Raw genomic sequence first — 144,179 nt, 5'->3', positions numbered from 1 at the left:
TAGCTTGTCAATCAGGTCGCAGTTTGATGACTTCGTTGTAGCTGTGCTGGAGATAAATAGCTCACTAAAGGCCAGACCCAGTCTCTCTCTGCCTTCCCTTTCCTTGCTGTTGAGACAATCCTGTTGACAAGCCACATGAAGCTACGCTGATGGAGCCAGAGCCCTGGAGCTGGAGGAGGCATGTGGAGACCCATGCCAGCACTGAGATGCTTCCACCACCACTGGATCCACAAGATGTTCCACCCACTAGCCTGTGATCTTCCTGTGTTTGGTGTCATTGCATGTGTTGCGTGAGTCTGAAGAAGAATTTATAGACTGATAACAGACATAAGAGCTAATATTGGACTTACGGGTTTGATCTGGACTGGGCTGCGATGTTTTCTTAATACACAATTACTCTTTATAAAACGCTCTTTCTTATACACATGTGAGTGTATATGAATTTATTTCTCTAGTCAACCCAGACTAACATATTATACATTTTGAATAATACAGTAATAGGCTACAACCCTGATATACTCCTTTCCTGATTTTGAATCATGCATTATTTCATTATGTAGGAAACATTCTTATGTCTCTCTGGACATTATGCCTTACATTTTCGCCTTCAAATTGCTGTTTATCATTTAGTCTCCACATCTCAGCTTAAAATCATTTCCTAATGGAACACTTTACTGACCTGTCAGGAGTCGTTGGCTTCCCTTTTAAATTCCCATGGCTACTTCTCGTATTTTTTTGGCAACATATCACAGTTACAATTTCTAGCTCAGTGTTTCTTTTTCCTGTGTGCCTGTAAATTCTATGATGGCAGGTACTATTTCTGTCTGTGGTAAGAATTTCTTTTGGAAGAATTAATGTCAGACTAATCTTAAGGAGTTGGAGAATGAAGATGTTATTTTGCTCCATTTCCCCCCACCTCCCCTTTGAATATATTCCCTCATTTCTATGGGTTCTGTGATTCCCTGAAACCTCCCCAGAAACTCATGAAACTGAGGAGTGTCTCATGTGGAGGTAAGTGCTGTTCAAGGGCCAGAGGCCAAGAATGTTCAAAAGTCACAGCAGGTCTTGCTCCAACCAAGTTCAGTGAGAGAGAACAGGAGTAGTGTTTTCCATGTGAGGTGGTTGTTTTCGACCAGCGTACATACCCCTCAGAGGATGGTGTTTTAAGTCACACCTAATACGGAGATAAAGTCAAAGATGTTCCCACAGAAACAAAAGGTGTGGTTTGGGTCTGAAAAGATGCCCTCAAGGAAGTAAAGGTGTGGCCAATTCAACGTTTTACAAATGTACAACTTATTAACAGCAATGATAAGGAGTTTTCAACCTACCCTGAATCAATACAAGTTCACCATCAGCATTAATGCATTATATTGGGTTTTGTGTTTATGGATCTGTCTATCCCGCTGACTAGAATTCCTTTCTGTCATGCTGACTAGGATAGGACTCATCTCTTACTCAGTCGTATTCCTCTCGCAGGTATTAGGTTTGCTGGTACGTCGTGAGTGCTAAGACTAAGTCGTAGATCAGTGAATGACGGAGGACTGGGACAAAGGACAAGGCAATAATACTAGAGGCATGAGAAGGACCGATGAAACTTAATTGCAATATTCATGTTATGTGACAAGGCTAACACTCAATTTATAAACTTTAAAAATGATAACGAGAGGCATGTGCCCATTTTGTTTCTTGTTTATGAGGCACGAATTATTAAATATCATAATGGGATTTTATTTTTACCCAGTAGTTCTTACCCTAAACCAAGCTAAACCAAACCAAACTCCCTGCCAACAAGTCAATTCTGATTCATGGGAACCCTATCGGACAGAGAAGAACTGTTTCATATGGTTTCCAAGACTGTAAATCTTTATGGGAACAGAAAGCCTCATCTTTCTCCTGTGGAGTAGCTGTTAGATTTGAAATGCTGACCATGAGGTTATCAATCCAGTGTGCAACCCATTTCACCACCAGGACTCCAGCTTTTACATTAGGAAAAGCTCTTCCCTGTATTTACAACCCTCTCTGTCATTGTCTGGACATAACTGGGCTTGGAAGTACCGTGCTTGATCCCCAAACAATACTCAATGGTAGCATAAGAGATCAAAAGACAGGTTGCATTGGAAAAGTCTGCCGCCCAGAGGTTTTTAGCATATTGAAAAGCAAGTTTGTTACCTGGAGAACTAAGGTGTGCCTGACACAAGTCGGGGTATTGTGAATTGCCTCATGTGCATGTGAAATTCGGACATTGACTAAAGAAGACCCATGAAGAATCGACGCATTTGAGTGGTGTGTTGGAGAATATTGAAAGTACTATGGACTGCTAAAAGCACAAACTGATTTCTTGTAGGAAGTAGGGCCAGAGTTCTCCTTAAAGGCAAGAGTGGGGAGCTTCGTCTTACATGCTTTGGACATGTCAGGAGAGATTAATTAAGATTCATCTTAATCCAGTTTGTTAATTTGCCCCACCTTACCCATGCTGGTTTCCTTGTTCTTAATTGCTGTCCATTTCCTCAGGGGTGATAGTTTTAATTTTTCTGACCTCTTTCTCCACCTTCTATTTTCTAGTCTCCTAGATGATTCTGAATGTACTAGCTATGGGGCTGTTCTTTCTTTGGTCCAGATTAATTCTTGTCTGTGCAAGTTCTACTGTAACTTTACTAAGATACCTTATAGTAATAAACATCGCCATCCTAAATATCCAAGAAATGCAAAAAGCTCAAGAAACTAAAGTAACTATATTTCTGGCTCTGTCTCCAAATGTCTTAGTAAATTTCTATATACTAAATACATAATGTATATTAAATGTATAATACGTACTTGTATTAAACTTAATATAATTAAACTAGTTGTTAACTATAAAATACACATATTATCTATATATGTATCTAGTATATAGTAAGTTGCCAAGACGTTTTTCTCTGTGGGATTTACGTGAGGAACTACCCAGGGGAGATGTGCTTTGGTTGTGGGAATGTTCAGCGGCTGTCACTGAGGAACAGCTTAAATTCACCCACCTGAGGGTAGTCTATTCCTAGAGCCTACAATTCTGCCAGCAAGAAACATAAGCTGGAGAGAGAAGAGTTGAAATTAGAGCCTGCTAAGTGATCTTGGCAACTGTGTGGGCCACATCTAGGTGGACTAAACAGAAGGGCCATATATGAATATGGACTAAGTTTCTTCTTACTCAAATATCTATGCTGTTATGACTCTACATTTTAAAATAAAATGCTTTTTATCCAGTGCCAGAAGTTTGGGAGGCTAAATGGCATAGCAGAAAGAGCATTCAAGTTAACCTGGGTTCGAATTTGGTCCTGTCAGTTACTGGTTGTGTGACCTTTGGCAAGTTTCCCAGTTTCTCGGAGACCTTGTGCTCTTCCCATCTGTAAAATGGTAAGGCTAGTATTTACTTCACTGGGCGAGTAAGACAATGACTAAAAAACACTTTTTAAATACATGACAGGAAGCCTAGCATAAAATAGGCAATTATTTAATGCAAACTTTCATTAAAATGTCATTCCACCACCACCACCCCTCATTCATCTGTACTTAGTGTAGCACCTCAAGTTGGAGAAGGAAATGATATAGAGTTTTATTTTAGTTTGGGAAACAGGGAGTTGGGTTGGTTTGCCAATAGGAGTAGGGTATTTAGATGAGTCTATTTGGTTTCAGGATGATGGCCAGCCTCATCCTTCACCAGCTTGAGCAAATGCTGCTTGTTCCAGAAGTTCATTGCTGAAAGACTGGAGCCATACAAAGGCAGGTGTGGGTGTCTCAAGAAGTCAATGCCAGACACAGTTTTGGAAACATGGTCTAAACGTCATCCACTAGCATTCATTTAGTATTTTGTACAAAGAAACTCATTTAGACAATGTGAGACAATGCAAAAGAACAAATCAAATGAGAGAATGTTGTAGCATCAAACTTATTTCTATCTGGGCCAGGTCTTAAAGTCTAATAATTATTATTAAAGATAAATCTTCAATTCCTTCACTTTGTGGAAGAAACCAGGCATCAGATAAGTTAATCCATTTGTTCAAGTTTAACAAAACACACTCTTCTTTCTGTTAATCCAATATATTTGCCCTGTAACTCTGTTGGTGACAATTTCTGCTCCTGAGTATTTAAGAAATTAGGGAGAAGTCCAAAGTGCACACAAGGAGAACTAAAAATATATATTTCAGTCACTTTTAGTTAAATAAGAATGTTAAAATTTTTATTATACAAGAACTTTGAAAATTGATGGGAAAGACACAAACTATTTCCTATTATGATACAGTAACTAGGGTTATTCCAAATAGCAAATCCTCCCTGTAAAATATGATGCCTACATATAAGTAACTATACCATTCTGCTTGATGTGGTTGAACTATGGAATGATATATCTTATTAATTCCCAATTAGTAATAAATTAAGTAAATTATTAGTAATCAATTGTTTGATAGGATTGAACAACAGAATTGTATGTGAATCTATTTATTGGATTAGCTAAGATATGGTAAACAAACAAACAAAACCTATTACAGGGAAAAATAGATAAGGGTGGGGGGTAGGTGGGTTGGAAGGGGATAAAGGGGAGCTGATGCCAAGGAGTTCAGGAAGAAAGAAAACGACCCTTTCACAGGAGTCCCCCAATGCATAACAGTAGCCAAATAACTGTTAGGAAGTAGCAATTGTACAATACTGCTTGATGTGATTGAACTATGGAATGTTATGATATCTGTGAGAGTATGCAATAAAATGATTAAATTAAAATAAATAAAATTTTAAAATCACATCGATTATCCCCTAAAGGAATAGTAAAGTCTGTGTAATAGCTGGACTCAGGTAAGACCAGTCAGGAAGGTCTCAAACAGAATGTTCATCTTAGTAGCCTGGCTATCAATCCATAGGAAATGTTTGAGAGTAGTATACTGAGAACAGAGAAAGGAAGATTGAAAAGTCAGCATATACAACTAGTGATGAGGCTAGAGGATCTATTGCCTGCCTGTATTTCCTCCCAACCCCACCCCATCCCTGAATTCTTTAGGGTTTGATCTTCACAAAACCTTCAAACATAAAATTCTAATTGTGAAACAAAAGTCCAAGAAGTCTGAAGGTTGACAAGGACTCTAGCTGTAATTGAAGTCACTTTATCAAATGCTTGCTGAAGATGGGCACAATCTAGTTAAAGCCACACCTTGTAGATGTAGTGGATTTGGCTCCAGACCAACACAATACAGGAATATCATAATACTGAGCGTTTCACAAATTTGGGGTTCCCAGTACATTACAAGTTATATTTATACACATATGAAAATGTTTAAAATACTGTGAGAATTACCAAACGTGGCACAGAGACAAAGTGAGTACAAGTTGTTGACAAAATGGTGACAACAGGCTTGCTTGTTGCAGAGTTGTCACAAACCTTAAATTTGTTAAAACAAATGAACAACAAAAAAGCCCAACTACCTGCAAACCAGAATAAATGGAAGTGCTGTATAACAAGGTGTGCAGTGTGCCGCGCAAAAGTCTCACGTGAGATTTCTGCTCTATTTGCTGGTTACACGTAGGTGCTGTTCTGTGTCATGGGAGAAATGGAGGAAGACTGGATTGATGTGTTTTTACAATCTTCTTAATTTATCTATGAAATTGTATTTCCTGCCTTTCGAATCTCATTGATTTGTGCATTCTGCCAGGACATGCATAATGAGTATTGCTAGGAGTACAAGGATTGTAAGGGTTCAAGGGGAAAGGCAATTAAGGATTATTATTATAGCTCAGTAAGCAACGAGTAGAAGTTTTGTGGTTCAGTGGTTAAGGTACTTGGCTGCTAACCAGAAGGTTAGTGGTTTGAACCTACTAGTTACTTCACAGGAGAATATTTATTTACAGTCTCAGAAACCCCATGGAGCAGTTCTCTGCCCTACGGGGTCTGTAAGCGTTGAAATAAACTTGATAGCATGAGACTTTTGGATTCGTGTGTGATGAAACCTAGAGAAGGACACAACAAAGTGACTTGCCCCAAATCAGAATGCTGCTGCCATAATTGCTTTACAATGAGGGAGCATGTAGCTAAGCCACGTGACTGGATTTCAGTCCGTGGAAATCTTCATTTAAGGTGGCAGGTGCCATTTCACTGTGTAAGGCATCAGGTCATCTAGAATACTGCCAGGTGTGTGGCTTCACTGTATTCAGATTTCCGTTTATAGTAGCCTTAGGGAATGAAGTAAGCCTGCAGCAGTTGTCTACCTGCAGCGCTTCTCAACCTGGGGTCACCGGCCCCTTTGGGGGTTGAAAGATCCTTTCACAGGAGTCACCCAATGCATAACAGTAGCCAAATAACTGTTATGAAGTAGCAACAAAAATGATTTTATGGTTGGGGGTGGTCGCCACAACATGAGGAACTGCATTAAAGGGTCACGGAACTAGGGAGTCGAGAACCACTGCTTTAAAGGCTCTTTCCTGATAGCGACTCCTGGACTCCACTGAGCTATCAGTGAAATGAGAGTTACAACAAGTAGGTTGATCATATTGACATCAGAGAAGCAACATGGACACGGTAGAGTAATTCAACAATTTAAAATAGCAGTTTTGCCCCCTTTTATTATAAAATGGTTGATTATGCCACTGGAATAACATCTCTATTATCATCATAGATTTGCCTGATCTCAAATATTATCTACAAATTATAATCGGGGCTATCTAGGAAGACAATGTTAGTAAATACAATGCCTATCACTATTCAGAGCTCTTCATGGGCACTGGCAGTTTTTGGTGCTTTTTTACAAACCAATTTAGTTTTTCCTCTAACTTCTGATAACCACATAAAACCCTGCTACATGGAGGTGGCTCAGGAGGCCCCCCCATAGGGAGCACTGAGTGAGACACAGATCTCCCATTATGTCCCAGGTGTTAACCCTCAGAACACCTAGACACCTAAAAGCAAGGTAAAGATTAGAACAACTTCGTCATGACTCTAGACTTTCTAACGGGGCTTGTTGAAAACTGAGAGCAGTGGTTTGAATTCGATGCTAAGAAGAGGCCTCCAGGAGAACAGGACACAGAGAGGTCTGACCTGTGCATGGGCCCAGCAAGGAGATTAGGAACTGGGGATGAGTGGGAGCTGCCTGGTGACCAGGGTATCTCATGAAAATGTTCATTTGAAAACAAATAACGCCTGAATCTGTCTGTTGCTTTGCTGCTTTTCCACCCCAGAAATGAAATCAGATTCCTTCTCCTAGCTTCGTCCCATGACTGGTAATCAAATTACTGAGTGAGACATGATTTCAAATAGAAGGCCGTGCCTCAGAGTGCCCAGTATCCATTAGCCACCAAGTGATATTGCCCGAATAAACCCAAGTAGGCATATGATATTACACGGTAAATGCATTTGGAGGACTTTTATTGTCATTGTAACAGTGAATGTGCCAGCATCATCTCTTTCAGCTCTGGGTAAACTAAGCTAGGTATTGAGAGAGTGATTCTTTCAAGCCCAGTTAAGGTTACATTTAAAGCACTTGTGCAGATGGTAAAGGAGTCCTGGTGGCATAGTGGCATTGGGCAGCTACCTGCATGGTCAGCAGTTCAAAACGACCCGATGAAACTCTCTACACCAGTGGTTCTCAACCTTCCTAATGCTGTGAACCCCCAGCCATAAAGTTATTTTCGTTGCTACTTCATAACTGTAATTTTGCTACTGTTATGAATTGTCATGTAAGTATCTGATATGTAGTATATATTTTCATTGTTACAAATTGAACATAATTAAAGCATAGTGATTAATCACAAAATAATATGCAATTCTATATTGTGAAATATTTATTTCTAATTACAAATGTATGAAATTTTGGCTTGAAGCATGGTGTAGCAGTCTTCACTCCGGGTACTCATATGTGGGTGTAGCTGCATATGGGTGGTCCCGCCTGGAGATGGATAGAGGAGTGGTGTCTTGGTTCCTAAGACCATTGGAAACATGTGTTTTCCACTGGTCGTAGGCGACCCTTGTGAAAGGGTTGTTCCACCCTGAAAGGGGTCGCGACCCACAGGTTGAGAACTTCTATACTATAAAGAGTTGCAGTCTGGGAAATCTGCAGGGGCAATTCTACCCTGTCCTACTGGGTCACTCTGAGATGGAATTGACTCAATGACAGAGATATTGGTTTTGTTCTTGTTTTTTTGAAGATGGTGAAAGAAGCGATGGTGGTGCAGTGGATTAAGCACTGAATCACAAACAGAAAGTTGGTGGTTCAACCCCACCAGATACTCCATGGGAGAAAGATGAGGCAGTCTTTTTCCATAAAGACTTATAGCCACAGAAACACAATGGCGCAGTTTAACTCTGTTCTGTTTGGTCACTCTGAATCAAAATTGACTCAAGGATGTTGAGTTTGGTTTTCTGTTAATTTTTATTTATTTATCATTTTATTGGGGACTCGTACAACCCTTATTTAAATCCATTGTGTCAAACACATTTTTACATTTGTTTCCATCATCATTCTAAAAACAGTTGCTTTCTACTTGAGCCCTTGGTATCATCTGCTCATTTTCCCTCTCTCTCCCCACTCCCCCTCCCTCATGAACCCTTGATAATTTATAAATTATTTTTTGTCATAGCTTACACTGTCTGACCTCTCCCTTCACCCACTTTTCTGTTGTCCATCCCCCAGGGAGGAGGTTATATGTAGATCCTTGTAACCGGTTTCCTCTTTCCACCCCACCCTCCCTTCACCCTCCCAGTATTGCCACTCTCACCACTGGTCCTGAAGGGACCATTGTCCTGGATTCCCTGTGTTTCCATTTCCTATCTGTTCCAGTGTACATCCTCTGGTCTAGCCAGATTTATAAGGTAGAATTAGGATCATGATAGTGGGGGTGAGGGCGAGGAAGCATTTAGGAACTAGAGGAAAGTTGTATGTTTCATCGTTACTACACTGCACCATGACTGGCTGGTCTCCTCCCTGTGACCCTTCTGTAAGGGGATGTCCAGTGGCTTACACATGGGTCTTGGGTACCCAATCTGAATTCCCCCTCATTCACAATGATTTGATTTTTTTAATCTTTGATGCCTGATACCTGATCGCTTGGACACCTTGTGATCACACAGACTGATGTGCTTCTTCCATGTGGGTTTTGTTGCTTCTGAGCTAGATGGCCATTTGTTTACTTTCAAACCTTTAAAACCCCAGGCCCTATATCTTTTGATAGCCAGGCACCATCTGTTTTCTTCACCACTTTTGATTATCCACCCATTAGTCTTCAGCGATCCTGTGGGGAAAGTGAGCACACATGGTATGATTTTTTTTCTTCTTTCATGTCTGATACCTGATCCCTTTGCACCTTGCGGTCACACAGGCTGCTGTGCTTCTTCCACATGGGCTTTGTTGCTTCTGAGCTAGATGGCCGCTTGTTTACCTTCAAGTCTTTAAGATGCTAGATGCTATATCTTTTGATAGCTAAGCTCCATCAGCTTTCTTCACATTTGTTCATGCACCCGCTTTGTCTTCAGCGACTGTGTTGGGAAAGTGAGCATTATGGAATGCGAGTTTAATAGAACAAAGTATACTTGCATTGAGGGAGTACTTGAGTGGAGGCCCTATGTCTTTCTGCTGCCTTAATACTAAACCTATACATATATGCACATAGATCTATTTCCCTGTCCTCATATATAAATATATTTACACATGTACATGCCTGTATTTAGACTTCTATAAATGCCCTTTGCCTCCTAGCTCTTTCCTCTGTTTCCTTTGACTTTCCTCTTGTCCCACTATCATGCTCAGCCTTCTTTGGGTTTCAGTAATTCCTCAGGGTTACATTACTCTTGATCACGCCTTACCAGGCCTCCTACACCCTCCTCACCACCGTTTGTTGTTCCCTTGTCCCTGGGTTTGTTAACACCACTTCCTTCCCCCCCCACTTCCCCCTCTCCCATGTTCCCCTGAAACTTTGGGTCCCGTGGTTTTCTCCTCCAGCTTGTTCATCCAGCCTATCTTATTTAGACAGACCTGTGGAGATAATAACACGCACAAAAATAAGACAGAGGAAAGCAAAGCAACAAAAGAAAACAACAATAACAACAAAAAAACCAATGACAAGGGAAAAAAAGAAAGAAATAAAAGCCTGTAGTTAGTTCAAGGACTGTTTGTTGGCCTTTAGGAGTATTTTCCGGTCAAGTCTAATGGAATGCCATGTCCTGGCCTCAAAGTTTATTTTTGGTATTCCCTGGGGACTTCGTTAATCTGTTCCCCTTGCTGTTCTGTTGCACGCCCTTAGTGGTTTGCCTCGGTGTCAGATTGAGCACAATTCCCACACTGTGCCTCCAGTGTTGTCCCCTATAGGGCTATGGGTGAGGGATGTCGAGTCTCATAGTGGGGCCGGCCATATGGTCTTCTCAGTGGATTTGGCTGCTCTGAGTGGGGATATTGTCCTCAGGGCTTGGTGGGCCAGGATGTGTTCCACTCTCTCTTCCTCCCCCTTCATTTGCTCCCGTGTGTTCTGATCAGACATGTCCCTCTCCCTGAGCTGCAGCTTCAGTGCTGTCCTCTGAAATAAATTCTTCTGCGGGAAGGGGTTAATTTTTATTTTATAGAAATAACAAATGATATTTCCTAGTTTGGGGAAGGCGAACTACTACAGATTTTTATATGTTAATATCGTAGTTTTTTTTTTTTTTAACTTATTTTGGTACTGATCTGTCCTTGGCCAGCCCTGGTGGCACAGTGGTTTCCCATTGGGCTGCTAACTTAAAGGGCAGCCATTCAAAACCACCAGCTGCTCTGTAGGAGAAAGAGAAGATTTTCTAATCCATAAAGAGTTAGTGTTGGAAACTCAGAAGGGCAGTTCTGCCTTGTTCTATAGGTTTGCTGTGGCATTGACGCCCACTTGATGACAGTGAATCTTGTTGAGTTTGAACCAACACTGAACTGTGTTGTTGTTTTTTTTTCATTTTGTTTTCTTTTAAATCATTTTATTGGGGGCTCTTACAATTCTTATTACAATCCATACACCAATTGTATCAGACGTATTTGTACATATGTTGCTATCGCTCTTTTCTAGACATTTACTTTCTACTGAGCACTTGGTATAAATTCTTTTTTTTCCCTCCTAACCCCTTATGGCCCCTTGACAGATTATAAATTATTATTTTCGAATCTCATACAGACTGCTGTCTACCTTCCCCCATGGTTTCTGTTGTTCTTCCTCCTGGCGGGGTGTGTGTGGTTAGGTGTCCCTTCCCCTACCCTTTTGGTATCACTATTCCAATTCCTGTACCTGGATTCCTTGTGTCGTGAGCTTTATCTCTTACCTATACCTGTGTACATGCTCCAATCCAATCCAGAGTGAGATGCAGTATTAGGGTCATGGCAGTGGGGGGTGAGGAAGCCTCAAGGAACCAGAGGAATATTATGTGATCCATCAGTGCTCTACTGCACCCTGGTTGACTCATCCCTTCCCTGTGACCCCACTGTGGGGGGATGTTCCATTGTCTCTGCTCTGATCCCCCTTGTTCTCAACATATTTTTGTTTGTTTGTTATAAATCTTCTAATGCCTGTTAGTCAGTCCTGTTGACACCTCATGATCACACAGACTGGTGTGCTTCTTCCAAGTGGGCTTTGTGCTTCACGACTGGATGTTTAACTTCAAGCCTTTAAGACCCCAGATACTATCTCTTTTAATAGCTGGACACCATCTGTTTTCTTCACCACATTTGCTTATGCACCCATTTTGTCTTCAGCATTTGTACCAGGGTAGGGGTGGTGGTAAACATTACAAAAATGCCAGTTTGTTAGAACAAAGTGTTCTTGTATTGAGAGTGGGTATGATCTGAGGCCCATAGTTCATCCACAGCCTCAGTGTATTGTGTACTGTTGGTAATACTATTTTTATCTCATTCCTGACTGTAGAGTAAATGTTTCTAAAATTATATAAATATGGTTCCTACTATAGGTTTTTAATATTTTATTAAAGTAAGGGAATTCCCTTTCATTTTAGTGTTATTATTAGCTTCTTATATATGGTTGTTAACTTTATTAAATTCTTTATCTGAGTTGGCGTGTTAAGCTGGTTTGCTAAAGATACAAATCTGACACTCATATATGTATAAGAAAGAACTTTATATCAAGAAGTAATTGTATATCAAGAAAATATCTTAGCCCAGTTCAATTCAAGTCCACAAGTCCCTCTTCAAACTCAACGCAGGCACATGCAATGATAAGAATTCAGGAAGATCTCAGGCTGGTGGGTTCAGAGTTATGTGGATCCAATGTCAATGGACCCATGGCAGGCTCTCAGCAACTCTCAGGGTTAGCAGCAGAGAGAAAGAGTATCGCGGGTCCTCCTTATAAGAAGGCTATGCCCCCAAGGAGACAGCATCAGGCTGTAACCTGACTGACAGTTCTGACCGTCAGTTCACCCGTGTCTACCGACCTACCACAGTTCATCATAGCAGTTTCTTCCTTTAGATCCTGACCTCTTAGTACGATCGCGCTTGGTCTTGATGAGTTATTGCTGTTACTGTTGTTGTTATTATTATATTTAGCATGTTGGGGTCAGTTAAGTCACACGTTGTTAAGGAATTTTGCATTAGTGTTCATAAGCAGAATTGGCCCATAATTTCTTTCCCTTCCCTTATCCTTATCTGGCTTGGAATGAATTGAGTAGCTTTCCTACGAAGGATGAGTTTACTGTGTAACATACCTGTAAAATGTCCTAAACTTAACCACTGTTAGACTTTGAAAAAATAATTTATTGTATTTCAAATATCTAATTGAATTTCCTTAGTGTCTATTGGTCTATCCAGGGCTCTTTTTCTTCTTGAACAATTTCAAAGCCTTATATTTTTCCAGAATATGTTTTTGTTTTGTAATTCATGTTATTCTTTCATTATTAAAGAAAAATCTTAATCTCTTGGTGGTGGTGACATTGATTTTAACTCGGTATAGTGTTCACAATTTCCTTTTTCCTTTCTACATAAGCCTTTTCATTTTTAGTATGTTCTTCATGATATTCTCCTTAATATGTTTACTTCAGTTACTGAGAAAGAACTATTAAAATATATTCCTATAAATTTGGATTCTTCCATTGTCTTTTAAAAATCTCAACATAGCAGTATCATATTTTGGTTTAATTTACATTCTCTTGGTAAAATTGAGCACCATTAATGTACTTTTGTCTGTTTGTGTATTCTTAATATAAAATGCTTTTTACAGCACTTGTAGAAAGGGCATTGAGTTGGTATCTGACCTCCTTTGACTTCACACGGGACAAGAGAGTCAAACTCAATATCAGCCCAAGACTGATTCCCGTGATGTCAACATACCTCCACCCTTGCTTACCAATTCTGACACCAACTATCTGCCCCCACAGTACTCTATAATTCTGAGTTGGGTAGATAATTTATTGTAATCACAGATAACTCACAATTGGGGGCTTCATTAGGGATGTTGACAGCACCAGAAAGGCTCAAGACACAAGTCTTCCAGTCTTGTCAGCCTCTTCTCTACCATGTGTTTAAGCAGACCACTTTTCAGCCCGTAGTCTGACTATGCCCTGTTTGGGCAATGTTACAAAGCTCTTTTAGCACCATTGATAAATGCCCAAAGGGCACTCCACTCTATTGTAAGTATCTAGCAGCACTTTACTCCAAAAACAAGCCTCCTGATCAAAGATACCCAACTTTACTTGCTCTGTGGGCTAGAAAGCCCACTACTCTGCCTTATGCTCCGGCCTTCAGTTCTGCTGCTATCAATCTTTTGGGGCCACAGCTTTCTTTCCCTGAATCAAGGAGGTTCAATTAATAGGGCCCCTAGGGTCCAAAGAACATGCTCCACTCCTGCCTTGTCTTTCTTGATAGTAATGAAACCCTCTCTCCCACTGCTGAGATGGCGCTTTTTTCATCCAGCCAGATGGCAAATTGTCCAGTCCTCAAATTAGCCTGCCAAGCTCTTAGAATCACAATTAGCTCTGTTAATAATCACAACTGTGTCATGTAACGTGTTGGCATCATCATCCTTCACCTTCTTTTACTCAAACCTATCAGGAAAATGTCTGTTGGTGGGAGTCACAAAGACTGTGGCTAAAAGAACTATATCTGATAAGGAAGAAAACTAAAACTGATAGAAAATTTCAACACTTGAACATAAAGGCAATCCAATTTAAAAAGAGAGACTAATGGATAAACAAACTGGTATAAACACAATGGAATATTCCCAATATTTTTTTAAAATGATGAATCATGAAACACCTTCATAACATGGATAAGCCTGGGGAATATTATGCCGAGAGAAATAAGTCACTCACAAAAGGACAGGTATTATATGAGATCACTATTCTAAAAAGGCAAGAAAAGGCACACTCAGCAAACTTCTTTGATGGATAATGGAGATAGAAGAGGGAGGGAAAGAAAAATCACTGACTAGAGTAGACATGTGTTAACTTAGGTGAAGGGAAAGGTAAGAGGTGGTCAGCATACCGTCAACAAGGAAAGAAACACTGGGATCTCACAGTAAAGACAGCATGATAAATATGGTTATATCCCTAATCTTTCAATCTTAGTTATAACAGTAATATGTGAATGGATACATAGCTGGATGTATACATTGAACTAGAGTGGGATGGTGAATGAGAGGATATATAGATTTGGTAGAAGATATTTCTACATATATATTTGTATGTGCTCCAAATATATTTTCATGCATATAGTAGAGCACACAGGGGCAAAATAAAGCAAACTTCTTAGTAATAACCAAGCATCTTTAGGGACTGAGCCACTGGGCTTGGGAACATCAAGGCCGATGAACATAACATGGTGCACAGAGACAGTATCCTGCATTCTACTATAGTGAGTTGTGACTTGGGTCTTAAAAGTTTGCAAGTGGCCACCTGAGACTACAATTGCTCTTTCCCTGTCTGGAGCAAGTAAAAGTGAAGAAAATCAATGGTGCATACAACCAAAGCCCAAAGGGTAAATTAGTTTAAGGCCAAAAGGACTAACTAGATGATGCCTGGCTATCTTGATCCACCTGTCTGGGTAGGCTCACAATTGGAGGTCCTGAGCAAAGTGGGAGAAAAAACATAAAATTCAGACTCTTCAAAAAGACCATATGTACTTGTTTGATACAGACTAGTGGAATACCCAAAACCATGACCTCTAGACATTCTTTAAGCCTGGAATTGAACCCCAACCCCGGAAACTCCTTTCAGCCAAACAACAGCCAGGCCTATTGTGTGAACAGCACCACACTGAGAATCGAAACAATTGATCACGGGTGACCCACAGTGCAGCATTTGCTCAGAAACAGTGGTCAGCCGCCAGGAAGGGGCAGTATAGAAGGATGACTAGAAGTAGGGACTGAGGGAGAAAGAGTGATGTCACATTCAGGGAAGGACAACTAACGTCAGAAAGCAAACTGTGAATAAATAGCTGAAGGAAAAACTAACTTACTCTGTGAACTTTCACCCAGACCACAAGAAGATCAACAAAACAGAAAGACCTTCCTTACCTTATGTGATTGTTGGGCAAATGAAATGAGGCAGTACATATAGAGTTGGTGGTACGCTCTCAATAGTATTGATGTTACGTAATTACAAGTTGCTTTTTATCTTTAGAAATTTGGGAACATTTTGTGGTTATGTGTGGTTTATTATAAAATTATAATTCTATACTATATGAATTATTGAAAATTATTTTTTAATCTTCTAAACAAAATTAACTATTTCCTCCAGAAAACTTTGTAATAGTTATCTACGACCCTCCAAAACATTCATGGAAAGCAAATGTTGCTAAATTTATGAGCACTTCTACTAAAAAATATTCAAATTCATCACAAGTAAGATATGATTGTTTAATTTCTTTTATTTTTGTCTGTCTCAGGGTTTTCCTTTTAAAGTGTCATGTGCCTTTAAAAATATGCCATTGAGAACTAATGAATGAATATTAACTGAAGTTCATTTGGGAAAGTACTGCTGCAGAAGTCTACAATGAACTGAATCCTACTTGATGGTCTTAGCGTCCAAGCAAAGAAGTGGATTCAAATAGAAAGGTAACTCCGTGCTTGTTACTTAACTGTTGGTCTGCTACTGGACATAAAACACCCAAGGAATTTCTTTTTTTTAACATTGTCATGTCCTTTGTAATGAAAGAAATGTCTTGAAGCTACCTGCAAATGAGTGAGAACTTATTTGAGCTGCAATTTATGCGTTCCAATCTCCTGTGGAATTTAGATTGGCCACTGAATGGATTAATAAAATGGGATGGCTTTGTATCAGCTCTTATCCAAAGAGAGAATTACAGTTTGTTGAACCATTAAAATGAAAAACCACTCTGAACAGATACTTTTAAAGCAGTTAAGCAAAGACTGCAACCTAGTGGTCAGTTTGTTATTGAGAGGGAAATAAAACACACCAAAACCTCGTTCATTTTAGATCATTGATAAAGTGCTGCTTTTGAATTCAAAGTGAGATTGAGTAATGCAAGAGAAGTGTTTTTAGGGCTTTCTTATGAAAACTGGTCTTCAGGATGGGCTACAAATGGGACAGGATGGCTGAACCCAGATCCTGGAAGTTGTCATTTTACATAGCATTTTTCACTTTATCCGAAGCTTCATTTCTATCAGTTGCTTCGTCTCTTTAGAAATAAAGTAAGACCTTGACAAGATCACCGTAGCTTCTTACACTAATGTATTTACTCAGTTCCATTTTAGTGCTGACTTTTACTTCCTTTGCTTTTTGTGATTCAGAGTTTTTAAATTTTGTGCTTCACATCATACTAAAAGCAAACCCAATCCATTGCTATTGAGTCAGTTCTGATTCACAGTGACCCGGATGTTTCAGAGTACAGCTGAGCCCTACAGGATTGTCTGGGTAGGAATATTTATGGAAGCAGATCACCAGATCTCTTTTCCATAGCTACTAGTTGGGCTCAAACTGCCATTTTTGAATCCAAGTAAATTTGTCATTAACACAATTTTAAATATCATAATAATTAATCTTTAACTTGAAATTTGCTCAAGAATAATATTCAGCTATTTTCATTTTGATAGAACTTTTATTCACATAAACTGCTTATTTCTACTTATTCAAATTACTCTAACATATCAATATGGAAAAATATAGTGACATGCGAATACATAAACTGTTCTTAAGATGAATACTCTTCTGTATCAGATGATACCCAGCTATCAGAAAGAGCAATTAGTTCTTAGGACATGCCTTTATTCGATACTTGCCATTATGAAGAGATCACTGAAGATATCGGTGTTACAGTAATGTGTTGTGAAGAAGCCAGATGGTGAGCAGGTATCAGAAAGAATAGCATCTGAGGTCTTAAAGGTTTGCCTTACAACAAGCAGTCATCTAAGGGAGAAGCACAATAGCCTGTATGATCTAAGAATTATAAATAATAAACTCCAAATTTGGAGTTTAAATTCTGAACACCCTGTTCACAGAAGTTTATGGAAGACCGTGGAAACCCAAAATCCATTGGCAGGGTCCCCATGAGGATTAAGCCTCCAGCGAGACCCAAGGAGCAGTTCTATTTGCCCTAGCTCACTCTGAGTCAGGAGCACTAGATGGCAGTGAGTTCAAGTTTTTGAATTTATATGACACCAAATGGTCGACATTTACCCTAAAGCAAAGATGAGAAGCTCAATGAGGCACCCATACTGGGAACAATGAGAATGTTGACAAAACGTAGAATTAAATAATGCGACTAAACAATATGTAGAGTAATTGCTAAATGGGAACCTAATGCGCTATATAAACTTTCACCAAAAACATAATAAAGTACTAAAAAATCATTTAAAAATTAATTTGTAAGGAGCTGATATCAAGGGCTCAAGTAGAAAGAAAATGCTTGAAAATGATTATGGCAACATAGGTACAAATGTGCTTGACACAATGGATATATATATGTATGGATTGTGATAAGAGATGTAAGTGCCCCCAATAAAATGATTTTTAATTAGTTTGATTTAACCAATGTCCTTTAATTTTTTTTGTTGTTGTCAAATCATCCTGGTTTCTTAACACTCAGAATTTTTGGTGGCCTATATTAATTGCTCGTTCATGTAATAGAATTTTAACAGCGAAACTTTGCCTGTGACTTTTATCTTTGTTTACTTTTTCCAAATCTTTTTTTCTTCAAATTCTTTTATTGGGGGCTCTTACATCTTTTATCACAATCCATGCATTCATCCAGTGTGTCCAGCACATTTGCACATGTGCTGTCATCATCGTTTTCAAAGAATTCTCTTCCCACTTGAGCCCCTGATATCAGCTCCTCATTTTTCCCACTCCATCCCCTGCCCACCCTCCCTCACGAACCCTTGATAAGTTATAGATTGTTATTTCCATACCAAATCTGTTTTCCTTGGTAAAACATGGCATTTGGGCGTGGAGCTACCATTGTGTCAGAGAAAGCTAACAGTGATACCTTTTAAATTCTCTCCGCACTATAGGTCTTCTGCATGTCATTCAAGTGCCAGAGAAGTTGTTCTTGTTTGTTCTAGAAAATGTCTTCATCCTTTAACATGTAAGTACTTCTAAGCTTTGTAGTATGTGAATCCACAGGCGTGTCAAATGCAGATAGCTCAGGACTCCAAGACTCACTGCAGTCAGTTGGCTGCAGGAAGCACAGGCCTGTGAGTGCAATCTGGCCCTCTGCATAATTCAGGGGACTCTTTGTCTCCAGTGTCGCCCTAATGAAACTGCTTTGGATGCTCTTGTGCTTTTTAAAACAGCTTTCTGCAAAGTAGACATTTGAATTTGATCTAAATGGTTTGAGCCAAGAAAGGGAGCACTCTGATTTCAATCAATACTAGATCAGCAAATTATCTGAGAAAGCTTTCTCTGTACGTCACTGCTGTATTTATGAAGATCAGTGTGGGGTGATTTGGGGGAAGCATCACACAGAGATCATGGCACTTAGAAGCAACTTTTACTAAAGTAAACCTCCACAGGACAGAATGTCTTTGGATAAACACGTAAGTGTAATACTGAGGGAAGGAGCTCTGGTGGAATAGTGGCTATGCAGTAGGCTGCAAAACCCAAGGTAAGCAGTTTGAAACCACCCACCCGCTCCATGGGAGAAAGCTGAGGCATTCTACAACTGTGAAGAGTGATAGTCTCAAAAGCCCACAGGGGCAAGTCTGCCCTGCCCTACAGGGTCACTGTGAGTTGGAATCAACTCAATGGCACTGAGTTAGTGAGTGATAAAACTGAGGGGAAAAAATCTCACTCACCCTTCTTGACCCACATTGAATTTGATTTTGGAAGGAGAAATCAAATTAATGGAATAGCATAACAGATCTTAGAACTATGCATTTTCAACAGATTACTTACTTAAATCAATGAAAAGAAAGGACCCTAAAAAACTTTTTTAAAAAAATACTAATATTGACCCATTAGTCTAGGTGTTATATATTGGAAAAAATGTACATCATTATATAGGGATCATTATATAGTTAACGTTTTGGAACAGGAAATTAGATTGTATCCATGTGCATAATGCAACAGTGAGAAATAGGTTGATCCTTGATCTATGCCTTGATTCTCACATATGAGAAAAACACAGGAGGTTTATTTTTCAGGTTTCAAAGTGATATTTTATGTGACATCCGAAATGTATCTGAGAGATATGCTCGGAGGCTGCTCGATGAGATGCCCTTCTCTACAGGAGGACGTCTTAAGCTGTCTTTAGTTCGCCTCAGTTCTCCGAACCGGGTACGTAGTTGGTCAAGAAGCACACGTTAAACTACAGCAGTAGGGCTTGGGGTAAGGAAGATAAAGCAATGCAGTTTGGTTCACAAAACTCCAAATTTAGGAATGGGAAGAAGTTGAGAGAAAAAGACGTGGGTGTTTTTTACTAAAATGACAGCTATGAAGAGACTTTTCCTTTTTCCTTACTTTATAAGTTGAAATAGACTTGATGGTGGGAGTGAGAGTACTCAGTCTTCACAAATTTCTGATGTATGTAGCCAAGGATACATATGCAGGCTTGCTGGCAGCCTGCTGCCCACGTTCCTTGGCATGTCTCAGTGCAGCTTCTTTTGCCTACCTAAGTCCCTAAAGAGGGATATACTGCCAACACCAACTATACAAGGTAAGGTCTGCTCAGATCTGAGAAGATTACATTTGCCTGTACTATTTAATTCTAGGGGCACCTATTACTATTACTACATATTACTAGGGACACATATTACATTTACTTTAAAATTATATATATAATATCTGCCAACTCATCCTGAGGAGCCAACAGAAAATCCTGTTTCCCCCACTTTGTCTTTCCCCCTCCAACTCCACATCCTCAAATCACTGCCCAGAGCAATGTTCCCAGGAGCCGAACTGTTGATGTTAGGGACCATTGAAGTTTGTCCCAGCTCACAGCAACCCTACGTGGAACAGAAATAAATGCTGCTGGGTCCTATGCCCTCCTAGCCACCATGACTTTGTGCAAGCCCATTGTTGCAGCCACTGTTAATCCTCTCATAGAAGGTCTTCCTCTTTTCCACAATTCCTTCACTGTGCCAAGCATGATGTTTGTGTACATTTAAATAATTGTATTAACTGATATTCCTTATAGGCATATAGCTATTATCCTATCACATAAAGCATTGTCCCTCTTCTTGCTAGATCTTGAAATTTGTTTGTTTTTTGATGATGAATGTGACGTGATTCCTCTTGAATATCTCATTCCTGGCATAGTAAACCATAGGATTGTCCAATTCAGAATAGCTAATACCAATCCACTTCTATTCATTAATGCCTCAGATATTGATCTTTACTCATTCCATTTCATTTTGATGACTTCCAATTTTCCCATATTCATACTTCATAAATTCTACCTTGTAATTTATTAATATTTACAACTATTCTCCTTTTGATTCATGCCCCATCCATAAATGATGGCCCTAAAAACTTTGCTTCATCCACACCATGAGGTTGGCTGGACTTTCCCCATCATGTTTGAGTACCTTCCAAACAGGGGGACTCAGCTTTGGGCATGATATCAGGTAATGCTTAGCTGCTATTCATAGAGTTTTCATGAGTCAATCCCATAGAATTGGGTTTCATTTCCTTCTATTTAGTTTGCTCTTAGTCTGGAAGCTTTTCTGAAACCTATGCACCTGAATGGCCCTACTGGTATTTGAAATTCTGGTGGGATAATGTCCAGGGTCGCAGAAACTTGCAGGCTAGCACAGAATGAAAATATTGCAGATGACTGGGGTATAGAGAACAAAATGAGCTTATGGGTGATAAACTTGGATGAACTCAGTATTTGTGTAGGTTTAGAAAAGTGGTAATTCTTAGCAATTCTTCCAGAAACCAAAATGTAGTTCTTCCAGAGCCACAAAGTAAAAATATAAATAAAAGAAAGGCTCTGACACTTTCATCACCCCTTAAGAGCTACAGTGATATTCAACATAGTATGTGAACATCAGAGGCAAACCATATCAAGGAAATGGTCCTTGTGCCCATATTGTTGCTTTTATTGGTTGCACTGGACAAGGACTGTTATTGGCCCTGTTGGGCCGAGTAGAACTGCTCTAATAGGACTTTGTAGGCTGTAATATTTATGGGAGCAGATTGCCAGGCCTTTCTACCAAGGAGCCACTAAGTGGGCTTGAAATGTTAATTTTCAGTTAGCCGCTGAGTACTTAACTCTGGCATGACCATCAAGTTAGGATTTTTTTATAAACTTGTATAAATATAATTTTTGTTTGTTACTTCTCTATTTCTTCCTTCCTTTGTCATTTCACCAACAAACCAAGATAGACCAAGTCTTGAACAATATTTCTAAAGCACAGTACACATACTGCTGATGGTACATTAATGCTTTGTTTTTATAGCTCATGATTTTTAAATGGCTTGGAATCAATAGTGTGAAACACATCAACCTATGATTTTACAAATATCAAATGTAAATATTTACTTGAACTAAAGTGAGTCATTTTCAATAAAATATTATGGAAGTTATTATAGTAGGGATGTAGGGAGTATGTGAAGGTGGCATTCAATTTAAATGAGAAAACATTGTTTCACGTTAGAAAGAAAGATAACACTGTTTCTTTAAATGAAATGAAGTATTGTGTGTTTTTCTTTTAGTGGTACTATTATAGCTCTAGGGAAGGAACTGGAATATCAGTTTAGAGAACATTCGTTAGAGCTTCCAGTCCTTATCAAGTGAGACTGGTAGAAAACCAAAACCCACTGCCACGGAGCCAGCCCAACTCAGAGCATGGCTCCAGGGTGGAGGAGAACTGCTCCCCTCAGCTTTCCAAGGTTATAAATCTAAGGGATCTAAAACTGCTTAGAATGTATTCAGAGTATTTCATAGAGAAAGCGGACATGGTAGCATACGAGTTGGCTTGACTAAAGATGCTTTAATCAGGAGTTTCTACTCAGTTCCTCTGTGGTCCCCATACATGGCGAGTGCTGCAATGCCTGCGCTGTGGGAAGCAAACAGTCTCAAGCGACCCATTTAAGTTAGAGCAATTTAAAGGTACAACTAATACATTGTTATGGTTTGTGGAAAGCCTTTAATGATTGCTTTATAAATGCATTACTTTTCCTTCCATACAAATTTGCACCTTAGATTTAGGGTTGTTCTTGCTTGCTTGTGTGTGTTCATGGAATATATCTGTTAAAAAAAACCACAGCCATCGACAAACCTTCAACATGGACATAGATAAATGAGAGAGTTCAATTTCTTAATAATATCACCACCTCAAGATGACATACCAAATTTAAGAGGTAACTGTCTCCTCTGCTTGAGCCCATTGTTTCAGCCAGTGTCAACCCATCACATTGAAGGCTGTGTTAGTCCAGATGGACATTAACATATTTCCAGGGACATTAATATATTTATAAGAAAGAGCTTTATATCAAAGAGCAATTGTATATTGAAAAAAATTTCAGTCCAGTCCAGATCAAGTCCATAAATCCTGTATTAGCACATATGTTCAATATCAGTCCATAAATTCCTCTTTAGACACACAGCACATGCAATGATACCGAATGCAGCAAGGTCACAGGCTGTTAGGTGAAAGGTCTTATGGATCCAATAGCAGTGGAAGACGCTCCAGGGCTCTGACTGCCATCAGCATGACTCTATGTGGCTTGTTATCAGGAATGTGAAGTAGAGAGAGTGTGCTTGTGTCCAGCTTCCAGGGAGGAAGAGATGAAGTGCCCAGAATCCTCATGAGAAGGCCATGCCCACCAGAGGGTATCAGGCCGTGACCTGATTGACAGACTACACTCCACCCCTTCATTCTTAATATCTTCAAATTAACATGAGCTTATGTAACTACCAGAAAAGCCTTCCCATGAGATTTGATTTCCAGGCGTCTGGTTAAGTTGATGTATAAAACAAATGCGTTCGCCATGTTGTTGGTATTAGGTGCCATCGAGTTGATCTAACCGTTAGCCATCCTAGGCACATTCTAGGATCCTGCGCCACAATTGTTCCTATCTTTGAGCCCATTGTTTCAGCCACTGTGTCAATCCAGATCTTTGAGGGCCTTCCTCTTTTTTTCTGCCCTTCCATCATGATGTCTTTCCCAGGGTGTGGTCTCTCTTGACAAAATGCCCAAAGTATTTAAGACAAAGTCTTGCTGTCCTATCCTTTCAATTGTAGAGTAGTACATGTTATATTGTCTCAAAATTATTTCTGAACTTCAAGTTATGTCTAGATTTTTACTATGATAATGTGGTCACAACATTGAAAGCTGTATATTGCAGTGTCTTCCTCCTTCATGCTGAAAGATTTCCCTTAGACAACTTACTCCACAAATTTTTTTTCTAATTAAAATGCATTTGTAGACAATATGTAAATTATTTCTTGAATAGCTTTGTAAAACATTTGATAGTCACAATTAGCATACTTCCGTGAAAAACACTGGAAGCATATCAAATGGTTTTTAAAATGATTAAGCACTTGCTATATACTGTGTATTGTGCTATGTAATTTATATATATCAGTTCTTTTTTCTTCTTCTTCTTTCAAGCAACCATTCCAAACTCTGAAGCATTAACAAACACTGAACATGAAAAGCCTTCCAAGATGTTATAGGGTGAAATAATTCATGCATTCATGTTGTTAGTTGCTGTTGAATTGATACTCATGAAGACAGCAGTGCAAAGAGTAGAACGCTCTATAGGCTGTGACCTTCTGGAAGAAAATCTTAAAGTCTTTCTTCCAAGGCAGCTATAAGTGAGTTAGAATCACCAGTCTTGAGCTAATGGTCAAATGCTTAGACATTTGCACCACCCAAGGACTCCTTGGTGAGAATGGCATCTGGTAGAGAAAGAATATTAACAACCGAAGCACCAAATGAGGTAGGAAATATGAGTCTTGGGTAAATCACCAAATTTAAAGGAACCACCCAAGTAATCTCAAAAATACAGTCCTTGCTGACTATCTTTATAATAAGATATTTTTAATATCTCTAAATGAGATTGTGGAGCTGGTAAAACAGATCTTCCCACCCTCATGAGGTACCTCTTCCCATACATCCCTGAGTCTGTTTTCTCTCTCATTGTTACCTGGCTTCCCAGGAGCCATATTTCTTCTTTTAAATAGGACTGGGACTCTGGGCATCAAGATACTGTGTGTCAAGGCTGTTTGTAATTTGTTTGCATAATTTTCAATACAACTCTACTTATGTGTGATATTGATTCTATTGTTTAATTATTTCACATTGTATTGAATCACCTTTCTTTGGAAAGGATACAAGTATGCCACGATGGATCTCATCTAGTCAGTTGGAAAAATGTATTGGCATAAACAAGTGAGCACTTGCAGCAATGTGCTTGTTTGTTGAGACTCCTCAAGATGTATTTCATCAGCTCCTGATACCGTGGTCTTGGCCAGTTCTTCAGTGTTGCGTGGAGTTCTTCTTTCAATACAATTGATTTTTTTATTTCATTAAAATGTGAACACTGATCAATTATTCTTTGTACAGTAACTCTATGTACTCATACCACTGTATCTTGATATTTTTGCATCATTCAGCATTTTGCTTATAGAAGCTTTCAAGATTATATCTCAAAATTTGAAAAAAAATTTCCAGTTATTTTAGCTTGAGAGATGCCAAGTATGTTCTTCCCATTATTATTTTTTAACTGTAAGTATTTGCATATTTCATTATAATGCTTTGTCTTCTCAAGCAGTCCTTTGAAATCTTCTGTTCAGGTTTTCCATTTGCGTCAGTTGTTCTATATTCAAGAGAAATTTTTTGATCTTTTCTAACATTCATTTTAATTTTTCTTCCATTTTGCCTTTTTAATGATCATTTTCTTTCTTAATATATGATGTCCTTGATGTCATCCCTCAACTTGTGTGATTGTCAGTTATCAATGATGTGTTAGTCTGAGTAGACTAGAGAAACAAAATTCATAAACAGTCATATTTTATGAGAGTTGTATATAAAAGGTAATTGTACATTAGCCATCCCAACCCAGTCCAGTCCAAGCCCATAAGTCCGACATTAGCCCATATGTCCGACATTGATTTACAAAGTCCTTCTCATACTCACAAAACACATGCAATGACACCGACTGCAGGAGGAAAGCCGAATCAGTGAGCTTGTAAGCATCTCAGCACTGGCAAGGGTCTTTACAAGGCTGTTCCAGCACCCAGGGCTGTATCGTGGTAGGCCACTGTGGCTTCTCCTCAGGGATGTCTCACAGGAAGTGAGCCTTGCCAGCTGAAGCAGGGAACTAGCTAAGGAAGCTGTACCCTGGTCCAACCATCAGAGAGCAAGAGACCAGACAGATAAGACTCACTGAGCTATTTATCTCTCTGCCCTTCAATTAATCCCACATATGTTCATTGGCCAAATTGGCACAGTAAACCTTAACTATCACAAATGGTCAATGCATCAAACCTATTCTTAAGACAGTCTCTAAATTCTCTTGAGGAACATCAATGCCATATGTTGGCTCTCATGGACATGCTTTGACTTTCTACAGCTCCCCTGTACTTACATATGGGTAATTAATGTTCCATAGCCAGCTTTTTGCATTGTACTGACTGAAGATAGTGAACTCCTCACTTATTCTCTCCAGAGTTGTAGTTGATTTGATTCCTGTGTATTCTACCCAGTGACATTCATGTGTAAAGGTATTTGCAATGAATAAGTCATTGGTTTTGCTTAATTCTGTCTTGTGAGAGTTGTTTTTCTAGATCTTTAAATGATTCACCACATTCTGAAGATAAATCTTGAGAATTACTGCTTTATGTAATATAGGAGCCAACCCATTGCTGATGAGTCAGTTTCAACAGAGTGGCTCTATAAGACTGAATAGAACTGTCCCCTGCGGTTTCTCAGGCTGTAATCTGCATGGAAGCAGAACAGATGGATGGGTTTGAACACCAACCTTTCCGTTAGCAGTTGGCCCTAACTACCACTCCAGTGGAGCTCTTTTAACTTACACCAGGTCACGGGACTCCACTCATCCTTGGCTGCGCCAGTCAAATGATTAAGGTGAGCCTATATAATGTGTAGGAGGTGTAAAACTAAAAGTGTCTAACAGGGTTTTTTGTTGTTGTTCTTTTTAGTATCTAAAAGTTTTAAAACTAGAAGAAAAAAAGTTAGTTGTATGTACCATGAATTCTGGAGTCATTATGTTTGTGTTTGATTCACAATTCAGCTACTTACTTTATGCCTTAGGCCAAATTTTACAGCCTTTCTGCCCTTATATCCTCATTTGAAAAACAGGGAAATAAGGGGGCATGCAGCAGAGCAGCGGAGGGAGCAGAGCAATGAAGTCCCCAGGGATAGAGGCGGTGCCAGGGCATGGAACGCCATCAAACTCAACTGGAAAGCACCCGTGTAGGAAAACAAACAGATCCTGAGCTATTCATACGTTTATGTGTGTATGCATGTGTCTGTGTGTTGTTGTTGTTGTTGTTGTTGTAGCTATTGTTTTACTTTCTGTTGTTGCTTCATTGTACTCAGTCTTATGATGGTACATAGCATGTCTACCTGGAAGGGATAGGCGGAATAAATAAGCCAGAAGAGAGAACAATGGGATGACAGTTCTGGGGGGGACATGGGGTAAGGAAGGTGGGGGAAAAGAAGGGGGTGTTAACAAGCCCAGGGACAAGGGAACAACAAGTGATCCAAAATCAGTGTCAAGGAGAGTGTGGGAGGTCTGACATGGCTGGATCAAGGGCAGTGTAACTGAGAGGAATTACTAAAACTCAAATGAAAGCAGAACATGATAGTGGGACAAGAGGAAAGTACAAAAAAGTAGAGGGAAGGACTAGGATGCAAAGGGTAGTCATAGAGATTTAAATACAGGCATATAAAGATGTAAATATATTTATAAAAGATGAGGGGAAAATAGATCTATGTGCATATATTTAGGTTGAGTATTATAGCAAACATGGTGAAGAAAGCTGATGGTGCCCGGCTATCAAAAGATAATAGCGTCTGGAGTCTTAAAGGCTCGAAGTCAAACAAGCTGCCATCCAGCTCAGAAGCAACAAAGCACACAAGCCTGTGTGAACATGAGGTGTTGAAGGGATCAGGTAGCAGACACCAAAGAACAAAAACCATCACTGTGTGATCACCTTCCCCACATAAACGCTGAAGATGAATATATGCATAAGTATGTGTGGTGAAGAAGGCTGATGGTGCCTGGCTATGGAGAGATATAGTGTCTGGGGTCTTAAAGGCTTGAAAGTAAACAAGTGGCCATCTAGCCCAGAAGCAACAAACCCCACATGGAAGCAGCACACCAACATGTGTGATCATGAAGGGTGGAGGGGACCATGTTTCAAGCACCAAAAGCAGGGGCGGGAGGGCAGGAATCATACCTTGATGGGGACCCAATGCCCATCTGTAGACAACTGGACATCCCTTGCAGAGGGGTAGTGGGGAGTAGATGAGTCACTTAGGGTTCAGTGTAGCAATAATGAAACAACCTTCCCCTAGTTCTTAAACGATTCCTCCCCCCCCCGCCCCCAACTATCATAATCCCAATTCTACCTTGTAAACCTGGTTAGATCAGAGGATGCACAGCGGTACAGTTGGGATCTGGAAACACAGGGAATCTAGGACAGATGAACCCCTCAGGGTCAATGGTAAGAGTGACCATACCGGGAGGGAAGGGGGGCTAGAAAGGAGGAACTGATCTTCGGGATCTACATATAACCTCCTCTCTGGGGTATGGGCAACAGGAAAGTAGGTGAAGGGAGATGCCAGGCAGTGTAAGATAAGATAAAATAATAATTTATAAATTATTAAGAGTTCATGAGGGAGGGGGGTATGGAGTGGCAGGGGGATGGGAAAAAGGAAAATGAGCAGCTGATTCCAGGAACCCAAGCAGAAAGCAAACTTTGAGAATGATGAGGGCAATGAGCATATAAGTGTGCTTTACACCATCGATGTATGTATGGATTGTGATAAGAGTTGTATGATTCCCAATAAAATGATTTTTTTAAAAGAAAGAAAACAGATGGGCAGTGGGCCCCTGTACAAGTACTCCCTCAACACAAGAACACTTTGTTCTAACAGTTCGGAAGTCTAAGATGCTAATCTTCCTGGCTCAATTGCTGAAGACAATGGGTGCACAAGCAAATGTGGTGAAGAAAGCTGATGGTGCCCAGCTACCAAAAGATACAGCACGCGAAGTCTTAAAGACCTGAAGATAAACAAGCAACCATCTAGCTGAGAGACAACAAAACCCACATGGAAGAAGCACACCAGCCTGTCCCGATTTGATCACTGAGGGCAATGTGGATGCATAAACAAAACTGGTGAAGAAAGCTGATGGTGCCCGGCTATCAAATGATATAGCATCTGGGGTCTTAAAGCCTTGAAGATAAACAGGCGGCCATCTAGCTAAGAAACAACAAAGCCCAGATGGAAGAAGCACATCAGCCTACCCCGACAGGAACGCTGAAGACAAAGCGGGTGCATAGGCAAATGCGGTGAAGAAAGCTAATGGTGCCCAGCTGTCAAAATATATAGAATCTGGGGTTGTATAGGCTGGAAGATAAACAAGGGGCCATCTAACTAAGAAACAACAAAGCCCACATGGAAGAAGCACACCAGCCTGTGAGATCACAAGGTGTTGAAGGGACCAGGTATCAGGCATCAAAGACAAAAAAAAAAAATCATAGCTCTGTAAATGAGGGGGAGTTCAGAATGGGGAACCAGGGCCCATCTGTGGGAAATTGGAGATCGCCTTGTAGAAGAGCTGCAGGGAATAGATGAGCCAGTCAGAATGCAGTGTAGCAATGATGAAATATATAATTTTTCTCTAGTTCTTGAATGCTTCCTCCCCTCCCCCCTATCATGATCCCAATTCTACCTTACATATCCAGCTAAACAGGAGGATGTACACTGGCATAGGAACTGGAAATACAGGGAATCCAGGAGAGATGAACCCTTTAGGACCAGTGGTAAGAGTGGTGATATCGGGAAGGTGAGGGAGAAAGGGGGAACAGATTACAAGGTCTACATATAACCTCCTACCTGGGGGACGGACAGCAGAGAAGTGAGTGAGGGAGATGTCAGATGATGTAAGATATGATAAAATAATAATAATTTATAAATTATCAAGGGTTCAGGCGGAAGAGGGGAGTGGGGAGGGAGGGGAAAATGAGCTTATATCAAGGGCTCAAGTAGAAAGCAGGTGGCTTGAGAATGATGATGGCAACATATGTACGAATGTGTTGGACACAACTGATGTATATATGGATTGTGAAGAGTTGTATAAGCCCCTAATAAAATTATTTTTTAAAAAGAAAAATAGGGAAATAAAAATACTATTTTATTGAGTTGTGATTATGTAATTTAATACATGTATTTAAATGTGTGCATTATAAGCACTAAGTATAAACACTTATTGTGATTTAAGATTCTTGGCTGACTAGCATTCTAGAACACCAAGAAATGCCACTTGACTCCTTTTTGAAAGGTAACTATTGAGTTTGAAGGTGTGAAGGCAGCCTTGTAGGGTTTTAGAACACCTTTATTGGACATGGGGCACAGAATTACTTAATAGGATTCTTCTAGCCAGTCCTTGTGATTTGAACACAAAGATTGGGTGGGATTATGCAAATTGGATGGACTTCAAGATGAACAGACTAATCTCTCTTGGAAGAAGAACAGTTAGAATACTCCTTAGAAGCCAGCATGGCGAGACTTCATCTCACTTATTTTAGACATATTGTCAGGAGATACCAGACTCTATATAGGGACATCATGATTGGAAAAGTAGAGAATCAGCAAAAAAGACAACCCAAGATGGATTGACCCAATGGCTCCAACAACAAGCTCAATTTTAACAATTGTGAGGATGAGCAGGGCCAGGCTCTGTTTGGATCTATTGTACATAGGGGCCACTCTGAGTCGGAACCAATTCAAGAACGCCTAACAACCTGCAAAGAAGATGTTTGTGACGTACCAAGGAGATTGGACTGTTTACTACTAATAAAGTGCGTGAGGGGCGATGCTGGGAGAGTGGAGGGTGAGTGGGTTGGAAAGTGGGAACTGATTACAAGGATCCACAAGTGACCTCCTCCCTGGGAGATGGACAGCAGAGAAGGGGGGCAAGGGAGACTCCGGATAGGGCAAGATATGACAAAATAACAATGTATAAATTACCAAGGGCACATGAAGGAGGGGGGAGCGGGGAGGGAGGGGAAAAAAAAAGAGGACCTGATGCAAAGGGCTTAAGTGGAGAGCAAATGCTTTGAGAATGATTGGGGCAGGGAATGTGCAGATGTGCTTTATACAATTGATGTATGTATATGTATGGATTGTGATAAGAGTTGTATGAGCCCCTAATAAAATGTTTTTTTTTAAGTGCGTGCAAATAAAGTACATGAAACCCTGTGGGGTGGACTGTGCAAATAAGGTGTACGGAATCCTAACAAGGGGATGGATCGATTTTACCATCACAATAGGCTTAAACATGAGCCATCCAAGGATGATAAGGGAGGACTTCACTACTATTAAAAAAGAACACTGGGGTGTTAAATGTGTCCTTTGGCCGTGGGGTCCCTCACTGAGAACTACTAGACCCACTATCAAGGAGCTATCACACAGAAGAGACAGGTGCAACAGCAACAGAAACCAGTGTGAGCCAGGAGACTGGCTCAAGGCAGAGGCAGTGGAGTTGGTGCATCTATGGAGCTAAGAATGGTACCACTTGCCTAAGAAAGACACAGAGTTATAGACATAGATATTTATAGAAAGATATCTCTGAAGGGCCTTCAAAATGTTACGGTAAATCCAATATCTTTTAACTCCATTGCACAACTTCTTGAAGCCCCCTCATGGATTTATATTTTTATATGTATATACCGATCTGTTGTGTGTATTGCTTTAAAGGTAAGAGATAGCTATTCTTTTATTGCAGGAAACTAAAATAAAATAGAAAATAATGGATAGGATGGCTTAGTAGAAAAGAGAACAAAAGAAATAATAAACCATAATTGGTGGTTAAACATTAGATAATGTGTAGGGAAAGGAGGCAGTTATAGATCCAGGATTTTAAGTCTGAGGCCTGGGAATATGATGAGGTTTTTGGCAAGAAATTAAAATATTGAGAAAAGGTTAAAGGATTAGGCAGATGCAACAGAACGACCAGAAAAGAGCAATTGTATTTTCACTTTTAACTCTACATTACTGAACACATTGCAGCACCAAACTATCCTACTGAGTAATCCATATGGCCAAAGAGCTAAGGAACTAACTTTGTTATGTTAGTATCAATTTGGTGTAGAAAATTGTCCAAGAAAAATTGAGTCTCAAATTTATGATGAGCAGTAAGAAAATATGAAACAAAGAAAAAAATCTTTAAATTTAGAATGTTATCTTTGTTTCTTGTATATTTCAAGTTCCAAGAAGCCTTACACCAAGTATTTTACAAAAGCAGTTTAAATGAAATCAACTGCAACACTGGAGTTTTGTGAATTAACAAAAGAACTTGAAAAAGTGTATTTGTTCCAATTACTTCACAGTCATGGTCACTGGAAAACATGTACACTCAGCTTTACAGAAACTGAGAAAAAATAAAATGGGTCGCTTTCAGACTGTCCTAAACTAGTTCATGTTTTTGTCCAGGATATAGCCTAGCATAATTCAATGCCCAGGAGACTATTACCTACCATCAGTAATATGTGCCGGAGTCTCTTGCCTTTAAGTGAAATAGGAGCAGAACATTGATTGGGAGGTGGCATGTGTGCTATCATAATACTGATCATTGAGAGAAAAATGTATTTGTGACCAAATCTGGTGCTGCTTAGCAACTGTTTCTAGGCACAGAGTAACTTGGAGCCAGCTGTTTTCTTGCAGGAGTCATCAGTCTGTTGCTCAAATCTTGATAGGATATCAGTCATCAGTCTGTTTCTACATACATTACTGGAGATCTGTTTTGGATTATTTGGAATCAGTCATAAGGTACCATTTTTCTCAGCAATTCATGGAATATTTAGCTGTCTAGAAGTTGACACAATATCTCAAATGTTATTGCTTTATATCCATCTCTGTATATAACAGTATACATATTTTCAACGATCAAATATAATGTCTGAGGTCAGCAGTTTTGTTGCTGATAGGCACGACTCTTAGGGGTACTGTACAGCAGAATTAAGCACTGCCGGTCCTGGGAAATCCTCACAAGTCTTACGTTTGAGGTTATTGCTGCAATCCCTGCTGATCCATCTTGTTGAGGACCTTCCTCTTTATCGCTGTCCCTCTACTTTACCAAGCATGACGTCCTTCTCCAGGAACTTGTATCTCACCATCCTCACTTCTAGGGAGCATCGTGCTGTACTTCTTCCGAGACAGCCTGTTGACTCTTCTGGCAGTCCATGGGACTTTCATATTCCATACCAACACTGTCATTCAAAAGTACGAGCTCTTCTGCAGTTTTCTTATTTACTGTCAAACTTCCACATGCGTATGAAGCTATTGCAGATACCATGGCTTGGGTCAGGCATGCTTAGTTCTCAAAGTAGCAACATTGCTCTTTAACACTTTATTTTTTAAACGTTTTATTGGGGCTCATACAACTCTTATCACAATCCATACATACATCAATTGTGTAAAGCACATATGTACATTCTATGCCCTCATCATTTTCAAAGCATTTGCTTTCCACGTAAGCCCTTTGCATCAGATCCTCTTTTTTCCCCTCCCTCCCCGCTTCCCCCTCCCTCATGAGCCATTGATAATTTATAAAGTATTATTTTGTCATATCTTGCCCTGTCCGGCGTCTCACTTCACCCCCTTTTCTGTTGTCCGTCCCCCAGGGAGGAGGTCACATGTAGATCCTTGTAATGGGTTCCCTCTTTCCAAGCCACTCACCCTCTACCCTCCCAGTATCACCCCTCACACCCCTGATCCTGAAGGTATCATCCTCCCTGTGCCTCCAGCTCCTATCTGCACCAGTGTACATCCTCTACTCTATCCAGACTTGCAAGGTAGAATTCGGATCATGGTAGTTGGGGGGGGGGAGGAAGCATTTAGGAACTGGAGGAAAGCTATATTCTTCATCGGTGCTACATGGCACCCTGACTGACTCATCTCCTCCCCTAGATCCCTCTGCAAGGGGATCTCTAGTGGCCGACAAATGGGCTTTGGGTCTCTACTCTGCACTTCCCCCTTCATTCACTATGGTAAGATTTTTTTATTTTTCTGATGATGCCTTATACCTGATCCCTTAGATACCTCGTGATCGCCCAGGCTGGTGTGCTTCTTCCATGTGGGCTATGTTGCTTCTGAGCTAGATGGCTGCTTGTTTACCTTCAAGCCTTTAAGACCCCAGACACTATCTCTTTTGATAGCCAGGCTCCATCAGCTTTCTTTGCCACATTTGCTTATGCACCCGTTTGTCTTCAGCGATCGTATCATGGAGGTGTGTAGCCAATGATGTGATTTTTTTTTTGTTCTTTGATGCCTGATAACTGATCCCTTCAGAGCTACGTGATCACACAGGCTGGTGTGTTCTTCCATGTGGGCTTTGTTGCTTCTGAGCTACATGGCCGCTTGTTTATCTTCAAACCTTTAAGACCCCAGACGCTATCTTTTTTGATGGCCGGGCATTACCAGCTTTCTTCACCACATTTACTTGTTCACCCAGTTTGGCTTCAGAGGTTGTGTCTGGAGGGTGAGCATCACATAATGCCAATTTAATAGAAGAAAGTATTCATGCATTGAGGGAGTGCTTGAGTAGAGGCTCAAGGTCCTTCCACCACCTTAATACTAAACTATAAATATAGACATATAGATCTATTTCCCCATCCATATATATATATATATATATATATATATATATATTTGCATATGTACATGTCTTTGTCTAGACCTTTATAAATGCCCTTTGCCTCCTAGGTCTTTCCTCTATTTCCCTGGATTTTCCTCCTGTCCCACTATCATGCTCCGTCCCTCCCCACCTAAGTTTCAGCAATTCCTCTTTGTTACATTACCCTTGATCATGCCCTACCAGGCCTGCCACACCCACCTCACCACCAATTTGGATCACTTGTTGTTCCCTTGTCCCTGGGTTTGTTAACACCACTTCCTTACCCCCCACCTCCCCCTATCCCATGTCCCGCCGGAACTGTCGGTCCCGTTGTTTTTCCTCCAGATAGTTCATCCAGCCTATCTTATTTAGACAGATCTGCAGAGATAATAACATGCACAAAAACAAGACAGAGCAAAACCAAGCAACAATATACAACAAAACAACAACAAACCACTGACAAAGAGCAAAACAAAACACATCAAGGAAGAAAAGCTTGTAATTAGTTCATGGATCATTTGTTGGCCTTTAGGAGTGTTTTCCAGTCCAGTCTATTGGGGCACCACGCCCTGGCCCCAAAGTCCACTTTCAGCATTCCCTGGGGACCTTGCTGCTCCATTCCCTTGCTGTTCTGCTGCACTCCCCCAGTGCTTTGCCTCGGTGTGGTGGGATCAGGTCAGGTGCAATTCTCACACTGTGTCTCCAGTGCTGTCCCCTGCAGGGCCATGGGTCAGTGAGGGACGTCATGTCTCATCGTGGGGCTGGCCATGTTGTCCTCTCTGTGGACTGACTGCTATAATTGGGGTCATCATCCTTAGGGCCTGGTGGGCCAGGATGTTCTTACTCCACTCTCTCCAACTCGCTCTTCATCTGCTCCCACAAGCTCCCATCAGATATGACTTATTTTTAATTTTTAAAGAGGTTTTGTATGATAAATTTACCCAGTGCATTGCATCTTGAAATTTTTTTTGTAAAGATTTTTCTGACTTTATTTCGTTGTGAGCATACGTAGTAAAACAGTTTCTATATATACAATCTAGTTACTGATTACATTCTTCAAGCTGTATAACTATTTGCATCTTCTCTCATTAAAATCTTATTGATCCATAAAGTCTCTATCTAATCTTCTAAATGTGTATTATAGATTTGATTCCATATAGAATGGGATGTTAAAATGGCATAATGATCAGGCAGGCAGGTTGACTTTAAGAAGACTTTAGGAGATTTTTTTGAGTTAAGGAGAAAGATTTTAATATTATTCCAACTAACTGAGTATACTTCTCTTATACAACACCCAAACTTGGTAGTCTCATCCATACTTGTTTATACTATTGCACTAAAATCCCTGTCACTTTTAATGGATTTGTATGCTGCTCTCGTGAGCCCTGAAAATGGCTACAAGTAAAATGACATCCATGAAAACTTGAATCTTTTCCCTGTTTATCATAATGCTGTGTGTTGGTCCAGTTGTGAGGATTTTTGTTTACTCACATGTTGCAATCCATACTGAAGGCTGTAAGGAGTCTTTGATCTTCACCAGTAAATGCTTCGACTTCTCTTCACTTTCAGCCAGCAAGGTTGTGTTATCTGCTTATTGCAAATTGTTAATGAGCCTTACCCCAGTCCTCACGCTGTGTTCTGCGTGGACTCCAGCTTCTCTGATGATTGCTCATCACACAGATTGCATAGTATCGTGAAAGGATCCAACCCTGATTCACACTCCTCCTGATTTTGTCATGAGGTATCCCTTTGCTTTGGACAAACAAATGTGTCTTGGTCCATGTCCAGGTTCTGTGTGAGCATCGTGAAATTATCTGGACTTCCCATCCTCTTAATATTATCCATAGTGTTAATGAATCATACAGTTGAATGTCTTTGCATAGTAAATAAAACACAAGTAAGATTTCGTTCATCCATTTATTGGTTGATGGACCCTTGGGTTCTTTTATATTCATTTTAAAGAACATTTTCGTGTATTAAAATGTGTACAATAAAATTTGCCATTTTAACCATTAGAAAACTGCTTTCAACCAAGATCCATCTAAAGTCAGCATTGATATCCCTCATGCCATATCCTCTCCTGAATCCAGCTTGTTGTCTATACACTGCTGCTCTGTTCTCAACTTATCTTCTGCCAAATTAGTATTACTTTCATGTAATATTAATTATATTGTTAAATCATTCCCTCATTCCATTGGGTCACCTGTCTTTGAAATGTGCCTTCCATATCCTTTGTCCTAGAAATAAGTAAACAAATCATAATGCTCATAGTGCCTGTCCTCAACATGGTCCGACTCCAACATGGAAAACAGATATAGATGATCAGAAGACAATGACAACAACAAAACAATATACTCACTTATTTTCAAGCATTTCTACCTATTGAAGATTGTTACTCCATTCATCCTAGAGAAATATAGAGTGGGGGTGTTGATGGTGATTTAGACTTCAAAATGTACTGAATTAAATTTAGTGAAAGGGTGAATATCACAACACAGGTGAATGTCACAACAGAATGCTTTACATAGATCTTGTATAGGTACAATGAGGTTTATTTATTGACAAATTAAGAGCAATACATTTAAAGGCCCAAACTCAAACTAATACGTAATACAAAAGAACTCTAAGGGGGAAGGAAAGGGAAAAGAAATAAACTGCTATAGTGCCCACCTACACGGGAGGTCATATATTGATCAGAGTTGGATTTTGATTTAAAACAGGTGCTATCGATTGAATTATGTCCCCAAATGAAATATTGTTGTGAACCTTGAGTCTTAAGACTTCAAGGGCCCACAGATAAGTGCTCAGCTACTGATGAGAACATTGGTGGCTCAGACCCACCCAGCAGCCCCTCACCAAGCGACACGGAGACCTGCTCCCGGACAAACCACAGCCTAGGAACTACTCTGGAGAAGTTCTACTCTGCCCTATGTAGTTACTGATGAACAGACATGCTTGTGGATAGTGTTGCTGTAACTCATAGCAACCCTACATGAAGCATCGTTCTCACAATTGCTTCTATGTTTGAGCCCATTGTTGCAGCCACTGTCAACCCATCTTTGGGTGGTCTTCCTCTTTTCCACTGCCCCACTACTTCCCCAGCATGGTGTCCTTTGTCAAGGACTGGTCTCCTGACAATATGTCCAGAGTACATGAGACACAGTCTCCCCATCCTTACCTCTAAGGAGCATTCTGACTGTACTTATTCCAAGGCAGATTTCTTTGTTCTTTGGGCAATTTGTGGTATTTTAAATATTCTTTACCAGCACCATCATTCACATGCATCCGTCCTTCTTTGGTCTTGCTTCTGTAGTGTCTAATTTTCCCATGGATAGGAGGCCATTGAAATGACTATGGCTTGGCCAGGGCCTCCTAGTCCTCCGAGTAACAGCTGTGCTTTTCAACACTGTAAAGAGGTGTTGTGCAACCTATTTACCCCTGCAATTTTTGACTTCAATAATTTCTCCACTTATTATATTACCTATTCAGTTGTGATCATTTCTGTGTTCTTTCCATTGAGTTGTAATCCACACTGAAGGCTGCAGCCTTTGATCTTCATCAGCAAATGCTTTAAGTCCTCCTCACTTTCAGCAAACAAAGTTGTGCATATTGTAGATTATTAATAAACCCTTCCTCTAATCCTGATGCCACATTCTTCTTCATATAATCCATCTTCTCTGATTATTTTCTCAGCATAGATTATACATGAGACAGTCTTGCTATCCTAGATTCTAAAGAGCATTCTGGCTGTACTTCTTCCAAGACAGATTTGTTTGTTCTTCTGGAAATCCATGGTACTCTGCCCTATTTTGTAAAAAGTGTGGGAGCTAGATATGACTTCTCTGGCTTACACGAGGCAAGGGTCAGACATGCTTCTAGCCTCCATCCTTCTTTACCTTATTTCGACCCTCCCCGTGTCTCCCACGTTAACAGGTTATGACAAGCCAGGATCAGTAAACAGTAAGGACACAGTCACTGGTCCACAGCAACACCTCTGCTTGGCCACCTTCCAAGACTCAGCCTCGCGGCCACATCGTTCCTAAGCTTCTTTCTCCATGGGCCAGGAAGTCAACCCGCTGCTCCGCTTCACAGTCGCATAGTCTTGCCTGCTCCTCTGCTGTGTCTCGTGGTCTCTTTGCCTTGGCCTCCAGTGCCTCTGGTTTCAGCTTCCACCACTTAGGACAGAGGACTCAAATGTGCTCCTAAAAAAACTTAATTAGTGCAAAGCATTAATAATAAATATTATGGAACAGTAATTCCTGGCCTTGTGTCTTAGTTATTTAGTGCTGTTATAAAAGAAATATCACAAGTGGATGATTTTAACAAACATAAGTTTAGCTTCTCATAGTTTACAAACCCAAACCAAACCCACCGCCACAGAGTCTATCCCAACTCACAGTGACTATGGGTTTCTAAAACTACAAATCTTTATAGAGCACACTGCCTCATCTCTTTTCCCACAGATCAGCTAGTGGGTTTGAACTGTCAACCTTGTGGTTACCAGCCCAATGCTTCATTCACAGTACCACTAGAGCTCCAAGCAAAAAATCCCATTCAGGATATTAGCCATCCAGGAATTTTTGCCTTGTTTGGGTTGCTATACATTTAATTACATCATAACAGATATAAATAAGAGAGATCTTATAAGAAAAAGTTAAAGAAACTTTTTCTTCAGAAAAGATTTCATAAGAAGAAGATAATGTCAATCTATTCTCATTTCAAAGAGAGTACAGCTTGCAAAACTTATTTGGGCACAGTAACTCTGACACCTATGTATCATGATAAATATTAAAATAGTGTTGGTGTTAGGTGCTGTGGAGCTGCTTCTGAGTCATAAAGACCCATTGTACAAGAAAGCACCCATCCAGGCTTGAGCTTTCTTCACACTTGTTCTGTTCGGGCCTGTTGGTGCGATCCTCGCCCTGCAGTTGTCCTCTTTCTTGCTGACCCTCGGCGTGACCAGGCGTGATGTCCTGTTGCAGGGATGGGTCTCTCCTCATTGACTCAGCTCCCAGGAGGCTCTGCTTCCCCGCTCGTATTTGGAGTGCCTGCCGACCTGCCGACCTGCCAGGCTCATCTCCCAGCATAGTGTCGGGCAAAGTTTTCTGGAAAAAAAAAATTCATAAGGTTTTCAGTAGCTAAGTTTCAGAAGGGAACAACCTCTTCCTTCTTCCTAGTCTGTCTTTGTCTGCAAGCTCCACTGAAGCCTATCTGCCGTGGGTGACTGCTGGCATTGAAGTGTGGCTGACTAGTTCCAGTATCACAGCAATTTGCCAGCAGTCACAGAACAACAAATTGTGGAATGGGGATTAAAATATTAGCATGGACAATTCTCACTCTTGGCAAGTTTACATGATCCCTTTTCTGATCCATCAGATAAGTCAATAATTACCTCTGAATCTGGGGGAGTTGAACATTAGAAGAGATATTGTTTACAATATTTTAAACCAGCTATGATGTTAGGAGGGAAGTGCTGGTAGTGTCGTAGGTTACGGCAGTTTGGGCTGTTAGCCCCAAGGTTAGCTGTTCAAAACCACAGCTCAGATGAGGCTTTCTACTCCTGTAAAACAGTGGTGGGACTCTGCTGACTCATACTGGCTTGGCAGAACCAATACCTAATATGTTTTTTAGTTTGGTGAACAAGTTGTTAAAATGGCACTTGTTGATCCAGGTTCTCCATCCAATGTGGATATCACAAATTTACATTCCTTACTCTTTTTTATTTAAACATTTTTCCTTACTCTTTTTTGATAGTCATTTGCGTAACAATGTATTCTAAGTGCCCATAGTAATACTCATTCCATCCATAAGTTTAAAAATTATATGGAACTATGCTTGTAATATTTATCATTTCATAAATTCTTTTGATGAAATACACTTTAATTCCCTTGTGCTTTTTACTTCATTAAAGCAAACATAATATAAAGAGAAAATGTGCCAAATAAGAGGGGGTGAGACACTGTCATTGGTTTCAGCTTTGAATTATGCCTCAGATTCCCACAAGAGATTATAAATGAATTCTGCAATTCCAGAAAGGGTTCGGAATAATTACTGTAAGTTCAGCAGGAGTGGGAAGGGGTTTCTCAAAGACGAACATAACACGTTCACAGAAAAGAAGTACCTGTTTCTAGCAGATAAAACATAATGCCTAATAGCTAACTGACCTGCTTCTAAAGGAATGGGCTCATACTCCCACAGTGAAAAGATGGTTAAGGGTAAATCACACAGCTGGTGAGACTTGGATAAAAGCAAAGAATATTGCAAGTGAGAACACCAATCTTAAAGAACAGGTTTTAAAGAAAATTTTTGTCACCTATTATTTAATATTTTCACTAATACTTAAAACTCATAACATAATCTGGTTTGTGTGCCTCTTTGTTCTTAAGTGTTAACTGTATGAAATGATAAACTACCTTTTGGTATATATTTTATTATACTTAATGATCATTAGTTGTTAAATTATTTGAATCCCACCAGTGCCAGTAATGATTTGCAGTCTTGGAAGCCCACGGGGCAGTTCTACCCCGTGTCTAATAGGGTTGCTATGGGGCAGAATCAACTCTCTGGCACTGTGTTTGGTATAAGACATCATTCTTTTACCTACGACTAGTTCTTCATGCAAGAAATATGTTTTGACATCTTGGGTTACAGAAAATGTTAATGAGCCACATTTCTGCTTTTGACTTTTAATCTAGGATCTGGCATGAAGATTTATTTGTTTGTAGCCTACGCAAAGTAGCTATCTGTATGTCTAGGCCAAATCTAAATAAAATCTTAGTACTCATCTGAGTGTATGACCAGGTCTTTCTCTTACGGAATTTCAACCCCTAACCTTTCGGTAGACAGCCTATATAACTATTGCCCAGTCAGGACGGGCATCTGTAAAGTTTACATCCAGGAAAACCCTTGGGGAAGTTCTATTCTGTCACTTGGGGCCAATATAAAAGCAGCTCAATGCCATCCCAACAACAACCCCGAGGAAAGGGAGCCCCTTGGTGCCTTCAATGGTTGAGCTCCACTATTAGCAGCTAGGTTGACAGTTTAAGCCTCAGAGTTGACTTGGGAAGGAGGCTGGCGATCTGTTCTGAAAACCCCATAGAACAGCTCTACTGTGTACACATGGGGTCATCAAAGTGGAATTGACGCCAGTAGGGCAGCTTACAAGAAAATAGTTGCAGTTCGTTTGTAATTCTCTTGGGGTGTTTAATGTTGCTGGGAACCACCCTGGACAGGAGAGGGCACCACTTGGAAAACTCATTGAGCGATAGCCATGTTTGAGGTTTGGTGTTTGAAAAAGGGATTCAACAATCTCTAGAGGCGTGTTTTACAATGAGAATAACAGGCTTGGGAAACTATTTTAAAGAGAAAAGTAAAAAATGGATATAGCCTTCTACAATTTTAAGTACTTTAGGCACTTTTGCGCTACATACTGACAGGGCCAGTTAAGTGTGGGAAGGGAGAGTCCCGGGTCAGGCCTGGTACAGGAGGGTTTGCAATCAGAGCAGGCTTGACTGTCGAGCTTAGTCCTTAGCAGGCAAGGCCATGGAGACAACTCAGGATCACGTTTCTCCCTTGGGCAGAGCTCAGTTCGAATCCCAGCTGGCTTCGATTTGAGGTGGCCCAGGCCAGAGGTCAGGGGCGAGGCAGTGAAGTGACTTGGCCCAGGCCGGAGGTTAGGGGCGAGGCAGTGAAGTGACTTGGCCCAGGCCGGAGGTCAGGGGCGAGGCAGTGAAGTGACTTGTTGGCTTGATTTTTAAGGGATTATTGTGGAGTCTAATATCTGTGCCAGTGTACGGAGGAGGTGGGCGTGCAGCGGTGGCACAGCCGCCCCGCCTCCGCTTCTGCTCGGGCGACCGCAGACATGCCCAAGACTCTGCCCGCCGCCAGACGTTCACGTGCATCCCGTGCTGGGCCGCCCAGCGCCCCTCGGCTGCCACCTGCGGGGCGGGACAGGCAGGGTGCTAGGCGCGAACCGGGCGATACGCGCGGCCGCAGGGGCAGCGGCGGTGGAGGGAGGAGGGGCCTGGAGCAAGGAGCGCGACCAGAGGACGCCCCGTCCTCCAAACGCTGCCACCAGATTAAGCCAGGCCCTGGGCAAAGGGCGGCGCTGCTGCCCTGGCAGCTGGACCGCATCCCCTGCCGGGCCGCTCGGCTCTGACGCCAGCAAGGTCTCCCCAGAGCGGAGCATCTGCACGGAGCTGGGTTTGCGGCCAGGCGCGCGCGGGATGCCCGTTGTCCTCCTCTGCTGTCGGGAGGGACGGCCAGCGCGCATCTGTCCGGGCGGCGTGTCCTGTAAGTGAACATCTGGGAGGCGGGCGAACGTGTGTAGTGTGTGCGTGTTGCGGGGCTGGTGGGTGGGGGGGAGGTGTCTGTCTTTGTTTATCACCTTTTTGCCCTTAAGATTTTCCGATGGCAAGAACCCCGCGGTGACAGCAGCTCTAATAAACCAGAGCTGCCCTGGAAGGAGTCTCGCATCCCTATTGAGAGTTCGCCTCTGCCCCCGTCCATCTTGTTTTGAGCCATTAAATTAAAGGTTTCCTATCCGAGTTTCAGCTTCACCACCTTCTGCCGTTCTACCAGCAGAGTGAATGAACGTGGACTTTCAAGTCAAGCTTCAGGCACTGCCTGAATGTGATGTGCCCTTGGGGACTGTGGGAGAGCCAGTCTTGAGGTGAATTCTAATGCAAAATAGGAAGTCTGAGGAGACAGAGAATATCCTTCAGTCATGGGGAGGACTCCAAGGAGCAAAGTCTTAACAACGGGAGTGTTCCGCTGGTTTCTGGTCAGAATCGCTCTTCCCCACCACGCTTTTATGGGAATAAGTTAACATAAAATGACAACCCTGTCAATTTTGTCATCCAAGACTCCATCTTTGTAGGAGCTGGTGTGTATGGTACTTATCCTAGGAAAATGCTATTTAATAGGGATAAAAATCCATTTTATCTGACAGGGTAGAAATCATATCAAGATCAACAGTTGGACTCCCTTTTTCCATTTGGATGCTGCTGTTTTCAGATGTCTCGTGCACATTGCATGATGTAGCGATGGGAAGATAACATTTAGATATTCTGCCTGCTGTATTAAAAAAAAAGTAAGTAAACTTGCCTCAAAATCAAACTCACTGCCATCGAGTTGATGCCAACTCATAGTGACCTTACAGGACAGTATAGAGCTTTCGGGAGTGTAGCTGTTTACAGGAATAGAGAGCCCATCTTTCCCCCACAGAACAGCTGGTAGTTTCGAACTACTGGCCTTGAGGGTCACAGCCTAACTGATAGCCACTGTGCCACCAGGACTCTTCTTATAGCAAGAGGGCACTTTAGATCACAGACCACACTCGACCGTTGGCATTGCCTCTTTCCCGCACTTCTGACAGACCAGCTGCATCTGCTTGACAGCTGCAGGGACAGGGAGCTCACACTTGCAGGTGACCCTCAACTGGCAGTTATTGTTAACAAGGCTGTGTACGTGGAACTGACCGCTGCTTCCTCAGACCCATTTCTCTTTCGTCTTTCTCCTTGTAAAAGTTTATTCGGGTTTTGCTGCAGGAAAGATAAAAAAGAAACATCAGGAGCTGAAAAGAGACTGACTAAAGAGAGTTAAGAAATATGTCTACCATCTTAAAGTTCTAGTTTTTAATGTGTTCTGATTTCTTTTTGATTGAGATTTTTCTCTGTTGTTATTTTTGTTAGCTTTTTTGGTTTGTTTTTGGCATATGAAATCCAGGATAGATGCAGCTGTAGAGACAGTAACGGGATTAATGGCTTCACGGGGGCATGACAGGGAAGGTTGGGGGAAATGGGGAACTAATAACAGGACAGAAGAAAGAAGAAAAAACATTTTAGTATCAACCTAGTACGTCTTTATTTTGTTCTTTTTCACTTGTCCTTCTTTATCCTCTCGTTTTAGATATCTGTTAATAGTTAATAGATAGATTTACTTTTTCATCCTGTGGTGTTCGTTGTCCTACCAGAAACAGACAATCCATATTGTAATTAATTTTTCTATCCTTTCCATGTTTCTTTCTCTGCCTTTCCCTTACTTTGGGATTTATTTTTTTCTCTCCATTAATTTTGAAGGTAGGCACTCTGTTTTATTAGTGATCCGTTAATTTATTTAATAAATCATTTTATTTGAGGGTTCTTAAACAGCTTTTATAACAATCCGTACATCCATTGTGTCAAGCACATTTGTACATATGTTGCCATCATCCTTTACAAGACATTTTCTTTCTACTTGAGCCCTGGGCATCAGCTCCTCATTTTTAAGAAAATTTTCTATAATTGATTGTGGTGATGATTGTACAGCTCTTTTTTATATGACTGAACTACTGTATTCTATGTGGTTTATGTCCCAATAAAACTGTTTTAAAAACAAAATTTTAAAAAGAAATGGGTCTAGAAAGTGATACAAAGTCAGACTATCTCCTTTATACACCGAGTTTCAGTGTCTCCATATATAAATTGGGAATGATGACAGTCATGCGTCATTTAACCTCCACAATACATTCTGTAACACAGGTCGTTGTATGAATCAGACATTGAGAACATCATAGTATATACAAGCAGTCCTCGAGTAAGAATGAGTGTCAATCCTAAACCTACCGTTATGCAGTAAATGAACAAACTGGAGCTTCTTTTAAAATGAAAGAGGTTATTGAAGGAACAAAGGACCACCCAGCACCTTGTAAAGATTCACCAAAGTACTGTAGCCAAAGGACATTTGCTCAGTCAAACATGTGAAAGAAGCACTTCCAGCTTTAACATAATAATACAGTAATCGTAAAGATGCTTTGATGCTCACCTCAAAGTAACGTCTGTTGGCTTTGGTTGTGTGCGTGGGTCGCATTGTTAAAATAGGCTTCCCATGGGGTGGTACTATAAGCATACATGCAGTAGGATATTCCTAGAATAGATGTTATGTGGTGTGTGACTGTATCCTTACATAGATTATGAGGATTAAATGAGACAGTCTTCACATGGTACTTAACATGCCTAGAAGTCAGTTAATACCAGTTCTCTTCAATAAAGGAAGGCTCTTATGTCTTCTTTCCTTACTGCAGATCCTTATCTCAAAGTTGAATTCAGGTGAATCTGTATAGTGCAGAATGCAATAATTTCCTGTCTCAAATTAAAATTGCTGAATAATTGAAAAATGACTGAAAACTTCACCCCCACCTTCCTCTCCCATACTCTTATCCCCATATGTTGTGCTCTGTTTCTTCTTTGTTTGACTGAACGTTTCTTTCTAGTTACTGCTTGAAATGTACTCTACGCTGTCTAGTTGGTTAGCTATGTTTTAATCTTGGGTGTAGTGCTGGTCATATGACTTCTACCTTCTGCATTTGTGTCACCTGAACATTTGGTGCATTTGTTCAGCAGACCTCTCAATCACAAGTTCTGTATTGGATGGGTCCCATTGCATGGAGGCACACGTCAACACCTGTGAAACAGTAGGAAAGGCCCTGGAGTCTGACCTTTTCCCCTATGGTTAGCCACCAACTACCTTTGTGACAGTGAGAAACTGCTTTTTCCTAGCAATAAATTGCGCTCAGTAACATCGAATTTACAGGGTGGTGGTTAGAATTCAAAGTAATGCTTGGCAAGTGCTGAGTACAATGCTGGCAGGGAATCTTGTTAGCCATCCAGAACTCAAATGAACGGGCCAGTTGAACTTGGCTAGCACTGTCCTTCTTATTTATCTGTCCTTGCAGCCCATAGCTGCTCTTTCCACAAGGGCATTATGGGAAAAATAATGAAATGTCTTGCTAAAGAACAGAGGTCAGGAGAGGATGTTAGCTTAAAAAAATGTCTGAATTGTGAATTCCTAGAAATCCCCAATGTTTTCCCCAATTAACTAATGAGCCCTAGTGGGTGGAGCTTAAGTCCTCAGCTGCTTACCAATAAGTCCTGAGAGAGAGAAAGATGAGGCTGCTTCCATAAGGATTACAGTCTTGGAAACCCTATTTGGCAATTCTGCGCTATCCTGTAAGGTTGCTATGATTTGGAATAGACTTCATGGCAAAAGGTTTAAGTGTTAAAATCAGTGGTGAGGAGGGTGTAGGAGGCCTGGTAGGGTTTGATCAAGGGCAATGTAACTGAGAGGAATTACTGAAACTCAAATGAAGGCTGAGCGTGATAGTGGGAAAAGAGGAAAGTAAAAGAATGTAGAGGAAAGAGCTAGGAGGCAAAGGACATTTATAGAGGCCTAAATACAGGCATGTATATATATATATTTATATATGATGATGGGGAAATATATATATGTGTGTGTGTGTGTGTGTGTGTGTGTGTGTGTGTTTAGTATTAAGGTAGAAGATGGACATTGGAGCTCCACTCAAGTACTCCCTCAATGCAAGAACACTTTGTTCTATAAAACTAGCATTCCATGATGCTCAGCTTTCCAACACAATTGCTGAAGACAAACCAAGTGCACAAGCAAATGTGGTGAAGAAAACTGATGGTGCCCGGCTATCAAAAGATAGTGTCTAGGGTCTTAAAGACTTGAAGATAAACAAGCGGCCATCCAGCTGAGAAGCAACAAAGCCCACATGGAAGAAGCACACCAGCCTATGTGACCATGAGGTGTCGAAGGGATCAGGTATCAGGCATCATCAGAACAAAAAATCATATCATTGTGAATGAGGGGGAGTGCGGAGTGGGGACCTAAGGCCCATCTATAGGCAACTGGACATCATCGCAGGGAGGAGACGAGCCAGTCAGGGTGAAGTGTAGCAACAATGAAACATAAAACTTTCCTCTAGTTCTTAAATGATTTCTGACCCCCACTATCACGATCCCAATTCTGCCTTACAAATCTGGCTAGACTAGAGGATGTACACTGGTACAGATAGGACCTGGAAACACAGGGAATCCAGGACAGATGAGCCCCTCAGGACCAGTGATGAGAGTGGCGATACCAGAAGGGTGGAGGGGAGGTTGAGTAGAAAGGAGGAACCGATTACAAAGATCAACATATAACCACCTCCCTGGGGGACAGACAACAGAAAAGTGGGTGAAGGGAGACATCAGACAGTGTAAGACATGAAAAATAGTAATAATTTATAAATTATCAAGGGTTCATGAGAAAGGGGTACAGGGAGGGAGGGGAAAAATCAGCTGATATGAAGGGTTCAAGTAGAAAGCAAATGCTTTGAGAATTATGATGGCAACATATGTACAAATGTGCTTGACAATGTATGTATTGATTGTGATAAGAGTGTATGAGCCCCCAGTACAATATCAAGTCTGTAATTTTTGCCTAGATTTCTAAAAACAAACAGTAATTCCTAGTTCCAGTACAGGTACATATTTAATATAGATTTTCTTGTCATAGTCTTTGTAATTACCACCAAATGACTTTTCCAGATGAGCCTGGGTAAGAGAAGATACAGAATTAGATGATTCAGTCGTGAGTGATTGTTAACAGGTTGGATTCTAAAACTTTGGAACTCTAATGAGGGAATTGATCAGCTTTGTCATCCTGCTAAGTTTAAAATATTCCATCTCAGAGTCAGGGTGAGGTGGGACTCTCACTACCATCAAAAAAGGAAGAGCAAGGAGTAGAGTGACCCTGTTGGACCCCAGACTCCCTGTGCATTGAAGCCGTGAACCTCCTTGACTAGAGACAGAGGTGCGATACCAGGGAAGCAGCGAAGGAATGGCAGAGCAGCAGGAGCAGCAGAATCATGAGACAGAGCCTGAGCCAAAGCAGTGCCCCCACCCCCACCCCCAGCAGCCGACTCAGGAAATTGAGCTGAATGCCTTCAAGCAAGGCATCTTGTTTGTGGAATGGAGAACCCACAGAGCCAGAGTCTGACACCTCTGGACAGAGGCTTAAAGGGGAGAGGAATGCCCTTTGGGCATCTGTCAGAAGTTCTACAAAAGCTTTGTGACATTGTCCAAGTAGGACAGAGGCTAAGCCAAAGGGCTGAAGGCCACAAAAAGAGGCCTGCCTGCCTTTATAGTAAGAAAAAAGCTTTCCTGACCAAAGAACTCTGCCCTGAACTTTGATCCAGAGTTCTAACCTGTTAACTTCCCTAATTAATAAGTAAACCCGATAATTATGAGTATGGTTTGTGAGTTCCGGGTGATCACTGCAATACATTATTGAACCTAGCACAAAGGCTAGAGAAGTGTGCTGGGAGAGACAGCTGATGGAAGGTTCAGGGGTGAAGGCATGCCTGCCGGACCTTGGCCGTGGCCTATGGAGTTTGCTTCTCCTCCTGCTTGTAAAGCAGTGATATGTGAAGTCAGAAGAGGACACGGAATGCCTTCCTTGTGTCACATTTGACACTGAGAATTCTGTTTTATTCATTGGAGAATGTTAAACATATAAACCAAAACCAAAGCCACCAACTCATGGTGACCCTACATAGGGCTTCTGAAGCTGTGTAAATCCTTAGGGGTCAGGTAGTCTCAACTTTCTCCCTCAGATTGGTTGGCTGTATATCAAAAGGTTTCTCCCTTAAATTATGTCAGTTAGCTTCATCTATTTTGGGACTCTGTTGCTGGGTGCATAGATATGTGTATTTATAATTGTTACATATGCTTGATGACTGGACCCTTTTAGCATCAGAGTGTTTTATTATCTAGTTTCTTATTCTGATTTTGTGTCTATTTTGTGTGATACTAATCCAGCTGCCCTTGCTCTGTGGGCACTATTGCATGGAAAATCTTTGCCATTTTCATCTTTTGATCTGAAATGTAGTAGCTCTTGTACACAGCATAGAGCTGGACCATGTTTTCTTCACCATTCCACCTTTTTTTGCCTTTTAAATTTAAATCAGTAATCATGAAGTTACTGATAAGTACATCCTTCTGCCATTTCTCTATTTGTTTTCTGTGTCTTACACCCTCTTTGTCCTTCATTCCACTCCACACTGCCTACTTCTGTGGTTGCTTGGTTATTTTTGTAGTGAACCACTTCTATCCCCTTCTTGTTTTGTATATAAAAACTCTCTTGTTTTGTATATAACAACCCACTGCCATAAAGTTGATTCCAACTCAAAGCAACACTGTTGGACAGAATAGAAGCCCCCGTCTGGGTTTCTGAGCCTGTGAGTCTCATCTCTCCTGCAGAGTGACTGTTGGTTTGAACTGCTGACCTCGGAGTTGGTAGCCCAACATGTAGCCTACTACGCCTCCAGGATTTCTTGTGTCTATTTCTTAGATATTTTCCTTATTGGCATCATGGGGATTATATTTAACATCACTTTATACCAACCCAACTTAATTGTTTGGGGTTTTTTTTTTTGCTTTTTAAAACAATTTTTTATTGTAAATTAGGCAAGCTACATTTCAGATCATCACCCTCACTGACCCATAGTCCTCCAGGGGACAACACTGGAGACACAGGGTGGGAAGTGCACTTGATCTGACCCCGCCACACCGAGGAAAACACTAAGGGAGTGCAACAGACAGCAAAACTCTATTCTTATTTCACTCCCCTCCCCCCACCCTGGAACTCTTTGTCTACTGAGTCCAGTACATGGGAATGATTTCTGTCACTCTTTTGCTGTTCTGAAGTGCCTGTCCTTTCCTGCTGTTTTTTGTTTTGTGATTTTGGTGGTGGTTGAAACTGGAACCTTAAGTGGAATAGGCAACTCTGGAAACCATCATAATCCACCCATGCATGTCGTGCTTTCGCCCCTTTGACCGATAGTTGATCCTGCCAGCTGCTGATTTTTTTAATGCTTTTTAAGGGCATAGCTGCTTATGCTGCCATCTTGTTAAGCCCTTCCAACCATATCACCGTTATTTTTTTATATTTTAAAATCATCAAAATATTGTTAAATTCTCTAGCCTCCTCAGACCTCCCTCCTCAGTGTGTTTCCAGAGAGCATCAGACTATTTCTGTGCTCAAGTCTCTCTGTCCTTGGTACTCGTACTTACTCCATAATAGCAACCTTTTCTGACTGCACTTTGATTTTCTCTTAATGAGATCTTTGTTCTTTTCAGGTAAACAGCAGTTGTCTTTAAGGAAGCAAAACAATTGTTGATGAGTTCTATTTTCTTAATCGAATTAATTAATGAACATGCCATCTGCCTGTGGACTCTTCCACAGCAAGCACACCAGACAGTGTGTGCCGAATCCATGGTAGTGAGATAAGACCACTGGTGGTATCATAATGTTGAAGGTTCGGGGAGCCACAAATAAGTCTAGTAAATATCTGATACAAGTATTGTGTTATAAATATTCATTAGCTATATCTTTACAAAAAATAATGTATATATTGAAAGTTTGGGGTCAACAAGCTATGCTAATATTTCCACCCACAGGTGAAAAATAAGTTATAGATGGCTTACTAGAATAACTTGGAAGAGAACACACTTGACCAAAACAACTGTAATGAGCTCATTATTTGCATAAACCTATATTGATATACTCTAATGAGTTGTATGAGCAAATAATCAGAAAAGCTAGATTATGTCAAGAAATATTTGGCATCAGGATGGATGAAGGCTTATTAACAGTTTGCAGTATGAACATGACACCACCTTTCTTGCTGAAAATATGGAGGACTTGAGGCACTTGCTGATGAAGATCAAGGATTGCAGCCTTCAGTGTGGATTGCAACTCAGTGTAAAGACGACCAAAGTCCGCACCACGGGAGTAACTAGTAACATCGTGATAAATGGAGAAAAGGTTGAAGTTGTAAACGGTTTGGCCTTGATTGGATCCACAGTTAATGCTCATGGAAGCAGCAGTCAAGAGATCAAACAACACACAGCATCGCTGTACCGGGCCTCTTTGGGATGTTCAAAAACAGGGAGGCTCCGGACTGAGGCGTGCCTGAACTAAGATGTGGTATTTCCCATGGCCTCGTGTGCATGTGAAAGTTGGACACTGAATACGGGAGACCAGTCCCTGGCGAAGGACATCATGCTTGGTAAATAGGAGGGGCGGTGAGAAAGAAGAGCGCCTGGACAAGACAGGCTAGCACAGTGGCTGCGTCAGCAGGCTCGGCCACAGAATGATTGGGAGGATGGGGCCGGGCTGGGCCGGGCCGGGTTTCATTCTGTTGTGCCTGCGGCCCAGAGCCGGCTCGCTGGTACCTCACAGCAATGACAACATAACTTTTGGTCATTTCTTACTGGGTGCTACGCTACTGTGCAAAAGAGCTGGACCCATTTAAACTAAGACTAGCTGTGTTTGACAATGCTCATTGCCCCCAGCCCCGATAATAGTTAATGATTTTGTAAAATGTTTGTAAAATAAAAACCAAAAAACCAAGTTCACTGCCATCAAGTCAATTACGCATTGGGCTGCTAACCCACTAGCCATCCCACGGGAGAAAGATTGGGCTTTCTGCTCCCGTAAAGGGTGACAGTCTTAGAAATCCACAGGGGTGACGGGGGGCACAGTGCTACCCTGCTTGTAGGGTCACTGGGAGTTGTAAAATAAATGATTCCATAATAAAGCACTGTGTTTAAATTTGCCAGTGTTATAAAATATGAAAAAGAGATAGTATAATATAACAAGATCCCGGGACGGGCAGGGCAATTGGTCTGTCTCACAATGCCACACACATTTGCTGTAAATACTTGCTCAGGCAGGATACATAGCCTTATTATTTATCAGTATATTTTGTCAAATGGAGGAGGGGAGGAGCTTAGCAGCTGCATAAAATCATGATATAAAAGCCCCTTGTGGAAAAGGTGAGATAGAGGTCTGTGGACTAAGTCACTGGCTTAGCTCTTAAACGATGACTGGATCACGATTTTCAGATTGCTATGGGCTGAGGACTAAGCACACAGTTTTATATTAGTTTTAGTCTGACTCAAGCTCAGATGCCTAATTTCAGCTACAGGATATAAAGAATAGTCCCATTGTAACAAGCTGAACAATGGAGACAATATTCTGACATTGTCGCCCAGTTCTTCTGATTTTTCCCCCTTCCTTCCTCTGACAGCAGTTACTTAAGGAACTGGCTCCAGAATTTCACAGAGCTTATTCATGTGTCACAACTACAGTTGTGTCATTTAGCTAGGACGTGACATGACTAAGAAATTGGTTTAGAAACTAATGTTTGATGGTTCTGTTGGTGCATTAAATCAGGAATTCTTAACTAGTTGGTCAGAGGCTACTTTTCATTTTTCCTGCGGGAATCTCTTAGTGCATTGCTGGAGGAGTGGATGCAGACGGAGGCTGAACATGCCTGGTCATAAATAGTGGTCCAGCAGAAGCAGACGTGGGACCCCAGCAAGGCTCACTGAAGGGCCCACTTGTTTCTTGTCGCCGTCTGGTTGACCTCCTCAGCAGTGGTTCTAAATATGTAAATGCCTGGATGATGCTTAACATTCTTAGGTAATTCTATTTCCTTAATTATCCTAAAAATTAACAGCGAGGCACTTACAGTATTTAATAATTGTTATCAGTAGACTTGGGAGAGAGAAGGAAAGAGAGCAGCCCTTACTGAATTCCTTCATATCCCAAGGCAATTCTACTCACCTATTGACAGACATTTTTGTTGTTCCCACCTTTGGGCTACTGTGGGAAGTGCTGTCGTGAACATCAGCGCAGAGGCTTCTGTTTGCGCTCCAGCTTCGACTACTTCTGTGGTTGCTTTCATTTTGTTAAATTAGACAGCACTTGGACTGTGAAGATCCTAGGACTTGAAAACACTGGAGGAACTTCGTAAAGACTGTCTGAATGGTTAAGGAAGGTGTTTTACGGGTAGATTTTTATGCATTTTGAGAGGAGAAACACTTTTCCTGACCAGTGCCCAATATTCACGATATCAGACAACCAACTGATGGCCATCACAGCTTCCTGCACTAGTGGATAAACTGAGAATGACAGTGAGCGCCATACAGAAGGTCACCCAGGTCGTCTAAGAAGGCCAGTCTTACAATCTGCTGATTTTGAGGAATAGTGGATGCTGTCGAAACGGTTTCCTCATTATGCAACAACTATTTTCTTAGGGGGCATTGAAATTATACAAAGCTGCTTTATTCATTGGGATCTAGATTTGGATTATAATTGCCTTTTAAGAAATACATCAAGTATTTGAACAGTTGCTGTTATGAACAGTAAATGCTATCGTTATTTATTTTAAACTTACCAAAGTTCCTTAACTATGGTAAATATCAAAGAAATCATGGAGCTAAATGGAACAGTTTACCAATCATATTCTGTCAATGCCACTGCATCTTCTCTGATCATGTGATGAATAATCACATTAGATAGTTATCGTGCCAGTTGATTATGTAATGTCAAGTATATATCAGAATCCTTTTAACCAAAATCAGAACCAGGCCAGATTGACAGCCATTGAAGCATTTCTAACTCTATAGAACCCTATTATAGGACTGAGTAGAATTGCCCTTGTGGATTTCCAGGACTATAAATCTTTACCAGAATAGCAAGTGTCATCTCTCGCCAGCTGCCCAACACGACACCACTAGGGCTTCTGAGTGAAAGCCAGTCCAAGGATATGAACTGCAGATTTAGTGGGGAGCCTGGGAAGCTCTGGGTATCAGGTCAAGGACTTGGGGAGTGAGCAGCGCTGTTCTTAGGTTCCATTGAGCCCGCTCTGATGCATACAACCCTATGTACATCAGAATGAAACGCTGCCGCGTTCTGCACCACCCATGTGATGACTGCTGTCCCTGAGTTCATTGTTGCAGCCGTTGTCAGTTCATCTTACTGATGCTCTTCCTTTTCCCTGACCCTCTGCTTGATAACCATGATGTCCTTTTCCAGGGAGTGGTCTCTCCCGACAACATGCCCAAAGTACATGAGCTAAATCCCCACCATCCTCGCTTCCAAGGAGCATTCTGGCCGTACTTCCTCCATGACAGATGTGTCTGTGCTTCTGGCGTCCACAGTACTTTCACCAACATCACAATTCAAATTAATAAATTCTTCTTCAGTCTTCCTTATTGACGTCTAACTTTCACACTGCTTGTCAGTCGCACCCTGGTCCTCAAAGTAACATCTTTGCTCTTTAATGTGAATAGGCTTGTGCAGAAGATTGGCCCAGAGGCTTGAGTGTTGATTGTAGAAAAATAAAATGAAATGCACGAAAACCTCATTTACGTTTTTTTATCATAATGTTGTCTGTTGGACCAGCTGTGAGAATTTTTTTTTATTTCTTTACATTGAGTTGCAATCCATAGTAAAGTTTCACTCTTTCATTTTCATCAGTAGGTGCTTCAAGTCCTTTTGACTTTTAGCAGCAAAGTTGTGTTGTCTGTATTTCGAAGGTTCTTGAGCCTTCCTCCAATACTAATGTTTTGTTGTTCTTTCTATACTCCAGTCTCAGATTATTTGCTCAGCATACAGATTGACTATGTACGATGAAAGATACAAACCTGACGTGCGCGTTTCCTGATTGTGAACCATGCAGTGCCCCTTGTTCTGTTCCCACAGCTGCCTCTTGACTTGTGTACAAGCTCTGCATGAAGACAAATTGAGTGTTCCGGAAGTCCCATTCTTTTGAAATATTACCAGTAGTTCTTTAATGAAATGCACAGTGAATGGCCTTTGCAGTCAGTAAAGCACAGATCTCGTTCTGATAGTCTGTACTTCTAGCCAAGGTCCCTCAGGCGTCAGCACTGATCTCCCTCGTGCCCCATCCGCCTCTGCTTCTGGTTTCAATTTCTTGCAGCTCTGTGTGAACTGTTGTGACCGTTCTAAAATGAACTTCAGTCAAATTTTACTTGTACATTATATTAATGGTATATATTTTTTTAATTTTGCTGGCTCTCTTTCTTCTCTTTATGGAATGGGCACAAATACAGATCTCTTCCAGTTGGCTGGCCAGGTACCTGTCCTCCAAATTTCTTGGCATAGGCGAGTGAGTGCTTCCAGTGTTGCATCAGTTTTTAAAATATTTCGGTTGGTATTCCATCAATTCCTCGCACTTTATCGTTGGCTAATGCCTTCTGTTCAGCTTGCACTTCCTGCAATACCACTGGTTCTTGATCATATGCTACCTGTTGAAATGGTTGAACGTCAACCTGTTCTTTTCGGTGTAGGGACTCTGTGTTCCGTCCATCTTCTGCTAATGCTTCCTGATCAAAATTTTTCAGTATTGGAACTCAAAACCTAAATTTTTCTTCAGTTCTTTCAGCTCAGGATATGCGGAATGTGCTCTTCCCTTTTGTTTTTAAAGTCCTGGCTTATTACTAGTATTATCCAATTGAGATGCCTTTTGAAAATTTCTGTTAAGCTCTTTTACTTCATTTCTTCCATTTGCTTTAGCTATTTTACGATCAGGAGCAAATTTCAGCTTCTTCTGGCATCCACTTTGGTATTTTCTCTCTTTCCTGTCTTTCTGATGATCTTTGCTTTCTTCATAGATGATGTTCCTAATGCCATTCTACAGCTTAGCCAGTCTTCAGTCATTAGTGTTCTGCAGCACGTCTGTTCTTGAGAGGGCCTCTGGATTCAGGTAGGATGTACTGAAGGTCGTATTTTACCTCTCATGAAATTGTTTTGTTTTTCTTCTCTTCGGCTTCAAACTGAACTTGTACACGGGCAATTGGTGGCTTGTTCTATAGTTAAACCCTGGCCTTGTTTGGGGGCATCTCTTCCCACACATGTGGTCACTTTGATTCTTGTGCTGTCCAGCTGATGAGGCCCATGTGTATTGTCTCAGTTTATGCTGTTAAAAAAAGGGTTTTGCAATGAAAATGTTGGTCTTGCAAAAGTGTATCCTGTCATCTCCACCTTTGTTTCTATCTCCCGGGCCATATTTTCCAGCTACTGATCCTTCCTCTTTTATTTCCAGCTTTCTGATGACCAGTAATTAATTCATGCATCCTGATCAATTTCAGACTAGAGAAGTTGGTAGAATTCTTCTGATCCTTTGTCACTGGCTTTAGTGTTTGGTGTATGAATTTGCAGAATAGTTGTATTAACGGATCCTCCTTGTATGGTTCTACATATTATCCTATCAACAACATTGTACTTCAAGATAGATTTTGAAATGTTCTCTTGACAATGAATGTGACGCCATCCCTCTTGAATTTGTCGTTCCCAGCATAGTAAACCATATCATTGCCTGATACAGAATGGCCACTACCACTATCAGCTCACAAATACCTAGGATGTCAATCTTCATACATTCCATTTCATATCTGACTGCTTTGTTTTCCTAGAGGCATACTTATTGCTTTGCTGTTTCTTCTCATTTTGCTCCGTGCCCCACCAGCAAATGAACATCCTGAATGCTTTGCTCTATCCACATCAGTAAGGCGCGCTCTTTCTGGAGGAGGCAATGTGTCCACAGTGGTATTTTCAGTGCCTGCCAACCCAAGGGCGCATCTTCAGTTATTCATGATATCTTCAGTGGCTGATTTTACAAAAACGAACTGCCTTTTTTGTATTCTTGTTTGTGTTCTGTCTTACTCTGGAAACTTTATTCCAGCCTGTCCATTTTGGAGTCCCCTGTTGGGACCTGAAATGCTGGTGGCACAGCTTCCATATCAGAGCAACCCACAAGCCACCACTGAAGGACTGATCGATGGTGGGGGAGCACTGCGGTGAGGTGGCAAGGAGTGATAACTCTGGAAAGGAGTCTCACTTAAAGCCGTGGTGGGAGGGCACCCCATAACCTTAGGAGAGGGAGTTCACCACGTAAATCCACAAGCTTTGATTGGGTTGGATTTGAAAGTACTAGAGCAGTAAAAATGGGAATAGCCGGCCCTGCCTGCCTATTTATCTATTAGTTTGGAGTAAATGGTAAATATGATATACATTAATTAACTGAATTGATGGACAAATGTAAAACAAATTTCCTGTTGCTTTCTAGAGCCATAATATATAAATTAGCTAAAGGTTGTTTCATGTAAACATTTTCATCTGTAAGTATTTGAGGTGCAACTGACATGACCTTCACACTCCTGATAGATAAATAGTGATGGCAATAGTTTAATACGTCATATGTCCTTAACAGTGCTGTTCCTGAGCTGGTAGCTGAGGGTAAGAGGTGATGTGGGGAATGGGACATGTAACACTTTCCAAAGTAATATTCCAATTATTACTAGATAAGTAATAATCCGCACCAAACAATGAACTCTCTAGCACATTCCTATCAAGGGAAGGGGAAACGAAGCCCTGGAGCTGGCACCAAAAATATGCTGAAAAACTGGGGATTGGCTTATACATGGGTCAGTAATACTCCAGCGAGGTGTAACATCTCGCTGCCTCCCCCCCACCCCCCACCGCCCCACCAGGTAACAGGACGAGTGCCCGTTATCTTGCTGTTTCTCCGCTGTTCATTCAAAGCCCCGCTGAAACTGCAGGGCTTTGAATGTTTGTTTACTCACATCTAACTAATCAGAGCCGTCTTATGATGTGGACGGCCCCAATTCGCAGAAGCACCGGTAGTGATTCACTTAGACTGGCAGCTGAACTGGTAAGGATGTGTCTGCGGCAGCGCTGTCTCTCCCCTCTGGTCTCTGTGTTCATTCACATCCTGCATCCCCTGCCCGCATGGACTCCCCACCTCCTCCGGCTAACACGTCACGGCAGGGGGGAGAGCATTACCATGAAAGTTCTTTTTAAAAGTCTTGTTTTTTTATCCTATTAGAAATGGATACGCTTGAACCAAAATAAAACGCTGGTCACATGAGGCTGGTTTCAAAATGAAGGTTGTGTCAAGAGCAGAAGAGAGCAATAACAGTATTGCAAGTAGGGAATTCTGTGTTGACGAAAAGCAAGTGAGGGAGTGGCAGAAAATGAAGGCTGACTTGGAACAGATTCCAAAAGCTAAAAAAGCTCATCATGGTTTAACGTCTTTTTATGGGGCTCTAGAGAGTGCATTGCATAAATGGGTTATGGAGTGTCGTCAAAATGGTTACTGCATAACACACATGGGAATCCGCATATGTGCTCTACAAATGGCTAAGGTGGGTTCGAGATGCATGGGAAGACATTCCAGAAGACATGGTGCAACGTGCCTTCCAAAAATGTAGTATGAGTAATGCTATGGATGGCAGTGAAGACTGCGCTTTGTATGAAAATGACAGCAGTGATGGTGATGATGGTGATCTCAGTGAGGACAGAGTCTATGATGACCTCACACCAGCTGAAGCTCTGCATTGGGATATGGATAATGAAGGATTTTAACTCTTTACATTTTAGCTTGGTTGCTGATTGAGCTCAAGGAATAGTACTCTTAAGGTATCATTGTTGATACCTTATTGTTTTTTTGTTGAACCTATTTTCCACTTACTGTGCTGGTTTACTAATGTTAAATGGCTTGTTCTCCTTTTATTTATGTTTTTTATTTAAAATAAATATGTAAATACATTACCCCCACTGATGTCTCAATTTTTAGTAATTTTATTTTCATTTGTTTTAATTATGGAAACACCAATAGCTTCTGCCTTTTCCACCCTTGGCTTATACTCGAGTCAATCAGTTTTTCTGGTTTTCCAGGTAATGATTAGGCACCTTGGCTCGGCTTATATTCAAGTATATACAGTATATCATACATAACCCCCTTGAGACTAGCTCCTTTCACTCATGCAGTGCCTTTAAGATCCATCCATTTAGTGGGTCCACATTTTAGGGGAGCCATGATGGCATCATGGGTTACAGGCTGGACTGCCGATCACAAATTCAGCAGTTCCCACCCACAACTGCTCCTGGAGAAACAAGGCTCTTTTCCTGTAAAGATTTACAGCCTCGGAAGCCCACAGGGGCGGTTCTGCTCTGTCCTGTAAGGATTCTTATGGGTCAGATTTAACTCAATGGTACTAAGTTTTGAGGTATTAGTATCTTTAATTATTTCTAACTTTTGGCAATTATGAACTGTTATGTTCATGTCCAGTGTTTATGTGAACCAATTTTGGTTTCTCTAGCATTATGACCCAGGAGAATGAGTGGGTCGTCAAGTGGTAAGCACAGTTGTGTAAGAAGCTGCCGAACAATGTTCCCGAGTACCTGCTGTGCCACTTTTCATTCCTGTCAGCAAAGTGTCAGAGTCCAGCTGCTCTGCGTAGTCACCAGCACTTGCTGTTGCCAGTTACTTACTTGGCCCTTTCTGATAGGTGTGTAGCGATATCTTGCCATGTTTATAACTTTCATTTTCCCAGTAGCTGACATGGGGCACATTTTCTTTCTTTTTTGTTTTTTAAAGCTTTTAAAAAATCATTTTATTGGAAGCTCTTATCACAAGCCATACAATTGTCAAGCACATCTATACATATGTGGCCATCATCAGTTTCAAAACATTTTCTTTCTACTTGAGCCCTTGGTATCAGCTCACTTTAAAAAAAAATACTTTTATTGGGGCCTCTTACATCTTTTATCACAATCCATACATTCATCCATTATGTTAAGCACATTTGTACATATGCTTCCATCATCATTTTCAAAGCATTTTCTTTCTACTTGAGCTCCTCATTTTCCTTCTTCCCTCCTCCACCTGCTCTCCCTCCCTCATGAACCATTGATAAGTTAGATTATTATTTTCATATCTTACATCATCCTCTGTCACCCTTCACCCACTTTTCTGTTGTTCATCCCCTTGGGAGGGGGTTATATGTTGATCCTTGTGTTCGATTCCTTTTCTCCCCTCACCTTCCCCTTATCCTCCTGGTATCTCTATATTCATTGTTGGTCCTGAGAGGTTTATCTATCCTGGATCCCCTGTGCTTCAGGGCTCTTATCGTTAGCAGTGTGCATGTACTGATCTAATCTGATTTGTAAGGTAGAATTGAGGTCATCATAGTGTGGAGAAGGAAGCACCAAAGAACTAGAGGAAAGTTGTGGGTTTCATTACTGCACCCTTACTGGCTCATCTCTTCCGTGACCCCTCTGTGAGGGAATGTTCAATTGTCTACAGATGGATTTGGCCATAGTACCTGGACCTCACTCCAGGAATGTATGTATATAGTGGCTTTTCCCCTATGCCCTGTTTTTTTTTTTTAAGCTTACTTCAGTGGACTCATGTCATACTTGTCCTTTTGTGCTTGGCTTACTTCACTTAGCATGATTTCCTCCAGTTCTTCCCATGCGACAATGTGCTTCATGCATTCATCGCTGCTTTTTAGAGATGCATAGTACTTCATTGTGTGTATGTATCAGTTTTTTTATCCATTCATCCAGTCACGTAAATTTAGGTTGTTTCCAACTCCTTGCAGTTATGAACTGTGCTGTGATGAACATTGGAGCACAGATATCTGGCCGTGGTTTGTTTCTTGCCTCTTCTGGGTATCTGCCCACTAGGGGTATTGCTTGGTCATATGGTAGCTCAATTTCCATCTCTTTTAGATATCGCCAAATTGATTTCCACAGTGTCTGTACATACCTACAGGTCCACCAGCAGTGGATGAGAGTTTCTGTCCCTCCACAGCCCATCACTTGTTACTTTCTAATTTTTTGAATTGGGCTCTCTTTGGGGCTGTCAGGTGGTATTTAATGGTTTTAGTTTGCATTTCTCTTCAGGCTAATGATCAGGAACATTTTCTCATGTTCATTGGCCATTCAGATTTCTGCCCGTGAAACTTCTGTTCAGGTCCTTTGCCCACCTCGTTAGTGGCCAGGTAGTTTTTTGCTAATTGTAAGCTTGCAAAGTATTGCAGATTTTAGTAATAAGGCTTTTGTCTGATGTTATTGCTAAAGATGTGTTCCCAGTCTGTGGGCTCTCTTATTACTCTCTTGGTGAATTCTTTTGATGTACACAAGTGTTTTAACTTCAGTATATCCCACTTGTCAATTTGTGACTCATCCATATTTGTTTCCTTCCCTATTTTTGATAACCTATGTATTCCCTATGCCAAAATTCTCAGGTTGGTCCCAATTCCCTCATTGATGGCCCTTATAGTTTGGGGTTTTACCTCGAGGTCTTTGATCCACCTTGAGTTTATTCTTGTGTATGAAGTGAGATAAAGGTCTTGCTTCATTTTTCTACAGGTAGATATCCTTTTTTTTTTTTTTTCCAGCACCACTTGCTGAAGAGGGCATCTGCTTCCCATTGGATATTTTGGGGGCCCTTATCAAAGATCAGTTGTCTGTATGCTGATGATTTATTTCTGAGTTTTCAGTTCTTTTCCATTGGTCTGAGTATCTGTCATCATATCAATACCACACTTTTGACCACTGTGGCTGTATAATAGGTGCTAACATCAGGGAAAGCAAACCCTCCCACTTTGTCCTTGAGTTCTCTGCTAATTCAGGGCTTCTTCCCTTTTCATATGAAGTTGGCAATGAGTTTTTCCAATTCTTTGAAAATGCTGATGGTATTCGTATCAGAATAGCATTAAACTTATATAGTGCCTTGGGCGGAACTGACATGTCTACTATATTGAGTGTGCCAATCCCCGAGCATGGGATACAGAGCATATTTTCATGTGCTTGTCATCCATACATAGTCTTTGGGGAAACATCTGTTCAAATCTTTTGTCCATTAAAATTCTTTGTCCAAATAAAAATCTTTGTTTTCTTGTTTAGATAGTTACTTATATGTCCTCCATACAATTTGATTGTTAGATATGTAATTTGTAGATTTTTTTTCCAGTGTTGGTCTATCTTTTCATTCCTTTTGTTTTTCTAAAAGCAAAAGTTTCTATGTTCGATGAAGTCAAGTTTATTACTACTATTTTTAATGGATCATACTTGGTGCCAAATCTAAAAACTCCTTGCCAAACCCAAGATCATGAATATTTTGTTTTCTTATCTAAGAATTCAACATTTTACTCTTTGATCCATTTTTGGCTCATTTTTTATAGGAGCTACTGGTGCTATTTAGTTTAAGGAGAACCTATAGATAGCCAGTAGCTCCAAACCTGCTAGCAGAAAATGTTTTTCCTCTAAATTATGCATATTTATGTGGATATAGTCCTAGGCTCCATTCTGTTCCATAGATTTATGTGCATTCTGTTCCATAAATCTGTGTCTAGCACTTCATCACCATAGGACTGTCTTCATTCTTGAAGCATTAGAATCACTTAGAAAATTGTGTAATGGGAGTCCTTCGATTATGCTCTTCCTCAAAATTGATTTGGACATTCTAGTGTCTGCATTTCCAGATACAATTTAGAGTCCACACGCTTATCACCATGACAAATCCAGCTTGGGATTTGATTGGGATTTTAGCATCAACATGTGAATGTCTACCAAAAGGCTTCCTGGGATTGCATGGACTAGATAGATAACTATGGGAAGCGCTGACATATTAACAATATTCATTCTTCTAAATAATTAGCACAATTTATCTATTTGGGTCTTCATTTTTTCTCAGAAATTATGTGTAATTTTCATGTACAGCATACACAATACACAATGTAGTTTTCTTTCATATACTTTAAATTTATTAAGTTCATACATTTGATGTAATTGAGAATGACATTAATTTCATTTTCTAATTATTCACCCCCTAGCAATACAGAAAGTTATTTTTACACACTGATCTTCCATCTTGACACCTTACTAAAATCAATTCTAAAATTTCCTACAATTAAACTGTTAATTTGTAAGATGTGAAATACATACCAAAAACCCGTTTAATTTTTTTCTACAGTCATATCATCTGCAAAGAAAGGTTTTATTTTTACTGTCAAATTTTCATTCCTTATATTATTTTCTTTTTAAAAAAGCCCTTATCTCACTGACTGAGACATTCGGTGCAATATGAAACTGAGAAAATGACCATCTTTGCCTTGTTTATGTCACAGGGAAAAGTGTCTTTTACAGTTAAGTTGAAAATTAGCTTGTGCAGCTCCTTCACTTGGTTTGGTGAGCATCTTTATCAGGAATAGGTGTTTTGTCCAGTGCTCTTCATCCATCTATTATGACCATTTGCTTCCCCTCTCCCCCCACCCCATCCTTTTAATGAGTGAATTATATTTGCCTTTTGAATACTGCATTGCATTTGCGATCTAAGTCCCACAGAATTGTGCTGTAGTGTCTATCTATGCTGGATTAGATTTGTTATTTTGAAACATGATTTTTGGGTTCATGTTAATGAGGACTGTGATAGTTAAAGTTTATTGGGCCAACCTGGCCAATGAACACATGTGGGATTAATTGAAGGGCAGTTTAATTGAAGAGTGGAGAGGTAAATGGCTCAGAGAGCCTCACCTGTCTTGTCTCTTTTCTGATGGTTGGACCAGGGTGCAGCTACCTTAGCTAGTTCTCTGCTTCAGCTGGCAAGGCTCACTTCCTGCAAGACATCCCTGAGGAGAAGCCACATGGACCTACCCCGTTGCAGCCCTGGGTGCTGGAGCAGCCCTGTGGAGACCCCTGCCAGCGCTGAGATGCTACACACTCACTGATTCAGCTTTCCTCCTGCATTTGGCATCATTACATGTGTTTTGTGAGTTTGAGGACTTTGTAGATGTCAGACATATTGGCTAATGTCGGAATTATGGGCTTAGACTGAACTGGGTTGGGATGTTTAATGTACAACTATCCTTTATATAAATGCTCCCATAAAACATGACTGTTTATGAATTTTGTTTCTCTGGTCTACCCAGACTAACATACACGGACCATTAGAGAGCATTTTTTTTTTCAGTTATACCCCTGGTTTAGTAACAACATAACACTGGGTTCATATAGGACACATTTAGAAGTGTCCCTTCTTCTTATCTTCTGAGGGGTTTGGATAATTTCTGTATTATTTCTTCTCAAGTGTTTGATAGGTTTCTAAAATATACAACCTGGAGGTGACTTCAGGGAACAATTTACAAATTTGGATTTTTCATTGATAAACACTAATTGTTTTTTCTTATGCCAGTTTTTGTAATATGGTATTGACAAAAAACCACTCACTGCCATCCATTCAAGGATGACTGATGGTGACCCCCTGTGGGTTTCCAAGACTGTTTAAAATAGAAACTCAGTATTTCTCCATACAGCTGCTGGTGGTTTCAAACTGCAGATCCTGTGGATCACAGCCCATCATGTAACCACTACACGACTAGGGTCCTTGGTATTGACAAAGTTATTCCTAATATTCCCTTCTCAACCCCTTCGAGTACATTCAGCATCTTGGTAATTAATACATGTTGTCTTTCTTCATGAGCATTTAAGATATTCACCTATTAGGGCTTTTTGTAAGACCCAGGAGCCTTGGCGGTGCTGTTGAGGAAGTGCTGGATTGCTAACTGCAAGGCTAGCAGTTCAAAAACCACCAGTCACCCGCGGGAGAAGGATGCGGCTCCCTGCTCCCACAGAGATGGGCGGCCTTGGAAACTGTGCAGGAGTGCTATGAATCAGAATCAATCTGACAGCAGCAGGCTTGGTGGTGGGTTTTTAAAAGACCAGCGGGGATTAGATTGTCTCTTGTTTGCCATTATTGGTTATTTCATCAACTTTTGCTCTTAGCTCTCTTACTTTCCTCTTTTTACTTACTTTGGATTTTCCACTAATTTTTAAACTCTCTTGTGTAACAAGCATTTAAATCTGTAAGTTTTCCATGTTTGAGGTGCCCTCCATACATTTTTATTTTGTGACTTTTAGTGGAACATACATGGGCTTTGAAAGGTTTGTGCATAAATTCAGTCTTGCCATGAACTTTCTGTTGCTTTCCTCATAGATTTGAACAGCCTTTGTCATTTTGCTTTGCTAAGGGTTAGAGATGTGGCATTTAAATTCCAAAGATTTGCGGCTTCTCTGAATATTTCACTGTGGAACCTAATTCTATTTTAGTTGGAAAATATACTCTTACAATTTTAAGCTTTTGGTGAAATTTATTGAGGAGTTTTATGCTACATCTTGCAAAGTCTTCCATATGTGCTTGATAACATGCCAGATAACACTTCAAAGTGCTATTCAAAATTTATAATCGATTATTTACTGAGAAAGTTTGAAATCTCCAACTGTGATGGTAGATTTATTTTTCCCTGTAGTTCTATCAGTTATTCAAGTATTTTGAATCTCTTTTTTGTTTTATCTATATAATTGTCATGTCATCTTCATTGATACAAAATATCATTCTCTTGAAATACTTTTGAAGTCAGCTTTGAAATCAAATTTATTTTTAGTAACTTCTTGCTTACAATTTATGTGTATTAAAGTCTATCTCCATATTATGTAGTTGAATCCTTTTTAACCAGTCATACCTCAGCCTTTTCATTATAATTTTGAGTCCGTTTCCTTTCAAATAATTCTTGATGGCTCTAAGCCTGCCACCATCCTTTTTCTTCTTCCTCTGCCCCTCCTCTCCTCCCATCTTCTGGATGAAATGTATCAATCCCCTATTTTTGCCCCGTACTTGTATGCTCTTTCTAGTTACTATAACGTAAGTGTCCTAAAAGATAGTGGCTGTAACAGAAATTTATTTTCTCACCACAGACATGAGAAGTTGAGGAAGACACTCTGTACTTCTGCGCCCAGACAGTCTTCATGGGGGCTGGCACCTCTCTCTCAAGAGACTGACTCAAAATACACACTTGTGCCCAAAGTGGGTTAGAACCGCAGGGATAGGGGTTAGTTAGGCTTTTACCACACATTTTGGAGAACACAGTTCAGTCCATAAAACTCACTGTCCTTCAGAACAAAGATCAGATTGTTTTCTGAGTTCACCAGCCATTTCTAATGCAGTATTTTGGTGATTTGGGTATAAGTTGAGAGAGCAAACTGGTTTTCCAAACAGTAACGCATGTTTTATGACATTGATTGCAATCCCCACAATGTAAAAGCACTCTTCCCCTCTCGCTAGGGAAATGCTGCCCATTTGATCTTTACATGATTGCTGTAAGGCGTGCTTACTACCTCCCTGCTTAAGGCCATCTCAATCAGATCTGTATTTTTCGTTCCACGTTTCTCCCTATCCAGACTGGCCTACTGGGACCACATCCAGAGCAGTCAACAGTATTCACAAACTCACTGAGTCCTTTTTACCAATGTCGTCATTCATCCTTGTTCCAGATGGGGAGAGACCAATAGCGACCACTTAGATGGTTGCTTACAAGCCCCCAGTTCCTACTCACCAAAGTAGGATGTGTAGAACATTATTGTCCAGTGTTCTTGATGTCTAAGATATGGTCTTAAGTCTCCAGCAAGTCATTCTCTTAAGACTGTGGTTCTCAACCTTCCTAATGCCACGGCCCTTTAATAGTTTCTCATGTGGTGGTGACCCCCAACCATAACATTATTTTTGTTGCTACTTCATAACTGTAATTTTGCTACTGCTGTCCTTGGGCTTTTGCTACAAGATGTTATCAGAACACTTGCCCAACCCATAGATTCTAGTGTACTCAGGGATCTAGTTCCATTCACTTCTGGCCCTTGTTCAGATCGACTGTCTATGTAATCTCCAGTCATATATCTCTGCAGCTAACTGTATATTTTTACTGTTTCTCATCCTCTATGTCTAAATGTATATTTAAATAGCAGCTTTAAAGTTCTCATCCGTGATTTCCAAATGCAGGTCACTGCAGAGTCTGAGCTGAATGCTTTCTCCTTGATTATAGGTCACATTTTCCTGCTACCTCACATCCAACAACTTTTCACTGTATAATGGACATCTTGGTGGCATAATTCATGCCCCCTCTATCTTCCTTTAAATAGAAGAGTTTTGTTAACATGAGACTTTTTCTGTCTGAATGTCTAAGAGCCTGGACATCTAGGGTTCCATTTATGCCCTTTTCAGGAAAAAACCCCAAAACTCAGCACTCCCTGCAATGAAAAACTCTTGTATGATAGCCCGTAATGCAAGATAGTGTTGGGTACTGCTTTGACACCCCGATAGCTGGATTCTGTGCCACTGACAGGGTGCAGGATCATCCACTTTGAGAACACTGCTAGAGCGAGGGTTGGGGAAAATACAGCCTTTCGTTGGTGCTATTTTGCTGCACCATAATCATATCTCTTTATCTCTGGATGTTTTATTTAATTTGCAAATAGATATATTTTATTGTGAACTGGGTGAAGGTTTCCAGAGCATATTGCAAGTTTTATATTCAGCGATTCATACAAATTCTGTTTCATGTCATTCATTACAATCCCCTCAATATAACGTCACCCATCCAACCTTATCTCTTTTTTCCCTAACAGTTTTATTGGCACATAATTTACATATCATACAACTGAATCGTTCAATCATATCAAGGGGAACTGTAGAGTCACCACATCTCCTAAAGCATTCCCCATCCCGCTGGTCAAATCACCTTTAAAATGAGTTCTGCACTCAGAATCATTTCTACTGCCCCCTCCTCCCTCCCACCTTCGTTATTTACTCCCCAAATTCCCGTCCCTCCTTATTGCCTCTCTCCCACCCCTGCATTCCTGTAACCCTTTGTAGCAGTTATGCCATTATACATCCACTCCTCCTGTGCTTCATATCATGGCCTTCCTCGACACTCACCTTCATGAAATTATCACTGAAGATAAGGGTGCTACAGCAACGGCGAAGAGAATAGAAATAACGTCTGGGGTCGTCAAGGTTCGTATTCAATCAGCCATCTAAGTGCGGAAGCAATTAAGTCCACACAGAAGCACACCAGCTTGTATGAGCCAAGGATGACAGTCACAAAATTCAAATATGGTGAAAAGTATCAGAGCTAAAATTAGGAACACCCAATTTGTAGGCGATGGAGGACAGTGGAAGCCCAAAATTCATCTGCAAAGTATCTAGTCTGACTGAGCAGCTGGCAGATCCTCTCTAGCCAGAGGCAAGAGTCCCGGACAGCCCTCCTAGCAGGCAGAAGCCACTGTAACCTTGATGCTGGATGGCAGGCGACACTTGGCAGTTGGCCTCCCCATAGACATGAGCTGGATTTGTACCGGGTGCAACCACCTTAGTGGTTCCATGACAGACATTTGCTCCCTGGCTCTTGACTGTTGATGGGGTGCTTTCCCACTGACCCATTTGAGCTGTTGTCTGTAGACGAAGACGATGTTATCCTTACCCCCTTAGTGAGACTTGTTCTGCATTGTTTTCTGGATGCTGTGAAGGATCCAGTGACGCAGTGGTCAAGTGTTGGGAGGTGAACAGCTGTGACAGACACCACACAGGTCACCCAGGGGTCAGCCCCTGCTAGAGGAGTAACTAAATGCCTGGAGTTGGTAGTGAGCTCTCCACTCCTACTGCTCTGGACTCCAAAGCCCCTCAGCACCACTATGCAGCTCGAGGCTCAATGCACAGAAGCCTGACTCGTCCTGTGCATCCCAGCCAAGAGCCCTTCATGGGTTCCCATGACTCCCTTTTCTCCCAGAACTGCTATTCTCCCTGGAGTCAGTCTGCCTGTGATGATGCTGGAAAACGCCCCAGACAGAAACCGAGTATGATCGGTTTGGAGGGATTACTAATACCACGTGTTTCCCTTCACTCATAGTCCAGTCCACCTGTTCAATGCCTAGAAATACCTCTCCGCATATATTGTCTAGTTTTATAGTTTGTGGCAAGGGGGCAAATCTAGTAGTTATGCTAATTATGGGCTAATAAAAGCTGCTTTTGCAAAATTAAATATTATAAGTAGAATATTCTAATAATGCTTACTTATTTGACACACGGAATTCTCTACACTTTTTCAGGTCAAGTATGCCAATTTCCTTAACTGTCCTTTATAATCCAAAAAATACATAGTCCCTCAGTCCTCATGGGGGAGATGCACAGCTCGGCCGGTCCTTTCCAAGGAGCTTGCATCCGCCCCTTCCCCTTCCCCGTCTCTGCAACCTTCCTGGATGTACAGCAGGGCGTGCTGGAGGGAAGATGTGTAGAAGGCAGACTCTCTCCTTCGTCGTGTCTGTCCCATACCATCAGAGCACTTCGACAGGCCTCGAAGTGCTTCTCCGCATCTTGCATGCTTCTCTTTAAACGTCAGTAAAGTACATGCACATTCTTAGTGTATGTAATGTCATTGGTTTCAGAAAGTTTCTTTTGTTGCAGAGCGACGACTTTGGTCGAAAGGCTTTCAGCCATGAAGACTGTTCAAACCTCATTCCTTGTTTCTTCTCTCCCGTGGCTAAGCCTCCTGACAGTGCCGTCTTCTCCTGATTCTAGTTACTCTAAAGTCTTAAAAACACTCAGCGGCAGCACCCCGCGGGGAAGCTTAGAAGAACATCACAAACGCGGCAGCCACTGACGGCCCAAACATGAAACAAGAGGAGGAATGAGCTCTTTAGAGACCCTCAACATCACTTCAAATTAATCTGAGCTTTCGATACAACTTCATAGGTACAGTTGAAAAGAAAAAGGTTTGCCATGTCTTCGCTGGGTCAACGTTGGCCCTGGTGTAAAGGCCGCCAGTAGCCGCTAAGCTGTAGGCACTTGACCAGGAAGAGGAAGAGGAGCGGGCTCACAAGTGTTGGGCCAGGAGCAAAGTCACACATACTTGTTCCCTTTGGCAGGGTAGACCAGAGGCCAGCAAACGTGTTGTCCAGAGCCAGAGCGCATGCTGCAGGCGGTGCGGGCCACGCGGGAACCGCTAGAGACGAGACGTAAGTGGCTGCACCTGGCCATCTTCTAGGTAAATATATTCACCCATTAACAAAACAGGCAGCTAAGATTTGGTCCTTTGGCCAGTGTGCTGACTCTTGATCTATTTGTCTTCTCCCATTTGTAACACTCTCAGGGTATTGGAAAGAAAATGCCCTGTCTTACAGATCGCCACTGTTACTGAGTACTTACCTCTGCCTTTCTCGCGATACAGCTGCTTCTGAGTATTTCTCCAAGTGACCAAAGGAATACAGAGAACCGTTTCTACAAGTCACTTAATCAGTGACTGAAACAGTGTTTCAGACAAACGTCACACTGAGCTCTCTCCTCTCTTGACAGATAAAGCCTGCCTGGGAAGAGTGGTGACGGGGGCCTCGATTGCTGACGGCGCGCGCTGAGTCACTCACACGTGCTGTCCGTGTCTCCGGACGATGCTACAGTAGTCTTCGCCACAGCTGGCCTTGGGCAGGGCTCTTCAGAACATGGGCTGCATGAAATCAAAGCAAGCCTTCCCATTTCCGACCACATTTGAGAATGAGAAGCGAGGTGCAAGTGAAGAAAGCTTTATGCCGGAAGAGAGATTTATGCCAAGAATACCTTCGCCAGTTGTCCAAGAGAAAGCAGAGGCGCCCCCGGTGCCCAGCATGGTGGTGCTCGAATATGCACACCGCCTGTCCGAGGAAATCTTGAATGACGCCTTGCAGCAGTGGGCCTGCAATAACACCAAATACGGTGACATTCCGTACATTGAGAGCGAGGGTCCTTAACGCTGGGGGCATGGGACTCTCTTACACATCGGCTATAGTTGGTGCTAGTTTAAATACATGACACAAAAGCAAAACCGGTGTGAATAAGTACAGAATATCTGGATGTGTTTTTAAAAAAATCTGGTAACTTCCTTCGTCTAGGAACACACGATGGCATGTGTTTGAAGGAGTTCCGTGTTAATACCGAAGTCTTACCTTCTTGACCTTGGACGTTCACTCACCACAGTAATCAGCTACACGCCACACCACTTTCTTCTTGAGGCAGTACCAACATCACCAAAGAAAATGTTTTCCAATTGGTTTTCCAGTGGAAAATGGAAAATGTTTTCCAAATGGTTATTTTATAGGCAGCCCTTTCAAATAACTACTTAACTTTCACAAAAAAGCGAAAGGTCATGGAGAGGGAGCGGCACTCAAGCCATAGTGATAATCAGTGGGTCTTGCTGGTGAAAATTATTCGGATCAGGCATTAGAAAGCAAGTTGTGTAGCAAAGTGCAACTTGAAACCTGTCCTTAGTAGATATTTATTTTTGTACATGAAAAGCATAACTGCTACTTTGAGTCTCAGGGCCCTAACTAACCACAGCTCTTATTGGGTGACTCAGACCTTGTGTCTTAAAAAAATATATGATTTACAGAAACCATACTATTCCATAAATGTCTACTGTATTGAATTAAGCCACCCGATGAAACTACATAAGAAAACAAGTATGGGTATCTTTTATAAACAGCAATACAGTAAAGCTTAAAACAGCAGCAGCCTCACCTGCAGGTGAAAAGCAAAACGTTTGTCTCCCAGGGACAGACAGCAGGCCCACTGGGCACACACTCATTTTTGTTGACTGGTGGGGGCAGCCACCGCTCACGCTACAGCAGCACCAGATGACACACAGAGAGGTCTGGCTGCATTGCAGGACAGAAAAAAACCAATCACTCGTCTAAGGGAAAAAACCAGCACCCGTTTCCAAGAATACTTAAGCCTTTTGTTAGATGGCAACACAGTGCCCAGAAAGCAGTTTTAGTTATATTTGCCACACTGCTTCGTAAGTTTATCTGTCTTTGAGGCGATGTCTCTCTTACTGTCAAAATACTACGACCATTTACAAGCAAAAAGAAAAGGATTGAATACTGCTTGAGAGTTCAGTGGTAACAGAACACTTGGGAGCGAAGGGAAAAAGATACTAAAATGTAATTTACAGGCAATCCGGCACTAGCTCTCTAGAATTATCTTTTCATCGAAATTTGCTACACGTTAGGTTTGACTGAGTCCTTTATTAAAAAACAACAGAGAGCCTTGTCACTGGAAGGCAAAGTCCTTAGACGTCTTTATTGACATAAATATGCATGCAGCCTTGTAAGCAGGCAAAAAGCTACCTCTAGTCTTAACAGTTACTCCATAACCCAACAAAATACTCTGCAAGTTGCACGGCAAGGAAGCAGCTCTCCAAAGTGAGCAACGTGCCATCTCGTAGTTGCCTTTGGACACCACCTTGAACGCGAATGTCTCAGAGTCCCGGGCACTGTATTTTCCTACTTCTCTAGATGACCGACCACCATGTCTGCTCATCAAGGGGTCTCACGCGAAAAGCTTGACATTTCCAGCTCTGAAGAGAAATGTGAGTTGAGTGACAAGAGCCTAGATGTCTTTTTCATTCATTATATGTTTCACATCATTTGTTATTAATCATTATTGTTAGGTGCCTTCATGTCCGTCCAACCCACAGAGCCCTGTGGACAGAAGGACACACTGCCCGGTCCTGTGCCATCTTCACAGTTAAGCGTGAGCCCACTGCAGCAGCCATGGTCTCACTCCGTCACTGTTAACACTAGGGTGAGAAAACAAAAGCATATAAAGCTGTATATCACACTAAATTTTCAGTAATCTAAGACTAGGAGGCTCTAGCCACTTTTAAATATTGTAACTTCATGTACCTCCTCTGCTCTGGACCTCAATTTCCAAGGGATGTAACAGAGGTGCTGCCAGATGCCTACTGAGCTAGAAGCCTAATCTCCGTTACCATCCTCTCCCCAACGCTCTCGTAGTTTGTTTTTAAGAGAAAGGGCACGGCAGCGATTCTCTCTTGACCATTCCGACACATGCCCAGAGTCTGCAGCAGCTTCCTTAGACCATCCAGTGGCAGGAAGATGAGCCTCTACCAGTGCGACTCAGCCTAGCCAGGTGACAAGTGTGGGGCCTCCGTGCAGCAGAGGAAATGTGCTAGTTCCTTATCCACCCCCGACCCCCCCCCCACAGTACTCTGCGGTCTGGCTCCAGTGAACCTTGAGTCCCCCTTCCTTTGCCTTATGAGTTCTTTGCAAACTGCCTATGGCGATGAGCGATTCAAGCACAATTTCGAAGGGAACAAAAATGAGTACCATCTTAGTCCCAAAGAAGTAATTTGTGTCAAGTTGCCTTATTAGTTTAAAAAGTAAACACATGGAATAAAGTAGCATGATATTCATTGTATTCAATGTCATTGATATTTTTTAAGTTGGGGGGAATTATACTTTGGGATTACATATGGTTAGAAATAAAACTTACAGATGCTTTATAAGTAGCATTAAGGAACAGTGATTGAAAAACAAATTTCCTAAAGAACATAATGCCCTTACACTATATTGTTTAACTAAATATTGGGGTATGTTTTCCTTTGCGCTATGGGCACTGGCCCCAAAACATAACTTGTATCGTAAATCCTCTTCCCACTAAGACTTAGCTAGGAAGTGGTATATTTCCCCACACTTTTTATTTATGCAAACATATTTGAAACTGTGCGATAAAAGTTCAGTTGCAATGAACTGGTTCTGGAATTTTAAAGTAACCGCACTTGAAATTTTGATGTTAAACTTTAACATAAGGGTTTTCAACATTTTCTGCATAATAAACATACAGTGAATAAAAGTTGTTACATACAAATAATTTCTTGGATCACTCAGGCCCATTACATACAAATGGTAATGTGTCCATTATCTTGGCATCCTTATTCCAAACCTCTTCTCCGATGTTTTGGGAAGACCACCTGCATCTCACAGCAAGAACTGGGACACAGCAGTACTTTTCAGCCACACGCCCTCATCTTGGGGAGTGTGGAGAACGCCCATCTTTGAGGCCTTTTCCTGTTCAGCTTCTGGTTTGTGTGCTTACAAGCCTGACGTGCTCTCGGCATTCAAAGGATTTAGGAGAAAGGAGGAGGAAGGTATACCAAGTTAGGAAACGCACGATCAGCTGGCCTTTCACAGTGATGCCTGCCCTTCATAAGCGCCCGCCGTGCGAGCAGTGCAGATGACCGCAGCCAGGCAGACGGTGAGCAGAGATCGCTCTTCAAATCTACGTTCCTTTCCCCGATTCGACCCGTCTGTGAGTCACTAGACCAAAAGGCACTCGATGTAAATGGAAGAAAGAGTGGTCCTGCCCTAGAGACTGGCGTTCCCAATCCCCCATTCAACCAGAGAACAATTACAAATAAAAACGAATATACTTTCTGAGAGGATGCGATTCTGCTTTCTTCAGGGAAATGCTTGAGACTAATAGCAGAGAGAGAACTTTCTTAAAACCTTTCTCTTCACCAGGAATTTCCAATGTTCTAAAAAGAACATTTGGATTTCTATGTGAAGAAAATTGTGTAAAGCATTAACAGAAGTATAAAATCTTTTTCAGTCCATTTATTTTGTTATATATATATATACATACACCACATAAGATATAAAAACATGTAAGCCACTGCCCCAAGGCAAAACACAAAGTTCCCATTTCAGAAATACTGAAGAGAATCTCAAGCCCTTCATATCTTTCCATCTTCAAAAAGAGGTGTGGGCAAACTGGAAAGAGCCAGCCAGTACCAGACCCCGGGCTTTGTAGGCCACTTGGCCTCTGTAGCACCAAGCAGCCAGAGACAGCCACAAACAAATGAGAGCCAAGGACGCTGTTGACAAGACACTAAAATTTGAATATCATATTTCTATTTGTCATAAAAGAAGTCTTTGATCCCCTCACCCCCGCATCCACTTAAAACACTGGAGAAACCATTTTTAGCTTAACTGCTGTATAAAAAATGGGCAAGACCAGGTGTGGCCCGCAGGCCACGGTTTGCCATCACCTGCTTCAAAACACCAGCTTCAAAGGGCAGTCACCTCAAAGTTTCAGGTCATCACTTCCCAGAGAGTTAAAGTAACTGTTCACATCTTCTTCCGTAACTTCTTTTAGATCAGCTGGCTTCCACTTCGGACTCTGGTCTTTATCTATTAAAACTGCCAAGACATAAAACTGTTAACACATCTTGTCCTGGGCTCACTGGCCTCCTGACAAAAGCTTCGCGGGTTGCTCGCCATACAAACGTTACGGTGGCTGTGACGGAGGGACGACTCACCAGCTACCGACAACCACCTTGGGGGGCAGCATATGTCCTACAGCACAATTTTCACTCGAAATTAAAATGATTTTATACAACTTCAATTTTTCTTCTAAATAACATCCCCAAAGAACTTAGATTCTTAGATGTCAATATGCTGATGATGTCTAGTGCGGACATTTTCTAGTCTAAGCCAGATGTCTCTTACTTTAATAAAGCTTACTGAACTAATCCAGGGATTTAACTGTTAAAAAAAAAAAGGTTTTCTTCCATTCAAACAAAATAGTACATGAGTCCTCCATGATGCAGCACAGCTAACGCCAGAGGAGGTGTGGAGTGGCTCCAGGGGAAGGCAGGGAACGGTGACAGGTCCACAGCTGCCTTCAGGCTCCCTCCTCCAAGATCTGCAGGGGAAGGGGAGCGGTCGAGGGAAAGGGGCCCTACAGCGCTGCACGGAGCGCCAGCCCACCTGACCACCTCCAGGCTATCACACGTGCTCGCTTTCTCCACCTATTTCAGCATGGTCAGAACTCAGTGCAGCCCAGCCTCCCCACAGGAGTCTGAAGCAATCTGACTTCTCCGAACTAGAAGGGGGCAGATCCATTTCCTGGTTTGAATATGGGGGAAATTGCGAGAGGGGGTACATGATTCCTCTCTCGGGTTCTCAATTATGCGGGAGCCTACAATTATCTTAAAACAAAAAAATTGTTTTTAAAAGAGAGGAGAGCTACAGTTGGGATGGTTGAAGCAGGCAATTTCGATCATGATTAAAATATGCATAAATCTTGTAAAGAATAGAAATATTTAAACAGAATCTAGAGTGAACAACAACAAAATCCACATCTAATCGAGCATCAAAGACTAAATAATTAAAGCCGTCTGGAAGCCAGAGGAAAAAAGGCTGCCACGGGAGCCGAGACGCTCCTGATCTCTGCACACACGGAAGGTTTGGCTGGCCGGTTGAGATCAGAGTGATGCTCAGCACTAACGTTCTGAGCCCTGCCAACCTGAAAGCTTTTATCTTCTTGGGCCGGGTAACCCAGGGGACACTCTCCAGCAGAATGCCTGCCCCTTTGAGCCTTCTGGCCAAACCAATGTACCTCCCTGATTTCACTGACGGGATACATATCTATATATTTAAATGTATATATATACTTATCTCAACTTGCTACTTTATTTCAAACTCCCCCCCCCCCCAAACTCATAACACATGTAACTTAAATTCCTCCCATTTAGGCAGCTAAGGCTTTTCAGGCCTTGTGAGGTACCCACTCAATTTCCATTTGGTAACTCTTTAGCTCTGCTGATTATTCTAAAACCTGGAAGAAATCTAAATGTCGAAAAAGAAATGTTAACATTAATTTAATTTGCTAATGTTTGTATAAGTTGAAAATTGTAACATTTGATTTTACAAGAAAGTGGAACAGTTTAAGGTTTACCAACGAGAGAATATAATTTTCTGATTAGAGAGGCTTTGCTGAAGAGCCAGGTAATATGTTCTCGGTTAAAAGGCGACTTGAAAAACACCTGCTTTATGAATTAGGGCTCTTGATTGTTACTTCGATGCTGGCTGCAACTCTCATCTTTAAAATCACTCTCTTCACCTAAAAGCGATGTCTTAACCTTTTAATTTTTAGCTTGAGTAGCAGTCATAGCATATAATAAACTCTAAACAATTCACTTTACCAACATAACCCAAGTAGCACACCAAACCCCAAAACCAAACTCATTGCCATTGAGTTGCCTTCAAGTCATGGCAACCCGTCGAGCCGGGGAAACAGCCCTGTGAGGGCACCGTCTCTCTCCCCAGGCACGTAGGTTCTCCTAAAGTCGGGTCCACAGAGTAAGAAACCATGTGCAATAGTGGAGCACTGTGCGTTTACTTGGTTTCTGTTAAATACACAGCCATCTCTCTGGCTCAAGCCCATGTGCCTTCTGAAGAAGCTGAGCACAGGGCTCTGGTGACTGTCATGAAAGAAGCGGAGAGAATTCCAAAACAGCAGTGACTGCTGCTTATCAAAGCTTAGGGTAAAGAGAATATAACTCTCATATCCACATAAGGTGTATCTAGGTGCACACTATATTAAAGTGATCAGTAAAAACAAAATTAATATGCAAAACATGCAGATGGAAACAACTCATACTATAGACATGAGGGGACTTAAAAGTTTGTGGGAAAATTCATTATCTTTTCATTCCATTTTCCCATAAAACAAGTTAATAAAATCAGCCACTACATGTGCTGTTTCCAAGCATGCTGACTTTGGAGAGGGTCAGCAAGACTGGCAAGCATGAATACGAATGTCCACAGATGGTACTGACTACGCCGTCTGGTTCATCGTTCTGGTGAAGAAGTGAAGGGGCGGCAGGGCTTGGCCACTGTTGGGATTGTGCTGGGCAGGAGGTACCAGGTGGGAGGGTAGGGTGAGGTGTTGGAGGGCTCTTGGCAAGGAATGAATGTGTTCAGAGGTTTCTGCAGCAAAATGAGTTTACTCACTCAGGTGGCACTTATCAGGGGCAGTCCAAGGGAGCAGGGTGACCTCTTTTATGTAAATTAGGGAGCGGTCACCAGGTTATGGGCATTTTTAAATAGTAGCTGCAAAGGCTGATCTCCACTTACATCCCAACTGAGAATGTGAGCATGCGCGCTCGTGCACGCACACACACACACACACACACAGAGCAATCTTTATGAAAGTGCTCACTCTCATACAGTATCATTTTTTATCAAGAACATATAACCCCAATCCCGCTGTCATAAGAGCAGGGAAGGAAACCCATCTACTTGTCACTCACCTGCTCTCACGCCTTCGTGAAAATCATGACCTCCCTGAAAGAAAAGCAAGATGAAATGTGGGAATTTCTCGGTCCCCTTGGTCCTGGTGGTCTTCACTCCACCTAACCTCAGTTCATGGCAACAACCGGAACCAAAACACTTAGACTGGACCACCTCTGAAAACCCACTCTTTGATCACCATCTCTTCTTCTCACTCTTCTGCTGAGGCCCACTGACCCTTCCACACTCACACCTGTGCCTCGTGTCACTGGTCAGCCAGTTTCCCCAAGCACATTGATACAGTCCCTTTCCCCGAATATGCCCCCTTCTTCTTCCTCAAACTGCCTACCTTCCTTTATTCTGGCCCCAGGGAACCCCCTTCGCCAGCTGGACTTTACCATTTTCCGCTGATTCCCCTTGAGCCCAGGCACTCTCTAGCACTGTACTAAGTACTTGGTATGTGGATTCATTGAATCCTTACAACTCTTTCCTTATAACATTCCTCATTTCACAAACGAGGAACTCAGATGCAGTGTTTCTCCATCTTGTGCCAGATCATGAGGGCACACGTGAACAAGTGCTTAAGGTCTATTCTGAACCCCAGATGCAAAGACACCTGCTTGCTTCACAAGACCTCCGCCCCACTCTGGGGAGCAGGAGCTCCGCACACCTCCAGCCTGCTGGCCTGTGGTGTTTTCACCAAGTGGAATGGCATCGACTTTCCATTTTGTTCTTTATACTTTTCACTATTTTATATGTTCTACCATGTACATACACTACTTTTACGACTAGAAAATTAAAAACAACTTACCATACAAACTTGGCTCATCCGATATTCCATAATTAGAACTTCCTGCAATGTCTTTGAAGATCCCTCTGTGAGTTGCTTGAGCGTGATCTTCAGAGAAGTTGGAGACATCTTACTAATTAACTATCAGAAGGAGGGAAAAGATTAGTTTTAGTCTAATAGTTTCTTTATTGTTAATAAATTATTACACACACACACACACACAAAATATCACATTAAAGCATGCTCTTTAGTAGTCCTTTCATATGCCAAAATATTTTAAGAGAGCTTTAGACTAGTTTTGCCAAAGTATCAACCAACTTTTCTAATCTTGTTACATAAACAAAATAGACCATTCTACGAGGGGAATACATTCTAAGTTTATAACTTAAAAAGTAGTCAAATAAATCTACATGTGTAGCTTGCTTAGCAGAAATCAGATCCCAACAAGGTATGCCAACAGCAATTACACTTGAATAAAAAATAAATATGCATCTTGCAAACTGCCGAAATATCACAAGAAGATATTTTCACTATGCAATTAAGGGTGAGGGGAAGAAAGACAGCAGTTTCCCACATTGTGACTCTAAAAAAGTGCCGATCTTGAATGATAAATTAATCAATTTACCTTATCCTTCTATAGAATTTTTCCCTTAAATTTTATTTTATTGCTGATAGACACAGCAAAATGTACACCAGTTCAACTCTTTCTTCATGGACACTTCAGTGGTGCGAATTTCAATCTCAGAGTTGTCTGACCAGATTCCTTGGCTACCAGGCTGTGCTGCAGCCCTCTGAGTTTAGACAGGCTTTCCACTCTGTACAGCGCTAGTCTCAGAAACCCACGGGGGCAGTTTGACTTTGTCCTAAGGGGTCATGGTGAGTCAGAATCAACGAATGGCACTGAGATTTTCTTTTTTAAACTATTAAGGCTCCAAGACATGCATCAAACTGAGACTGCCACAGCTGCTGCAGGCGGGCCACCGCACGCTGCACATGCCACGCCCAGACTCCCCTTTGTAACCACAAAGTGCCCGTACTCTGTCGTAGAATGAATGACTATCCCAAGGTTTAAGCTTCACTTTTGAGTTCAATTCCTTCTATCAAGATTCTACAGAAAACCTCAAGCGATAACCATGTTAGCTGTGAAACATTAGAAGCTTTCCCTGGCTCTGGGGTTAAGACAAGTTGGATGGCTCCTATGATTGTATAGGAAGCTGGCAGGGCTTGGGGGCAAGGTAGAAACAGTGGCTATGGAAGGAAAGAAGGGATGGAGAGAGTAGAAGCAATAATATAATGTCACTAGAAAACCCAAAGGAACTTGTAGAATGAGTTGAGCAAAGTCATTGGATACAAGGTTAATATACAAAATTTAATCTCAAAACATGTTTCTATGTAATCTCAAAACATGTTTCTATCAATAGAAAATGAAAATTTTAAAGATCATTTAAAATCACATGAAAAACATTAAATAAATCTACTGAAGAATGGGCAAGTCTTCTACACAAAAAAATGACAAAACATCAAGAGAAGTTTGAGATGATTTAAATACATGGAGCAGCACACTATGTTGATGTCGATGAAGATGCAGCACTGCTTTCTTTTTAGACGTGTGGAATTTGGACACCTATCATAGGCAGTCACACATTCTCCCCACCCCCACCCCCGCAGTACAAACTTAGGCTGAGTCTCCACAGAGCTTCCTGGGAAGACAGCAATTGACCATGTATTATTTCACCTCTATCGGAGGAAGTGCCACAGTCTATGTGACTTCCCTGGCAAGGACTGCTGGGACTGGGACCTAGTTTCTGCACCCCGCTTCCCAGAGTGTGGTCCATGCATTGCCATTTGGTTGATTTTGCTTTGTACCCTTCTGCGGTGGCAAATCGTCACCACGAGTACCGGCCTACTCGTGCGAGTGCTGGGTGTCGTCTGAAGGAGCCACCAAACCTGGCGGGGGGGGGGGGGGCGAGGAGGTGCGGAGCTCTTAGGAACAGCCATGACCAACAGTCTTTGAGCTTCCAAAGTTGTTGATAAATCCGAAGCCTTCATGTGATATGTTTTATTCTTTGAAGGCTTATGGGGGTACCCAAAGATTTCTTACACAGGATAACAAGAGATCATAAATGAATTAACTGATCATAAAAGAATTAACCATCAAGGAAGCAAAGGAAATGATAGATTACATTTATATTAACTTTCATCTCTCAAAAGGCAACATGGAGAAAGAGAAAAGTTGAGTCACAAGTTTAAAAGAGACCTGTGGAATAGACATATTGGACAATGGACTTATCTCTAAGATATATAAAGAATCCCCACAAGTTAATAATACAATAGATTTAGCAGGTGCTTCACCAGCAAGGATATTCACATGACCAATAAATAAAGTAGTACTCAACTTCAATATTTATCATAGACATGCAATTAAACGACAATGCAATGCTATTTTATCCACCAGAAAGATTAAAATGAAAAAGACAAATCATCAGAGTGTTGGTAGGAATATGGAGCAATTGTATTGTTTTCATGGCCTGGAGTCCCGGGGCACAGTGAGCGGGCAGTTAAAGCAGTCACAGCTGGCTGATAAGGTTGGCAAGTGAAGCGCTTCCACAGGAGAACGATCTGACGTGTTCTTCAGTCCGGAGGACGGCTTTGGAAACCACGAGGCAACGCCGTTCTGTCCTTAGGGCTGCAGGCCGCTCAACAGCAACAGGTGTTCAGTGTGGGGTAGCATGACAGAACGAGCTATGTGCCCAACAGATATGTGTTAAGTATGTTTCTAAGCGATAAAAAGTTCAGCGGGGTACTATTTATAACAGCCCCAAACTGGAAGCAATGCTACATGTCCATCAACAGTAGAGGGATATAAATACATTGTAATATATTCATAGAGTGAAATGTTATGGCAATGAAAATAACCAAGCTGCCGCTATGTACATGTCACAAATATAACATTATGCCCAAGAAGCTAAGACACAAACTGCATGATTTCATCTGTATAAAACCCCAAACTAACCACCACCACCCACGGTGCTGAAAGTCAGTGTGACGGCAGTGACTGGGAGACAGCATCAGCTTATTGTAGGGGGTGCTAACATATACTGTGTGAAAGCCATGGAAAGATAAGAGTTCTATATTTTTCAGGATGCTGTGTTGTTGTTATTGAGAAAACCGCATGCTATATACTTAAAAAAAAAAGTGCTCCGATTCTAAACATAGACATCCTGACAGAATATCCTCACTGCAAATGAGTTGTTAGGAACAAGCACAAAAAGTCCCTCTCAATCTAGTCCAGTTATTTCTTGGCCTTATTTTCTGACACTGGATGCCTTGTTCTCGGCTTTGCATTCTCCAGCCAGCTGTTCTTTCCATTTGCAGTTTGTACTATCTGCAGGATCCTTTGCCATTTGGCAACATCTCATCTCGTAAGACACTTCACACACGTCACTCCTTCAGAGAAGCCTTCCTGAGGCCCGCCATCGTTTCTGGACACTTCCAGCATCCAAAGTAATTGGTGCAGGCCTGTGTTTTACAGCACTTTCTGTACTGTCTTATAACTGTGTGTTCACGTGTCTTCTGGTTTACTAGATTGTCAGCTCCTGAAAGCAGGTCCTGGATCTTCATTTCTGTACTAGCTGATCAGTCTTATTCATCCATTCACTCATCTATCCATCCATTCACTCATCTATCCATTCACTCATCTATCTGTCTTCCATGCACCCCGTTTCACTTAACCACTCTGCTGGGTTCCTGGAGCTACAGGGTTAATAAGCTTCTGGGGAGGTTGTGCTCTGTCCCAGAAAGCAGTCAATAGAGCAAACACAGAGAGAAAAAGACACGTGTTGTTCTTCAGTCCAAGACCCTCTGCACGACAGAACCAAGCACAGCCCAGTCCTGCACGATCCCCACAATGGTTGCATTTCAGCCCATGGGTGAAGCCACACTCAACCCATTTCACTGCGGGTCTTCTTTTGTTGTTGTTGTTGCTGCCCCTCCACTGTACCAAGCAGGACGTCCTTCTCCAGGGACTGATCGCTCCTCACAACATAGTCAAAGTACGTGAGACAAAGCCTCACCATCTTCGCTTCCAGAACTTCTTCCGAGACTAAAGGTTTTTTTCCCTTCTGACAGTCCACGGTGCTTCCTCTCCTCCCCGCCAGCAGGAGAAGTCAAATGCATCCATTCTTCTTGGGTGGTCCTTATGCAGGGCCCAATTTTCCCATGCACACGAGGTGACTGCAAATACTACCCATTGTGCCAGTGCAGCTGAGTCCTCAAGCAACGTGCTTGCTCTGCAGCACTTCAAAGAGGTCAGATTGGCCCAGCACAGCATCTGACTTAGTGACTGCTGCTTCCCAAAGCTCTGATTGTGGATCCAAGTACGTTATATAGGGTTCTCTAGAGAAACAAAACCAGAATGCTAATAATTATATATATATATTGATACAGATAGATAGATAACATAAGAAATAAACAATCTATACAGCAGTACAAAGGGCTCAGTGCAAATCACTCCCATGAGACAGTTGTGAGACACTGGCAGTCCTTCAAGTCTTGAGGGCTGCCGGGTAGTCCTCTGTAGAGAGATTCAGGCTATCCGGGCACAGGCAGCAAACAGCAGGGCAGGTCACCAACAAAGTCAACAAGATGACAGGGTCCAACAGACCCCAGCTCAAGAGATATATATTCCAATAGTGTGGCGAAGCAGGTCTTGAAGGAACCTCAAATTACAGTGACTCAGTCCACAGATTGGGTGTCCCACAGGTGCGTAGCTTGCAAATTGAGACACAGAACAAGCAAGTCAGCCGCACACTGGTCCGATGATCAAAAAACAAGAGACAAGAAAGGCGAGGCTCGCCGAGCCATTTATTTCTCTGCCCTACAATCAATCCTACATGTGTTTATCGGCCAGGTTGGCAAAATAAACGTTAACTATCTCACCAAGCAAGGCAAAGTCTCTGACAATTTCAATCTTTTCTCCATTTATCACGATTTTACCTACTGGTCCACTTGTGAGGATTTTGGTTTTCTTTATATTGAGTTGAATTATCTATCTCATATATAATTACTTGCATCTACAAATGTGTTCAGACTGATAATAAAACCAAAACAACTATTAGAACAACTCAAAGTCCATCTCAGTAAATACTTGTTTTCCGATGGCATTTTTATGTTTTTAATATATTTGCACTATTCTGAAAGTCATCTTTCTAGGTAAGGACTAAATGGCACTTGGAAGGAGTTAAGGAAATGTGACTGGTCTTGCCTTCCTCCTCATGCCCTCCCCCGACCCGTCTGCAATAGAGGAGCCTTCGAGAACATCCCAGAAGACTGCTTTTTACAATCTGATCTTAAGATATTTCCAGTAACTTCTTAAAAGCATTTATAATGTAAACTGAAAAGATGCTATCTAAGGACACGAGTACTATTATTTAATGATCTCCTTAGCGCTCAGGAAACTAACTGTATTTACAGGTCAGTAAACACTGACTGTGTTTCCTGGTCAGTAAGGGCTATCAAGAGACTGAAAAACTGGTTTCTCTTCTCGTCTACCGTGATGCGTTTCTCCCCTCAAATTCAATGTTCTCTTTGCCCAAAGAAACAACGTATGCATCAGCACAGCCACTGAAAGTGCTCTTATTAATAGCAATGAACAGAACAGTGTAATGTAATACTTTTAACAAATATATTACTTCTTCAGATCAAATTTTTAGTTTAAACACTTCCATCTAAATAAGCTTTGTAAATTATAACTTACATGATTTAAATTCTCTCAAGTGTACAATTGTTTGTTTTCATAGACATGGTCATGAACCACCACCTCATCAAGATACACAGCATTCCCATCCCCCCAGCGTTCTTCCCCACATCTGCCCTCCTCCACCCGGCAACTGGTCTGTTTGGCCTTTAGAGTCTCAGGAACAATCATACAGTGCTAGTGTCCCCCCCCCCCCTTCACATGGCACCGTGTTTGGGCAAATCGCCCATGTTGTTGAATGTAACTACGGTTTGTTCCCTCTGAAAACTTACTGTGGTATTTTACCACATGGTGACACCACAGTCTGTTTGTCCAGCCAATAGGTAACAGATCTTGGGGGGTACATCCACTTTGGAGCTATAAATAAAGCTACCATAAACATGAAGACAAGCATTTCTATGGATAGATATTTCCACTTTCAAAGAGGAGGTTGGATTGTTGGACCACATGCTAAGTGTATTTTTAACTGTGTAAGAAACTGCCAAAATGCTTTGTTGCTCTACATCCTTAACAACACTTGGTATTATCAGTTTTTAAAACTTTATCCATGCTAATGAACACATCTCGCACTGTGGTTTCAATTTGTATTTTCCAAGTGATTGTAGATGCCAAGCATCTTTTAATGTGCTTGTCGGTCATTCATGTATCTTTTCAGTTGAAATAAGACTTTTCTTTTTTTTCTAATTGTATTACATAATCTTTAGGTTGCAACAGTTCTTGTTAATTCCAAATTATTGTATTTTGGATTAAGTCCATAGTGGAATGAGGTCCTTTATTGAATATATGTTTTGCAAACATTTTTTTCCTAATCTGTAGCTTCTTCATTTACTTGACGTTTCTTTCAAAGAAGCAAGTGTTTAATTAAAATGAAAATCAACCTACCACTTTTTCTTTCTCAGTTCATGTGAAAGAAGTGTTTAAACTGTGTTCATTTCTTTTTGTGTTTAAAGAAATCGTGATTAGATCAAAGTGACAAAAGATTGTTCTCCTGTGTTTTCTTTTATGAGTCCCACGGCTCCTGTCCTTGTGTAGAGGTGACCGGTCCTCTTCAAGTTGGGCAGGGTATAAAATGGAGCACTGGCAGCTCCGTCAGGTATGTGATGGCGCCTGACACAGGGCTGGCGGTTTCAAACCCTCCAGCCAATCTGTGGGAGAGAGATGAGGCTGTTTGCTCCTGTAAAGATCACAATGATGCGTCAGCACTGATTCAATGTAGTGGGCAGGGTGTATGATACAGGGCTGTTCTGTTGTATGGAGATATCCAATGATGCTAGAACCATGTGTTAAAAAGACTAGCTCTCCCTCATTTAATTCCCTCCTAAGTTCAGAACAGCCCTTAGTGTTCATTTATCACCACTACTAACCCTGGTGGCATAGGGGTTACACAGGGGACAGCTAACTACTAGGTCAGCAGTTCAAAACCACCAGCTGCTCCATGGGAGATAGACAAGGCTTTCTACTCTGGTAAAGAATTAGAGTAACTGAAACCCAAGACTGCAGTTCCACCTTGTCTTATAAGATCACTATGAGTTGGAGTAGGCTCAATGGCAGTGAATTTGGTTTGGTTTGGGGTACCAAGGTATAAAAAGAGGCCCAGGTGGAGTTGTTAGGTAAGTGTTGCACTGTTAACTACAAGTTCAAAGATTCACACACACCAACCATTCTGCAGGAGAAAGTTGAGCCTATCTGCTCTGGTAAAGAATTACAGGCCCAGAAACCTTGTATGTGGTATTTTCAATCACTTCATATGCCTATGAAAGTGGGACATTGATTGAGGCAGACTGAAGAACCACCGATCCGTTTGAATGATGGTGCTGGTGAAGACGACGCAAAGTACTGTGGACTGCCCAAAGAACACACGCATCTGTCCTGGAAGAGGTACAGTCAGAATGATCCTTCAACGCTAGTCAGACTTGGGACATGTTACCAGGAGAGAGCAGTCAGTCCCTAGAGAAAGACATCATGCTCGATAAAGTACAGGGGCTGCGAAAAGGAGGGAGACCCTTGACAAGCTGGATTGGCACAGTGGCCAACAATGGGCTCACACATAACAAGGGTGAGGCTGGCAGATGACCAGGCAATGTTTTGTTCCTTTGTGCCGAGGGTCAATATGAATCAGAGGCAACTCCACAGCACCTACAACCCCACAAAAAGCTTTTATTCAATGATTAGCAAGTATGTTGAAAAGACTGTGGCCTTCCCTACCATTATTCTTGAAGAAAAAGAAATTCCTCAAAGTAGAGTAGGTAGCTGCAACTTAAGAAGAGACAAGCCCAGTGTCATGGGACTTGGAGGATGACGGGACCCACAGGATTGAAGAGCACCCCCAAGGGCTCACTAGCAGTGGCTTATAAGAGTATTAAAAAATAGTCTTTAAATCTGTTCAAACACTTGATCTGCAAAACTGTAGTAAGTTTTGCCCATACATTAGTTATTCACAGTTTTAATAGTTAATGAAATCCTAACAGACAAGTCCACTCAAATCACAACCAGGGAGCAATGGCAGAACTCAGAGAGGCCTGCCCGTTCCACCAGATGCGCGCAGCTCAGTCAGGGAGGCGAGATCACCGCATTACCTTTAACTGCTCGAGGGCAAAAGACGAACCATCTTGCTGTAAATTCGCAACAATCTGCTCCACCGTACTGCCTGAAAAACAACTACACAAAAGGAAACAGGATTTTACCAATGCACTTCTGAGATACCAATGACTTTGAACACAGGCTTTTCCCTACTTCTGTCAAATGTTTCCGACCTATTCTACAAGATCACAAAACATCACTTCTCCAGGAACGCGTTTGCGGGCCACCTTCACTGTTGAGAAATGTAAACCTAATGTTTCTTCTGTGCTTCACTTCTCTGGTCCCCTGGGGGAAGCTCCCCCCTGCCCCACCCCCCATTATCGAGTTCATCCTGACCCAGAGCAACCTCTATCTGGGGTTTCTGAGTCAGCGACAGGCTCGTCCTTATGGTGGGTTTGAACCATTCACTGACTTTGACTTAGCAGTCCAGCGCTTACTGACAGTGCCATGAGCGTAGCTAGCATTAATATATATAAAACTAAAAAGCAATGCTTTAAAATGAACACTTGTCTTATTTATTGTCCAAGAGTTTATTTTATTTTCCTTAAAAAAATTCTTCTAATCTCTCAGTTCACTGGACAAAAACTTTTTGACACCAAGGCTTCAATAGAAAATAAATGCTTAGAAAATAACAATGGCAACCTATGTACAAATGTGCTTGATACAATTGATGTATGGATTGTTACAAGAGCTGTGAGAGCCCCCAATAAAATGTTTAAAACAAACAAAAACTTTTTGATAACTGACCTAAGACCTTCAAAGATGACTTCACAAGGACAAAAACCAAAGTCCAAATGCCATCAAGTGGAAGCCCACCCACAGTGCCCGGTGGGACAGCTGCCCCAAGGGCTTCTGAGGCCGCACCTCTGCAAGGAAGCAGAATGCCTGTCTTGCTCGCCAAGAACCGCTGGTGGCTGCAAACTGCTGACCTTGAGATTAGCCATCCCTTGTACAACCACGACATTACCAGGACGGAGCATGTTAACTCGGCGGTTAATTTCTAGCCGCTTTTCCATATTTAAAATTAATAAAAATGACTTCCCTAAAGTGAATGAGCATAGCAGATTACTTTATTTTCCCTTCAAAGACAGGAAGCAACTTTCAAAGGTAAATAAAAATCAAGACACTGTGCAATCTAATCTCCAATTTTGGTGCATTAACTTTTATATGAAGTTCAAGCACAATATAATTGCAACATTAGCAAATTTAATTTGAGAGAGGCTTTCCTGAGGAATAGAGAGAAGTGAGATCTGTGTTTAAGCACCTGTTTATTTTATCCACATGTTCCTCCAGTGTGAAAGATGCGTCTTGATCGATCTTGGACTGTTAAAAGAAAAGCCTTCCATCAATTTGGAGTAACAAAAACATCCTTCAAAAATCTCACGACGACCAGCTTCTTGACAGTGTATTATCATATACATCCAGCTTACATCTAACGGGCTTTTATAAATTACTAGCACGTGCTCAAAATTCAGACACCATGTATTACGCCAGACTAGCTCTCAAAAGTGCTAAAGATCCCACAGATTAGTCTTGGGCTGCCCCTGTCATCCATTATCTGCTGCAAACCAGATTCTCACAGTTGAGGCTCTGATACGAATCCCTCCTTTCACTTTGGATTTTATGATCTACAATCCTTTGGTCACTGGTGTTGGTGTGCTTGTTTGGAAGCAAGGCTTTAAGACCCCAGATGCTATTTTATCTGATAGCTGGGCACCATGTAATTCCTTCACCATGCATTGCTACAGCACCCATCACTTCTGTGTTCACTTCCTGAGGGCGAATGTCAAGCAGGACCAGGATATAAGAATGAATTGTTCTTAAACTGTAAGTAGGATTTAGTGTGAGCCCTAAACCCATTCCTGGATCTATGATTTGTTTTAATCTGCCGTTGGCTCCTTGTTAATTTATGGTAGAGAGTTGTATGTGTCATGTCCCCGGGGCACAATGTGAGGTCTACATAGGCAATAAGCCTTGGTGATTACCCTCTATCGCTAATAGAGGGATGGGGGAAAAGTGGTTACCAAACAGAGTGCATTGGAGAGATGACTGCAGAAGATCAAAATGATGAACCTTGTCAGTTATTACCCCCTCTGATGACTGTTAGGCCTGATCTGGTTTTCAACATTTTCTGTTGTTTATTCATATTAGGGTTTATCTCAGATGTGTTATGTCATTGGGGATTACTCTCCTGAATTTTTGTTATGTTTTTCTCTTTTCCAGTATGTGAAACCCAGGATTGATGAACTTATAGGGACAGTAAGTGGTATAAGGATTTCCGGGGGGTACAGTGGTGCTAGGGGGATGTGGGTAAAAGGGAGCTGATATCAAGGAGTTCAAGAAAGAAAAGAATGTTTGGAAACTGATTGTGGAAGCAATTGTACAATTCGGCTTGATGTGAATGAACTATGGAATGGTATGATATCTGTATTAACTCCCAATAAAATGGTTTTGGGGACAAAAGTGTTAAAGAGAAAAACCTGTTCTTATTTGCATAATGCATATATCACTAAAATATGTCAACAGATTAAAGATCATTAGAAACCTGAGAAACAATCTGTGCAAATTTTCATCTTCTATACAAATTTCCATCACATCCTTACCAGACTGGTAGCACTGACTCCCAAGGAGAGAAAACTGAATTTCAGGAAGAAACTCACAAGTGTCTGTATAACTGTAATTATTTAATTGTGTCCATCTGTCTACTCCAAAAGCCAGCCCTCTCATGTCTCACGTTTATATTCACTTCGTTCTTCTCTTATGTTCAACGTGCTTCAGATCACACATTTTTGTCCCCCACAATCCAAGTCTGCTTACAGACAAGTTCCAGTTCCTCCAGGCCACTCGGAAAGAGTGGCGGGAGCACAGTGACACAGACCAGAGAACACACACCCCACCTGGTCCAGATGCAGTATGTGGACTGGCTTCGGGTTAGTTTGGAGCAGTTCCATCATGCTGCTAACTTATACTCAGATGCAATCAGTTAAAACAGTATCATTTAAAAACAAAATCTGTCACTGGAAGCTCTGAGAAACTTGGTGCCGTGGACTCCAGGGCAAGATTTTCACTTAGCTTACAATGTCACTCTGTTCCACGGAGCACTCTCAAACAGGAGGACTTTCTCCTTTTTGATCTGCATTCTGTTACCTAGTCAGCGTAAGTTTCAAATCAAGCTTTTGCTGTCAGCACTGTCACTGAAAAAATTCTTCATGTGCTGCTCAATATTCACATTCACTTTACACAGCACTCAGTGGGTCTAGTCAATCTGTACGCGCATGTTCCTCCGTTTGTGGTAATGCTCTTGTACTATTTCTCTAAATATTTCCAGACTTCTGTCATCTTCCTTTGAGTAATAATTACATATTGGGGTTTCTGGATCAGAGTTCTACTTTTCTTTTATCTCCATTTTCCATCTCACTCTTTAGTGCTCCTTTAGTTCCCGCCACCATCGACTTCATTGCGTCGTTCCAGTATTGCTAACAGTTTTATTTTCTTACATCTGTTGTTTCACAGATGAAATATTTGCCTCTTAGCTGAAGAAAATGATGATATGGTTAAATTTCCTAAGTTTCCTTTTTTCTTTCCCCTCTGTATCATCTGCTTCCTTGAATTACCTTTTGGCTTGTTCTGGCCGATACTGATTTATGTTAAAGGCTTTCCTCACATGCCCGGGATCCTGGTCTTTCCATGAGTCATCAACGCATCTTGGGAGGTCTGTGTGTATCACCGATCATAATGACGGGCTTGTCAACTGTGCGATGCGCTGCAACACGGTCAGAAAGGGAGCCGGGTGCGTCATGAAGGGCCCTTGATTGTTAGTATCTATGGGTTTTTCTTCTTTTTCATTCAAAATATCTTACTTGGTTCATGGATGCCATGTAGAGAATGGGTCGACTCAACTTGCAGACGCCATCTCTTTTCAGGAGAGCACCCCCACAAACCCCTCAGCTTGTCCTGTCTGATTCTCTCTCTCCAAGGAGTCTTTAACTGTCTGCCAGGCTTGGGGAGGGCAGCTGCTCCTGGCTGTACTGAACTTCTGGAGATTCTATCGGCGGCTCCTAGAAATGTGCAACAACAAAATCTTCCTGCTTTACTGTTCCACTGCGCACCCAGTCTTCAGAGAAAACTGGTGTCCAATGGCCAATAGCAACAGTTAGCTAGCTTCTCTTCCATTTAAGGATAGACTGTAGTATCCTCAGGTCTAAATTAGGTGCGCCTTCTGCTTTCCTGTTTCCAAAATGTTGACAGTACATCCTCCACAACCTCCTCTTTGAGGATATATGCATCTTTGCCGACCCCCTCCTAGAGGCATTTAAGGAAGGAGTATGTCCTTAAGTCATCATGTTTAGCCACAGTCATATAGAATTTTTAGAGATTCTTGGCTCTTGAAATGAAATTTAGGAAGGAACTAAAACAAATGCTAGAAGAGGCTCTATTATTATACATAGATGTGCATCGGAGTTGCAGTGTAGTCGCTTCACAGATGTTCACGTGGGACCCGACAGACACCACGCTGTGCTGTAAAAAGCTCTTGTGCAGGGTGCACGCCACCAGCAACCAGGCGGCCTGGAAAGGTGCACTGCAAAGAGGTCATTGTGTTAAAATGCTAACCTAATCATTAGAGGCACTGACTCCCCCCTCCCACCCCCATTGAACTTTAACATAAATAAATCCCCAGTACATTTATTGACACCCACAAATAATAATATTAACCTATAATAAATTTTCAGTAACTCCCCCTTTTTCTGTGGATTAAAGTCTGGGGTAAGAATATTGACAAGATTACCTTTATCTGGTAAGTTTCCAAGACAGCTGCAATATTTTCTTTTGAAGGAGACTTCAAAGCTAATAAATCTTTCTCTAACATGTCCAACTGAAAGGGGGAAAGGGAAATAGATTAAAAACCCTATAAAAATAGGAAAAACTTAATTTTTAAAGATCTCATGTTCCTTTTTAGAATCTTTATATTGAAATTAAAATGCTCTCTCTTTAGCTTGGTCCAAAGAGGCTTTTCACGAAGGTTACATCCACACCTATTCCCACAGAGCAAATACTGCCTAGCAGGAAGGGACAGATGGAAGAACCCAAGGCAAGTGGCAAAATCATCTTTTTTTCCCAGAAGGGTCCTAGTGGCCTGATGGGTCCTACTGGGCTGAGGGGCTTGCGCTGTCAACCAATGCTCACCCAACCGCACCACCCACGCTTGAGATGAAAACAGCGGAAGCACAGTCCATCCAGGGGGACATCTAGGGCAAGCGTGCCCTGAGTTGAGTTTCCCATTACAGGAGTTCCGATGACTGGGGAGGTGGAACCACGGGAGGCTAAAGACCCACGATGCAAGCTGAGATGTAAGGCCCGCCATCTGTAGGCATATTCTCTGCCACTTTGCTATTCTGTGCTAACAAAACTGGCCACATTATTAAAGAAGAACAAAAAAAGATATGAGTCCCTTGGAAAAAGTGTGGGGTCTTCTAAATGTTTATGGAAAAATCCCATTATCTTTTCATTCCATTTTTCCATGAACTTTTTGAAGCCCCCCTCATAGATGCCTCAGAAAAAGTTGTAAGATAACACTTTACAAGGGCAATTATTCTAAACGCACTGGAGAAGTTCACAGAGAACTTTTTACAAATGTCTTTATAACACGAAACCCTATCTTTTTACATATAAATTTAGATTTTTAAAATATTACAATTTTAAAAACCAGGTTAAGATTTTAAAAAATTTATTCATTAAAAAATACCCACTGTTTATATTGCATAAGATATGCTGGAACTGAAGAGATAAAATAATTTACAAACAATAAGAATAAAGCAAAAAAAGAAAAGAGCATTAACTAAATGCACACATTTCAGAAAAAAATTAGAGTATGGAAGGTTAAGGGCTTTAAAAACAGAGGTAAAAGTCTTTGCCTCAGTTACGTTCCTAAAGTCTTATTAACTATATCTGGGAAAGATGTACCTTGAAATACTCTCAAGAGTTAAGAAGCCAAAGATAAACCAAAGGTTCATAGAGCACACCAGTAAATTGTCTGTCACCTCACAAAGTGAGAAAGAGAATTGAATGCTGAATGGGACTGATTAGACAGAAAAGGAAGAAAAGGGAGAGCAGATTTTCAGGGAAGATTGGGTCTCGCCCTAAGGTGTACCAGTCACAAACTAAAAACCCTTTAAAATCAAAACTCTGCTTAACACATGTTAATACCCAGCTGCATATGATTTTCAATGTTCCTCTTAATTGCCTTCAGGTGCTGATTTTGTGACCCCGCCATCACAACCCCAACCATGTGAAGCTCATGCCCCAGTTGAAACTGTCCAACTGTATGCCATACGATGGGGAAGTATTCATTCTAACAGTGAATTATAAAGGAAATTATCTTATTTTAATTTGGGATGAGAAGCACCATTGGATAGTGGGATGAAAAGTACTGATCTTGACAAACTGTGATATCAGACAGGTTCTTTTGTTTCTCTAGATTTTTTAATAAAATATGGACACTGGACCAAGTACACTAGAAACAGAAAAAATACCCGCTGAATACAGAGTATGTGTCAGACAATACACTCCTGAATCCTCAATCATACTGAATGCAGGTAATACTATCTCCATTTTACATACATTAATAAGAGGAAACTGAATTAGAGAACTGAAGTATCTTCCAGAAGATCACAGAGCTAGCTATATAGGCAACAGGCCCAGGATTCGCATCATGTCTACCAACCGCCGCCCCATGCGGCACTAGTTATCCCAGCGGCACAGGCGCAGCCATCCAAACGTACCTTATCAGAGTCTACAAAGTGTGTAGCAATTCCTGCCTTGAGCACATCTCTTCCTTTCAGTCTGAATCCTGTTAGTGCCAGGAAGTACCCAAGTTTTCCTTGAAGCCTTGGCAAGAAATAACCCCCACCCACATCAGGGAATAGCCCTGTAATTAAAATAACAAAAAGATACCAATGATTCAAATAAAAGAGAGCAATATGGTAGCTCTATTTACTCTAGATCAGAAAGACAGAGACATCTCTCTCAGGAGCTTGATTTTATACTAAAAATATTGGTAAAACCAATACTATACAATGCAATCAATTTCATGAAAGATTTGCAATAAATTATACCTAGCTGGCTGTTTTTCACAGTTCATTTCTATAAAAAGCAATAGAAGTGTTAGAGGGTACAATGCTTTGCATATTAGAAGTACTCGGTAAACATTATCCATATTTTCCCACCACCAAATTACTAAGAGTTTATGAAATTTAAAAAATTTTATTTTTTAACCAAATAATTGGAATAAAATATAATCTAAATGCTGATTGATTCATTATAGAAAAATTCACTAGTTCCATTTATATTATTTTACAAACCTAGTCAATTATCTAGTATTTGAGATTTACAGATTTATGCAATAAACAATCCTTGTATAGGAACAAGCTTATGCTTACTTAAAAATCACTTCCATTTACCACTTGCCTAACCATCTATTTTTTAATTCTCTTATTCATCTGGTAGCACCTGAAAACAGTATACACACAAATAACTGCCAGCATACTACATTTGGTTTCTGGGGACATTGTGGCGACAATGGGAGAAGGATGGGGGCTTTCTACTCCCATAAAGACTTACAGTCTCCGAAACCCACAGGGGCCATTCAGGAGGGTCATTTTGAATCAGCTCTGTCTCAATGGCAGTGAGAAGAAGAGTTCTGGTGGCACAGTGGAGGACGAGTTGTTATTCTAACCACAAAGTCTGCAGTTCAAAACTACCACTGTCCACAGGAGAAAGACAAGGCTTTCTGCTCCTGCAACTTTCTACAGCCTTAGAAACAGAGAGGCAGCTTGACTTGGCCCTCGAAGTTCATTGAGTCAGAAATTGACCTGATAATAGTGAGTTTACCTTTAATTTTTTCTGTTGTTTTAATTTTATAATCCATATATCTATCCTGATTGTTTCATTTAATGAAATTGATAAAAACACAAACACTCAAATTCTTCCCAACTTAGAAAAAAAAAAAAGAAATGCTTTTGCAATTCATCTGACAGACATTCCTAAAATTAAAATAAGCTGCAGCTACTGTAATAAAAAAAATCTTAGCATCTCCTCCTTTCTCCTCACCTCCTACCACTACTACCATCTCAACAAAGGGCAAACCGTCCAGCTTTGAGACCTTCTTCTCCCCTACCACCTGCCCTTCCCACAGTGACTTGCTCCTTGGCAGGGACTGAACTAGGTCCCCAAGTAGGTGTTATGAATCTTAGACATGTGGTTCTTTTATCTGGGAGGAGGGTGTTCTTTGCTATGTGAATGAGGCTGGGTCAGTGTAGGGAGCTCATTAGACATAGCAGCATGGACAAAGCAATGTAGTTGCTACAAGAAGATTGAGGTGGACTGAGGACCAGAAGCTGAGGGACGAAGATTTCCCCTCACAGCGGAGAGAGAGGAGGTCTTCCCTGAAAGTCAGTGCCCTGCATTCAAGCTTCCAGCCTCCTAAACTGGAAAAAAAAAAATTGTTAATGCCTTTCATTTGTCATAGCTCCTTTATAACAAGCACTAAGTGGCTAAGACAATCTTATTGATTCTGCCTCCTAATTACAACTTACCGGTATATATCTACCACTACCACCATTACCTTATTAAAGCCATTGCTACAACAGCCACGCAGGGCTCTTCTCCAAATGCTCTGTACACACAGCCAGAGTCAGCTTTTCAAAGCATAAATATTGATCAGCATCGTGCATTCTGCTGTTTACAACCCTTCAGTGGCTACCTATTGTTCTGAGACAAAAACCAGCATCTCTATCAAAGTCCTCCAGGCCCCTCTCACCTACTCACTATAGGACGGGCACTCTGGCCTTCTTGTTCACAGAGCACTCTCCCTGCCTTACTTCTTCCCCAGCAGCATTCTGCCCGCACTCTCCAGGGGAAGCACTTCATCTCCCACGTCACTGGCCAGTTCTGCTGGCTTTGCTTGACCTCTGAATGCTGCTGTGTTAGGCTCTCTGAGGCTGCTTTCTCCTTCCAGACATACTCCTTTGTCCTTTGCTTGTAGGGCTTTCACCAAGCAAAAAGCAGTCATTGTGTAGATTCTAACTCATGGTTATCTCCCTTGTATGTCCAAGTAGAACCTTGTGCCACAGCCTAAATTTTTAAAGGCTGATTTTTCATGAGGGTCCCACAAAGACTTTCTTCCAAGGATCTGAGAGGTGACCTTGAGCCCACAGGCGCCCCGCAGGCTAACCTCAGCATGCACTATCCAGATGCAGAGTATTCCCAGCTAACTATGTTGTGATGCGCCTTTCCTTGAATGTCAACTTCCGAGATTACCTTCTTGATACAACCACACGGACAATTAATAAGCATCGCAACTGCAACATGTCCAGCGCACAACTCTTCACTTCCAACGGTCCAATGATGCTGCTCCTTCCCTCCCCAGACGCAGCCCTTCCGTGGCTCCCACTAGACCCCGTGAAGGCTGGGAAGTGAGAAGCTGACTCCTCACATCAGCTGGCCTGTGAACCCTAAAAGATCTGTGCCTTCAATCGACTCCAACGCTGCGTTCTCTCACTCCTCCAAGCCACAGCTTTCCATTTTCAGATCGATGCTGCCCAACAGCACTTTCTGCTATGAAATTAGTCTACAATGTGGCATCCAATAAAGAAGCCATGTGATTAGTGACTACGATATAGGGCAGCCCGCAACCAAACCAAACTCTCTGCCATTGAGTTGATGCTAACTCCGAACCCCACTGGCCGGGGAGAGCTGCCCTGTGGTCTCCAGAGGCTCAGGAGAATGTTGTTATAGCAGACAGCCCAGTCTTTCTCCAAGAGCGGCTGGTGGTTTCAAACTGCTGACCCTGCAGATCACAGTCCAGTGCAACACCACGGCCCCACCAGGGCTCCTACAGGACAGCACCGCTCAAGACTAATGTCACAACCTCTTGAATCAGTCTCTCTGCATCTACTCCCTACACCCGCCCTTACAATGCATCAACCTCCACTGGGTCAGAATAATAAAGTTTACACTAGGTCATGCCACTGCCACTCCTAGCTTTGAGTTCTCCAGAGCCTCCCTTCATACTGGGCTTTAAGTCCAGACTGTTGAGCGCAGAGCTCCCTGTGCATGTGTTCCAGGCCCTGTACGTTCCTCCGAGAACAGCCTGCCTTCACACCTCTATTCAATTCACACACACTTGCCTCCATCTTGCTCCTCCAACAGACATGCTTTATTCTCTGAGCCTTTGAACTAAATGCTTTTTTCAATATTACAGTATTTTTAAGAAATACATAACTGGCCTGCTTTTGACATACTTCATCAGCCCTCTTTAACCCCTCTCACCCTTCTTTTCTGATTTGTACCTACAAACTCTTTATCCCCCTAACTTAATCTACTTTATTACTCTCCAAGTAACAAAAACAAAAAACTCACTGCCATTGACCCAAGCCCACTCATGGAGAGAATAGTCAGTGCTGACTCATATCGACCCCTTGGGTCTCCAGGACTGTAACTGTTCACGAGAGTAGAAACCCCGTCTTTCACCCTGCAAAGCCGCTGGCGGTTCCAACCTGCCGACCATGCAGATCACAGCCTAGCAGCCCTATAGCACAGGGTAGAAGTGCCCCAGTGAATTTCTGAGACTGTACCTCTTAACGGAAGTAGAAAGCCCCATCTGTCTCGCTTGGAGAGGTTGAGGGTTTCGAACTGCTAACCTTGCAGTTAACTGCCCAATACTAATCACTACACCACCAGCACTCCTTTTGCAACCAATGAAAAATTATAACAGCATCATCAGCTCAACTGATGTAGGAAAATATTTAAACAAAATCTACTCCTTCTTAATAAAAACTCTAAGCAAACTAGGGACAGAAGACAGTATCCTCACACCGTATATAGGGCATCTGTTAAAATCTGCACTGAGCATCACCCTTCGATCTGACTGAATATTTTCCCTTAGATCAGGAACAAGGCAGGAACGTCTCTTCTCACCACTTCTACCAACACGATAGCAGAAGTTCTATTCAGCACAAAGCAAGAGAAAGGTATCTAGATGATATAGGAAAACAAATTTTACTTGTGTATTAATATTATCTTTGAATACTTGATAGAAAACGACAATCTAGAAAATACAATAGAATCTATTTTAAAACCCCTAGAACTAACAAGTGGGTGTATCAAGTTTTTAGGATACAAGCTCAAAATACAAAAACCAATTTTATTTCTATGTACATGCAATGAATAGAAACTAGATTTTTATTTTAGCGTGCTATCAAAAATAAAAAATTCTTAAGGGTAAGCCTACCAAGGAGTCTAAGACCTGTAGAGTTAAAACGTCAAGACTTTGCTGAGAAAAACTTTAAAGGCCAAATACACAGGAAAGATACACCTCGCTTCTGGATCTGAAGACTCATTATTAGAAATATCAGAGGGGTGTGTGTGTGTGTGTGTGTGTGTGCGCGCGCACGCACGCACGTGTGTAGGGGTGTTTGTTTATTTGGTCATCATCACTGTCAAGATTGACAAACTCATTCTAATAAAAGTATAATAGAGATGCAAATGACTAAGGAACCAAAGCAAATTTCAGGGAGTAAAACAAAAACAAACAGTTCAAAGAAAGCTGATTTTTGAGACTTACTACGTTTAGTAATCAAGATAATGTAGTACTGACTGGCATCAAGAACAACATAGAAAAAAAACTGGCAAATGTATCATAGCAATTAGTGGATTATTTTATGTATGTATTTAGTCCGTACCTCACACCATATACAAAAATTACCTCAAAATGGATCAGACATAAATTTAGAAATATTTTATGCAAATAATCTTTGATCTATAATTGATTCACTGTGTACTCCAGTTAAATGTTCTTACTTCTGTGTTTTCAGACATTATTATTGGGCTAATAAAACTCTAAGGTCTCTTCCTATTCTAATTTCTTTATAAAGGATCCTTCTTTTTCATAGCTCACACAAGATTCCACCAACTGCTTCAATAGCAGGATATCATGTAAAGTTTACCAAAGGAAGATTCTAAAAACAAGTATGACTATATATGTAGATATATTTTGTTTTTACCAATGGCTGTTTCAGGCATCGCAAAGACAGTCTTTTCAGTAGCCACTCGGAAATGTCCATGAACTGAGAGACCAACTCCCTAGGAAAATAAGGCAAACATTTGCTTTATAAAAATATTGCTACAAAATTGAAACAAACAAGTAACATCCCAATAGTACAAGGCAAATGAATTTTCTTTATACTCTACAAAAACCTGTCTGATTCAGGAGGATCATAGGAGGCAAACCTTAAGACACATTGTTTCAAAAGAATTTTGGGGGAAAATACGTGAGTACATCTCCTATCTGGAATAGCTTTGTTCTAACAGTTCTCAGTAAGTCTCCTGTGTCACAGTTACTGTGACACTTTGCCAAATTACCTAGACTTCAAAACCAGATACAGCATTACAGAATATTGACTCCCCAGAATCACTTAGTCTTGCCTTGTTACAGTAAAACAACCAACCAAATTACAGTCATCTTGACAAAATATTAACAGATTTATTACTCATATCCCATCCATATATTTTTTCCCAAATGCAACATTTAATAGAGGTGACATTACTCCTAAAAACTGGGCAACTTAGAGTTATACAAGTTTTAGAAGATAAGACTGAGTCGAAACTCTGACTTTGCTGTGTCGAACAAGCAGTCATCCTTTGAATACCAAAAGACATAAGACGGACCTTCAAAAATCACGTGGAAAAGTCCCATTCTCTTAATTCCATTTTGCTAGAAATTTTTTGAAGCTCCTTGCCTTTGGCTATGCGGCACGCAGGCTGAGAGAGTCATGAGGGCTCCCGTTTCGTGTGCATGTCTGCTGAGACTCTTCATGGTCTTCGTGAGGGCTGCTATTTGAGTTTTTACTCCCGTCAGTCTTGGTCATTTTTTGAAAAGCAGTTTAACTCCATCTTCGACAACACAGAGCTAATGAATTCAGCACACTCAGAACAATGTCTGATACTTAAGAGTGCTCCGTTTCTATCGCAGACGAGGGGAGTGGGAGAGGTTGCTCCTTCTTACTGGTCCTCTCCGCAACTCCGTGAGGCACCAAGTCCTACAGCAGCACGGGGACGGGGTCATTCTGGGCTTTGGGGCGGCAGCACCAGCCAGCACCAGCCCTTCCTAAGGCGGTTCAGCTCCTCTTTCTCCAGGCAGCTGTTAGCCTCTAAGCTGTCAACCTTGGTCCTGGGCTCTCCAAGACCAGTACTGTGCTGCTCATTTCCATGCGCTCCTCCTCAGCCTGCAGGCTACTGGGGCTGCAGACAGGGGAGAAATAGGGGGCACGGGCTCCGGCAGCAGCCCCCACCAACCATCTTGACCACCGTCCTGCTGACTGTCCGAGCCCAGAGGTGTCACTATCTAGCCTGGGGGCCTCAGGCTGCGAGGGTGGCAGAGTCGTGGGGTCCAGGGCACAGCAGCAGTTCTGAGTTCTCCTACTTGCATAAGGCTGATTGTGCATTAACTTCCTGGTGTTTAGAACATAATCATGTCTATAAGGACGGGGTGAGTGTATACGAAAGTGGGTTTAGTGTGATATACCTTTTCCTGTCCATTTTCATTTGTTTGGACATAAGTCAGTGGTCCTCAACCTTCCTCGTGCCGCAACCCTTTTATACAGTGCCTCATGTTGTGGTGACCACCCAACCATAAAATTATTTTTGTTGCTACTTCATCACTGTAATTTTGCTACTGTTATGAATTGGGCGACCCTGTGAAAGGGTCGTTCGACCCCCAAAGGGGTTGCGACACACAGGTTGAGAACCACTAAGTATCGCAGTCTTGCAGATGGGTGGCATTGTAGTTATGAGTTGGGCTGCTAATCACAAGGTCAGTAGTTTGAAACCACTAGCCACTCCACTGGACAAAGTCTACTAGGCTTTCTACTCCCCAAGAGCTACAGTCTCAAAAACTCACAGGGACAGTTCTACCTCGTCCTACGAGTAGTGAGTTTTGTTTGTGTGTGGTGCAGTGGGTTAAGGATTGGGTCGCTAGCTGAAAGGTCAGCAGTCCAAATCCACAAGCTTCTCCCAGAAGAAAAATGTAGCAGTCTGCTTCCATAATGATTTACAGCCTCAAAAACCTTCTGAAGCAGTTCCACTCTGTCCTACAGGCTCACTGGAGTCAGAGTGGCCTTGACAGCTGCAGGTTTTATAGTCTTCGATAGATCCTAAATGCATTTAAGGTGTCTCCTGAGCACTCTGTCCATCATTGGTTTTTTGTTTTCTTGACATAGCTCATTATTGAACGATCATCTTTGCATTGCTGTACTTACACTGTGCCAGTAAAGTAAAATGAACTTGATCCTTATTTATAATCTGCTATAAAGAGTGCCAATGTGGGCCAGCATAAAGAACAGCTGAACAAAACTGGAACAAGAATATAAATTTACCCAAACTTACACTCTGTCATCATGAACACGAAAACACTGTCATTTATTTGAAAATTTGACATCTTTGTGGACAAAAATTAGACAAACTAAGACTTTTAAAAAGGAATACAGCTGGATGAGTTTTCAAACTTTTCAATGGGGGAAATAACTGGCTTAACTTTACATCACGTTTTTAAAGATCAAATTATAATTAATTTAAAGAACCAGGTATTAAAATGCCAATAGGCTAATCAGTAGCTCAAAATAAATGTTAACTTCTGTATTTATAGATAGTATTACTATTCGGGGTGGGGGAAAGACAACAAAGTTGCTAATTTTAAAACAGAGCATAATTACAGGATCTTTAAAGCTAATTTATAATATAGTCAACATTCCTTAATGTATACTAATGGCAAGTCCTAGTGGGTAAGATGTAGGATGCATGAATTCCATATTCCACAAAGCTAAGCATGTGGGCAACACTTCCTTTTGGTGCTGGACGAAGAAATGGTCTAAAGCCGAGTGAGCAGACAGCCCCAAGGAGAAAACCACCACGCGGGACGTCACACAATGGGGTGATGTCACTGGCAGAAAGTGTCAGGAATTTAAATTTTAATCAGAGAAGGAGTAAGCTTCTGCCCAGAATGAACACTCCATTGCAGTGATCCGAGAACATGGGAGTCCTCTATTGTCATTATGCAAGATTCTAAGTGGTACTTTGAAATAAGAGCAAGGTTATATTAGCACTTCAAATAGGTTCTTTACCATATTACGTACTTTACTAAGGTCTAAAAGTACCCTAACTATAAATTTCACAATGTATTCAGGGCCACGTGCACTAGTGATACGGATCTCTCCTAGTCAGTTGGCCAAGTAGCTGTCTTCCAAATTTCCCAGCAAGATGAAGAAAGTGCTTCTATTAGCTGGTTGAAACATTTCAATGTGCATTCCATCTCTTAAGTTCATCTAATTGTCTACTGCTTTATTCCCACTCCTCGTTAGCTGCTGCGGAGTTGAATTCCCACACAGGCCAACTCCATACGCACAGGTTTGGACCATTGTGAGTCACAGCACTTTCAGGGCTGTCTTTTCTCCCATCCCTTCCTGGAGCCTTGTTTTTGGCTAATGCTTTCAGAGCGGCTTGAACGCCTTCCTTCTGCACCATTGCTAATATGCTACCTCCCGAAACAGTGGAAGGTCGGCTAGGTTTTCTTGGTACAGTGGCTCTGTGGACTCTTTCTATCTCCCTTAGCAGTTAGGATGATCAGATCTAAAACCAAGTAAATATCTCCCCGATGAGATTGGCTCTGAGCAGCCAATCAGCTGAAAGGAAGCTATATCAGGGTGTTGTGTACTTGCAATGGGAAAGTTTGTTTGGTTTGATGGGTCCGAATCTTGCATCTGGCTTTGCTTTTCTAGAAAATGTGAGTAGTCTTCTTCACTGCTTCTCTGTCCTCTTTCACGTTTAATCCATCATCAAATCTCACTAAGGCTACCTTCATTGCATGTTTAAAGAACATCCTTTTGGTGCCAAATAGCAGTTCTTACCATGAAATCTCAAGCATTAACAATTGATCGGCAAAATGTAAATTTAAAATCTTTCAGGCTTTGAAATTATTTTGTATTTAGTCTTCTCAAAATGTCTTTGTTGGTTTTCTAATTTAAGATCCATCTTGCAGGGGAGACACATTAAGGAATTTCATAATGATTTTAAAAATCAAGAAATTTAAATGACATATGGGGGTGCAAGTCTACCTAAATAGTTGAACTCAAAAGTTTCTCTAAAAGTATTAAAATGCTTTAATTTATTTCATAACCACTCAAGTCCCATTAAGTGACTACATGCTGTTTTAAAAAAAGCACATCATTATAGTAAAAATGGTTTCTTAAAATTCCATCTATTCAACTGTTGCTAACAGCAGTAGAAACCGAATACCTTTTAAACCCATGGAAAGAAGTAGCTATTATGTCTTACAGACATTTGCAATTATTAACATTTTGTGATCTCTGAAGACTGCTAAATCTTTTCAAATAAGAAAAACGCATGTCTCAATGACATGAACCAGTGGTTAAGCTTAATCTGATTCAATAGCTCCCAACTTCCTGTGTGGCTGTTTTGTGTCTGTCAGTAAGTAATTTGATGTTGTGCATGGCCATTGTTTCTATTCTATTCCACTTTCCAGTTAATCAGATCATACTACCCCACCCCCACACATACTTCTAAAATTGAAACTTTCAATTTCCCAGTTATTGATCACAGAATTCTTTTGCTAGCAACATCTTAAAGAACATAATATGTGGCCCTAACATTATTTCTACTGTGAACGGAGAGGAAGAGAAACTGAGTCACAAGGTGAGAAAAACGAGGGTAGTTTAAAATTTTTTTATATATTGTATCTGAAATTTTAACCTTGAAACAAATTTACTTTGTTTTTGGTTTTAAAATGTACCCTCAGATATTCAAAAGAAAAGATATAGGGAGATGAAATTTTTACTTGGGATTGAACTATTCTAAATATATTATATAACAAATGAAAAAAATCTAACATAATTCTGATCAAATAAGTGGAGTCAATCCAACATAAATTTTTATTTTATTGTATTACCAAAATATTTAGTAAACAATCTGAAATATGAAGCATAATACAATTGTTATCTTCCCTCTAAAACTCTGTGCTACACTACAAGGCAGGCAGACGGTAAGTGACAATATAACTGTCATTTTCCCTGTTTAGAAAAAAAGATAACACTTTGTAAATCAAAAATTAATAAATAAGAAAGGAGAGGCGGGTAAAAACAAACAAAATCCAGCTCTATGGCGCCATCTCTTGGGCAGTCAAAGTTTTGACAACAAATGTCTCCAAAAAGCCAGAGAAGCCCCTGGGCGGTGCAGGTGGTTAACAAACTGGGCTGCTAGTCAAGGTCATCAGTCACACCTTCGAAGGACGTCCTGGCAATCTACTTCAAACAAAAAATCAGCACTGCGAGCCTTTTGGAACACAGTCCAGTGGCACAGACTCCACAGTAACAAGCGTCCATTTTCCAGAATCAATTTATCAGTCAAAATCAACACAGAAAATTATCAGAAATGTTTAAGCTATATTCAACCTATTGTATTCCCTCTCTTTCATAGTATAACTTAAATATGTGTATATGATAATTAAGGAGCGCACTGAAATTCCACTCGAAATTCTTAAAATGCAGGGTTTGGGATAACAAACTATGGGTTCTCAGCACAGTCCAGTACTGGTTCCACACGTGTCGCCCCAGTCAGCACCCAGCATCATCTGGTAACATCGCAGACTGTCTACCTGCATTTGAACAAACCCTCCAAAGGGTTCTGGGAACAGTAGTGGTTCAGTGGCAGAAGTTTCTCCTTCCGTGGGGGAGGGGGCAATGGTGGCTAAGTGGTAGAATTCTCCCTCTTTCCACTGAAAAGATTTGGGGTTCGATTCCCAACCAATCCCAACCATTCCCAGCCCCAGAGGAAAAGATGTGGAAGCCACAACTGACCTCTCCTGGCTTCACCAACCATGCCTCCCACAGCATTCTACTTCTCTGCTGGTTGATAACCTGCTGTAATGACCACATGAAACTCACAGACAATAGTGAAGATTAAGGAGGTGTGCCAGGGAAGGGAATAGGTTACACAGTGCAAATCATAGCAACACCTCACCTTAGTAGTGGCAGCCACCTCTCTCTGATCCACAGCTTCTCAGCCCGTGATTCCTTGCCCCCGCCCTGCTGTGGCAAGTTTTATAGTGCCTCTTTTGCACTGAGAAAGCCCAAAGGGCACCCAGCATTCTGCCTAAATGCATTCAATTTACTCATTACTTGGGCCAGGAAGCCCTCCACTGGCTCATGGTCCTGATGTAGTGGTCTCTGGAAGGCCTCCACCACTGCTGCCACGGGATCTTCCAGAAGCTCCACTGGTGGCTTTTCTTCATCGAGGGTTATGGGATTCTCTGTCTACTTCTGAGATGGTTCACTTTATACCCAGCAGGATGGCAAAACTGACCGATCCCCAAGGGGTCGTATCCTCTGCACCTATTTGCATGCTCCCACCCAATCCCTGGAAGAGCCTTGGTGGGGTGGTAGTTATGAGTTGAGCTGGTAACCGTATGGTCAGAAGTTTAAAAGAACTCTGCAAGAGAAAGAAAGGGCTTTCGGCTCCATTAAAGAGTTATAGTCTCAAAAACTCACAGGGGCAGCTCTACCCTGTCTTTTAAGTCACTGTGAGTCAGCATCCACTCGAAGGCAGTGAGTTAAGTTACCCAATCATTTGGTGTGAGCTTCAAAGACTATGGCTAAAAGAGCCATAGCAAGCAATTTCACTTCACCACAGCCCCTCATGCAGCCACCTGTCTCCCAACGAAGGCCTGTGCGTTGCTATGGTGCTGAACAAGTGTCATAGGGTCTTTCAGACAGACTAGGAAGAAAGTCCTAGGGCTCTATTTCCCATAATTAGCAATGAAAACCCTGTAGAGATCGCAAGGCCCATGTGGAACTAGTCATAGGGATGAAACAGGACGAGGCAGGGTTACATTCCCTTGTGCATGAAGTAGCAATGAGTGGAGGGCTGCCTCCATGGCAGCAAAAATAACATGTGCAAGATTTCCAAGAAACTGAAGAATATCCAAGTAGAGGTAAGATAGTCTGTAGTTATGGATACCCACTCCAGCCCTACAGGGCAGAGGAGAAGTTTTTTATAGGGTTTCTGAGACTGTAAATCTTCACCAAAAAAGATCGCCTCATCTCATCTCTCTCCCACAAAGCAGCTATAGTTTTAACTGCCAGCCCTATACTTAACTCACTTTATCACGAGAGCTTCCTAGGGGTAAGAAGACTTAATATTAAGGCAATAATTCTTCTGAACTTGGTCAAAAGATTCAATGCAATCCCGATGAAAACCTTGGCAAGTTATTTTATGGATTATCAACAAACTGATTCTAATGTTTAAAGGGAAGAGACTAAAGATCCAGAACAGCCAACATGGTCTTGAAGAAGAAACAAGTTAGAAGACAGTCATTACCCAACTTCCAGACTCACTGGATATCTTTAAGATCATGTGGCAAATACAGACATGGCTGAAACTCTCAATAGATGGAACTTTGAGGATTGCAATGCCTTGTAGCAAAGTTATTAAAAATAATTCTAAGCACTCTTATTTTCATAGGTCCAAATCTATGAAAAAGCACCATTTCAACTTCTTCTCTGCAGTTGTCGAAAGCAATTGGTACACTAGTAAGAAGAAAAAAGGCTTTGCATACTAAAAAATTTCTGCTGGTTAAAAATATTTACTTATGCTAGGAGTTGAAACAGCAAATGAAATAACACAAAATATTCTGTTCATTTGAGATAGTCTAAAAGTGCTAAAAGCAAATATATCCCAAATATACAAGGATCCAAAGCCCTTGATGATTTCATTTCAATGAGTTCTACAAAAATACTTAATGCTTTAATTATGTTACATTCCTTGCTTCATATATATTTAGTATTTAGTTCCTCATTTATATTTATTTACTTAAAAAACACACACAACTCATATCAATGATGAGAGCAAGTAGTCTACTTACCCCACCCATTGTAATCCCATGAATAAGTGCAACATATGGCTTCTGGCAAGAACCTGAAAAGAAACATCAATGAGTTGCAATGTGTAAAATATCCTAAAACTGTTTTATAATGATGGTTGTACAATTTTAGCTTCATCATATATGGGTGAATTTTATGGAAGATAAATTATAACTCCATAAAGTTTTGGTTTGCTTAAGTCTGTGAATAAAAAAATGACATGGCATTCATGGATGGGAAAACTCACTATCAACTATGTCAATTCCCCTTAAATTACTGTAATTCATTGTCATTCCAATGAAAATCTCAGTAGGATCTTTTGTGAAATGAGATAGGACAATTCTAAAATTGATATCCAAGAGTAGCCTAGACAATTCTTGAACAAAACAAGACTGAATTGCTCTCCTGGACAACGACATGTTTTAAAGCTATACTGGCTGTCTTACTTCAGCTTAAGCACAGGCAAAAGCCCAATGAACAAAATACCTAAGAAACAGACCTGAGTATGTTTAAGAACTGGATAGATAACAGAAAAGTCATTAACATCAGCGAGGAAGGAATTCCACGGCCACCAAGTCAATTCTGACTCACAGTGACCTAATCTAATAGGGTTTCAGAGGCTGTGAGCGCCAAGGAAGATGATCTTGCCACTAAGAGCCCACGCTAACTACCACACCACCAAGCTCCTTCTCGCCCTCCGTGCCGCCTCGTCGATTCCAGCACAGGGTACGGTGGAGTGTGTGAGCAGCATTTCAGAACCACTGCCACTCGGTGGGGGAAAAACAAGGCTTTCTACTCCCCAAAAGAGTTACATCTCTATCCCATTACCATTGTACCCTGTCCTGTAGGGTCTCTGAGTACAGGTCTTTAAAACCTCCCAATAAAAAGATTACGGCATCTGGTTTCCATACAGACAATAAAAGTTGGATGATATCACAGGCAGAAAATGTCCAAGAGTATTAAAGACCTAGAATATAAGTAAATAAAACGTATATAATTTTAGAATATAAGACTATCTTAACCTCCACATAATCGAAAAGGCTGGGGTTTTTAAGATGCAAAAAAGTGTAAATCAAATGAGTACGTTTAATGGCATAAAAAAACACTTGTACATGTCAAAACAGAATAACAGAATTTAAAATAAAGTGACAAATAAAAAGTATACCTGTAGGTATATACTACCTACAAAACCTAAATATTCAGAATAAACAATTTCTATATAATCAACAAGAAAAAGGCAAGCAACCTGACAGGAAGATGGACAAAGGACAGAAATATAGGACCGTAAGAAAATACCTTCTACTTCACTAGTGTTAAAGGAAATTCAAATCAAAGCCAAAAAATGTTAATCTATTACATGAAAATGTTGACAATGATGGAAAGGGCATGGAGGTGGGAGGGAAGTCTTGTACTTAGAACAAACTGAAGACGCATGAGCTCTGTATATTATGCACCAGTTCTGCTTCTAAAAACGCAGAAGTTTGTTCTCATGGATACTAAGGAACCATACATGGGGATACAGTAATTTGTACTAATAAAAATAGGAAATAACCTACACTATCCACTACTGTAAACTAGTAAATGATATTATGAATTAGGTAGTTCCTATTAAATAGTATAGAACAGTTACAGAATATTAGATTGTATATACACTAGGATAGGCTTATATAAATTTCAGAAACACATTTTGTTCACAAATGTGTGGTAAAAATATAAACCATGGACTAGTGGGACACACTACAAAGTATTGGTAATTTCTGCTTCTGGGGATGGTGTGGGGAGGAAGAAATGATACTGAGAACAGTAAAACAGACTGAACTGCAACTTAAATTTCGAGATTATATTTCCATCAAAGATATCTTAGTTTATCAAGAAAAAACCAAGCAGGAATGTGTTCATTCTGGCCTTAGGGGTAAGCAAGTATTTATTATGTTTTCTCTACTACTATTTAACTTTTGAAATATACAACTGATGAAAGAATGATTCACTTCCAATAAGCTGGCATCTCAACGAAACTTTCATTCCAGAGGCTTCAAGATATTTCATTTATAAAGAATACTGAAAACAAAACAAGTGTTATTTTCAAAAAGCCATGTGATCAGAAGGAATCATGCTTTTGTATTAAATTTATGACCAAAACAAGTACCCGAGTAGAGCCTGCCCATACAAAAATACCACTTGCGTGAGGCTGGCTGGTTATTCCAGTGCACTTTGCATGGCAGCAGGGCTGCTGACTTTGTTCATTGTCTCTCTCTCCAGTGGCCTTCTGCTCAGTGAGAGCAGGCATCACAGCTGCCCATGGAGAACAGCCTGGGGATCCAGCAAGTGTCTTCCTGATTACGGTCGGAACAAGCACCCTTATTTCTTGGGTCCCCTTTCACAGTCCCGGCAGAGCCCACATACCAATGGCATTGTTCACGGTATATTCTGCCTTGAAGAAATCTTGACTGAGCTTCTGCTTCATCTTTCCAGCTTCTGAGACCGCTACAGTTGAGAAAAAAATAATAAATCAGGTACAAATGCAAATGTTAAAAAGGTGTTTTCAACTAAATATTTAAATAATTCCTTGATTATAACAAAGCCTCATGGTAAACGTTTATACAAAGAATTTCTTACAAAGTTTTATATTTAAGTTATAAATTATAAAGTGCTACAAACTGTAGACTCTTTTGACTGCTTCCTCTAGCACCTTAAAAAATATATGCTGGATATACTTTTCCTTCAATAATACAACTTGGATCAAAAAGTTCACCTTGTAGTACATCTAGTTAGAGTTCTGCCCCATCTATTTCATCACAAAACATGACTGTGCATCGACTCCGTGCCATGCTCTCTTGTTGCAGACAGTAAGGCAGCCATTGAAGGCAGGTGTCCTGCAGTGAGAAGGAATGAGGAGACACACTACTGCAACTACAACTACTACCACGGTAGGATACTCTTGGAGCTATGCCTACAACAAAAACGGATACTGTGGGAATGGGCACAGGAGAGCGGTAACTACAATGTGGCTGCCAAGAAGGTGAGCGTGAGCCCAGGAAGATGAGAGGGGGCCCAGGAGGGTGAGAGTGAGTCTAGGAAGGTGAGAGGGGGCCCAGGAAGGTGAGAATGGGCCCAGGAGGGTGAGCGTGAGCCCAGGAAGGGGAGAGTGAGCCAGGAAGGTGAGAATGGGCCCAAGAAGGTGAGCGTGAGCCCAGGAAGGTGAGAGGGGGCCCAGGAGGGTGAGCGTGAGCCCAGGAAGGTGAGCGTGAGCCAAGTTTGAGCAGATGGGTCGGGATTTCCTAGGAAATGACAGGGTGCCGTTGGGAGCAGAGCAAGCAGTGTCTACACAAGACACTCGGGCAAGATAATGAGGCCTGCACAGAGGTCTGGAAGCTGCTCAGACAGGTTTCCACTCTACAGGGAATAGTTATATGAGATACTGACTACCGAGATTTTTAGGATAACTCTTTAGAATTCTGATTTATATTCTTTGAAACTGTTCCCAATGTTGATTGATTTCCCAGTTTTTAAAAGAAAAATCTGACATTTAATGTTTTCATTCCACAGTTGTCACAGTGCATGCTAGAAATGTTATCAATGCTCTCACCAGTTCTCAAGGGAAAAGAATGCAAGTTGTACTGCTTTTGTAAATTTTTTTAACCCTAAAACCTTACTGGGTTTTCCTTGTAATCACCTTTTCAATTAGTGAAAGCAATGTAAATTGCATAAATTAAATAGCATTCAAAATACCAATAGTTTTGAATTTGGTGGCACTGTCAGGCAAGTGCGGCACTGCCAAACAGGTTCAGCAATGCAAACCCATCAGAGACTTTTCAGGACAAACATGAGGCTTATTAGCGTCCATGAAGATGTACAGTCTTGGAAACCCTATATAGGGCTGCTATAAATTGGAATCAACTCAGTGGCAGCGGGTTTGGTTGGGCCAAACTCCAAAACCAATCTCACCGCTATCCAGTCAATGCTGACCCACAGTGGGTTTCCAAAAGTGCAGCTGTTTATGGGCTTTAGCCCAGTCTTTCTCTCCCGGAGCTGCTGGCGGTTTCAAACTGGTGACCTTGCAGACCACAGCCCCATGTGTAACCACTGGAGTGCCTACTTAATGCCTTGAACTTCGACATTTTAAATCTCCGTTAATTAGATCCCATTGCTTTATAAACTAGAATAATTCTAAAGTTAAAACTGTATTTTTAACACCAGTATAAAGTTAGACCTTTATGGAAAAAATAGCTCACAGCAGCAGTTAAGCCCTTTCTGCATAAGACTCTGCCTGTTTGAAAACTAACAAGATCTTTTCTTCAACTTTAAAGATTAATTCAAGGCAGAAAATCATGTTTTGAAAATATTCTAGTTGTGAGCAAAAATTAAATTAAAAAGCAATTCTGTTAATTCAATCTAAGTTATCAGTTTCTATGAAACTGCAATTTCTGAACTCAACAATTTAAGTTATTTCATATTATTCTGAACCAGGAAGATTTTTTTCTTCCTAGTCCAAAGGTAATATTTTATATAAACTTGTAAATTTAGTGAACAAATTCAACACAAAGATTGCTGTTTTAATGCTCTATAAAAAACAGAGGCCAAATATAAAATTAAAATACGTGGAAAATGTTATCCTAAGACCTAATCAATTATACAACAAACAAAATTCAAATTATGAAAACTGTTTATACATGTAAAAGATACAATCAGTGGTAACTACAATAAGTATGATTTTGATTCTGAAAACATGATTTCTCTTTTGTTTTTAACAGAGTTTTCCCCAATTAGAAAGATTTTATAATGCTATAGCACTTTCTTCAAAAAGTTATAAAAGAATTAGTTGAATCCTCACATTTAAAATTATTCCCTCCCCAAATGGGAATTCAAAGTGCGGATGCACCAAAGGAGACCTGCTGACACAATGGGCTAAGCAGTAGGCTGCTAACTGCAAGGTCTATGGTTCAAACTCACCAGCTGCTCTGCAGGAGAACTATGAGGCTGCCTGTCCTTGTGAATATTTACAGTTTTGGAAACGCTACTCTGTCCTAGGGGGTCATTAGGAGTTGCTTTTGATACAACAAAGAGTTTAATTCTTGTTTGGGATGCTAAGTACCCACCGAACAAAATTCGCTGCCATTGAGTCAATGCCGACTCATAGTGACCCCCTTGAATTCGATTCCTAGATTAGAATTAGGTTTCTGAGATTGGAACTGTTTACAGGAGTAAAAGGCCCAGTCTTTCTCCCACAGAGCTGCTGGTGGTTTCGAACTGCTGACCATGTGGATAGCAGCTAAACGTGTAACCACTACACCAACAGGGTTCCTTTTGAGCACCAAAGGTAGAAATTTAATTAAGGCATAACCCTTGCTCATAAGGAGATTGGGGCACATAAATATAAGCATATAAAAACTGCCATACACATTCACAGAGAGAGGCTCCCAGATCTGGCGTTGTAGAGGGGTAGAGACCCCCTCCCTCTCCTTCGGAGAGACAAGATATCAGAGGAAACGTGAGCTGAAGCTTAGAAGATAACAGAGAGCTCAACAGTGGACTGAAGAAAAATCACAAAGAGAAAGCACACCAGTCATGGGAATATATGAGAGCAGGTCAGATTTGGAAAATGGCAATCATTCAACGTAGTCCTAGTTCAGCTTTGTGATCAACAGAACTTGCGTACCATTGCTATTGAATCGGATCCGATTCACAGCGACCCAGTGCAGGATTCCTGCGGCTGTAAATCTTCGTGGGAGCAGACAGCCTCATCTTTTTACTGAGGATCAGCTGGTGAGTTTGAACTGCCAACCCTGTGATTAGCAGCCCAGTGCTGACTGGACAGTGCCACTAAAGTTCATTTCATATCATCTTTTCTACATAAAATTCAGTGGACTCACATACTATCCCCGGACATTTCATTAAAGATAATTCAGGAAAAGAAACAAGATAGATATATCTCAAAAATAGACTACCATATATACTCGTGTGTAAACCAAGTTTTCCAGGACATTTTTAATACAGGTTTTTGTGGTAAAATTAGGTGCCTCAGCTGAATCGGGTTGGCTTATACGTGAGTATATATGGTATGTAAACTTTTTCAAAAATTGTTATTTCTTTAATTTATCAACTGTTAACTACAAAAGGTAAATCTTTAAATTTATTCTTTCTCAAAAAGTCTAAAAAGGAAAGTAAATTACAGAGTAGGTGAGGAAAACAAGTGTTACCTTTGATGTCACCACCAGCACAGAAAGCCTTCTCTCCAGCTCCCTTTATAATGATCAGGAAAGTTTCTGGATCTTGTTCCCACTTCTACAGCCAAATGTAAAAGAAGACGGTATCCGTGTATTATAAATTGCTGTCAGCTGACATCAAGTCAGCCTGCAATTCATGGTGACTCCATGCAAAATAAAATCAGACTACTGAGATCCACGGGGTTTCTTCCCTGGCTGATTTTTTCAGATATAGATACTTTCTTGTCATACTATAAATATCAATGCATTAAAAAGACATGCATATGTGGGTGTCTGTTGGCCTACGTGAGTATTCTTTTGTAAAGAATATCCATCCATCCAGGAGGAGGAGTTCCAACTCTATTTTTTTTCTGTCAAAATGAGACACTATTCTACCAAAGTTGCTGGAGTGTTAAGGGGAAAGAGATTTGGTGATCCAAACTGTGTGATGGCATCTACAGTCTTTGCCCACTAACCTTGAGGACAAAGTGGACAAATATGATCTTAATAAAATTGTTACATAAACTTGTCGATCTGGTGAACAAATCAGCCTCCAAACTGTTGACAGAGCACAACCACCTTTCTGCTGTGATCGCACAGGACTCTTCTATTTTACTTATACATTTTAAAGGCAAGATAATGAAACTTGAGCAAATCGGCAAATGATTTGGGGTTATAAAGGGCTGCTAATAAATAGCATGTAGGAATCAAAATCCAATAAAAATGCAAACTGCTAGAGCAAATGCTCAAAAGACTAAATAGAGAGAGAAAAATAAAGGCTCTATAATTCTACACTCAAGAACAAAATGTAGATACACAAAGCGATACAGCTCGGCAGACCTAGTGAATGGGAAGGTCAATGTCACACCGAGGTGCATCAACAGTGATGCGGTCACCCAACAGAAACTTCTGCTCTCCTCCATATTAGACCAAGTCTAATGTGGGATACTTCATGTATCAACGTCCTGGTTAATACAGCTTCCAATCAAAATATTAGTGGTCAAGTTCATTGGCTTTTTTACCAGGAAGAAAAGGCCTAGTAACCTACTTCCAAAAAAGCCTCTGAAAATCCTAGGGAGCATTTATACTGGACACACAAGATTGCTGCGAGTCAGTTGCTGAGTTTGTCTGCCTCACACTGCAGTCCCAATCAGGGACGCCAGAATGGAAGGGTCATCAAATAAATTAAGGAAGGGGTGGGAGGTGGTGGCAGAGCACATTCAGTGGTGGATATATGATTTCCTTTTGCAGCCAACCTAGAAAAGAACATCATCCCCATTTTACAGAGGCAGACAGTGAGGCACAGAGTAGTTCTCTTTCCAGCTTGCACAGCTAGTCAATAGAAATCTGGGTTTTGCACACAAGTCATCTGTCTAAGTCCTAAGTTTTCCAAAAGCATCAGAGCTTCTCAAAGACAGGAGAAAAGCTGGGAACTTCCCAACAGTTGTCTGCCAGATCATAACGGCCACAAGGAAGCAAAGTGGACATACCCCATTGTGCTCCAAGAAGGAGAATCAGTATCATTGCTTTCAAGATCAAAAAACTAAGAATAGAGGCAGAACACAGCAGAAACCGCAGGGTTATGTACAAGTGTCCCCTGAACTCCGTCACGCGCAGGGCTCAAGGAGCATCACTCAGGAAAGCACAGAGGGCCCAACCCAGCAGAGTCTGGGCTCCGAGCCCTCACAGTACATTGATTCTCTAGGAAAGAGGAACAGAAATTTCCTATTAATATAAACGTTTTTAAAAACCTTAAAGAAAGTTACAAACCTTTAGTTGTGGATAAATCCGCTGAACCATATTCAAAGACAGTGCATTCAGGAACTTGGGTCTGTTGAGTGTAATCACTCCTGCACAACCTTTTCTTTCCATCAGCACCTCTTCTGCTGCATCGGTGTGTTTGAACATTCCCTGGGGAAAGCCAAGAGTAACTTGATAAACACCACGTTCCTGGTACACGCCAGCATCAAAAGCTTTACAAAGCAGAGCTACCATATTGGAGCTGGTCAGTCCTACACCACCCTCCCAATTGTTTCTGTGCTTGAGCCCACTGTTGCAGCCACTGTGTCCATCATCTCCATGTGGGCCTCCCTGTCACTGTCCCCCTACCTTAGCCAGCATGATGCACTTCTCCAGGGATGGAGACTTGCCATCCCTGCCTCCAAGTTTTATTGCTAGGTGTCACCAAGTCAGCTCCCACTCACAGCAGCCAGGTGCACAGCAGAATGAAATACTGCTTGGTTCTGCACCACCTTCAGAACTGTCAAGTTTGAGCCCATTATTGCAGGCACTGCATCAGCCCATCTGTTCTCAACCTGTGGGCCCCGACCCCTTGGGGGGGGGTGGTGTTGAACGACTCTTTCACAGGGGTCGCCCGATTCATAACAGTAGCAAAATGACAGTTAGGAAGTAGCAACGGAAGTAATTTTGTGGCTCGAGGGTCACCGTACCATGAGGAACTGTATTAAAGGGCTGCGGCATTAGGAAGGTTGAGAACCGCTGCTCTAGAGAAAGCATAATGTCCTTTCCTTTTTCAAGGACTGGTGCCTCCTGATAACAGGCAAAATACATGAGATGACCTTGTCATGCTTGCTTCCAAGGGCTTTCTGGTTGCATTTGCTCCAAAATGTATTTCTTTGTTCCCCTGGCGGTCCGTGGTACTTTCAATATTCTTAACCAGCACCATAATTCAAGTGCATCAATTTTATAATTTTCCTTACTTTCCAGCTCTCACATGCATTCAAAGCACATAAAAATGCCAAGGCTTGGGCCAAGCGCACCTTAGCACTTTAAATAGGCTTTGTGCACATTTGCTCAGTGCAGTATGTTGATTTTTTAAAATTAGTTTATTTATAACAATTTCAGAGACAAATCACATACCATACATTTCCATAGTTCAATCACATTCACAAGCGTTACGCAACCATCATCACAAACAATTCCAGGACATTTCTTCTTCCCTGAACTTGTTATTAGCTCCCCATTTCCTGCTAGCCTCCCGTTAAGTCCCTTTGAATCTGCTGATCCAATTGTCTCAATAGGTTTACCTCATCTGGGTTTCATATACAGAGAATCATACAAAATCACAACAAAAAAATGACCCAACAATAGTGCCACAATGAAACAAAGGAAAAATGCAACTGGCAATGAAGCAGAAAAAGTATTAAAAACCGGAACGATTACAGATTGAGTCAAGAGAGTGATCGATGTCATTCTGACCTAACTCCAATTGCACCCGACAGTGGATTCTGCCTGGTCCTTAGAGGGGATTGATTCATCATCTGAGGAGTAATTCTGTAATCGGGCTTTGGGTTTTCACTATCATCCGCAGGCTTCTGTAAGTTCTAATAACATTGCCTCCTCCAGCTTCAATGTGCTGATTTTTGGATGCTGCTACCATGAACTGGTCCATTTGTGAGCTTTTTGTTTTCTTTACATTGAACTGCAATCCACTGAAGACTTCCATCTAACTGCCTCCATGAACAACTGCCTCCCCTCACCATGAGACCAGATGATCTGCGGTGTCTGGTAACCATTAGCGGGCATTTCTAGCAAAGATTCTGTAGAAGAACCCTGACCAAAAGGGAGCAAGTAAAGAACAAAATTTCAAACTTGCGTTAACTCTACAGACTTTGTGGAGCGATGGAAGCTATATAGACCCTCCAATATTACCCTCAGATAATCTTTAAAGCCTAAATGAAAAACAACCCCTGGTGGGAGGAGGGGTCGGGAGAGAAAAAAGAGGAGCTGATATCAGGGCTCAAATAGAAAGTAAATGTTTAGAAAATAATGATGGCAACATATGTACAAATATGCTTGATATAATTGATATATGGATTTTTGTAAGAGCGTCCAATAAAATGATCTTTTAATAACATATATATACCGTACATACTCGAGTATAAGCAAGTTTTTTTCCCTTTGTGTTCACCTTTACACATGATATGCCATGAAGAAGACACAGCACACGGGAAGTACGTTACAGGGAAACGATACTGTGGTATGGTGACTGGCTGTGTAGATTACAGATAAAAAACACAGTATTCAGCCATTAATTAAGCAAGTTTTTAAGCACATTTTAAATGTAGTTTTTGTGGTAAAATTAGGTGCCTCGGTGGATATTTGGGTCAGCTTATACTCAAGTATATACGGGGATATCTATCTCCTGAAATGTTCTGCAAACAAAACAGTACTGTGGCTTATCTGGTTAAAAGGAAAAAAAAGTCTGTCTTGAGCATTATGCTCTTAAGAACTATCTACAGATAAATTAACAACAGCAACCAAAGCATCAGCCAGGTCCCGGATGGGCCACTGAGCTTACATTAACGGAGATGGAACAACTAGAGGAGGAGGGTGAGGATGGCTGCATCCAGTCGCGCGGGAAGCGGCACTGGGGTCACGATAGTGGGATGTACGGACTATAACGAAAGTTACAAGAGCCCCCAATAAAATGATCTAAAATTTTAAAAATGGCTGCATAACTCCAAAAATGTAAACAAATCCCAGAATTGTACATGCAAAAACTTAAATTGGTGTGTGTTTTGCTTGAGTAGTCTCAATGTCTCTCTATACAAATGTCTACATGCAGAGAGCTGTATGTGTGTATATATATGTAAAGTATAAATTTAACTCAAGATGCATCCATAGTTAAACTGTGCAGTTATGAAAACATGCTTTCGGATTTGTGATGGTGCTAACAGTGGTGTGGAGGCCACATCAGACCTCCTCCAGCCTCGGCAGGGAGAAGAAGAATCCATGTCCACACCAGCATAAGGCTGATAGCCACCATCCTCCATCTTTCTGACACCAGCCGTCCCTTCTCCTGACACTCTCCTTTTGTGGGTTCGTAACCCCTTGCAATGGCCACCTAGAACACACAGACAATGCTCACAATTATGGGGATACAGGTTACCAGAAGGCAGGATCGGAAAATATTAAGGATATACAATCTTTTTCCCACAGCGTGGTTTCTCCTCAGTCACCAGCCAAGTGTCTCTCTCTCGGGTCCTTTGGCCTCTATGGGCCAGGAAGCCATGAGGGCCCATATGAAATAAATGAGACATCCTCCAAGACATTTTTATTGAATAAAAAGTCAGTCTCATTCCCAAACTTCTTATTTATTTGGTCTGTTTACCATATTTTATTGGTATATATTTCCACTTTTACTATACTATTTCTTAATGAGAGGAACTTTGCTCTTCAAAATGAAATCTCAAATTGCTTAATTAAGTGTATACACAAAGCTAGCACTTAAATGGTTCTATTCAAATGGTATAGATTATAGATCAGTTGATATTGACTCTAGGCCATCATCTGTCCATTCAGGGTAAGAATTGGCTGCTATCCTGAAAGCAATAGGTACAATATTAATGCATGTGATCCAACCAATACCTTCAGAGTGCACTGAACTGCTTTTGGGGAGGGAAGAGTTTTTCACATCCAGGTCAAAATCACATGGGAAAAACACGCTTTTACATATTAAGTTAAAATGCGACTTAATATTTTAAGTACCCCAAAAAACATTATGGGGAATCCTTCCATGGATATTTCTGGCGTGAGAGTATCTCCAACTCAGTGTGTGGATAGAAAGGAAGCCTCATTAATAAGTACCAGCTTTCATAAAGCTTGAAAATCCCCATCTGCAGAAGTGAGAGCCATACGCTTGGCATCCTTGATGGGTTCAACTCCTCACCTAGATTTTGGAAATGTCAGTAGGATGTCACAATATTATTACAAAACAATCCTATCCATTTTTCCTACGCCTGCCTGCAATACTGCCGCCAATGGCCTATTTCCAGCACTCCACTATGAAAAATAAAGAGTCCTCTCCCCCATTGGGTTTATTGGCTCTTAGAGCAGAATTGGCCCTAGTGGTACGCTGGGGTAAGTGTTGGCTGCTAACCCAAATGTCAGTGGTTCAAAGCCAGCAGCCCTTGCTCCACAGGACAAAGATAAGGCCATCTGTTTCCATAAAGATTGCTAGTCTTGGAAACCGTGGCGCAGTTCCACTCTGTCTATAAGGCCACGGTGCGTCAGAATCCGCTCAGCAGGAGTGGATTTGGTTTGGGGTTTATAGAAGGATCGCAAAAGAACTGCTTAGAGGACAGCCTTTCTATCATCCCTGAAGCACATGTACAAACCAACAGGAGGCCACTAAACTGTCCAGGTCCCAGGCCCTGAAAGAGTCCATTTCTCTCTTCCCTCAAAGTGGTTTTGGCCACAGGACCCAGGTCCCACACAACTAGGATTCTGTCATGTCGTCCTATTCCATCTGTGTACATGTCTGAACATGAATTGTTGACATTGTTCCAAGTTCTTTTCCTAGGAAAACTCCTCAGTTCCATGTCTGTCAAGTGCTTAAAATAAATAATGGTAAGAAGTCTTCACACCCTCACTTCCACTTAGATTTAACTGGGACAGATTCTGCAGTAGTCATTGAATACCCACTTGGTCAGTCGTTAAGACATTAAGCCTTTGGAGCCACGTTCCCTTGGTTCAAATCCAACCAGATTGAAAGTCTATGATCTTGGCCACCACCTCATGCTACCTACTACAAGATAGATGTGCCAAGACTTTTCAATTATGAGCCATAACAAACACCTACAAAATCTTCCAGCTGCAAATCTGCTGACCTGTGACACATCATAATCTAATAAGGCCAGTAAAATGAAGTCTAAACTTACCAAATGCTGCAGTACGACACGAGTCCTTTTAAACGAGTTAAACCTGAAACAAAAAAAATACAGAATACAATGAACACAGTCAAGTGAGTGGTCATTTCTCAACTTTCAAATGTGATTTCTTTTCCCTTTAGCTTCTTCTAAAAGGTCTTACAGCAACAGTGCAAAACATGGCCTCTATTCACCCAGAGCAACAGGAGAACTAGGAATAAACGGAGAATGTGTGCCTAACTGCCTCTGTGAGCCACTGCCTCCTTTGCCGGGAGAGCAGAACTGGGTGGTGGTGGTGCTGCTGCTGCTGCGCAGTGCTGCCGTGTGCGTGCTGCCGCACAGTGTGCAACAACACAACACACACTGCCCAGCCCTGTGACACCCTCAGTTGTTCTTATGTTTGAGCCCGCTGATGCAATCACTGTGCCAATCCATCTTGTCGGCGGTCTTTCTCTTCGTTGCTGCCCTGGTAATTTTTGAACTTTTGACAGACAAGTGATAGAGCTGGATGGTTGGTATTCAGCTACTATTACTGAACACTTTCATGAAAAGTTCTAGAGAAGATTCCTGATCAAAGGGAAGAGAATACAGAACAGAATTTCAAACTTTCATGGACTCCAGCCTTTTCTGGAGTTTGGAGGCTGGATGAGCCGCTGGAAGCTACTATCCTGAGATCATCTTTAAATTTAAAGCCAAAACTATCTTCAGAAGTCTTCTTAAGACCAGATACATGGCACGGACACCATCAAAGTGGCTCGGTGATTCAGAAGAGAAGGTATTCCAAGCACAGAGAAAAGCATGTGTAAAGATTATAAAAGCTAAATTCCAAAGAAGAATGCAACATCAAGATTGAAGGAAGGCTTATTAACTACCTACGATATGCAGAAGACACAGCCTTGCTTGCTGAAAGTGAGGACTTGAAGCACTTGTTGATGAAGATCAAGGATTACAACCTTCATATGGACTACAATTCAATGTAAAGAAAACCAATTCAACCAAGCGGTAAATGGAGAAAAGTTGGAAGTTGTCACGGATTTTGTCTTGCTTGGGATCCAGTCAATGCTTATGGAAGCAGCAGTCACAAGATCACACAATGTAGTACATGGAGTAAGTCTGCTACACAAGAACTCTTTACAGAATCAAAAAGCCAGGATATTACTTTGAGGACTAAATTGCACATACTCAAACCATGGTATTCTCAATTGCTTCAGATTCATGCTAAAGTTGAACACTGAATAAGGAAAACTGAAGTAAAATTTATGCATTGGAATTATGTGTTAGAGTAAACCAGCCTCTAATAACCAAAGGGTCAGTAGGCGCAATTGTATGCTTATAATATAAAAAGATTATAGTAAAGTCATAGAGAATAGAATAGGAGAGAGAATAAAATAAAGGAGTCAGACACATTTATGGTTGCATGCTCACCACAACCCCTCTTTGATGGTCCATGTGGAAGTTTGAGAAGAGAGAGAACCTTTACTGTTTTGGGATATTTATAGGTAGTCATAAGACATGAACATTCAGTAGTCACATACATCACAAGTGAGAGTTAGCTACAGTAAGGTCCCTGAGCTCACTGGTGCGAAAACCTAGCACCTGCCTTAGGGGAAGGTAGGAGTAGTAACAGGACGTCTGCATCTGTAGGAAGATAAAATCAGCCATGTGCTCACTTTAAGCCAGCACATCTGTTCAGGGAGAATCTGTGGGAATGATATTTTAAGCAGGACAATGTACTTGGACTTTATCTCTAACTTACCAAAGTAGCGGCTTTCTTACCATGGAATACCAGCTTTCCAGATTCCCCCTGTTATAAGTTGGAAATATAGTCCTCGTCATATTTCCCTTGGTGCTAGTTCCCCACAATTATGGTGCTGGCGAATACTATACAAAGTGCCATGGACTGCCAAAAGACAAGCAAGTCTGTCTTAGAAGAGGAGAAGCCCGAATGCGCCATAGGGCAAGGAGGGTGACACTTCATCTCACAGACTGTGGACGTGTTGTCAGGAGACACCAGGCCCCGGAGAAGGACATCAAGCTTGGTAAAGAAGGGGAGCAAAAAAGTGGAAGGTCCTGAACAATGTGGACTGACACAGTGGCTGCAAAAATAGGCAAACGTAAAAATAATTATGGGGCTGCTATAGGGCAGAGTGGTGTTTTGTTCCATTGTTCAAAGGGTAGCTATGGATTGGAACCAACTTGATTTCACCTAACAACAACAACAACATGCAGTTAAACATTGTAAATAAAAAATAACAGGCTATTTCTTAAAACTAAATATAATGGGCACGGATTTAATTGTATTTTTAATTTTCAATATAATTAGTCTTTATTCTTGATACTTATATTCATCTTTGCAATTCAATTTATTCCCCATGATTATGGCTACTCTTAGTAAGAATGTACCAGCAGTTTGCTCTACTATACACTAAAGCAGAGAATGACTGCCCATTGACATCACTGGGCACATTCTTATTATTTTGTTTTGTTGAGGGAGGTATAATGCCCTCTCTGCCCTCATCTGTGTAGCCAGACATTGTGATGATTTGAGAACTGTTTGTGCAGATTAATCCTGCATGAGCTTTAGCAAGCAAATATTACTAAGCAAATTTCAATTTGTACAAACATGGTTTATTTAATCCTCTCATTATTATATATTTTTTAAAACCTCAAGGGAGAAAATAGAAGCCTAAAAAGGCTAAGGATCTTCTAATGCTACTAGAAAGGGCATGGATTCAAATCCAGGCCTCAGTAACACAGACTAAAATTCACGTTGCTAACATTGCAGCTACACTGTGCTGCACCATTAAAGTAATTAATGACAGTTTCACATATTGTGATGTCAAGGACAGAACTAACTGCATTATTTATATGCATTATATCCACTGTACAAGTGATGAAACCAAAAGGTAGAAAAGTTACATAATTTTGTTCACAGCAAATAAGTGACTAACGAGGAATTCAAGGCCAGTGTTCTCTCCCTCCAAAGACTGTATCTCCCAGGCACATATCATCTATGTACTTTATATACACAAGAAACAATGCTGAGAATGTTTTTTGAAGGATAATAATGAGTCAGGTATTCCTATCAATAAATGCACTTACTCTGTAAATCTACAGCAATAAGAATATCTTTCAGGAGGCAATGGGAAATAAGAGATTTGAGACACATTATTTATAGCCATTTTTAAAGTTCAAATAAATTTTTTCCTGAAGCATGTTTAAAAAAAAACATACATACATAGACTACTTCTCATTTATCAACACGATTAGGTTCCAGAGACCAGATCATAATGTGAAAATTAGGTATCATATCAAAAAACTTCAAGACTCGATGGACCATCAATTGATCGGCATCCACACACGGTTGCAACACTGGAAGCGCTCACTCATCTATGTCCAGAAATCCAGAAACAGCTAACTGGCCAAGAAAGCAGGAATTATCCCACATCGTTCCCATCACATGCGGGTACAGTTTTGCTGAAAATAATGTAAAAATGGCAGCAGTACATCAACAGGGAATAGACAGAAAGTCACGCCCAATTCCGATGAGGACGTGGAACAGGGATTTTCACTGCTGAAATCAGTTGGATCTTGGCTGAGTGCAGAGCGCACCCCAAACAGGTTCACCTGTTTCATCGACCAGGCAGAGACATTCAGACCAACAACAAACTACAGAAAACATCGGGAACAATGGGAAGTCCAGAAGATTTAATTGTGCTCATGCAGAACCTGAAGGCAGCCATTGGAACAGAAGAAGTTGATACTGTACTTAATTGCTGAAAATGAAGAGCACCTGAAACACTTAGTGATGAAAGATCAGAGACCACATACAGCTTTCAATGTGGGTAACACCTCACCAAAGCAAGCAAGAACCCCCCAAACTAGACCAATAAGCCACATCATGAGAAATGGAGAAAATATTGAAGTTGTCAACACTTTCATATTACTTGGATCAATAATCAACACCGGTGGAAGCAGCATTGACAAAATCAAAGGACATACTGTATTTGGCAAATCTGCCGTAAAAGACGATTTAAAAATATTCCTTAGAAGAGAGACACGCCTTAGAAAAGAAGAAGCCAAGACTTCATCTCCCATAATGTGGCTATGTTATCAGGAGGGATGAGTTTCCAGAGAAGCACGCCATACTTATAAAGTCGAAGGTTGGCAAAAACAATCCCAATAAGATGGATTTACACAACGACTGCAGTAAAAGGCCCAAGCCTAACAACAATAACACAGATGGCCATGACTGGGCAAAGTTTCCTTGTGCCCAGTTGCATGAAGGGTCCCTATGAGTGGGAGCCAACGTGCCAACACTCAACAAGTTGCCCTTGAAAAACTCATTGAAGTGAGAGAGAGATGCACATGGCAGTACTGAGATGCATGCAGCTAGGAAATTCAATTTAAGATGCATGAGACATAGGGTTTGAAGAGCTGTCAAGACTAGAAGCAGTATCAGTAGCCTGATGACTATTCTGCATATATACAGATACATATCCTACTTGATGGAACTGATAAATGGCCAACTATTAATTTTTTAAAGGAGTCCATGGGTGGTACAAATGAAGTGCTTGACTAGTGACCCAAAGGTTAGTAGTTTAGCCTACTGGAAGAACCAAAGAAGACAAGTTTAGCGATCTGTTTCTGAGACATCATAGTCTTTGCACACAGAGTACCCTTGAGACAGGATCCACTCAACTGCAACAAGCAACAAAGCTTCAATGACAATCAGATTACTTTAGTGCAATTGTTTAGATGCTCTTAAGGGGGGGTACATTTGAACCCTTTTATCCAAATCAAATTGACTAAATTAAAATATTTGCAATCGTACTCCTCAAGAGTGTTCTTCAAACTACTTTGGCGAGTAGTGACTGAGACCTGAAAAGCTTGTGAACAGCCATCTAAGGTGCAACTATTAGTCTTTCCTTGTCTGAAGACGAGTAAAGAACTTCAATGTGGTATGGAAATAATCCAGTGAATTAACTGACCACTCAACCTTATAAGTCTCCATGACCTTGAGACCAGAAGACCTAGATAGTGCCCAGCTACCACTGCCAGTTCTCTTAGCAAAATCACATTAGAAGGTCCTGGGTAGAGTGGGAGAATAAGGTTGGTACAAAACCCAGATCATGAAAGAAGCCAAGCTCACTGGTCAGATAAAGAGTGGCGGAACCCCTAAGGATATGAACTTTAGTCACCTTCAGGTTTGGAAAGGAACTCACAAATTGATCTGTACCGGAAACAATACCACTAAGGAGGTATGCCCACTTTGGAGTAATCAGTTATTTAAGAGGATAAACGAAAACTTAAAATCACTGCCATTAACCAAGGACAAAGCTCACAAAGGTCAGAAGAGAAGAAATGGAAACTGAAATTTCCATTGATGTTACATTGTAGAGATGGGAATAATAGGAAGCAAAATACGAATAAACTGTTGAATGAAAAATTGATCTGCTCTATAAACCTTTACTCAATTCAGTTTCCAAAAATAAAATTTTAATATTCAAATATCAAAACTGTTGGTAATCCAATTTACTCATCTTTCAAAATTTATGATTTTGCTTTTATAGTCCATTCAAATTCAAAACTACTACCAAAAAAGGAAATATAACTTGCTTTGAATCATCGCACTTCGCAGATTAGCACACTTTGAATATGCCTTACTTTAATCTCATCCTAATCCAGTAATTCCACAATTTGTCTGCATATTAGAATCACTTAGAGGAGTTTATTAAAAATTCCAAAGTTGAGGCCACATCCCAGGTTAAGTCCAATCCAAATGGTGGGTGTCTCAGGCATTATGACTATTTTTGTAAAGCTCCCCTAAAAATTTCAAAATGTATACAGTGGTTTAAATCAATGTCCAAAAGATTAAACTGAAGAGATAGATCATAACTTATTTAGGGGTATTTTCTAAATAGGTTTTTCATAGAGTTTCAAAATATGAGCTATATTTATTCTGAATTTTTTCATTTGGACTCAATTTCATTTTTGAAAAACTTTTGTAAGTACCAAAAAATGTAAGAGCTAATTTCTTTACATCTAGAATGGCATTGGATTCCTTAATAAAGTCAGTACCCAAATGCTAGCTCAAGGTTAAAAGGTGGCACTGCCAGACTGGAAATTTTTAGCTAACAGTTTAAGTCCTGACTGCAGCTTGAAGAGCAAAGAGGACGAGAGAGACCTTGCTTCAAGGACCAGTTTCATTTGTGAGACAGAATTTTTATTTCACTCAAAGTTCATTCAAAGGTGCAAAACACGGTGCAAGGCTTTATCCAAAACCAGAACCCACTACCACAGTCACATGAACCCTGGAGGGCTGGGTAGAAGGAAATTTCCCACATAGCTTCCTGAGGCTGCAAATCTTTACAGGAGTGCAAAACCTCCTTTCCCCTCCAGAGCACCTGGTGGATTCACAGGCTGGCTTCATAGTTAGGAGCCCAACACACAACCCACTTCTCCACCAGAGCTCTTTTATCAGACTCTCACACTCACTGGCATTGTGTCCATTCTTATTCATAGTGACCCCGTATGGGAGTAGAAAGCCTCAACTCTAAACCACAAAAATCTCTGAGAAAAAAAACCCAAAAAACAAAAACCTAAGTACAACTATGTTGCTTGTCAGATCCATAAAATCATAACATTTCAATTTGTTCTATAGTTCATAGGTTCCCAGACTTAGCCTATTGCTACCTTTTCAGGAAAAAAAAATTACGTACTCAGTGCCCCACTTAGGGGGCCACTTTTGGAAACATTGTTCTCGTTCAGCAGTTCTCAATCTGTGAGTTCCCTTTGTGGGTAGAACGGAACGACCCTTTCACAGGGGTCACCCGAGTCATAACAGTATCAAAATTACAGTTATGAAGTAGAAATGAAAATCATTTTACGGTTGGGGTCACCACAACATGAGGAACTGTATTAAAGGGTTGCCGCATTGGGAAGGTTGAGAACCAGTTCTAGTTCATACTCCAGAGCTACTTAAAATCTGATAGTACCTGTCATTTCTCAAAGATGTATTCAGAAAAAAACTTTATTTGGTGCACAGATTTCCCATGCCCAACCTAAGCATTATCCAACTCCTATAAAGTCTCCTTGAATTCAAAATTCAAGGTTATACAATGGTTTGTGTAACAGGTACTTTTGGTTGCACATGAAAACATTATCAGAGAGAGTTTAAGGGTACCAGGGTATCTGGAAGTTGTTTAATGTTTTTTATGCACAGAGAGTGACACTATATACTAAATTCTACAACAAACATGAGCTATGAAGGCACTATGGGTTAGATATTGCGCTACCTGCAAACTCAGCTGTTCAGACCCACCAGCCGTCTGCTCCCATAACGATTTAATGTCTCAGAAATCCTAAAGAGCAATTCTTCTTGGTCCTATATAGGGTCATTATGAGTCAGAATGTACTGATGGCAGTGGTTTTTTAAGACAAACAATTGATATCAGACCCAAACCAAACCTAACTGTTTCGATTTATATACAAATTCAACTCTTGGACTGATTCAAGCACAGAACTCATTGGTAATCTGGGGGACTCTCTGTATTCCATGTCTCTAATTTTTAATTTCCTATGTCCTGTTTTTCCATTCCTTCCAAAACTACCACTTAATGTAAATCCTGAGGGCTGCATCTCCTGCTTTTGCTATTTTACTAATTCTCTGTGACTTCCTTCCTTCAGGTGGTCAACTTTCGTCTCAAGGTGTCCCTGGACCAACAGCACCAGCATCAGCTGGAAGCTTGTCAGGAATGAATAGCAACAAGCCCAACCAAGAAATGCAGGGATTGGTCCAGAGTCTATGGCCAGTCTATGACCTATCAATCTCCAGGGGATTCTGATGCCCTTACAGTTGAAAAACCAGTTTTCTTAGAAGGACCAGAGCCTTATTTAGGAACTTCCTGCATACAAACACAGGTAATAATATTTTATATATATATATATATATACACACACACACACACACAGAGTTACAACACTATACAACTTTTCATGAAACTGTTTAAGCAAGATCCAAAGTCTAAATTCATTACATAATGCACATTCTAACTCACAGAGACCCAAGAGGACAAGGTAAAACTGCCCCTGTGGGTTTCCCGACTCTTAACGCTTTATGGGTGGCAGAAAAACTTAAGCAAGCAGATGGTATAATGAAAGTTCTTAAAATTGGACCAGAGGATAAAAAATTTTAAAAATAAAAAACATTCACTCCCACAGAGACTTTGACTAATAGTGGACCTATGCGGCAGAGGCTGTATGTACCACTGGTTAGAAAGCCTCATTCTTCCTCCAACCCCAGCAGAACCAAAGGTGGCTTTGAATTGGCGCCATTGCAGTAGCTGCTCAATGCATAACCACAAAACCACTATTCCACTAGCTCACCAGTCTCCACTACTGGCCCTGCTACCCCGTGTCGTAGTTAAGTGTTAGGAGTTGGTTCCAACTCATAGCGACCCTCTTAACAACAGACGGAAACACTGCCCGATCCCGCACCATTCCGTGCTTCCACAAAGGCCTGCAAGCATTTAGCGTTTTGAATCCTAAAACAGAAAACAGAACAGAAAAATCGGAGACTGAGTCCTTCAGAGTCTCCTAATGGAAGTAGAGAAAGAAAACAAGCAGCTCCGAAAGAAACCGTGTAGTTCAGCAGAGCTGGAAAGCCCTGGAGGCCTAGTGCATTCAGAGTTGGGCTGCTAACCACAAGGTCGGCAGTTTGAACCCACCCGCCAGCCTCTCGGTAGGCGAACGAGGCGCTCTGTTTGGAAACTCACAAATGCATCAGTTCTACAGGGCCGCTAGAAGTCGGCATCTCGTCGCTGGCGGTGAATTTGGATTTTAGAGTTTAAAAGGTTTCCCCTTCAAGCGTCCACGGCGGCTGGGATCTAGCGTCACTGGTGGCAAATTAACTTTCTAAGATAACTGCTACCAGATTTCCTCGGCTGAGCCCAACCTGAATCGAGTTGCACTTTTAAAAGGGAAACATTCCCAACGCTTGTCCACCATATTCCACCAGGTTCCGTTAAGTGTCTGACACGAGTGGGCAAGTTCCTGAGGACGGTATGAACAGCTGGCGCCACCCCATAACGCCAAATAAAGTCACACGGCCAAACACGCGGTGGCACGCGTGCAACAACTGGCAATCACGAGCACAGGCTGCGTTTGCTAGGTATGCAAAACACACGACAAAACATGCTCGATGTCAACCCTCGCGAGGCTCCAAACTATACTCAACTTTGCAGAAAAGAAATAGGAGGAAGTCGTGCAGAGGCCAGGCCTGAGCAGGAGTCGGAGTGGCTAAAAGCAAGGAGCTGTAGCCACGAAGGGACTGGAGGGGAAGGGTCAGGGACGCAAGCCGGCCGGGCGCCGGGTGCTCGGAGATACCTCAGAGGCGGGCCGGAGATGGGTGGGGAACGGGTTAAGGGGCGTGGGCGCCTCAAAGCTACACAGCCAGTCCCTACCCTCGACCCTGTCCCCCTCGGCGGACACCACGAAGGTGCCTACCCTCGGCTGCCCTGGTGCACACTCACCTCGACGTGAGCCTCCACACCGCCGATAATCCCATGACTACACGACGCGAGAGCCTGGAGCTCGCAGGGTTAGTACACCCGGCTCACCGTGCGCCTCGCTTCAGACCCGCCCCGCGCCAACCGGCGGAGAGCGAGAAGTCCTCCAGGAGGCCAGAGCGTCCACAGAGGCTGCTTCCGGTACACGGCGCCGAGGGGCGGAGCGAGAGCGACAGTCGCCTGATGTGGGCGTGGCGAGGAGTGACGGGGCGGGGCGGGGGCGGGCCCTGAGTGGGCGGGGCAGGAGGGCGGAGACTAGAGAGGTAGGGGAAGAGAACGTAGCGGAAGACGTGGGGCGGAGCGCCGACAGGCGGGGAGCACCGTCGCGGTGTGCGGAGTAGAGGAGGTTTCCCTCTAGACTAGAGGCTGTTCTGGGTAAAATCCAACCGGCCTGGTAGTGGCTCTCGATTTAGTACTGACTCCTAGTGGCATCAGAAGGAAACTCGGCCTAGTCTTGCGCCATGCTAGTAATTGTTCTTTGAGCCTATTGTTGCAGCCACTGGGTCAATCACCGAATTGAGAGTCCTTTTCTCTAACCCCCTACTTTACCAAGTATAATGTCCTTTCCCAAGGACTGGTCTGAGAAAGGAGCCCTGGTGGTATAGTAGTTACGCATTGGATTGCGATCTTCATGGTCAATAGTTTGAAACCACCAGCAGCTCTGTGGGAGAAAGACTGGGCTTTCTACTCCGGAAAAACAGTTATAGTCTAGGAAACCCACAGGGGGTCACTATGAGTCGGCACTGACTCGATGGCACTGAATTTGGTTTTTTGGTTGGTAGTGCAAGAGTGCTTTAACGAATGCACCACCAAAGCTCTGGCCTACACCAAACCTGCATAGTTTTATTGCTGAGCCTGGAAGAAAATTTTCTAGAATGTTAATGTTTTAAAATTAAAATTAAACTTGGTATTCTTTTGAGAATCAAACGGATGGGGTATATTTGGTAACATGAGGACAAAGATGTCCTTTATTCATTCCTAACCCAACAATCCAGAACTTCACATTAGGACTGGGCCATTCCCATATCCTTGAAAACTTCTGATCCCCATCACCACCACTGTCTCCATGACAGAATTGTCTCATTAAGGAGTAATATGTTTCACCATCTGAACTAATAGTTACTATGATCAGGGAAAGTGTAATTACTGTGTGTTCAGAGCATGGTTGACTCTTAATGAAACCAGGATTAAATTCATTGAACTGAACCAGTATGAGATACTGGATAGAAGCTGGACTTCACGATTCAGCAGCCCTCAATAACTTCCTGGTCCCCGAGCTTCATGAGCGTGTGACTTGTGTTACCCAAAGCCCCACATTTAGAAGGTTAATTTTAAGAACTAAGAGGTTGCCATTGAGTCCACTTGTACTCATGGCGACCTCATGTGTTTCACAGTTGACCTGCACTCCATAGGGTTTTCAGTGGCTGATTTTTTCAGAATTAGATGGCCAGGGCTTTTTTCTCATATGCCTCTGAAGAAACCACTAGTTTTTCAGTTTAGTAACCCAGTACATTAACCGGGAAGCACAACCAGCCTGCAGGCACCACCAAAAAATTGTTGAGGGTTGTGTCAGTAGAAAGCTGCCCTGCAGGAGGGGGAAAAAAGAGAGGAAAGAAGAGGAATAGATAGATAGATAGATAGATAGATAGATAGATAGATAGATAGATAGATAGATAGATAGATAGATAGATAGATGATAGATGATAGATAGATAGAAAATAAACATATGTGTATATGTTTATAAATGTGTATATACGCAAATGCAACAAGGAAGCAGATGGAATTTGGGCCTCTACTTAAATCCTCCAAATCTTACAAGAATGGTTTGTTCTAATAATGTGGCATTGTATGGTATTCACCTTCCTGACATGATCGATGAAGACAAAATGAGTGCATAAGCAAATTTGGTGAAGAAAATTGATGGTGCCCAGCTATTAAAAGATATAATGTCTAGTGTCTTAAAGGCTTGTAGTTAAACAAGCAGCCATCAAATGAGGAAGCAACAAGACCCACATAGAAGAAACACACCATCCTGTGTGATCATGAGGTATTGACGAGCATTGGTATCAGAAGTTCAAAAGCTAGAAACCAAATGGATATGAAGGGGTATGGATATAGTGGAGACCCAAACCCCATAATTGGACAATCTTTCTCAGAAGGGTCACAAGCAAGGGATGATAAATCTAGGGTACAGTATGGCACTGATGAACCACATAACTCTCCTCTAATTCTTTAATATTTCCTCCCCATATTATGGTTTTTATTTGCTTGACCTCATTAATCATGTTAGACTTGCGTATGTTCATTTGCATATTTTAAGATTGTTTGGTACATGAAAGTCAAGATAGATAACCCTTCAGAAACAGTAACAGGACTAATGGTTCCTTGAGGGTACAGGAAAAGGGGGAAAGAGGGATGGGAAGCTGCTAGCACTGATGACTATAGAACCCCACTCAATGGGACCAAATAACAGAATTGTATGTGAATGGATATTGGATTATGTAAGCTAGGGGTGGGGGAAAAGCTATTATAGAGGGGATAAAAGGAATAAAGGCTCCTGGGGGTACAGTGGGGAGAGAGGGAATAAAGGGGAGCAGATATCAAGGAGTTCAAGAAGAAAGAAAATGTTTTGAAACTGATTGTGGTAGCAATTGTACAACACAGCTTGATGTGATAGAACTATGGAATGTTATTATATCTGTAAGCACTCCCATAAAATGATTAATAAAAAAGAAAGAAGCTGCCCTGATGGATGAGCTATCTCCTAAGTTGTCCCTAAGTTGCTCCTGATCCTGAGTTACTTCCTGTGACTTCCTTAGTAAACCCCATAATCATGAATAGAGCCTGTGAGTTCTCTTTGGCCCTTGCAGTGCATTGTTGGAGCCAGCACAGAGGAGGATGGTTGGTGTCAGAATGGTGAAAAGTCGGAAAGTGGAGGTGTACCTGCCCTCCACCTCCTGAGAATCTGCTTTGGGCTGATGGTGAGCCTCATTGTCTTTGCTGAAATGAGACAAACTCAGATGCCTCTACCTTACAGTCCTGATGGCCTGTGTCAAGTTTAATCTTCCTGGGGTAGTCTCTTACCTTACCTTGCACTGATTGTCTTCTTTTCTGAAATCTATTTCACTCCTAATTAGTGTCATGGTTCATCACTCATTTCTTGCCTAATTGTTTGCTCGATGTTGTGGTGAAGTGAAATTAATTACTTCTGACTTCTATCCATTTCTCTCTAACTCCTACAAATGATTAGGTGGGACCACGAAAATGTCTCCAGGGCTCTAACTCGGGGACTGATCCGGTTTCCCCCCAGGCTGTAATAATGAGGCATCTCAGAAGCAGGAGGAGAGAATTCCTGGGACCAACAAGAGCATGTTCTTTACAGAACCCTGACTCAAATGGTGGAGCCCCAGGGGTCGCACCACACTGAGATCAGAGGCATCAGCTAAGAAGAGTCATAGCACTGAGGTCAGGGACAATGAGACTGCCAGGGAGAGCAGCAGGGGGGCTTCTTGGCCCATGGACCAAGGTAAAGGCCAAGGGACCACGTGGCCTCTTGGCTGAGGACCAGAGAGAGACTTGGCTGCTGGCTGGAGAGTAATATTGCTGTAGACCAGAGTCTGTATGTATCTGTAATGCTTTAGATCCTGACATTTGGTAACATGTTAACTTCCCCAATAATTGCCAGTATTGTGTTTTAGTTCTGTGTGGTCATTGCAATGGCTTCTGGAACCAGAGAGAAGCAGAGTGCTGTAGTAGGAACAGTGGAATGAAGTAAAGCATCACAATGAGATAAAGATGGATGGGGGACATGTCTGACCTCTGCCTTGTGGCAGTTGGCCTTGAACTGCTATGCAGTTGATTCTCCTTCTCCCTACTGAAGCCAACCAAGAGAGAGCAGATAAGAACTCAACTCCGTTTCCTCAGATGGGTTAACACTCTCTCCTTGAAAAAACACTGGTACACTTGTTGGGAGCAGGCATTAACTTTTGTTTGAATCTTTCAAACACAAATGCTGGGAACACTATAATCAGCTTTTAAATGTGACAGACTAATTTACTATTTAGGAAAGAGGTTTTTTTGTTTTTTTAACAATTTATTGGGGCTCATACAATTCTTATCACAGTTCATACATATACATACATCAATTGTATAAAGCACATCTGTACAGTCTTTGCCCTCATCAATTTTTTCTCCTCTTTTCTTTTTTTACATTTTATTAGGGACTCATACAACTCTTATCACAATCCATACATATATATACATCAGTTGTATAAAGTACATCCATACATTCCCTGCCCCAATCATTCTCAAAGCATTTGCTCTCCACTTACGCCCCTTGCATCAGGTCCTCTTTTTTTCCCTCCCTCCCCTTTTCCCCCTCCCTCATGTGCCCTTGGTAATTTATACATCGTTATTTTGTCATATCTTGCCCTATCCAGAGTCTCCCTTCCCCCCCTTCTCTGCTGTCCCTCTCCCAGGGAAGAGGTCATGTGTGGATCCTTGTAATCAGTTCCCCCTTTCCAACCCACTCACCCTCCACTCTCCCAGCATCGTCCCTCACACCCTTGGCCCTGAAGGTATCATCCACCCTGGGTTCCCTGTACCTCCAGCCCTCACATGTACCAGTGTATAGCCTCTGCCCTATCCAGCCTGCAAGGTAGAATTCGGATCATGGTAGTTGGGGGGAGGAAGCATCCAGGATCTGGGGGAAAGCTGTGTTCTTCATCGGTACTACCTCACACCCTAATTAACCCATCTCCTCGCCTAAACCCCTCTATGAGGGGATCTCCATTGGCCGACACTTGGGCCTTGGGTCTCCACTCTGCACTTCCCCCTTCATTTAATATGGTATATATATACATATATACATATACACACATATACACATACATACACACACTTATATCTTTTTTTTTTGCATGATGCCTTATACCTGGTCCCTTGGCACCTCGTGATCGCACTGGCCAGTGTGCTTCTTCCATGTGGGCTTTTTTGCTTCTGAGCTAGATGGCCGCTTGTTCACCTTCAAGCCTTCAAGACCCCAGACACTATCTCTTTTGATAGCCGGGCACCATCAGCTTTCTTCACATTTGCTTATGCACCCATTAGTCTTCAGCGATCCTATCAATGAGGTGTGCAGTCAATGATATGATTTTTTGTTCTTTGATGCCTGGTAACTGATCCCTTCGGGACCACTCGATCACACAGGCTGGGGTGTTCTTCCATGTGGACTTTGTTGCTTCTGAGCTAGATGGCTGCTTGTTTATCTTCAGGAAAGAGGTTTTATGCACAAATACTTCTGTGTGTATTTTGATCCCTGGAAACATGGTCTGAGTATGGGAAATGGGTTGTAAAACTTATTTGTAAGTGCCCTGTGAATTGTTCAGAAGCCAACATAGTGGTGGGACGGCAGGGATGTGACTGCCTCTGTTTCCCTGGTTGGAAATGGTACTCCCACTCAGCTCCCAGCAGGACTTCTCTCTTGGATGCTCCCATGCTTTATAGATGTGTGATGAACGAGCAGCCTCAGGATAGACTACACTGATGTGTTTGCTTCTCTCTTAGTATTTTGTCCAGTCACTGAGCACCTCCTATGATCTAGGCGTGGTGTTAGCTCCTAAAGCCTACAGCTCCGGAGCCACTGTGAAACGGAGTAGGCCACTTTCTCTAGTCTAAGAATCTGAGAAGACTTTCCGGGAGAAGTGTCTCTTTTCCATCTAGAAAATGTCTGTGTAGGTGGGGCACATGTGACTCACAACATTCTGATATTGACAGTGGAGAGGAAGGAAGGGAGCAGGCCACGGAGGGGCTGTGACGCCACCTTAGAGGCATTTGAGCATGAATACGGCATGACAGCATTTTAATTCATTAAGTATCACTTCGAAGCGTGGCAGGTCAGAGAGTGTGCTTCACCCTGTATCTTTTGTGCGCTGTCCTACTGACTGACACGTGGCTCTGAATTGCCTAGACTTCTCTGAAACCAACCGTGTGACAACATTCCACAATCTCACTTTGAAAATGGTCGCTTTCGAACTAACTTATCTTGCCCTTTTGCACTTACTTACTGACCAATGCCTGTCTCCTTTTCTGCGCTCCCCAGAGGAATTGGACTAACCTCTGGCTTTTCCCAACTGTGCCATCAGGGACCCTTTGAATCAAGAGACCCCCCCCCACACACACACGATCAAAGGTGAGATGACAAGTGTCTTCTTCTTTTTTTTTTTGCTGCAAAAGGAAGCTTTATTGTTTCCATTTGGTTCCCAGCTGGGGGGAGGGGCTCCAGGGCGGTGGTGCTGGTTCAGGCAGAGGGGCTAAGGCCGGCCGTGGGGAGGCAGAGGGCCCCGGGCAGGTGGCTTGGCACCGCAGGTTCCTAGTCTTCTTTGAGAGAGAGCCTCTCGAAGAGATCCTCGCCCAGGCCGGCCTGGGGGCTGGCGAGCCTGCGGAGGTGGGTCAGGTGGTCGCCCATCTTCTTGAGGAGTTTCACCTCCTTGTCCAGGAAGTGGTTCTCCAGAAAGTCACAGGGATGAGGTTCGGTGTGAGTGGACCCCACGGCGTGCAGGTCCAGAAGAGCCTGGTTGAGTTTTTTCTCCAGGGCTAGGGCAGCTTCCCTGGCGTCCAGGGTTCGACCCCACTCATCTTGAGACGGCTCCTGTACATCCTGGAAGAGGGCGCGGCCGCCGCGCTGGTTCTGCAGCTTCCAGAGACGCTCGGCCCCTGCGCTGCTCCTTCAACAGCTCGCGGAAGAAGTTCCCCCCGGCCTTCCAAGGCCACATCGTCGCGGTCGAAAAAGAAGCCCAGAGAGAGGCAGGTGTCAGAGGCCTGCAGGTGCAGGGTGACCAGACGGTGGACGCCGGCCTCCGCGTCGGCGGAATCATTCTGACGGATCTGAGAGCTCATGATGCGTCGGTTTGGAGGTCACCACACGCCAAATAAAAGTGTCCGCTGGTCCCCAGAGGAGGGGCTGGCCGAGAAGCTGGTCCCCAAGTTACTTCCGGAAAGAAACCTGTTGTGTGGCGGAGGGTTGGCGGCAGGGAGTCCCCGGATCTGTTCTGTTCAAACACTGTTGAAGCAAGACACAGATCCTCGGGACCACGGGCGAGCTTCGACATGTGTCTTCTTACCTACATCTTTGCCGCAATTGAGAGGGAAGTGTCACGAGGCATAATCATCTGTTTGGCGAACAGGAATGTTCAGAGAATTTGGGTCTTGGCGGCTTGTTTGACTCACTTTTCTGATTAACAAGTTCTCATACGCACATATTGATTTAAATAGCAGCTGAAAACGAAAATGGAAGCATTAAACAGAGACTGTTCCCACCCAGTCGATTCTGACTCCTAGTGACTTTGTGGAACAGAGTAGAAGTGCCTCCACCCCCCCCCAAACGGTCAGAAGCCGGAGTCTTCAGAAGCAGACTGTCACACTTTTCTCCCACGGAGTGACTCGTGGGTTCCCATCCCGCGTTCTGTAGCAGCTGAGAGTTTAACCACTGCACCACGATTCGATGTGAATAAGATAGACTTAAATACTGTAAGAAAAATATCTATTTGTGTATAGACGTGTGAGGTTTCTCGAGTAGGTAATATCTTGGTTCTTGGCTTTGCTCAAGAAAGAATTCACGCCAAAGTCTGGTTCATAATCCAAGTGAATTTTTATGAAGGACAGGAGAAGTTTCAGGTTTTACAGTCTCAGGAGTGTACATGCTATTTCGGGGAAGCATGCCAAACCCCATGTAAGCTGTGTTACGGCTCACAATTGAACAGGAGGACCCACCCTCGTGGGACTGCGTGCGAACTGAGGCCAAAGAGACTGCAGCACAGCCGAGCGGGAGGGGTAGGGGGAGGGGTAGGGGGGGAGTGGGAGGGGGGGGAGGAGGAGGAGGAGGAGGAGGAGCAGGAGCAGGAGCAGGAGCAGGGGGAGTGGGAGTGGGAGCGGGGTCAAAGAGATCACCTTCCTGCCGCCAGGGTATTTTAAACCTCTGGCTGGGTAGACCTGGTCTTGGCTGACCCCACTGGCTGAATTAAGCCCACGTGGGCCTAGTTTGGGCCATCCAGGTGTAACACCCACCTGACTCAAGGGCCTGAATTGGAGCATGCCCAGATAACGTCTTCATGGATGGCTAATGGTTGCCTGATTCTCCTTCCTAACTTTCTGTAGGGGCCTGTGCAGGCATGGGACGGACCCCCCTCCCCCTCACCGCTATGCCTGTCTCTGAGCCGCCCAGCGGATGCACAGAAACATTCTAGATCTAGAGGAATGTACCTGCAAATGCCCACAGTGTTATCCTTGAGTACGAGTGCAAATGTGAGTGAGTCACTTTTCTATAATTACTTACATTTCCTTCTACTTTATTTAAGGAGCTTGGTGCCGCTTTGGGTTAGGCGTTGGTCTGCTAACTGCAAAGTTGGTAGTTCAAGCCTCCCAGTCCTCTGCAAGAAAGAATGATGACTGATCTGCTTCTGTGAAGATTTGCAGTCTCAGAACCCCTGTACAGGAATCAAACCCATGGCAGTGGGGTGGGTTTTGTTTCATTTGAAAATAGAGAGGTCTGGTCAAGATGCCGCCAAAGTCCGGCTGAACCAGAGGACGTACACTGGTGCAGGTGGGAACTGGGGGCACAGGGAGTCCGGGACCGATGTGCCCCTTGGTCCCTGTGGTGGGAGTGATGAAGCCGGGAGGGTGGAGCGAGGGGGGGAGGAGGGGAAGCCGGTTACAGGGATCTACATGTGACCTCCTCTTTGGAGGTCGGACAGCAGAGGAGTGGGTGGGGGGAGACGTCGGACTTATGAGGTATGACAGAATGATAATGACTTGTAGATTGTCGGGGGTTCGTGGGGGAGGGGGGCTAATGCCAGGGGCTTGGGTAGAGGGCAGGTGTTTTGAGAATGATGGCAACGGATGTGCAGGTGTGCTTGATGCAGTGGATGTATGTATGGATTGTGAAGGGCGTTCCCCAATAAAATGATTTTTAAAATCAATAAAATAGATACTTGTTTTGTAACAAGATGTGAGTTTTGTCTGTTTGCTTTTTGGGGAAACCAGGAACCATTATACAATGCCTACCATTTTTTAGAAATGGGTGGTACTAACCTTATCTATATGCCTACAAGGAAGTCTAGTTCATGCAACCATTATCAAATTTATACATCAACCACTAAAACTTGCCTTTATTTTGGCCTCATTATAAAGGCCTGGTTGATTGAAGCTTGCCTAGTCTTTCTGGCCTAGTCACATCTGAATAACTTTTTAGCATAAATCGTTAGGTGTGGCCTACAGGCCTCATCAAAGACAGTTCAATCAAAAGGTGGTGAAGAAAGCTGATAGTGCCTGGCTATTGGAATAATGTGTGGGGTCTTAAAGGCTTCAAACAAGCTGCCATCTAAGTGAGGCGTCAACTAAGTCCACACAGAAGAAGCACATAGCCTGTGTGATCCAGAGATGACCCTATAGAAAAGAGTAAGGTTCCCAAGGCTGTACATCTTTACAGGCCCAGACTGGCACACCCTTCTCCCATAAAGCAATGAGTGAATTAACGCTCAACCTTCTGCTTAGCAGCCAAATGCTTAACTACTGCACCACAACTGGGACTCTTTTCTCTGGGCAAAGTCAGTCAAACTCCATAGATTTTCCATATGCCTTTTGAGTAGTGTTTTTCTTTATTCCATGAAAGGGCATAAAGTGGTGGTGACTATTCTTGTTAGCTGCCATATAGGAAATCCCAACCCATGGTGACCCCACTGTGCGAGTAGAATGTCTCAATAGGGTTTGCAAGGTGGTAATCTTTTGGAAGCAGGTTGTTGGATCAGCCTCTCAAACCTCAAACTCACTACCATCGAGCCATTTCCAGTTCATAGCAACCCTATCAGGTAGAACAAAACTGCCCCCTTGAGTTTCTGAGACTAAATTTGTATGGGAGTAGACAGCCTCATTTTTCCCCTGTGGAGCATCCAGTGGGTTTAAACTGCTGGCCTTGTGGTTAGCAGTTCAACTTGTCACCTTCTGTATCACCAGGGTTCTTTAAGTCAGCCTGTGGCTGGATCCAAACCATCAACCTTTTGTTTCTTTTTTTTTTTTTAACATTTTATTAGGGGCTCATACAACTCTTAACACAATTCATACATATACATACATCAATTGTATAAAGCACATCGCACATTCCCTGCCCCAATCATTCTCAAAGCATTTGCTCTCCACTTAAGCCCTTTGCAACCTTTTGTTTCAATTAGGTTATTAGCAATATTTTTTCCTCAACCGCAGGGTTGCCGTGAGTAGTAATCCACTCAACGGCGGTGTTCGGTGTTTTTTTGAGAGAGGGGATGTGGACCAGGAAGACATCCTTCCATACAGAAGCTCTTCTTTATCAAATGTCTTCCGGAGGGTAGGGGCAAAGGTGGAGGAGGGAACTTTAAGCAATGCTTGATATAGACCAGTGGTTCTCAACCTTCCTCATGTGGTGGTGACCTCACAACCATAAAATTATTTTCGTTGCTATTCATAACTGTCATTTTGCTACTGTTATGAATCAGGTAACCCCTGTGAAAGGGTCGTTTGACCCCAAAGGGGCCGCAATCCACAGGTTGAGAACTGCTGATGTTGACGTTTTGCATGCCAGATTGTCCCTAATAATTAAACCAAAGGTACATACAAAACACCTATGTCTACAACATCAGATAGTGACACGGTCATGACTGTAGAGCAACTTCACAAAGTCTTCTTAAAGGAAAGGGAAGGACAGAAGTTTATTGAGGGATAGAGAGGATATGAGGACCCCTAGTGGCAAAGTGGTTCTGAGTAGGGCTGCTAACAGCAAAGTTGGCATTTCGAACCACCAGTGTCTCCACCAGAGAAGGATGGGGCTTTCTACTCCTGTAAAGTATGACAGTCTCAGAAATTCACAGGGGCGGTTCTACCCAGTCCTCAATGCGTCAGCATTGGCCCAACAACAGTGAGGGGAGTACACAGTGTAAATCATCATGTTACATTATTAGCAACTATTTTTTCTCCCAACTACTGGGTTGCCATGAGTTATAATCCACTCAGTGGCAGTGAGTTTGGTTTTTTGAGAGAGGGGATGAGGGCCAGGAAGATGTCCAAAGTCATGGAGCAAAATGACTGCTCAACTCACCTGGCAAATGGGGAAGAAAACATTTTTGTACAGTTGTATTGGGAACTAACAGTTATCAAAATCATAATTGGCTGAGAGACAATCAGGGAAGTCAAAGGCAGGAGACCTAAAAATGAGGATTTATCAGGATAACATATATATGGGATTATACGATTGGTTAAGAGTCCATATTAGAAGAAGATATACCTTGCAATTTATTACAGATGCTCATGAGAGAATGGCAGGGCAGGTTTTCCTGGTAACCTACTATAAAAATTGTGTTTCCAATCACCTCTATATTGGAGTCCATTGTAAAGATTTGTTGTTGTTGATAAAGTTCGTGCTTTAAAACACTAGGTTGAAGCTACCACATCTTATGTCTGTCTGATGTGTCTTAGAACTTAGATTCCAAAACACTGGGTTTGTGGAAGGCTGCAGTTAGAGCGGAAGCTATTAGAAAAGACAGCCTTTAAATGTCCACATACATTCTAGATTCATGCTAAGGTTTTACACTGGGGTGAAGGCTCCGCCTTCAGACTGCTCTGTTAACATGTACTGAGGGCCTCTGATTGTTCAGTTCTCCTAGCTTGTGAAAGAGCCCTGTGACATGGTGGATTAAGCGTGTTGGCTGCTAGCCCTAAAGGTTGGTGGTTCAAATCCTCTAGCCCAGTGGTTCTCAACTGTTCCTCATGTGTGGTGACACCCCCCCCTACACACAAAATTATTTTTGTTGCTACTTCATCACTGTCATTTTGCTACTGTGATGTATCAGGCAGCCCCTGTGAAAGGGTCATTCGACCCCCAAAGGGGTTGCGACTCACAGGTTGAGAACTGCTGCAGCCATTCTGTGGGACAAAGATGAGGCAATCTTCACCAAAAAGATTTACCGACTTGGAAACTCCATAGGGCAGTGAAAGCCTGTCCTGTGAGGCCAACCCACCAGCAGTGGATGAAGGCTTTTTGTTTGGATCTTCCATTATAAAGACCGCACAATGTTTTCTAAGGACATAAGCCTTGATACATCATGCTCAACGTGGAATGAAAAATGAACTTATAAAATATTAGGAAGACAGATGGATGAAAGGGATTTTGAGGACACATTGGTGTTGTCAGTTGAATACTCAGAAAAATAGTGTAATAAGTGCACAATGTGAAAACATTAAAATCTGGAATCAAATAGTGTGACATCTCTTCCCCCCCCCCAATTCATGTCCACCTGCAACTCAGAATATGATTTTATTTGGAAACGGGTTTTGAAGGTCTAATGAGTTCAGGTGAGGAGCAACTCCATTAGGATCGGCCCTCTATCCAGTGACTCTTTTGTTTAGCAGAAGCCCCATGAACAGGTCTGTCTGTTCACTGCGGAGACCATGAGAGCCGAAAGAGGGTAGAAGACCATCTGGTGATGGAGGGCCGCTGCTCGGGGCCAGGAAACACCAAGGACTGCCAGTCAACTCTGAAAGCTCGAAGCAGGAGGGAAGAATTCTTCTCTAGAGCCTTCAGGGCAGTGGTTCTCCACCTTCCTCATGCCACACCCCTTTAACACAGTTCCTCAGGTTGGGGTGACTCCCAACCATAAAATTATTTTCGTTGCTATTTCATAACTGTAATTTTGTTACCATTATGAATTGGGTGACCCCTGTGAAAGGGTCGTTTGAATCCCAAAGGGGTCGTGACCCACAGGTTGAGAACCACTGGTTTAGGGGGCCCCTGACAACATCTTGACTTCAGACTTTAAGACTCTTCACTCAATGGAGGATAAATTTCTGTTGCTTTAAAGCAATTTGTTGGGGAAGTCCTAGGAAACAAATACAGTGAGTAATACTATGAAGTTCATAATTTTCATAGGCCAAGTAGTATCCACGTAGTGGTGTTACTTAATTAGGTTTTACATTAAAAGTGTAATCTCATAGTGATAGCAAGTAGGCAAATCCAAGGAGCTCTATAACTTGCAAGGAGTTTGAATTTTGTTCTAAACACTCAATAAATTTGAAAAATGACCGAATTGTCTTCTTTATTTTAAAACATGCAGATGACAGTTGTACCTTGTCCTATAGGGTCGCTATGAGGCAGCATCGACTCGATGGCAGTCAGAGAGCCTCCAGCATCAAAGCTTTCGAGCATTGAAATGATCATTGAGCTACAGTGAGTAAATGCGTCAACTGCCCGCTCCCGTCACGTTTGGGCTCAAACAGAGGAGCAGTTGTAAGATGGCACAAGGCAGGGCAGCAAGTCCTTCTGTTGTGCACGGGGTGACTATGAGCCAGAGGCGACTCAATGGCACCTAAACCCCACCACCACCACCACCACCAACAACAACAACCACATTTTGGTGAGTAGGGCTACAGTTTTGGGTCCTTTAAAGTCTTCGGCTTCTCTGTAGAATTGCATTTTCACATACATAATAATAGTAATAAAAAGTTTTAAGACTTGCAGTATTCGAGTCAAGGCTGACTGCTAGCAACCCTTGTGGGTTTCGGAGACTACAGCTGTTTATGGGAGTAGAAAGCCCAGACTTTCTGTCATAAGGCTGCTGGTGGTTTTGAACGACTGATCACACGGACCGCAGCCCACCATGTAGCCACTACGCCACCAGGACCCTCCATAATAGTAATACACAGTGATGATAATAACGATATAGACATTGTATACGGAGCCCGATGGCGCAGTGGTTAAAGCACTTAACTGTTAATGGAGAGGTGGGCAGTTGGCACCCACCAGTCACTCCACAGGAGAAAGATGTGGCAGTCTGCTTCCATCGAGATTTACAGCCCTGCAATCCCTGTGGGACACTTACACTCTGTCCTCCCGGGCCACTGTGAGTCAGGGTTGACTCCGTGGAAAGTAAGGAAAGAGAAAATTGTTGACATTGGTATTCAGTGCAGCTGCTATGCTCTGAAGCCATTATTTGAGACTCCTGCCTTCAAATCCTAAATAAAATAAAAAGACTCATTCCACAGATGTTAGTGGTAAAATTGATTGGACTATAGATAATTTGTGACTATAGTTAGGAACAAAAGAGAGTTGTTTAGAATAAAAAGACAATGGATGGCAAGACAGAGGTGCTCCATATGTGTTTTTCAGATTCTAAAGGATAAGGTAGGAAATAATTTGCATTTGATGGAAAATTTATTAAGTTTCAAGGTTTGACTTCAACAACGACAAATTGGAGAGAGCTGCTAATCATGCTGCTCTCCAGCAATGTGGGGTCTGTTCTCCTGAAGGCAGACTCTGTTGAGGTGGTTTAACCCCACCAGCCTCCCTGGGAGAGACCGATCAGCCTGTCTTGGCCAGCAAAGATGTCCAGCCTCAGAAGTCCACAGGGACAGCTCTACGCTATCCTAGAGGGCCACTCGGAGTCAGAATGGATCCATGGCAGTGGGTCTGGGTTGGGTTCTCCTGAAGGCATGGAGAGTGGGAGACCAGAGAACTGGAGGGTAGTGAAGGAGCATGGGCTAGAAATTCACTTCCTTTTTCTCATTTTGGCACCAGAGCAAGGGATGGCAATTTTCAGTTAACTCGTTGGAATTCACCGACACGTTTGCTGCCTGCATTTCTTGCCATTTCCATGACAACATTTAATGGTATGTGTTGGGATATATATGAGAAGATTTTCAAAATTAATGGAAACATGGAATGAAAGCTAATGGAGTTTTTCCACAAAGTCTTTGAAGTCTCCTCATTTTTCACTTTGCTTAACAATCTTGTGGAAAGAGAGAGCAAGGAAGACATTTATATGAAGGAAAACTACATGAAGAACAAACATCTCAGACATCCAGTGCATGCTCCTTCTATTTGTCCAATTGTGGAAACTGAGTTCAAAAATGTCCCCAGATCTCAAAGATAATTGAAGGACATTTTAAACAAGACAAAGACACATCGTCTGGATGAGGGAGACCATTAGCATGAGGTCATAATGGTGTCCCAGAATTACTAGAGAACCAGCAGCTTAAATCAGACACGAGAACAAAGGAAACTGTCACAGACACATGATTGGTGGCAGAGCAGTGTGTCCCAGCTGCAGATGGGACTACAGAAATGGAAATAGGACC

General features: G+C 41.8%; 2 protein-coding genes, 1 non-coding gene and 1 pseudogene across 6 annotated transcripts; 1 reads left to right on the top strand and 3 right to left on the bottom strand.

The window, feature by feature from the left end:
- Positions 1-42,132: 42,132 nt before the first annotated feature.
- AKAP19 (A-kinase anchoring protein 19) lies at positions 42,133-73,855 on the top strand. 2 transcript variants are annotated; one of them, XM_075530357.1, is made up of 3 exons: positions 42,133-42,532; positions 69,497-69,586; positions 69,924-73,855. In XM_075530357.1, the coding sequence occupies exon 3, from the start codon at positions 70,067-70,069 to the stop codon at positions 70,349-70,351; it is 285 nt and encodes a 94-aa protein (XP_075386472.1). In that variant the 5' UTR covers positions 42,133-42,532; positions 69,497-69,586; positions 69,924-70,066; the 3' UTR covers positions 70,352-73,855. The 2 variants fall into 2 exon arrangements, with proteins under 2 accessions (XP_075386472.1, XP_075386473.1); XM_075530358.1 differs by having other exon boundaries at positions 69,497-69,615.
- On the bottom strand, positions 67,416-129,161 carry HIBCH (3-hydroxyisobutyryl-CoA hydrolase). 3 transcript variants are annotated; one of them, XM_075530354.1, is made up of 15 exons: positions 128,991-129,160; positions 119,470-119,512; positions 114,557-114,697; positions 112,781-112,865; positions 108,987-109,067; positions 106,586-106,638; positions 98,661-98,739; positions 93,381-93,526; positions 91,388-91,474; positions 87,866-87,924; positions 86,598-86,679; positions 78,288-78,407; positions 77,497-77,530; positions 74,483-74,599; positions 67,416-70,296 (listed from the first exon to the last, which is right to left on the bottom strand). In XM_075530354.1, exons 1-14 carry the CDS (start codon positions 129,023-129,025, stop codon positions 74,484-74,486), a joined length of 1,161 nt encoding a protein of 386 aa, XP_075386469.1. In that variant the 5' UTR covers positions 129,026-129,160; the 3' UTR covers positions 67,416-70,296; position 74,483. The 3 variants fall into 3 exon arrangements, with proteins under 3 accessions (XP_075386469.1, XP_075386468.1, XP_075386471.1); XM_075530353.1 differs by lacking the exon at positions 67,416-70,296 and adding an exon at positions 71,667-72,177; XM_075530356.1 differs by lacking the exons at positions 67,416-70,296; positions 77,497-77,530 and having other exon boundaries at positions 72,199-74,599; positions 128,991-129,161.
- Positions 116,706-116,838, bottom strand: LOC142425205 (small nucleolar RNA SNORA15). The gene has a single exon (XR_012779559.1). It is a non-coding gene; the product is annotated as a small nucleolar RNA SNORA15 (small nucleolar RNA).
- Positions 129,162-135,328: 6,167 nt separating the features above from the next.
- LOC142424564 (ferritin light chain-like) lies at positions 135,329-136,111 on the bottom strand (annotated as a pseudogene).
- Positions 136,112-144,179: the final 8,068 nt, after the last annotated feature.

This window comes from Tenrec ecaudatus, chromosome 13 (assembly GCF_050624435.1).
Source record: "Tenrec ecaudatus isolate mTenEca1 chromosome 13, mTenEca1.hap1, whole genome shotgun sequence".
Taxonomy (NCBI): Eukaryota; Metazoa; Chordata; class Mammalia; order Afrosoricida; family Tenrecidae; genus Tenrec; species Tenrec ecaudatus.
Note: the sequence above shows the minus strand (reverse complement) of the source record. Positions and strands in the feature narration are given on the sequence as shown.

Bases quoted from the DNA above. Each gene is read 5' to 3' on its own strand.
- AKAP19 (XM_075530357.1), top strand. From the start codon at position 70,067: ATGGGCTGCATGAAATCAAAGCAAGCCTTCCCATTTCCGACCACATTT.
- HIBCH (XM_075530354.1), bottom strand. From the start codon at position 129,025: ATGGGATTATCGGCGGTGTGGAGGCTCACGTCGAG. The intron at 87,925-91,387 runs GTAATCTTGTCA...TTCTTTTAACAG, and splicing joins TGGAAACTTACCAGATAAAG to TCCAAGATCGATCAAGACGC. The intron at 78,408-86,597 runs GTAATGCGGTGA...TCCTTCTGATAG, and splicing joins TTGCCCTCGAGCAGTTAAAG to TTAATTAGTAAGATGTCTCC.